Raw genomic sequence first — 135155 nt, 5'->3', positions numbered from 1 at the left:
TTTTCTCGTCACAGCCGTTAAACTCTTAACTGTTTTATAGTCACCATTGGCCTCAAAGTGAAATCCCTGTGTAGTTTACCTCCTCTCCGGCAACTGAGTTAAGGACACCTGTATCTTTGTAGTGACTGAGTGTATTGATACACCATCCAAAGTGTAATAAATAACTTCACCATACTCAAAGGGATATTTAATGTCTGCATTTTTTAAATAATTGTATTTATTTAGAATCTGTGTTTGAAATGTACTGCTTGACTGAGGGTCTTCACAGATAATTGCGTGTGTGCGGTACAGATATGAGTTAGTCATTCAAAAATCCGGTTAAACACTATTATTACACACAGAGTGAGTCCATGCAACAAAGGTGTTGAATACTTATTGACTGAAGGCATTTCAGCTTTTCATTTTTAATTCATTTGTACAAATGTTGAAAAACACAATTCCACTTTGACATTATGGGATATCGTGGGTAGGCCAATGACCAAAAAATCAAAATTTTTAACCCATTTTAAATTCCGGCTGTAACATAACATTGTGGAAAAGGTCAAGGGGTGTGAATACTTTCCAAAGGCACTGTATGTTAATAGGGTCCTCCTCAACAATCCTTACATTTATTTTGTAAATCCAGTGAGACTGTCATTCTGATTGTGTTGATTGTCAGTGTTTACTAATCCATACGGCATTGCACTACGTGGTCTATGAAAAACCACGTTCAATGCCAAAGGGTACAGGGAAATTAATTTAATTGGACATTACTTACAGATTTTAATAGGTTTTTTGAGACTTTCTATTAATTTTGTTAATTAACTTCAAGATGGCGGCTTCGCTTCTAGTCCTTAGGAAACTGTGCAGTATTTTGTTTTTTTATGTATTAATTTTTACATTGTTAGCCCAGAAAACCTTAAGTGTTATTACATACAGCTGGGAAGAACTATTGGATATCAGAGATGTCAACTTACCAGCACACCCAGCACTACAACAAGGAATACGACTTTCCCAAAGCGGATCCTTTGTCTGCACCTCCCAGGGCATTCAAACTGATTCCAGAGGCAGACCCAAAACAACGGCGCCGGAGGAGAGGGTGCCAGGGCGGTCTTGTAGCGAGGCTTCGGATGCGCGCACACCACCCACCGCTTCCGAGTATATTACTCGCTAATGACCAGTCCCTAGTTAACAAAGTTGATGAACTTAGGGCAAGAGTTGCTTTCCAAAGAGATATCCGGGATTGTAACATACTCTGTTTCACGGAAACATGGCTAGCTTGGGACATGTTGTCAGAGTCAGTACAGCCAGTACTGCAGTGCATCGCGCCAACAGGAATAAACATCTCTCCGGTAAGAAGAAGGGCGGGGGTGTATGTTTCATGATTAACGACTCATGGTGTAATTGTAACAACATACAGGAACTCAAGTCCTTTTGTTCACCTGACCTAGAATTCCTCACAATCAAATGCCAAACGTATTATCTCCCAAGAGAACTCTCCTCCGTTATTGTCACAGCCATGTATATCCATGTATAGTGGATACAAAGACGGCTATCAAGGATCTACACTGGGCTTTATGCAAACTGGAAACCATATATCCCGAGGCTGCATTTATTGTAGCTGGGGATTTTAACAAAGCTAATTTGAGAACAAGGCTACCTAAATTCTATCAGCATATCGATTGCAGTACACGAGCGAGTAACACACTCGACCATTGCTACTCTAACTTTTGTGATGCATACAAGGCCCTCCCCCGACCTCCTTTTGGTAAATCTGACCATGACTCCATCTTGTTGCTCCCCTCCTATAGGCAGAAACTAAAACAGGAAGCGCCAGTGGTTAGGTCTATCCAGCACTGGTCTGACCAATCGGATTCCATGCTTCAAGATTGCTTCGATCACGTGGACTGGGATATGTTCCGGGTAGCCTCAGATGACAACATTGAGGTATACGCTGACTCGGTGAGCGAGTTTATAAGGAAGCGTATAGGAGATGTTGTACCCACTGTGACTATTAAAACCTTCCCGAACCAGAAACCGTGGATTGATGGCAGCATTCGTGCAAAACTGAATTCCTATCCCAGTCTGCTGTCCCGACATGCTTCAAGATGGCCACCATTGTTCCTGTCCCAAGAAAGCCAAGGTAACTGAACTAAATTACTATCACCCCGTAAAACTCACTTATGTCATCATGAAGTCCTTTGAGAAACTAATCAAGGATCATATCACCTCCACTCTACCTGTCACAGATGATGCAATCACCATCACACTGCCCTATCCTGCTCATTGACTACAGCTCAGCATCCAACACCATAGTACCCTCCAAACTCATCATTAAGCTTGAGTCCCTGGATCTTGACCCCACCCTGTGCAACTGGGCGGGCTGCCCCCAGGTGTTGAAGGTAGGAAACAATCTCCATTCCACTGATCCTCAACACCTGGGCCCCACAAGGTTGCATTCTCAGCCCCCTCCTGTACTCCCTGTTCACCCATGACTGCGTGGCAATGCACGCCTCCAACTCAATCATCAAGTTTGCAGACGACACTACAGTGGTAGGCTTGATTACCAACAACGACGAGACGGCCTACAGGGAGGAGGTGAGGGCCCTCGGAGTGTGGTGTCAGGAAAATAACCTCACACTCAACGTCAACAAAACAAAGGAGATGATCGTGGACTTCAGGAAACAGCAGAGGGAGCACCCCCCTATCCACATCGACGGGACAGTAGTGGAGAGGGTAGAAAATGTTAAGTTCCTCGGCGTACACATCACGGACAAACTGAATTGGTCCACCCACACAGACAGCGTGGTGAAGAAGGCGCAGCAGCGCCTCTTCAACCTCAGGAGGCTGAAGAAATTTGGCTTGTCACCAAAAGCACTCACAAACTTTTACAGATGCACAATCGAGAGCATCCTGTCGGGCTGCATCATCGCCTGGTACGGCAACTGCTCCGCCCACAACCGTAAGGCTCTCACAACCGTAAGGGTAGTGAGGTCTGCACAACGCATCACCGGGGGCAAACTACCTGCCCTCCAGGACACCTACACCACCCGATGTCACAGGAAGGCATCAAAGATCATCAAGATCTCAGCGATCACTGCCTCATTGCCTGCATCCGTAATGGGTCAGCGGTCAAACGACCTCCACTCATCACTGTCAAACGCTCCCTGAAACACTTCAGCGAGCAGGCCTTTCTAATCGACCTGGCCGAGGTATCCTGGAAGGATATTGATCTCATCCCGTCAGTAGAGGATGCCTGGACATTTTTTTTAAATGCCTTCCTCACCATCTTGAATAAGCATGCCCCATTCAAGAAATTTAGAACCAGGAACAGATATAGCCCTTGGTTCTCTCCTGACCTGACTGCCCTTAACCAACAGAAAAACCTCCTATGGCGTTCTGCATTAGCATCGAACAGCCCCCGTGATATGCAACTTTTCAGGGAAGCTAGAAACCAGTATACACAGGCAGTTAGAAAAGCCAAGGCTAGCTTTTTCAAGCAGAAATTTGCTTCCTGCAACACAAATTCAAAAAAGTTCTGGGACACTGTAAAGTCCATGGAGAATAAGAACACCTCCTCCCAGCTTCCAACTGCTCTGAAGATAGGAAACACTGTCACCACCGACAAATCCACTATAATTGAGAATTTCAATAAGCATTTTTCTACGGCTGGCCATGCTTTCCACCTGGCTACCCCTACCCCGGACAACAGCACTGCCCTCCCCTCTGCTACTCGCCCAAGCCTTCCCCATTTCTCTTTCTCCCAAATACAGTCAGCTGATGTTCTAAAAGAGCTGCAAAATCTGGACCCTTACAAATCAGCCGGGCTAGATAATCTGGACCCTTTCTTTCTAAAACTATCTGCTGAAATTGTTGCCACCCCTATTACTAGCCTTTTCAACCTCTCTTTCGTGTCGTCTGAGATTCCCAAAGATTGGAAAGCAGCTGCGGTTATCCCCCTCTTCAAAGGGGGGGACACTCTTGACCCTAACAGCTACAGACCTATATCTATCCTACCCTGCCTTTCTAAGGTCTTCGAAAGCCAAGTCAACAAACAGATTACCGACCATTTCGAATCCCACCATACCTTCTCCGCTATGCAATCTGGTTTCAGAGCTGGTCATGGGTGCACCTCAGCCACGCTCAAGGTCATAAACGATATCTTTAACCGCCATCGATAGGAAACAATACTGTGCAGCCGTATTCATTGACCTGGCCAAGGCTTTTGACTCTGTCAATCACCACATCCTCATCGGCAGACTCGACAGCCTTGGTTTCTCTAATGATTGCCTCGCCTGGTTCACCAACTATTTATCTGATCGAGTTCAGTGTGTCAAATCGGAGGGTCTGTTGTCCGGGCCTCTGGCAGTCTCCATGGGGGTGCCACAGGGTTCAATTCTTGGACCGACTCTCTTCTCTGTATACATCAATGATGTCGCTCTTGCTGCTGGTGATTCTCTGATCCACCTCTACGCAGACGACACTATTCTGTATACTTCTGGCCCTTCTTTTGACACTGTGTTAACAACCCTCCAGGCGAGCTTCAATGCCATACAACTCTCCTTCCGTGGCCTCCAATTGCTCTTAAATACAAGTAAAACTAAATGCATGCTCTTCAACCGATCGCTGCCTGCACCTGCCCGCCTGTCCAACATCACTACTCTGGACGGCTCTGACTTAGAATATGTGGACAACTACAAATACCTAGGTGTCTGGTTAGACTGTAAACTCTCCTTCCAGACTCACATCAAACATCTCCAATCCAAAGTTAAATCTAGAATTGGCTTCCTATTCCGCAACAAAGCATCCTTCACTCATGCTGCCAAACATACCCTTGTAAAACTGACCATCCTACCAATCCTCGACTTCGGTGATGTCATTTACAAAATAGCCTCCAAATCCCTACTCAATAAATTGGATGCAGTCTATCACAGTGCCATCCGTTTTGTCACCAAAGCCCCATATACTACCCACCACTGCGACCTGTACACTCTCGTTGGCTGGCCCTCGCTTCATACTCGTCGCCAAACCCACTGGTTCCAGGTCATCTACAAGACCCTGCTAGGTAAAGTCCCCCCTTATCTCAGCTCGCTGGTCACCATAGCAACACCTACCTGTAGCACGCGCTCCAGCAGGTTTATCTCTCTGGTCACCCCCAAAACCAATTCTTCCTTTGGCCGCCTCTCCTTCCAGTTCTCTGCTGCCAATGACTGGAACGAACTACAAAAATCTCTGAAACTGGAAACACTTATCTCCCTCACTAGCTTTAAGCACCAGCTGTCAGAGCAGCTCATAGATTACTGCACCTGTACATAGCCCATCTATAATTTAGCCCAAACAACTACCTCTTTACCTACTGTATTTATTTATTTATTTTGCTCCTTTGCACCCCATTATTTCTGTCTCTACTTTGCGCTTTCTTCCACTGCAAACCAACCATTCCAGTGTTTTTAGTTTTTATTTTACTTGCTGTGTTGTATTTACTTCGCCACCATGGCCTTTTTATATTTTTATTTATTTATACATATATTTGTTTGCCTTCACCTCCCTTATCTCACCTCACTTGCTCACATTGTATATAGACTTATTTTTTTTCCACTGTATCATTGACTATATGTTTGTTTTACTCCATGTGTAACTATGTGTTGTTGTATGTGTCGAACTGCTTTGCTTTATCTTGGCCAGGTCGCAATTGTAAATGAGAACGTGTTCTCAATTTGCCTACCTGGTTAAATAAAGGTTAAATAAAAAATAAATAAAAAAAGGACAACAACCACTCGAGCCACTGCCTGTTCACCCCGCTATCATCCAGAAGGCGAGGTCAGTACAGGTGCATCAAAGCAGGGACCGAGAGACTGAAAAACAGCTTCTATCTCAAGGCCATCAGACTGTTAAACAGCCACCACTTACATTGAGTGGCTGCTGCCATACATGTAAATAAATTAGCACTAGCCACTTTAAACAATGCCACTTAATATAATGTTTACATACCCTACATTACGCATCTCATATGTATATATGAGTATATACTCGATACCATCTACTGCATCTTGCCTATGCCGTTCTGTACCATCACTCATTCCTATATCTTTATGTACATATTCTTCATCCCTTTACACTTGTGTGTATAAGGTAGCTGTTGTGATTTGTTAGATATTAGGTGTTGTGGAATTGTTAGATATTACCTGTTAGATACTGCTGCACTGTCGGATCTAGAAGCATAAGCATTTCGCTACACTCGCAATAACATCTGTTAACCATGTGTATGTGATCAATACAATTTGATTTGATTTTAATTTAACTGCAGGTCCTCTTTGCGTTTTGTGGAAGACAGACTGTAATTGGGAGAAAAAAACTTTTGATACTGACGTAAGCATCAGCGATTATCATTCTTTACATAACAATATGGCAAATAGATTGTTTTATTTGATTGATATCGAGATTATAGCGATACTGGCATCCTCCGTACGCTGCCAGTAGTTCATAAGGGCACTCATAATTACCTATCCAGGTGTACGATATAGAACTTTCAGTCCTTTGGTCGTGTGTGTGTGTGTGTGTGCGTGTGTGTGTTAGGATCTGATACCTACAGTATATTCAAGCACTTAGGGCGGGTTTCCAATTCGATGAATAATGATGGCCATTTAAAGGAAAAGCATGTTGATAAATGATCCACAAATAAGACCTTTGTTCTGCCCACCTCTCCCCTTGTGACGTAAAGAATCTTCTGTTGATAGATCTAGGTGAAGTGGTGGTGGCCTTTGCCAATGTTCTCCCTTGGAAACCGACCACTAAACATATTCCAAAAAAACAACAAGTTGGTTTTACACAGCTATCAATGACGCAAACTCTTTGGTAACACTTTATAATAACGTTCAGTAATACACTTTTATAAGGCATTTGCAAACAGTTTGCTGATCATGTATTAATCATTACTCATTCATAAGATGTTTATTATAGGCCCTTATAAACCATTGACTAATCATTAGTAAAGTATTTTTGCAGGGTCTAACCTGAAATGAGGGCTACTGTATACTTTACCATGTACAGAGATGTAGGATCTTCATTTGCAGCAATAGGAAATGTGAACTGTTATGTGGTATATAACTAATGGACATTTTTTTGTTAGGGCAAATCAAGTCTGGCATTTTAAATGGAAATTACAAACTTTAGAAGCCTTTTGGCTGAGATGCATCCTGTTTCCATTGATCATCTTTGAGATGTTTCTTCAACTTGGAGTCCACCTGTGGTAAATTCAAATGATTGGACATGATTTGGAAAGGTACACAACTGTCTATGAAAGGTCCCACAGTTGACAGTGTATGTCAGAGTAAAAACCAAGCCATTAGGTCAAAGGAATTGTCCGTAGACCTCTTAAACAAGATTGTGTTGAGGCACAGATCTGGGGAAGGGTACCAAAACATTTCTGCACCATTGAAAGTCCCCAAGAACACAGTGCCCTCCATAATTCTTAAATACCAGAAGTTTGGAACCACCAATAATTTTCCTAGAGCTGGCCGCCACTTCCCACAGCCGGGTTGTGACAAAAACTCACACTCATACTTTAAAAAAAACATAATTAAATAAGTAAATAGGAAAACAAACCCAGTAAAATTCAACATTTGTATAACCACCTGTTGAACTTGCCAACAAGCCAGAACACTGAAGAATGACTGGCAAACGCTTGGTAATTAATAACCGTCCTGCAGTGTCCGCTCGGCTATACAACCTGCAAACCCATGCCATCCGCCACCAAGCACCAGGGTGGACCAACCAGTCAAATAGTAAAGAATAATACACATGGTCCTTTGGGAGTATAAACTTGTATGTATTAAACATGCTCACAGTATCTTAGTAGGGTATCCTATTAAGGCATGGAAAGAGAGCTCAGTGGCTAGCCTTAGGTAGCTAATTATTATCGCGCCACCTAGCACCGTGGCTGTACAGCCGCAGCTAGTTGGTAAAAGCTAATTGTGCCATGTACTGTGAATAAAATATTACTATAACTATATTGTCCTTGTTAGAACATGTCACCCTATACATACCATCATTGTTCATAACGTTAAGTTACTGGATGAATAATTGTAATTTTTTTGGCAGCAGGGTGGAGGCACGTTTCTAATCAAGATATGAATTCACTAGTTTGTCCTTGGTGCGTTAGCACAGCTAACGTAAACTCACCCCATTCCGAACAAATGTGCGTAACCGCGACATTCAAAACGAGGCTACAAAGAAAACTAATGGGACTGTAAAGCGACTGTGTTGACTTCAAAATCGGGGGTGTGAACTAGGTTTCTATTCAATCGTTGATCGACATGGTAATGGCTCTATAGTATTGGAGAAAAGTTGAAAAAACTGACCCTCCGTTACATCTTGACCTGTCATGTCGTAACGTACAGCACGCATAAAGCAACTATTTCTGTTTTACTACTTTTGTCTCTCTCCACCAGGTGTAGCACTTCTCTCATCGTTTAATCTTGACGCTAGGGGTCAGATAATTTTTTTAAAAATTTTAAATAACGTTCCCAAGGTAAACGGACTATTTCTCAGGTCCAGATCGTAGAATATGCATATAATTTACTGATTAGGATAGAAGACACTCCAAAGTATCCAAAACTGTCAAAATATTGTATGTGAGTATAACAAAACTGATTCTGCAGGCGAAAACCTGAGGAAATCTAACCCGGAAGTGATTTTTATTTATTTTTTATCTGTGCTTCCTTGCCCGTCTTTCTTCCATTTAAAGGGGTATCAACCAGATTCCTTTCCAATGGCTTCCTCAGGCTGTGACCAGGCTTTAGACATAGTTTCAGGCTTTTATTTTGAAAAATGAGCGAGATTTTTCAAAAGTAGTCAGATGTCCTTTGATTAGTTCCTGTGAGCGAGAGGGGTAGCTCTCCATTTCTTTCTCCGTTCTCTTTTATTGAATAGGTTACGGTCCGGTTGAAATATTATCGATTATGTTTGTTAAAAACAACCTGAGGATTGATTATAAAAAACATTTGACATGTTTCTACGAACATTACGGATACTTTTTGAAATTTTCGTCGAACGGAACGAGGCTTTGGTTTTCTGAACATAACGCGCAACCCTTTTTGTTATAAAAGTAATATTTATCGAACAAAAAGAACATTTGTTGTGTAACTGGGAGTCTCGTGAGTGCAAACATCCGAAGATTATCAAAGGTAAGCAATTCATTTGATTGCTTTTCTGACTTTCGTGACCATGCTAATTTGGGGCTAGCTGTTGTAGCATTGATTGATACACTCACAAAAGCTTGGATTGCTTTCGCTGCAAAGCATATTGTCACATTCTGACCTTAGTTTTTTTGTATTTTCTTTGTTTTAGCTGGTCAGGGCGTGAGTTGGGTGGGTTATCTATGTTTTGGGTTTCTATGTTGGGTTTTTCGTTTGGCCTGATATGGTTCTCAATCAGACGCAGGTGTTAGTCATTGTCTCTGATTGGGAACCATATTTAGGTAGCCTGTTTTCTGTTGTGTTTTGTGGGTGGTTGTCTTCCGTGTCTGTGTTCCACATGGAACTGTTTCGGTTTTCGTTCGTTCAATTTATTGTTTTGTATTTCAGTGTTCAGTTTGTTCTATTAAAGTTTCATCATGAACACTTACCACGCTGCGCTTTGGTCCTTCTCTCTTTCTCCAGATGAAGATCGTTACACATATTTTCAAAATCTGACACGATAGGTCGATTAACAACAAGCTAAACTGTGTTTTGGTATATTTCACTTGTGATTGCATGATTATAAATATTTTTTGTAATATTTTGCGCCCTGCAATTCAGCGGTTGTTTAGGAAAATGATCCCGTTAAAGTGATCCGTAGCGCAGAGAAGTTAAAAACAAGAAATGGACAGTGACGGGGGTAAGGGGGGATACCTAGTCATTTTTTGAGTCATCATTGCATGCGATCATCATTCTCAAAGCCGCTGTTTACTTCTAAGATCACTTTAGCACCGCCCTAAAAACCCGATTCAAACTCGACACAAACCTTCAAATAGGTATGTAATGACGCATTATATAAACTCTTTATAGTGTTTTATTTACATTTTAGAGGCGATAGGGTGATAAGTTGGACAGATCGAGTGAAAAAAGCAATTTTCCCACACGACATCTGTCCTTCTCACTATCACGCATTAGTTTCGCTTCCCCACCCGCCATTTAAAAAAAAGACCCGACGGGGCTCATTGCCTGCTTGAATTATGCAGAAACGGGCAGTGTTTAGGTCATGTAATTGATTTTGTTGGAAAGGGGAGAAATTGTGCTTTACAATGGTATTGACATTACAGTTGATCTGGAAGTATTACGTTTTTGGGGCGCTAAAATAAGTGCAATTGTACGGACCAAGGCGATGTACGAGTTTACGTGAGTTTACGTTAGTGCAGGGTCAGAGTATGAGCCTACAATGGCTTGTTAGTATAATTTCGCCTGTCCTCCTGTGGATGTACGTGCGCGGCAATGTATTGTTTGGCCTTGGTTGGGTCTAAGAATGTCTTCTGCTCGCAGGAGGGAGTAGTGATCTTCAGTACAGCTGGTAAAGATTGCCCAACTTAGTATCCAGACAGCGGTGTAGGAGCCCCCTCACCTCGTTGAAGGCTGACATCTTCTTCATGACTGTTGCCGTGTAGTCCGGGTAAATGCGAATATTCTGGCCTTCGTGGGTGATGGGAGCCTCTTGCGCTGCCTTACGGAAGAAAACATCCAACGTAGTGGAATTGAACTACTATGGGTCTGAGCGGCTCCCCATTCTTCGGTGCAGACTGTATGCTTCTGTGTGCATGGTCAAGGGTGGGGGCGTAATCGAGGCCTATAATTTCCTGTAGCAGTTTAGCTATGGACAGGGTAGGCTGCATTCCACCTACTGTCTCGAGTCCTTCTCTCACACCAAAAATGCAACCGTTCCCCCGGCGTTGTCTGTTCTTGAGGTCCTCAACCTTGGAAGTGAGTTTGACGACGTCTGATAATAGCCGGGTGACTTGCTCTTCCAGTGTCACCACTTTGCAGCATCTTCCAGGCTATTCAGACGGGTGTCATGTCTCGCCAAGTCTTCGTTAACGGAGTCAATCTTTATGTTGACCTCGGTGGCAATAATAGCTATTGGTGCGGATAGGTCTGTGGATAATAACTCCACTTTAGCCAGCACAGTCTGTTAAGATGTAATGATAGCCGCCATTACCATGGCTAGGTCGGGGATATCAGAGTCCGTGTCAGGTGAGCCCGAGGCCTCAGCAGAGGCCTGGTCCTTTGCGGCCCGCGGCCGTTGTTGTCTAGACATTTTACGATTTACAGGACAGCAATTTCAGAAAAAAAAAGCCAGATTAGTAAATTGGGTTCGATTCCAAATTAAATGTAACAAAATGAACACTGTGGGGGAAGTGTTGGTCAAGTATGAATAGTAAATTGTTCGCCCTGGATCGGAGCACCAAGAAAAGACGTCTTCACCAGTGCCCCCTCACTCTCGATGATTCTCCTGTAGAACACTGTGAGTGCCCTCTGGGACAGTCCAAATTTCTTCAGCCTCCTGAGGTTAAAGAGTCGCTGTCGTGCCTTCTTCACCACAACGTCTGTGTGGTTTGACCATTTCAACTCCTCTGAGATGTGTACGCCGAAGAACTTGACGTTTTTACCGTCTCCGCGGCGAATCCATTGATGAAGTTGGGGGCATCCCCCGCCTGGTTCTCCTGGCACCATACCGTCAGAATGCCTGCTTCCTCTCTGTAGGCCATCTCGACGTGGTTGGTAATCAGGCCTACTACTGTTGTGTCAGAAGCGAACTTGATGATGGAGTTGGAACTGTGGAGGCCACGCAGTTGTGGGTATAGAGGGAGTACGGGAAGGGACTGAGGATGCACCCTTGTTGGGGATCAGTGTGGAGAAGGTAATGTTGCCTACCTTCACAACATTGTGAAGGCCGCCCGGCCTGTCAGGAAGTCCAGGACCCAGTTGCATAGGGAGGAGTTTAGTCCCAGGGCTGTGAGCTTTGTGGTGTTCTTAGAGAACATTAAGGTATTGAAGGCCGAGCTGTAGTCGATGAACAGCATCCTCACATATGCATTCCGCTTGTCCATCTGGATGAGGTCAGTTTGCAGTGCAATGACGATTGCATCGTCCGTGGATCTGTCGAGGCGGTAGACGAATTGTAGAGGGTCGATTGTGTCCTGGAGGGACAAGGTGATGTAGTTATTGACTAGCCTGATAACAGAAGTGAGTGCTACAGGACGGTAGTCATTTAGTTCACTTACTTTCCCTTTCTTGGGCACAGGGATGGTAGTGGACACTTTGAAGCAGGTGGCTATAATGGAGAGCTAGAGCTAATCTGAAAACACAACAGCTAGCTGGTCTGCAACTAGGGATGCCGTCTGGGCCATTTGAATGACTTACACTTAGTCCTCTTGGTCCTCAGGGGCTCTCCTCGGCAGCTCAGAGTCATTTTGCTCAAAGCGTAAGAAAAAGTTATTTAGCTCGTCCGGTAGGGCGTTGGTGTCGGTGTCTTCGACATAACAGTTTTTTGGGGGGGGTAATCCGTGATCGCTAGAAGCCCCTGCCACATACGCCTTGTATTTTCCTCTGAATTGCTCCTCCATTAATCCTCCAATTGTTTAACCATTGATATGTTCTAGGCCATTTTGGGACCTTAAAGGAAAAGTCCACCCAAAAACCCAAAATCTTTTGATATTTGTTTCATTAATCCAATGTTGATATAGTCAGAAAATGTTTTGCATGTCAGCAATCAAGTTTTCAAGAGAATCATACGGGCCAGATTTTGTATTTTGAAAGTCAAGTACTGTACAGTCGTGGCCAAAAGTTTTGAGAATGACACAAATATTAATTCTCACAAAGTCTGCTGCCTCAGTTTGTATGATGGCAATTTGCATATACTCCAGAATGTTATGAAGAGTGATCAGATTAATTGAAATGAATTGCAAAGTCGCTCTTTGCCATGCAAATGAACTGAATCCCCCAAAAACATTTCCACTGCATTTCAGCCCTGCCACAAAAGGGCCAGCTGACATCATGTCAGTGATTCTCTCGTTAACACAGGTGTGAGTGTTGACGAGGACAAGGCTGGAGATCACTCTGTCATGCTGATTGAGTTCGAATAACAGATTGGAAGCTTCAAAAGGAGGGTGGTGCTTGGGATCATTGTTCTTCCTCTGTCAACCATGGTTACCTGCAAGGAAACACGTGCCGTCATCATTGCTTTGCACAAAAAGGGCTTCACAGGCCAGGATATTGCTGCCAGTAAGATTGCACCTAAATCAACCATTTATCGGATCATCAAGAATTTCAAGAAGAGTGATTCAATTGTTGTGAAGAAGGCTTCAGGGCGCCCAAGAAAGTCCAGTAAGCGCCAGGACCGTCTCCTAAAGTTGATTCAGCTGCGGGATCGGGGCACCACCAGTACAGAGCTTGCTCAGGAATGGCAGCAGACAGGTGTGAGTGCATCTGCACGCACAGTGAGGCGAAGACTTTTGGAGGATGGCCTGGTGTCAAGAAGAGCCGCAAAGAAGCCACTTCTCTCCAGGAAAAACATCAGGGACAGACTGATATTCTGCAAAAGGTACAGGGATTGGACTGCTGAGGTCTGGGGTAAAGTCATTTTCTCTGATGAATCCCCTTTCCGATTGTTTGGGGCATCCAGAAAAAAGCTTGTTCGGAGAAGACAAGGTGAGCGCTACCATCAGTCCTGTGTCATGCCAACAGTAAAGCATCCTGAGACCATTCATGTGTGGGGTTGTTTCTCAGCCAAGGGTTGGGCTCACTCACAATTTTGCCTAAGAACACAGCCATGAATACTGAATGGTACCAACACATCCTCCGAGAGCAACTTCTCCCAACCATCCAGGAACAGTTTGGTGACGAACAATACCTTTTCCAGCATGATGGAGCACCTTGCCATAAGGCAAAAGTGATAACTAAGTGGCTCGGGGAACAAAACATTGATATTTTGGGTCCATGGCCAGGAAACTCCCCAGACCTTAATCCCATTGAGAACTTGTGGTCAATCCTCAAGAGGCGGGTGGACAAACAAAAACCCACAAATTCTGACAAACTCCAAGCATTGATTATGCAAGAATGGGCTGCCATCAGTCATCAGTCAGGATGTGGCCCAGAAGTTAATTGACAGCATGCCAGGGCGGATTGCAAAGGTCTTGAAAAAGAAGGGTCAACACTGCAAATATTGACTCTTTGCATCAACTTCATGTAATTGTCATTAAAAGCCTTTGACACTTATGAAATGCTTGTAATTATACTTCAGTATTCCATAGTAACATCTGACAAAAATATCTAAAGACACCGAAGCAGCAAACTTTGTGAAAATTAATATTTGTGTCATTCTCAAAACTTTTCGCCACGACTGTATAGAAAATTATTTTTACCATCTACTATTCTTTTTATTCAGAATTTCAAAAATAACAGTTTTTGCTATTGGATTAAATGGTAGTTGAAACTCCTTAAGAGTCTATTGACGAACCTGGAAGTCAATATATGTAACATAATAAAAATATCCTCATCAAAATCTTTCAATAGATATATATTTTTTGCATGGGTTGCATCTCAATCCACCACTTCCTATGTCAGCATCTGCAGTGGAAGGTGGCTGAGCTACAATTTAATTGAATCTTTATTTAACTAGGCAAGTCAGTTAAGAACAAATTCTTATTTTCAATGACGGCCTAGGAACAGTGTTTTTTTTTATCTTGTCAGCTTGGGGATTTGATCTTGCAACCTTTTAGGTTACTAGTCTAACGCTCTAACCACTAGGCTACCTGCCACCCCGTTCACAATGGTGTTTGTCAGACCTTCTCACAAAAACGTCAGTAGTGTCCAAATGGTTTGGCCTACAAACAAATGGAAGTATGGAGGTAGTTTTATGCCAACAAAAATATGGGGTTAAATATGTGTAAAAAAAAATATATATATTTCCTGAGCTTTTTTATCTCCTAGATATAGGACAGACACTTCAAAACCTTATTCCTTATGTTACATTTTTTGACTGTCTTTTTTCTCCATTTATTAATGTTATTCAATGCGTATCAAAAACAGGTCATATGTTAGCTTACTATTTAGAAAACATAACTCGGGTCACTAGACATGATGGAGGTAATGTGTAAAGTAAGGTCAAAAGGTAAAAAACTCGAAATAAAATGATGATCACAGACACGTTCTTGCATACAGTATCTCTAAACATTGACAGGTAAAGGAAAATGTTTTGAAAGTCAGACATTCTGAAGTTTTGAAAGCCAGACTACACCCTACATTGTCTACGTGGCCTTTTGGATTCTATGATCTCTAATTCCATTTTTGACTCTCCGTTCTCAATGGAGTAACAATTGATCATCATGCAAATGGTACTGAAAGTACTGCCCACTCTATCATCAGGCTATCGTCATTAAGAACAACTGTGTGTGTGTCACACCCCGATCTGTTTCATCTGTCTTTCTGCCTGTCTCCACCCGCATCCAGGTGTAGTCCATCTTCCCCATTATCCACAGTGTATTTATACCTTTGTTCTCTGTTAATCTGTTGCCAGCTTGTTTTGTTTGTTAAGCCGACCAGCGTTTTCCCCCTTGCTCCTGTCTGTTTCTAGTTCCTTTATTCTAGGTTTCCCGGTTTTGACCATTCTGCCTGCCCTGACCCTGAGCCTGCCTGCCGTTCTGTACATTGTCACATCACACTGGGTTATTGACCTCTGCCTGCCGTTCTGTACAGTTTGGACTCTGATCTGATTACCAACCCCTGGAACCCGGAAGCGCTGTTCGACATGTTCCTGCATGGAGTTTCGGAGGAAGTAAAGGACGAGCTTACAGCCCGGGAACTACGGACAGATGTCGACTCGCTCATTGCCTTGACAATTTGGATCGATGGGCGACTATGGGAACGAAGGAAGGAGAGGGGATTCAATTTCACTCGCCAGCCCAAGGATTCCAACTCGCCTTTGAGACACCCCATCCCCGTTGCCGAGAGAATCCGAGGCTACCCGGGTTCTCCCGAGAGTCTCCGAAGTCTACCAATTCACCCCTTCCCGAGCGAATGCAACTAGGCAGAGCTAAAGTAGGCTGTCTCCAGCCGAACGGCTATACAGGCTTCACAGTAAGAGTTGCCTGTATTGCAGAACTACGGATCATTTCGTCTCCACCTGTCCACTAAAAGACCAGGCTCACCGGTAGGAGCGAGTACTCTGGTGGGCCATACGGAGAACTTCTCTTCTCCCCTTACTCGCACCCCTTTTCATGCCCTTTTGCTGAGGGGGAACCAATCGAAATCTCTCCAGATACTCATCGATTCTGGGGGCAATGAGAGCTTTATGGATGCTACCCTAGCGTCCAAGCTGGGCATCCCCACTCAGCCTCTCTCAATTCCCATGGACGTTAGAGCGCTGGAAAGGCGCTCTATAGGCCGGGTAACCCACAATACCACCCCCATCAACCTACGTGTGTCAGGGAACCACAGCTAGACGGTCCAATTCCTGCTCATTGAGTCTCTTCAGGTTCCTGTGGTATTGGGATTCTCTTGGCCCGTTCTGCCACGCTCATTGCCTGAAGTCAGCGCAGCCTGCCCAGGACATCTTCCTCGGGGCTCGTAAGTTGCCCCCGACCTCTCCACCATTCCCGCGGAGTACCAAGACCTCCGGGAGGTGTTCAGTAAGGCCCGGGCCACTTCGCATCCGCCGCACCAGGCACCTTCTCCCAGGCACCACTCCGCCCCGGCGACGACTGTACTCTCTGTTGGGTCGGGAGACCAAGGCTATGGGGGCCTACATTGAGGACTCCCTAACTGCTGGGTGCATCTGTCCTTCTGCCTACCCCGCCGGTGCAGGGTTCTTCTTTGTGGAGAAGAAGGACAAAACATCATGGTGAACTGCTACCCCGGGGAGATAACCGGATGTTTGCTCCTGACGAGGTCCACTCCTCGGTCCTGGAGTGGACCCACTCCTCCAGGCTTGCCTGCCACCCGGGCTCCCGTCGGACCCTGGCCTTTGTGCGAAAGTGCTTTTGCTGGCCTACCATGGTTCCTGATGGGTTCCCTGGGTTATCAGCCCCCGCTCTTCCCTGAGCAAGAGGAAGAGGTCGGCATACCTTCGGCCCAGATGTTTATCCGCCGCTGTCGTCATACCTGGAAGAGAGCCCGGACGGCCCTTCTCAAGACCACCTCCAGGTCTCGACAACAAGCGGACCACCACCGAACCCCGACTCCCAGGTATCGTCTCGGGCAGAAGGTATGGCTCTCCACCCGGGATCTGCCCCTCCAAGTGGAGTCCTGCAAACTTTCCCCCCAGTTTATTGGCCCTTTCCCCATCTCCAAGGTCATTAGCCCCTCTGCTGTTCATCTTCTATTGCCCCGTACCCTCCGTATACATCCCACTTTTCATGTGTCTAGAATCAAACCCATGTCTCACAGCCCTTTGTCTCCTGTCTCCTGAAGGTTTGACCTCGGGGCAGGGGATTCCAGTACCTGATTGACTGGGAAGTTATGGCCCGGAGGAGAGGTGCTGGGTCCCCGCTAGGGACATCCTGGACCCAGGCCTCATCGCTGATTTCCAACACAGGAACCCCATTCAACTAGGTATGCGCCCAGGTAGGACGCAGGTTGCGCCTGGGGGGACTCTCATACCCTGATCTGTTTCACCTGTCTTTGTGCTTGTCTCCACCACCCTCCAGGTATCGCCCATCTTCCCCATTATCCACAGTGTATTTATACCTGTGTTCTCTGTTTGTTTGTTGTCAGTAAGTTTTGTTTGTCAAGCGTACCAGCGTGTTCCCCCTTGCTCCTGTCTGTTTCTAGTTCCTCTTTTCTAGTTTTCTCGGTTTTGACCATTCTGCCTGCCCTGACCCTGAGCCTGCCTGCCGTTCTGTACCATTTAGACTCTGATTGGATTACCGACCTCTGCCTGCCCTTGACCTGTTGTTTTGCCTGCCCCCTGTTCTAGTAATAAACTTTTGTTACTTCGACACCATCTGCATCTGGGTCTTCCCTAAAACGTGATAGTGTGAAACAGTTTGCAGTAGCTGATAAGTGTCTTATCATTTTGACCAGTGCCGTGATAATGAACTATTTAAGAACAATAGAACATTGCTACAGTGTCCATTGAAATAATAAAATGTAACATTGTCCACTATTGAAATGCTGTATGCTAGTAGTAACATAGGGCAATGAATGGCTGACATCGTCAGCATCAGATGGGTTCAACTCTTTATGCTATCATAAGTATATATTGTATACACTGAACAAAAATATAAATGCAACATATAAGTGTTGGTTACATGTTTTATGAGCTGAAATAAAAGATCCCAGAAATGTTTCATATGCACAAAAAGCTTATTTCTCTCAAATTTTGTGCACAAATTTGTTTACTTCCCTCTTAGCGAGCATCTCTCCTTTATCAAAATAATTAATCCTCCTGACTGGTATGGCTCATCAAGAAGCTGATTAAACAGTGTGATCATTACACAGGTGCACCTTATGCTGGGAACAATAAAAGGCCACTCTAAAATGTGCAGTTTTGTCACACAACACAATGCCATAGATGTCTTGAGGAAGCGTGCAATTAGCATGCTGACTGCAGGAATGTCCACCATGCTGACTGCAGGAATGTTCATTTTTCTACCATAAACTGCCTCCAACGTCGTTTTAGAGAATTTGGTAGTGTGTCCAACCGGCCTCACAACCACAGACATCGTGTGGGCGAGCACTTTGCAAATGTCAACTTTGTGAACAGAGTGCCCCATGGTGGAAGTGAGGTTATGGTATGGGCAAGCATAAGCTACGGACAATGAACACAATTACATTTTATTGATGGCAATTTGAATGCACAAAGATACCGTGACGGGATCCTGAGGCCCATTGTCGTGCCATTCATCCACCGCTATCACCTCATGTTTCAGCATGATAATGCACGGCCCCATGTCGCAAGGATCTATACACCATTTCTGGAAGCTGAAAATATCTCAGTTCTTCCATGGCCTGCATACTCACCAAACATGTCACCCATTGAGCATGTTTGGAATGCTCTGGACCGACGGGTACGACAGCATGTTCCAGTTCCCGACAATATCCAGCAACTTCTCACAGCCATTGAAGAGGAGTGGGACAACATTCCACAGGCCACAGTCAACAGCCTGATCACACCAGATACTGACTGGTTTTCTGATCCATGCCCCTACCCTTTTTTAAAGTTATCTGTAATCAACAGATGCATATCTGTATTACCATTCATGTGAAATCCATAGATTAGGGCCTAATGAATTGATTTCAATTGACTGATTTCCTTTTATGAACTGTAACTCAGTAAAATCTTTGAAATTGTGGCATGTTGCGTTTATATTTTTGTTCAGTATATATTAACAGAAAAAATGTTAAATGAACAATGTACAGGAATACAATAGTACCCAAAGTCAGTCAATGAAAAATAAATCAAGTGTATTAAAATAGTATTAAGTTGGGTTGTTAGTTGGCTCTCTTTGTTATCTGTCTAACTATCGTATAAAAACTACACATCCAGGTATTTTATATTATTTTAACTGATATAATCACATTTGACAATTGATGTTATACAAGCGATGTTACACAAGCCTCGAAAGTTATAATGATGTTTAGGCTTATGGGGAGGAGTAAAGAATTGTTGAAGGCTGTGAGCTCCAAAACAACAGAAACCCGTGATTGTGGGTGGCCTGTGTGATCCATAGAATGGTTTCATTCCATTTCTAGTTCCATATGTTCCAAACAACACAGTCAGGAATAAGGAACGCACATTAGATATTGAAGAATTCTCAATGATTGGGCCAAAATAGGCATATCAAGTTTTGTATGTGCGTTCGTAGTTGGTAACTTTGTTGTTTGCAGCGTGTATGGAACAAAAAATGGAATGGAAATATATTAGATGGATTACACGGTTCTGGTTGAGGGTTTTTATAAGGTTTCCTCAAAACCATCTGATTACAATCACACTGGGAGCATGTACAACAGGAAGAGCTCAGCTTAACACACCTGATTATTTGTGTAAAGCTTAGAGAGATTACGGCCTGAAAGACTGTTTTATTCTGTAGACTGTTTACTTTCCCAGTCGTGTATTGACTCTGTACTTTACAACTGATAATGCACAAACACAATGTGGATTTGGTGTTCATGGTTGTAAAGCAGGATTTTAACAGGTTTATTATATTTATGTACAGTATATATATATATATATATATATATATATATCCTTCTTATTCCGGATATATACAGTACATACACCTATAATACCAACTGGGTTTGAACCTCGTTTTGAATGTCTGCACTCCAACAGACTGTTAGCCTGCTGAGCTAAAGCATTAAGTACATATTTGGTTTTCATATATTTTATTGGAGTAAAAATAAATACATACCAAGACAAAACAAAACATGCCACAATGTTTAATAAAGCATTTATCTTAATTTAATATTTAATAATGATTAAAAATAAATACTAAGCACAGGTTAACAGATCTCAGCCAGGTTTACTCATCATGCAAAGATAGTTCATGTTTCAAAGTACTTCATCAAACCACCTCCACGACACCTGCATCTTACAGTGAGATGGATGGAGAGAGATATATCATTTTCTTGGAGCATCGTGTCATTCACACATTACTCATATACTACACATGCTAAACAACCTGTCTGCTTACATAATGTTAATGGTATTCACATTGGGTTCAAATAAATATGAAATCGCCATTTAAAAGGCGTATCCTTCCTTTACGGGTGTGGTGTGTAGATTACATGGACAGAGGTAAGCGGTTGAAAGCATTTTCATGAATGAATCTACTTTGTACCAGCCCACATCCTATTTCTGTAAATCAATAAAGCCTAAACCAAATTTAATGTAATTCAAAGGATATTTGGGATTGCATGCATTTTGAATTACTTCAGATTAGATGACTTGAAGCATGTAGTTATTTCTACATTAAACTACTTTTAAGGTAGAAAAATACCAACTTTGATGTTGGAGTGAACTGTCACTTTAATGAGGACACTTCAATGAAGTTTTATATTAAATTGTATATAACATGATGTGATACAAACTCAATACACAGAAATCAAGGACACTAATGATGTGTAGTGCTCAACTCCCAAAACTAACTTAAGATCTGTGCATGTAACTTGAGTTTTTGCAAATCTTCCATTGACATCATTGGGATCTCAAGTCAAGTTAGGCTTCATTTCCATTTTGCAAGATATCACATTATTAGTGTAAACTCCCTATTCAAATATCTGACCAATTAAGGAATGCACTCTGATTTTCACATATATTTTTTTAACAATACTCTTTAACATTATACAACTGAACAGTTACACAAGATGCAAAGCAAAACATCTGAGATATTTGTACCAATATTTTTTGGCATACAAGGTTGCCCAATATTTATGCGCAAACAAATAGGTAATAAATAAAAAATTATGAAACCATTCATTCCGATCATTTTCATTCTTAAAATATAACATACTAAATTCCTGACAAACTATACATATCTACAGAGGCTATGATTTGGTTTTGCTTGTAGCTCATCTTTATCTGCTCTTGTTCTGTTGACCAGAGTTTGCCTGAAAAAAGAAATAATGATTATCATTAATATCTATCATATCAGATAGATTATTATTTTCTTGATCAAGCAAGAAAATAATAATATGTTTCAAGGGGGTTTGGCTTGACCAGACCTATTAATAAACATTCTCACCCATAGTATGGAACCAAGGCCCTACTGTTGATTTTCACAATAATTGAATTGCTTGTTCATGCCAATATTACATATTCTCATTGAACCCAATTTACTGGTAATTTACACTGAAAATTACAGGTTATTCAAACCACACACACAAGGTGGACAATCCAGTTTTTTTCGTCAAAAATAATGACTCATTTCGATTGACCCTCATATGGGAACAGATTGGCCAATGAATGACTCACAATGGGAGGTGGGGAGAGGCAGCATTGTATAGGCTTCTTCCCATACAAGATATATCCATTACATTTAAGGCTATTATCAATATGATTGGCATACACTGGGCAGGGCCACTAGAATGCAGGGGTGAGTCAATCTGCCGCCTTTACTACCAAAGTAAGTACAGGGGTATCAATCACCAACAAAACAATGGTGCTGGGTGCCATTCACAGGAAGTATCCCTTATAAGCCTTTGTACGAGTGACATATAGTGGCATAAAAGATTGTAGGGCGTTGCTGTGAATGGACAAGCTGTGTACTGATCCAACTTAATCTGATATCAAATAGGAAAGACCAACTGTTTTAATTGGACTCCTCTTTGGCCATAGCAGGCCAATTGGATGTCAACAAAACAAAACTACAGATTGCAAATTAGATTGAATATGTTCTATAATTCCATCAATGTGCACGTGACACGCAACACAATGAAAACATATGTATTTAATTTTTGTGCTGCATATTATTTGCATAAATTCCTGTAATGTGATTACCTGACGATTTCCTGTAACTCTCTCCGCTGTGTAGTGTATTTGAAATAGTTTAATGTATGTGTGTGCTCTGCTTGTGTGTAATCTGCTGCAATGTAAAAGCCATTGAAGAACAGTATTATGAGGTTGACTTGATATGTATTAATAACAACAGCAAAGAGCAGAGATGAATGCATTTGTTTGCATTATGCTTCTCCCCTATTATTTGGATTATATGGCTGTGTACTGTGTGGCTTGGTTAAATTTGTTTAAGCTGAAAGGGCTCGCTCTACCCATTTGTCCCTGTGGTAAGCACTTGAGCCCGAAGTTTTCTGGCCCCTCCTTTCTCAGTCCTTTCAATACTGCTCTTTGTGTTTTGCAAATGTCTTGGAACATTATTCTTGATGCTATGATGACAACTGGTGAAAATAATAGATTTGGACAATGGGATATGGATACTGTCAACAGGTGGAACCTGCAGACATCATTCAATCAAGGTATCCATATGTACCTGAACTTGAATACGCAACACGTGGCTGTCACAACTATCCTGAGCAATATGTTATTTGTATGTCACAGGTCAATGATATTTTAAGCCGTATTTTAGTGACATAACATTCACAACCAATCCAGAACGGTCTTAGATTGTGGGTCTGTTAACACCACCAATCAGGAGCTGTGTTGGATTTAGGTACCTGTTGGTATGTCACCTCCACATCTTCATGCTCAGGGGTTCACTATGTACATGCATGTTTTATTCTTCTTTCGGGGCTCATCCTGCTGAGAGATATAACTCAGTATCAGACAGATGCATTCATTTCAGAACTTCCTTTTAAAACACCCCTTCCTCTAATGTCTACTGTCAGATTATCCCATCCTCACTAAATGTTTGCAAAAATGATGTAGGCGAAGTTCATGAAATCCATTCAGCATTGTTAGTCCAATACACTTAACACTCACAGTAATTCAAATATTTGGCTTAAAGTCTTTCACTCTGGCTTTTCAATTTGCAGCTGTTGCCTTGATGTGGTTTTGGATTGTAGATGATCAAAAGTATTATTGTTCCTATTCTTTTGTAGTTGATTATAATAAGTATCATCAAATGTACAGAGGGGGCCAGGCCAATTTGATTCATTTGTATTGTACAGTGGCTTGCGAAAGTATTCACCCCCCTTGGTATTTTTCCTATTTTGTTGCCTTACAACCTGGAATTAACCTGGGGTTCATATCATTTGATTCACACAACATGCCTACCACTTTGAAGATGCAAAATATTTTTTCTTGTGAAACAAACAAGAAATAAGACAAAAAAACGGAAAACTTGTGCGTGCATAACTATTCACCCCCCCCAGAGTCAATACTTTGTAGAGCCACCTTTTGCAGCAATTACAGTTACAAGTCTCTTGGGGTATGTCTCTATAAGCTTGGCACATCTAGCCATTGGGATTTTTGCCCATTCTTCAAGGCAAAACTGCTCCAGCTCCTTCAAGTTGGATGGGTTCCATTGGTGTACAACAATCTTTAAGTCATACCACAGATTATTAATTGGATTGAGGTCTGGGCTTTGACTATGCCATTCCAAGACATTTAAATGTTTCTCATTAAACCACTCAAGTGTTGCTTTAGCAGTATGCTTAGACTCATTGCCCTGCTGGAAGGTGAAGGTGAACCTCCGTCCTAGTCTCAAATCTCATGAAGACTGAAACAGGTTTCCCTCAAGAATTTCCCTGTATTTAGTGCCATCCATCATTCCTTCAATTCTGACCAGTTTCCCAGTCCCTGCAGAAGAAAAACCTCCCCACAGATGCTGCCACCATCATGCTTCACTGTGGGGATGGTGTTCTCGGGGTGATGAGAGGTGTTGGGTTTGCGCCAGACTTAGTGTTTTCCTTGATGGCCAAAAAGCTATATTTTAATCTCATCTGACCAGAGTACCTTCTTCCATATGTTTAGGGAGTCTCCCACATGCCTTTTAGCGAACACCAAACGTGTTTGCTTTTTTTTTCTAAGGCAATGTCTTTTTTTCTGGCCACTCTTCTGTAAAGCCCAGCTCTGTGAAGTGTACGACTTAAAGTGGTCCTATGAACCGATACTCCAATCTCCGCTGTAAAGCTTTGCAGCTCCTTCGGGGTTATCTTTGGTCTCTTTGTTGCCTCTCTGATTAATGCCTTCCTTGCCTGGTCTGTGAATTTTGGTGGGCAGCCATCTCTTGGCAGGTTTGTTGTGGTGCCATATTCTTTCAATTTTTTACTAATGGATTTAATGGTGCTCCGTGGGATGTTCAAAGTTTATGATATTTTTTTATAACCCTACCCTGATCTGTACTTCTCCACAACTTTGTCCCTGACCTGTTTGGAGAGCTTCTTGGTCTTCATGGTGCCGCTTGCTTCGTGGTGCCCATTGGTTAGTGGTGTTGCAGACTCTGGGGCCTTTCAGAACAGGTGTATATATACTGAGATCATGTGACAGATCATGTGACACTTAGATTGCATACAGGTGGACTTTATTTAACTAATTATGTGACTTAGGGGCTTCGTAGCAAAGGGGGTGAATACATATGCACACACCACTTTTCCATATAATTTAAAAAAAATTGTTTAAAACAAGTAATTTTTTAAATTTCACTTCAACAATTTGGACTATTTTGTGTATGTCCATTACATGAAATCCAAATGAAAATCCATTTAAATTACAGGTTGTAATGCAACAAAATAGGAAAAACGCCAAGGGGGATGAAAGGCACTGTATTGCACTAATTGTGGTATTAGTAATGTTAGCTGCTGTAATATTCAACATTTCCAGCGCCAATGGCAGATAAAGGCTATGTTGAGGTAGACCACTATAAGTGCATGATCAGATGATCAGATTTCATGTTTAGAGGTATTCTTACAATGGTCTCAAAGGTCTTTCCATTGGGTTGCTCCTGTATGGGGGCTTGGGGGCCATGGGAGACATATCCGGGGAAAGAGCCGATGTTGGGGGTGCTCTTTTGTTCATCTTTTGACCTTTTACAGCACCAACGCACCACCTGTTGAGAGAGCAACATATAAGAAAGCTATCAGACATTGCGGAAAACTGTTTGCGTTAAAGTATCACAAAATATTTTTTTACGAATGGACACAAAATACCATGCAGGTTACTCACCATCATGATGAAGATGATAATGAGGAGTAGCAGGATGACAGCGGCTAACACCAACAGAGCAATGGCCCATCCCGGTACCCAGTCTCTGAAACCACCACCATTACCCCCGGAAGCAACGTTGGCAGTTGTGCTAGATTTAGTTGTGGTGCTTGACTGAGGCCTGGTGGAAGGCTTCAGGGGACGTTTAGTAGAACCGCCAGATTGGGAGGTGGTTGATCTCTTACTGGTTTTTGCTGGGTCCACCCTCCCAGGTGAAGTACTGGCACGGTGACTTGTGGTTGGTGGAAAAGTTGTATTGGTCCTGTTGTTTCCTCCTGAGCCATCGGTTATCACTGAAGATGACGTAGATGTAACACTGGGTGTACTGCGTGCACTATCGTTTCTCATTCCACTGCCGATAGTGGTAGAGACGGTTGCAACCCCAATTGGACCTTCTTTGGTTTTGTCAAAAGAGGGATCTTTCGTAGTTGTAGCCAATGGAGTGGTTGTTGGCTTATTAGTAGTAGTGGTTGTTGGCTTATTAGTAGTAGTGGTTGTTGGCTTATTAGTAGTAGTGGTTGTTGGCTGGTTAGTAGTAGTGGTTGTTGGCTTATTAGTAGTAGTGGTTGTTGGCTTATTAGTAGTAGTGGTTGTTGGCTTATTAGTAGTAGTGGTTGTTGGCTGGTTAGTAGTAGTGGTTGTTGGCTTATTAGTAGTAGTGGTTGTTGGCTTATTAGTAGTAGTGGTTGTTGGCTGGTTAGTAGTAGTGGTTGTTGGCTTATTAGTAGTAGTGGTTGTTGGCTTATTAGTAGTAGTGGTTGTTGTCTTATTAGTAGTAGTGGTTGTTGGCTGGTTAGTAGTAGTGGTTGTTGGCTTATTAGTAGTAGTGGTTGTTGGCTTATTAGTAGTAGTGGTTGTTGGCTTATTAGTAGTAGTGGTTGTTGGCTGGTTAGTAGTAGTGGTTGTTGGCTTATTAGTAGTAGTGGTTGTTGGCTTATTAGTAGTGGTTGTTGGCTGGTTAGTAGTAGTGGTTGTTGGCTTATTAGTAGTAGTGGTTGTTGGCTTATTAGTAGTAGTGGTTGTTGGCTGGTTAGTAGTAGTGGTTGTAGTCATGGGAGTCGTATTTGTTATGGTTGTAGTAGGTGTGGTGGGGATGGTTATGTTTGGAACCACGGCTGGTACTGGTGTTGCTTGAACTGAACAGAGAAAAGAGGAACTCACTCAGGTAAAACATTCAATCAGAGTAATGAATCAATGAATATTACATTATGTAAAAATACAATTGGTATATTTGTATGTCTTACATTCGGTATAATTTGAAATTATCTGGAGAACGGCAGAAAGATTGGCTTTGATATATTCCAGGAAGAGATACTTGACCACCCATTGATTGATAGCCTCTGTGTAGAAAACTATGGTAGCGTTCGCTATCACTGATCCACGACTGTGAAAGATAAGATTCAGAAAATTAAGAAAGTTAAAGATAATACAGTATAATAACAAATCCAACACCCAACCTTGATCAGGTGGATTGCGGGCATTAAACACGGCTTGCAAACCAGAAGATCAGAAGTTTGGCCCTGCGTGAGGCACAGCCATTTTCAATGTTTTTGTTTTGTTTCAAAGTTTGATATGTCTCTACCCTAACCCACCAAAACTTAACATTAAGGATATTGCGTCATTGAAGCTATAGTTTTTACGAGATTATGTCGTTTAGACGAGACAAGTCATTCCAAGTCATAATTTGACGTTTCTATCTAAGTCAAGGACAGATATAAATACAGTGTTTATACTTTAGTGACACATCCTCTTAAAAGCAGATCTAGGATCCAGGTGACTTAGTCAAGCTTACTGTACCTGAAAGTCATTGTTGCAATGCCCTCATAAACGGATCCTGTTGAGCACGTACGACACCCGTAGATTTCAGCAAGCTGCAAAATACTACATTAGTCCACCATTTCCATCATTGTCATGAGACCATCCCTTTCAGAGATCATTCCTGCTGTGATAATTGTTGTAAGTAAGTAAGCCTTGTCCGAGCCAGAAGAGCCCATAGGTCCTTGCTGTGGTATAGTGGTATTGTTTAATTCAAGGCATGGTTCTCAAGCTTACCAATTGGTTGACCTCGTCATACATTTTCTTGTAGTCCTCAGAATTTGGACTCAATAGGGAGTCATTGAAGACCCGATTGGTGATCTCCATGCAGATCTGGTAGGCCCTTTTTGCTGTGGGGGTGGTGCTCATACCCGCTGGGGTGGCTGAACGGGGCACTCGAAAGAAGCTGGCAGACAGGGCACCTGTGAGAAGCAAAAAGATATACCTTACTCAAGTGGATAAATTAAGGCTATGAGTGTAAGGTGGACAAACTTTCATCTTGGGAGTCAGAGGATATTTGAGGGAGCCTAAAGTGCTTACAGATAGATGTAGAGTCTTAATTTGAGCCAGTTTGCTACAGCAAGAAAATAATCCTGCAGCAATAGGAAATGTGAATTATTCTCAGTAATTGTATTATAATTAAATGGACACTTTTTGTTGGGGTTGATACATTTTATGTGAGGGCAAATCAAGCAAATCAATTACACACTTTAGAAGCCTTTTAAAATGTTGAAGACACGACAAGTTTGCATTTCCTGCTGTGTATGTAACTGTTATGAATTTTGTATTGTCAATTTGTTGTCTACTGTATTTAAATGCCACTTTAAACGTGTACATGGTACTGCAATAAAATTGACGTATGGGGACAATAAAGTCAGGAAAGTAAAGTGCAGGAAAATTCTCAGCAGCAAAAGAGATTTTAAGATCCTACATCTGTGCACATACATAGAGTTAGATGTTGGCTGTATAGTTTGAGATAGCCTGACGACTGTTAAATAAAAAATTATTTTTACTTACTTTACCAGTTGTCCGTGCGGTTGGTCCTTTTGTAGTTAGGAATGTGAGACAACATATCCACAGGAAAGTATAATTACATCAACTTGTCAAAGAGCTGGTAGTGCTTTCAGATTTCTATCACCTGACGCATGCGGAGAACCATGTAAACACGTTCTTTGCAAGTATGCATACATCTCGTGCATGTATTTTCATCTTGTGCGCATGCTTCAGGTGATATAAATCTGAACGCATTACCTGCGCTTTCAAAAGTTGGATGGAATTATTATTTTCTGGGGATACTGTATATTGTATCACATTCCTACCTGTAAAAGGACACGTACAACCCGTAAAGTAAAATATAATTTTATTTAACATTCAGGCCTGTAGAGGTCATAAAAGGAAACTTTCCTACCCAAACACTCATTTATGCCCGACATAGAATTCAATGTGTACCGGATTACTCTATCCTCATTATTCTTTAGGTTAGATTACTCTATTCGCATCAGACATCAATTGAAGAACAATTCCCCTCTCAAAAGTGTTTGCACTTAGATTGACTTTGCTAATTAGTTGTTGTGGGATGCTCAACTCGTGGAGATCTGAGTGTAGAGAACACTCGAGCGATTCCATCACTGTCATTAATATGCAAGGCATTTAGGGTTGGAACTATGACTACAGTATACAAGGACCTTTGTCCTTTTAGCTCAAATGAGCCAAACAAAAGTAGATTGAATTGAATTATGGATATATTTCAAAATAATTGTATTTTCAAGTCACAGAAAGTAGGGCATCTTTTCCCGCTTAAAATCAGTCATATATACCTGAATCAACACCAAGACAATCACCAGTCAATTTTTTTGTAGGGGTTGATACATTTTATGTTAGGGCAAGTCAAGTGTGACATTTTTACAACTTCAAGCTACAGAAACATTTCTCCTTCCTTTTTCCATAAAGTAACAATAATGTTGTATTTACTTAACTGAATGAGTTTTCTTACCTGAGATGGCAAATACTAAAATGCATTGTGTAGTCCTCAAAAGGTTAGTCGAAGGTCGTACCATCTTGATGATTAAAATCAGGCTATTTAAACAAATTCAACCAAATATATTATACAAATGATTTAACTTCTCAAGTATGGACTTTTCAATGATGAGTGGAATTTGTCATCTGCAGGGTGAGGTACCAGTCTTTTATCTGGGTAAACCTAACTCAGTTGCCACGTGGGTCTGAGGCTGGGCCGTGATAAAACTGAGTGAGAGGTGAATCATACCTCAACTCTGTTTGCTTCTGTGATTCTTGAGCTATAGCATCAAGGCACATTTGTTTGACCTGAACACACAATACACTGAATTGGAACTGAAAAAAATGATATCTATATTTGTCCTGACACTTGTGTAAATCATTGGCTGGGCTGCAATTTATTTAACAATTATTTTATCTGGGAGTCATACTGAGACCAAGGTGTCATTTACAGATGAGCCCTGAATTACATAAATTACTGAGAATACACACTTTAAAACATAAATTCAAAATGCAAGCAGGAACAAAAACATGGTCCTAAAAAACAAACACATTCATCAGTAAAAAGGTCCTCAATCAGCTTTCTGAATTACCCTAGAGGCACCAGAACATCACATTTAACAACATTTTGAAGATAGTTCCACAAATAAGGTGCAAAAAAACGAAAAGCTGATTTACCTAACTCAGTAGAGACCAAAGGAATATCCAAAGTTAGCCATCCCTGAGACAGGTTGTGGTAACTCGTATGTCTAAAGTTGAATAAGGATGTTAGGTAGAGTGAGATCTTTTGTAACAGGGCTTTATGCATGAAAACATAGCGTGTATCAACCTACGTGACATCAAAGAGCTCCAACCAACTTTCTGGTAGAGAATGCAGTGATGGGTACAAAAATTGTCGCCCGTAATTAAGCGCTTTAATGAAGTGGCAGCTGCGTTCATATAGAGGATGTTGTCATAGTCTAGGACCGATTAACTCAAATAATTAGGGGTTCAACAAGGGTTCTTCTAAGATCCTCAAAGTTCTTCAAGAATCTTAGGGTTCTTGGTACTGAAAATTGCCACCAAAAGGTTCTTCCAAGAACCCCATAGGAGGTGGGGTTCATCAACAAACCTTCTTAGTCTTGCAGGAACCGAACTGCCCAACTGAAACATTTGAATTTGGAAGGATAGCTGGTGTAGGCACTTAACTGAAACATTTTAAGATCTCCTCAATTTAAGGTAAGGTTTGTCCCGTGTGTGATCTAAATTGATGTTGTTTTATAATACCATCTATACATATTTGTGCAAATCTTTCTAAAACAGAAAATGGACACAATTCAATGGATATCAATCAAGAAAGAGGTAAGAATATGTAGGATATAAGAATATGTTGAAGGCTAGCCGTATTGGATGCAGGACTACTCACTTTTGCGTCTGTGTCTGCAGGTATGCAGACGAGGAGGCACACAAAGGTATGTCAATTGGTATTAGTATGTAATGCAGATAACATTTACCATCCTCCTTCCTTACATTTTCAATGAAAATCCCATAGGCCTCTACATTATGGACAAGGTATGTGTATGAAAACCATTATATAAAAAAACAAAATCATTCACATTTACCACAAAAAAGCAAGTTATGAATACTGTTGTGTGCATGTTTTGTCAATCATCTTGATAATTACTATTTTTTGGGATTCACAGACTTCACCCTCCCTACACCTCTGATGAATATAACAGGAAACCTGTTAGATCACCATGCACTGCAAAATCATTCTGGCTGTGGATACGGAGAACATCAACACATTAACATCAACACACTCTGCTGGGAGTTTACCTCATATTTGGATTTTGGAATTCTGCTTTGCCTCTAAAATCATAATAAACACTGACAACTAAAATATTGTGTTATTGTTATTATGCATGTTATTATTATTATTAATAATAATAATAATAGGGTTCTTCCTCGAGGATCCATTAAAATCGGTTCTTTGAAGATCTTCAAAGAACTTATAGGGTTTCCCACACAGTTTCAATGTGAAGAACCCCTAAATGATACTCCAAGAACCTTTTATTTTCAGAGTGTAGGAACGTCGACTGAATAATCTGCTTTCAACTATTTAGTGGCAGGACCTATTTCTATAAAAGAGCCTATTATTATTCTCAGCTTCTTAACAAACTCCTCAATATCGTTATTAAAATACGGCTGATCATCTATCCAGATGCCCAGATATTTGTAAGCAGGGACACGATCAATAGGGACACAATTTTTAAACCAGTTACATGCAGCCTGGTCTAGGCCAATTGAGGAAAGCCTCTGAATTAGCAGTGAGTGATCAACAGTATCGAAAGCCTTTGACAGGTCAATGAAGAAGACAGCACAATGTTGCCTTTTATCCATACAGTTAACCACCTCATTTATAACTAGGGATGCAGCAGAGATAGCGCATTGACCTGGTCTAAAACCTGACTAATGGACATTTAGAATACATTTCAAAGATAAGAAAGATCTTAAGTGAGAATTAATCAAGGATTCTAATATTTTAGGCAAGAGAGTTAGGCTGATAATTATTGAGGTCACAAGGATCACCACCTTTTGGAAGGGGGAGTACATGGGCTGCCTTCCAAACCTTGGGGATAGTATATTAAAAATATGGATTAATGATTCAGTAATCAGGGGGGCAGAAAGCTGCAGCAAAAATGGATCAAGCATATCAGCTCCAATGGATTTGTTATACATACATCTTATTAAGCAAGACATGTAGCACATCACAGATAGTAAATTGTAGAAATGAAAACAAAGATTCACTAGAAGTTGACAGGTTAACCGTCGAGTCAGCTAGAGGCTGGCAGAGAGGGAAGAGCAGTCGATTGACTGACCAAGGTCAACTACACCACCGTTTCTCTCTAATAAAAAGCCTACCGAGATAAAATGACGATTAAAATAATCACTTATCCCATTCTTCTCAGTTATGATGCCAGAGTCAGACAGAACTTGCTTATTATTGGAATAGCTAAATAGTTGTGTTAGCGTATGGATAACATTATTAATAACATTTTAGACAGAGAGAGGAAGGCATGCATTTGAGACTCGAGAAGGCTAACCAAATAGGTGTTTTTCCAACACTGTACTCTGATGTTGTGTTTTCTCAGTTAGACTAAAACAGAAAAGTGATTTTCAAAATCATTCTAAATCAGCATTTTCAGTATCTCAATCAAAATGCTTTAATATCTTTGGTTATGATGCAGCTCTTTTATATTGAACTTAAACTTCTTGATAACTCAATTTCAAATGTTGTCATTGATTAGGATCTGTTTATACACAAACAAATATTCTCCTTGACGTTAGTTTTTTGCCTAACCTATTCTTATAATTGTGCTTCAAAAGGGAAGGGAGTTGTGTGGCAAAGGAGGACACAAAGAAAGTTTTTGACGTATGTAGCTTGTCACCAGCATGTAAAATTGCTTTTTAATCCATCTATAATAGGTTGTATTTGCTGTCGCAAAGCCTTGGAGCCTTTGCTTACTGTTATTAGGCAAACCCTGTGGGATGCAATTCATCAACCTGAAAATAAACTATGAATAAAACCAGGGTTGGGGAGTAACTGATTACAAAAAAACTGTAACTGTAATCAGTTACCAGCGAAAATATTGTAATCAGATTACATTGGAATACTTTTCATTTCAGAAAGGATGTTTCCAAAAATTTTTTGATTATGACACTTTTCTGTTTTCTCAATGACATTCAATTCACCATTGAAAAAAAGGCTCAAGTTTAAGTTTGTTACACCTGAGCGAGTCTGGCCACAAGTCAGAGACCACTATGATGAAACGCCAAATGCGTTTGATGAATTATTTTTGTCTAGACTATGATTGAGCTGAGTGATTGACTATCCAACACAACACTAATAATCAACAACACAAGTGAGGTACAGTGCCTGTAATCTTGAATTTTCTTCCATGGCCACAAAATGTTTCAAGGCTGGGATTGTATTAACCAATGTATGACCAAATGAACATCATATTACTCACAGGCTAGTGAGACATTGGGTGCAGACTTTCTGTTGATTTTCAACTATAAAAAACTATGTTTCCATTCTGGCTGCCTGCAATCTATTGGCTATCTGTATGCAGTTAGTGCCGCCCAGTGGTAGAATGTGATTAATATCTTACCTAACTTGTCTGCTATATACATTTACATTACATTTACATTTAAGTCATTTAGCAGACGCTCTTATCCAGAGCGACTTACAAATTGGTGCATTCACCTTATGATATCCAGTGGAACAACCACTTTACAATAGTGCATCTAACTCTTTTAAGGGGGGGGGGGGGTTAGAAGGATTACTTTATCCTATCCTAGGTATTCCTTAAAGAGGTGGGGTTTCAGGTGTCTCCGGAAGGTGGTGATTGACTCCGCTGACCTGGCGTCGTGAGGGAGTTTGTTCCACCATTGGGGTGCCAGAGCAGCGAACAGTTTTGACTGGGCTGAGCGGGAACTGTACTTCCTCAGAGGTAGGGAGGCGAGCAGGCCAGAGGTGGATGAACGCAGTGCCCTTGTTTGGGTGTAGGGCCTGATCAGAGCCTGAAGGTACGGAGGTGCCGTTCCCCTCACAGCTCCGTAGGCAAGCACCATGGTCTTGTAGCGGATGCGAGCTTCAACTGGAAGCCAGTGGAGAGAGCGGAGGAGCGGGGTGACGTGAGAGAACTTGGGAAAGTTGAACACCAGACGGGCTGCGGCATTCTGGATGAGTTGTAGGGGTTTAATGGCACAGGCAGGGAGCCCAGCCAACAGCGAGTTGCAGTAATCCAGACGGGAGATGACAAGTGCCTGGATTAGGACCTGCGCCGCTTCCTGCGTGAGGCAGGGTCGTACTCTGCGAATGTTGTAGAGCATGAACCTACAGGAACGGGTCACCGCCTTGATGTTAGTTGAGAACGACAGGGTGTTGTCCAGGATCACGCCAAGGTTCTTAGCACTCTGGGAGGAGGACACAATGGAGTTGTCAACCGTGATGGCGAGATCATGGAACGGGCAGTCCTTCCCCAGGAGGAAGAGCAGCTCCGTCTTGCCGAGGTTCAGCTTGAGGTGGTGATCCGTCATCCACACTGATATGTCTGCCAGACATGCAGAGATGCGATTCACCACCTGGTTATCAGAGGGGGGAAAAATATACAGTACCTATACCGTGGTCCTTGAAGAGCCTCTACAGGGTTCTCAGTGTCCATGTTTATTTTTTTATCCCACTTACCACAGACGTTGAATTTTGATGCAATTTTTGATGCAAGAACCGCGAAAAGGTTGAGTTTAGGTAACAATAAATTAAATACATTTTAAAAAGACTTTGAAACCGAACACTCCACATCATGCCTAGGTTTTGTATGGGTGTCAGGATGAAATCTCCATTTCAACATTTTACCTTTACCCTATGCTGCTTAGAAAGGATGATATTACTAAGCTTATTGTATCATGACTCAAGATATGACCCAGATGCAGACACGGGAGGCGGATAGTACAGTTCTCAGATGATTTATTAGAAACACGGGGCAGGCAAAGGGCAGGTCGAGGGCAGGCAGAGGTTCGTGATCAGGTCAGAGTCAGGCAGGTACAGGCAAGACGGCAAGCAGGTCAGGGCAGGCAGAATGGGCAGAACCGTAAAAAAATAGGAAACAGAATTAGAGAAACAGGAAGGTGGGAAAGAACGCTGGTAAGACCTGACAAGATAAGACGAACTGGCAACAGGCAAACAGAGAACACAGGTATAAATACACAGGGGACAATGGGAAGATGGGCGACACCTGGAGGGGGGGTAGAGACAAGCACAAAGACAGGTGAAACCGATCAGGGTGCGACATATTGAGCACACAAGTACCTCACTATACCCGACCTCTGTAAGGGATATTGGCAAGTGCCATTGTCAGAGGCAACCAACCCGGAGTCATCAGCCTTCCACACAGCCTTCCACACAGCCTTCCACATGTTTGATAATATCAAACATCATATGAACTGTAACTGACTTCTTCTCAAATGCCTCTCAGACCACAATGGAAAAAACTGAGAATAGCATATAAACATAGAATAGCATATTTTTTTTTATTTTCTCCCCTTTTCTCCCCAATTTTCGTAGTATCCAATCGCTAGTAATTACTATCTTGTCTCATCGCTACAACTCCCGTACGGGCTCGGGAGAGACGAAGGTCGAAAGCCACGTGTCCTCCGAAGCACAACCCAACCAAGCCGCACTGCTTCTTAACACAGCGCGGCTCCAACCCGGAAGCCAGCCGCACCAATGTGTCGGAGGAAACACCGTGCACCTGGCCACCTTGGTTAGCGCGCACTGCGCCCGGCCCGCCACAGGAGTCGCTGGAGCGCGATGAGACAAGGATATCCCTACCGGCCAAACCCTCCCTAACCCGGACGACGCTAGGCCAATTGTGCGTCGCCCCACGGACCTCCCGGTCGCGGCCGCAGCTAGCACTGCGATGCAGTGCCCTAGACCACTGCGCCACCCGGGAGGCCCATAGAATAGCATATTAACAAGCATATAGTTCAACACAATCAAACCATGATTAATACACAATTCAATAAAATATAGCTTATAAAATAACTTTAAAATCTTTCATGTACAAGCTGTTATTGTGTGTGTTGACATGGCTGCATGTGTGTTCATAGCCGCATGCATGTGTGTGTGTGTGTGTGTATGTGTGTGTGTACCTGGCTGCGTGCATGTGTGTGTGTGCGTGTGTGTGTGCATAACTGCGTGGGTGTGTATGCATGCATAAAAACATGAATGTTCCTAGCTTTCTCATGCTCCTCCTCTGAAGGGGTGTCCCTCCATCCCCCTCAAGTACCTGCAACAAATCACCACATGGAGTTTGTTAGGACATATCAAACTATTTTTAAAGCATGGCAAGCATTGTCAGCTTTAAAAAAATAATAAGAGCACCATGAATTAAAAAGATTGTTGCTACGGTCATTTTTTTGGAATACCAAAAAAGTACCCCATTCCAGAGAAGTCTTTTAGTAGTGCCAGCACATCTGAATTCTAGTAAAGGTCTCACTTTTGACATATCTATATAAACACAGCAGTATCAGTAGAATGTCCAGTAAAACACAGGCCCACAAGACCAACAATCCCCCCCAACTGGGACAGATGAAGACGATCCAAAAGCTGGGACTGATGAGACTTTAAGGACCGCAAAACAGACCAATACTCAAAGAAAAATGTATATGAAATAGAGAATAAATATAATTTATTGAAGCGGACACATTACTGTAGATAAAATATAGAATAAATATCTTGACAACTGACTGGCAAAGGTTGCACCTCCAAACCTATGCTTTTTAATACTAACATAACAAATCTTAGACTATCAAAGACATTATGAAAAGATAACAAGTGGTCAAATAGGTTCTCTCACCTCCAACTGTCACCCAGCTCTCTAGTTATTCTCCTTCATTAGACATACACTTATAGGAGCTTTCATCTGCCTGATTATGCCACTATGGGGATAGTTAAATTCTCCGGTGGTCTCATTCTTGATGCGTAATCCGTCTTTGTAGTACTCAGTCCTGATATCTAAATCCACAGCACATAGTAATAGATTCTCCCTCAGTCTCCAGGATCACAGCAAAAATATATTTACACTGTAAATCGGCATGCATTAATCAACATCACTATAGACGTCATAGACAGACATCACACACAATTTAACAATTTCGTTTGAGCTTGTATCTCATAATGCATTGAATTCTACAATTACAATTTTCATGGAGTACAACAGTCATACCATGCAATGTGATGTTGACAGCAGTACTGTACTCTCCTGTTCCAGATTCACGCCAGTATACTCCACTGTCCCCTTCAGGTGTGTAGCTGATGGTACATGTGGACCCTGTTACTGACCCCTTGTTATAGTCAGACAGACATTGACAGGTATCCTCTGTATGTAACTTTTCAGTCTCTATCCAGTAGCGTTCCCCTTCTCCTCAGAGCTCAATATGAGAGATTTCCATGCAAAATGCTGGGTTTTCTTGGGACTTATGGTAAAATAAACTAAAGGAGGATGCATATCTAGTACAAAGACATACTTGGTCAGAGTTTCAACTGAGATACAGTAGTGTGAGATAGACAAGCAGGCAGGCAGACAGACAGAACCATAGAGGCTTACCTCCTGACCAGAAAAACTGAATTTTGCTATTTGCCTCTCCCAGCTACACACACACATATCCTCCTTTGTAAGTAGAACCAGCAGGGATAAGAGTGCAGAATCTCCCTGCATTCCCATTACTTATGTCATATAGGGGCTCAAGAGGTTACTCTTCTCTGTATCGAACAATCTTGTTCCAGAAGAACCTCCAGCCTGTAGATAACTCTTTAACCCCACAGCTCAGTCACTGAGTCTCCAGGGTTTGAACCTGTCAGTCATTTTGGCAGGACTGATTCTGTACTAGGGCTCTGTACTGGAGTAGCCGGACATCCTGTCCTCATACCACTTATACTCCCAGTCTCTTATATCTAATAATGACTATCTCTCCACTGAATATCTGGGGCCAGTCAGACTACAAGGTCACAACAGCATTGGGTCTGTCTGTACAAACACAACACACACAATAATCTCCGTTTTACAATTCTGAATATATTAATTGATACTCATGACAAAAAGCTTGAGGTTACATTAAGAACTGTAAATGGATCATGTGTAGACAATACAATTAAGTAAAATGCATCATCCATTCATGTTTAGGTAAAAAATATAGTTTATTTCAGAATCACCATTAATATTTATCTGGATTGGATCACTGTACAGGGTGTAGTAGGCAGGGTCTTCGCTCCCAGCTCTGCACCAGTACTGCACTCCATCTGAGACACTGACTCGGCTGTGTAGGAGTATCCAGCGATAGTAACTGGGTCAGAGCCTTGGCTGTGTCTGTACCAGTAGATTGTCCACCCAGAAGACTCGACTGTACAGGTCAGTGTCACTGTGTCGCCTGTGAATACAGCCCTTTGGCCGGACTTCAGTGTGGCTGTTGGACGATTATCTTTTGGAATTAAGAAAAGGGTGTTATGCAACAGGAAAACATCTATCGAATCTGCTGCCTGATATGTCCTCTTGATGAGTAACTGATCAAAATTCAGTGAGGCAGAATAGCCTACTGACACATAACATGTCTATGGTTGACTCAACATTGACTCAATGTCCAACTGTATGACAAAAAGTCGCACACAAGAGAGTAACTCACCATTTATAGTCAGAGTAAACACGTCACTTGGTTATGAAGATGTGGGTCTAGAGAATCTGTTCCCTTCACACCAGTACTGACCCTGGTCAGATACAGAAGCTATACTAATGGTGTGAGAGGCTGCAGTCGAATCATCAGACTGGTTTTGATGTTGAGTCTTTGCCCGACAAAGTGATGCTAGGATATATCATTTATTCAGCTTTTGTGCCGATAATTGTGCCAAATTATGTTGTTGTTGTCAAGTTGTCAAGCTTCTGGGCATGTGGCGGCAGTGTGTAGGAGGGAGGTTCCTAGGTGTGAGAAGTGTGCAGAAGGGCATGAGACAAATTAATGTGTAGCATTGGGGAAAGTAATGGTATGTGTTAATTGTAGGGGTGCCCATGGGGCTGGGGATCAGAAATGTCCCGTGTGAGAGAGGCATGTTGAGGTTTCCAGGGTTAGAGTAGTGCAGAAGTTGTCATATGCTGAGGCAGTGAAGAAAGTAGAGGTAGATGGGTAAAGTGGGCAGGATCCTTAGAGGAGTGGTGTGAGTAGTAGATCTTTACCAGTACATATGGATTGGCCAACAAGTGATATATGTTTCAGTGAGATTGGATTTTTAGCATTTATAGCAATGGTTATCAACTGTACTGCAGGGATGGAACGTAAGTTGCAGAAAATTGAGGTTGTGGTGGCAGCTGCAGAGAAGTAATTGGGTGTGTGTCGCAGCCTTTCAGGTTGTTGGCCTGAGGTAGGACTAAATAGATTTAAATAGTAGGGTGGTGTAATTTGTTATAAAGATAAATAAAAATATGAGTGTGGTGTTAGATGGTAGATACCCTACCATCTAACACCACACTCATATTTTTATTTATTTATTTATTCAAGCTAAGTGTAAGGGGGTTGTACTCCAGTCTAGTAGGTGGCGGTAATACAACATTTATTTGATGCCAACCGCCATTAAACCTCATCGAAGAAGAATATTTTTTTCATTGGTAAACAGCCTCAGTGAACTACCGGTATCTTCATGTATTCACCATCTTTGTCCTCCCTTCTTGTGTCTTCATCAAAGAGCTCATTGTTAAATATGTGCCTTCATTCAACGTTGCTAAGGAAGTCCTGAGATTGTTGTCAGTGGTTACAGTGGCGCGAACGCCATGATCACACCGACAGTGTTTAGGGTTTTGGTACCCCAGAAGGACATTCATTTCCAATAGAACGCTGCGTGTGCCTTGCAGCATTGCGTTGCGTTCTGTGTGGATTTATCGAACGTATGCATCAAATTGTATGTAGAGAAGGCTTGACCGAAATGGTAGTAGAATGTGAATGTTTAACTTTTATTGCACACATCCAGATGATGCTGCGTACCATTTTGCACAATGACACTGTCGATGTTATCGAGGCGTTCGCATTTTAGCTTCCGAGTGAAGGGTTAACAAATTAAGATGGCTGCCCCCTTGGAGTTGTACTGCTGGAAAGGCGATTGGGGTTTACCCTCAGTTGATACAGACTGTCTAACCGTTTTGGTAAGAAATACAATAGGTTATTACAATACGTAAATTATTATTCACCGTTACTGTCGTCGCATAAATAATGTCCCTTCAACACAAGGCCACAGAGGGTGAGGACTGAGGTGACCTAGCTAGCTAGCTAACGGTTAGCTCCGCTTTGATGAATGACTGGAATGCACACTCATGTTAGCTAGCTAACTAACTACATCATGTGTTATTGACAACTTGACATGCATTGAACCAACAATCCTAGGCTGGTCAATGATCGTCACGTTCCCATTATGTTAGCTCAGTTATAACATTTAGCTCAAATCCAGTAAAACATGTTCTTATTATTTAGCCAGGTAACGTTAACTAGTTGGATATGGAACTTGGTCAGGGAGCTCTGTCATTATAATTCTGGTTTATCAGCCAATTTCAGGTTTCCGGTTGCTTGCTTTTGACAAGTCAAGTGTGACATGACTTAAACGGCCTACTGTAACGTTACTACTCTGTTGGAATATTGTGTTGAGAATTTCTAGTGCTGAATTTGATGACAGTTTGAACTAGCTACATGTCTTGGTATTAGTTAAAGCCAAGGATCGAGTAACGTAAACTCGTACATCGCCTTGGTCCGTACAATTGCCCTTATTTTAGCGCCCCAAAAACGTAATACTTCCAGATCAACTGTACTGTCAATACCATTGTAAAGCACAATTTCTCCCCTTTCCAACATAATAATTTACATGACCTAAACGCTGCCCGTTTCTGCATAATTCAAGCAGGCAATGAGCCCCGTCGGGTCTTTTTAAAAATGGCGGGTCGGGAAGCGAAACTAATGCGTGATAGTAAGCAGAGATGTTGTGTGGAAAGTTTGCTTTTTTTCACTCGATCTGTCCAACTTATCACCTTATCGCCTCTAAAATGTAAATAAAACACTATAAAGAGTTTATATAATGTGTCATTACATACCTATTTGAAGGTTTGTGTCGAATATGAATCGGGTTTTTAGGGCGGTGCTAAATTGATCTTAGAAGTAAACAGCGGCTTAGAGAATGATGATAGCATGCAAAAAATGACTAGGTATCCCCCCTTACCCCCGTCACTGTACATTTCTTGTTTTTAAACTATGAGAGAAGTGCTTCACCTGGTGGAGAGAGATTGTAAGACAGAAATAGTTGCTTTATGCGTGCTGTACGTTACATGACACGCCACGATGTAACGGAGGGTCGTTTTTTTTCAACTTTTCTCCAATAATATATAGAGCCATTACCATGTCATCAACGCTTGAATATAAACCTAGTTCACACCCCCGATTTTGAAGTCAACACAGTCGCTACAGTCCCATTAGTTTTCTTTGTAGCCTCGTTTGAATGTTGCGGTTGCGCACATTTGTACGGAATGGGGTGAGTTTACGTTAATGGCCTAAATTGTCAAAGGTTATGTCAAACGCTTTCCATTCTATTTTGCTAAACTGTCTTTGCTCAGACACCAATTTCATAATTTGCGACCCCTGAAAAAAAATTGTTAGGCCTAAATTCAATTTGTAATTTATAGTGCCATTTTTTTATTCTTAAAGTGACTGATAAGTGGCCACTGCAATGTCCAGTCCACAATACGCATTCGTTTGTGAAGTGAAACATTTACACTATTTACAATGGCAATAGTTTTTTGTTTAGATTTAATTTACTACTTCTAACTAAACATACAATTCTCTGAGGTCATACACCCAAATATTTGTGGACAGATTAAACACAAGGCTAGGCTATTTCATGACTTTAATTACCAGATGGTGTTTGAGATCTTTGACTGTAAGAAAAGGTGTCAATAATTTAACCGATTTAAGGGGTTAGCCTAGTGTTTGCTTTGTATTCGGCATAGGGTAATTAATATGGAGGCTCATTCCTCCAGTGAACATCGGAGGGCTGGTAACATAGAGATCCTATTACATTATTATAATTCCTAATTCTATGGCAGACTTCATTTAACTAACACACAATTAATGTCATTGTGAATGGTGGTGACTGGAAAGGGACCGGCTCTCACTTTTGTTGGTGTTATAGGGACTTGCTTTGAACCCTGGCTAGCCTGTTATTACTTGTCTTTGTTTTAATTTACCCAGCATGGATTATCTCACTGTCCAGTGCAGCTGTCTAAACAGCATGCAGCCATCATCACCACCACCCAACTAGCAGGGATCTAAGAAACTAGAGAAAAGCCAAGAAAGGGGAAGAAAACATAAATAAGCACACAATCTTCCCCCTGTATAATTTACAAATAATTGTGTTTCCTGTGGAAAGATGCCCTGTTACCCCTTCCCCACACTCGCTGCTGACAGGTCTATAAAATTGAGCATTGACTAAAATACAGTAGAATAGAATACAGTATATACATATGAGATGAGTAAAGCCATATGTAAATGTTATTTAAACATTTATTAAAGTGACTTGTGTTCCGTTATTAAAGTGGCCAGTGATTCCAAGTCTATGTATATAGGGCAGCAGCCTCTAAGGTGCAGGGTTGCGTAACCGGGTGGAAGCCAGCTAGTGATGGCTATTTAACCGTCTGATGGCCTTGAGATAGAAGCTGTTTTTTAGGCTCTCGGTCCAAGCTTTGATGCACCTGTACTGACCTCTGTGTGGAAGAACTTGACTGGCCTGCATAGAACCCTGACCTCAACCCCAACAAATACCTTTGGGATGAATTGGATCACCGTCTGCGAGCCAGGCCTAATCGCCCAACATCAGTGCCCGACCTCACTAGTGCTCTTGTGGCTGAATGGAAGCAAGTCCCCACAGCAATGTTCTACCATCTAGTGGAAAGCCTTCCCAGAAGTGTGTATGCTGTTATAGTAGCAAATGTGGGAACCAATTCCATATTAATGCCCATGGTTTTGGGATAAGATTTTTGAGTCCACATACTTTTGGTCATGCAGTGTAAGTTCCAGCAAAATATGTGTAGACATGATTGGGAGCCACAAGGAAATGTCCTGCTGCCTGACAAAGGTTTCTGTCAATTACTGTGGCTCCCTCCTTTGTCTGTATTTTTAGGGGATCTGAAACCCAAATGCTTGTCGAGCTTTCTCAATTTACATGATTTGCACTGAACAATACTACCAGGCTCTTACTTTAAAGCTCCAATGCCGTCTATACAGCATAAACCATAGACTACATCATCTCTCTCCCCATCTCAGGCAGGTGTTGGCATAATCGACAGTAGTTAAAACCATGTTAATGAACAATGTTCATTTCACAGCTTCTGTTTAATGACTTAGGCATACTAGGATAGGGATCTAGACCTTAGTGTTTCTTTCGTCTCCCTCGAGCCAGACACACTTCAGCTGGCAAACCCAAATAGCTTTTTTTCTGAAGGAAATGGAATTTAAAAGCGTCTGGCAAATCCCACAGTGGGAAGGAAACACTCCCATTATTTTTCCCGTGGCAGGGAAAAATTTAATGATTTTCATTCTCATCTGCAACAAAGTGGGGTCTCCATTACTAAACCCACAACCGAGGGGGATGAGGGTGGGGTTATGGTTTCTAACATATGGTACAATGTCCTGAGCCCTCTCTTATTATAACTACAGTCACACACAGAGGCCATATGGGAGGGGTAAAGGTGATTTTCTTGTATACACATCCGAGTATTAAGGTTGTCTTCATTCTGAGAGCTTAAAGTGGTCTAATAGCCATTTCACAAGCCGAAATGAACTGTTCTGTGCTGACCTGGTTACGCATAGGTTAGTTGCTTGAACCATGCTAGAAATTACTATGTAGGGTCAAAGACATATCCAAACCAGACCAGCACAGTTCGGGTCAGCACGATAGTGCCTAAAGGGTAGGCTATGATAATTGAGCTACTCAAAGAGAGATGAGAGCTCTATAGGCCCAAACTGTCTACATTCAGACATAAGGGAATCTACTGTTTAGTTACTGTACTGACATGCTGAGAAAGTGACGTTTGGACTTCATCACACTCAGATTGAGGGAGGGAGGAATGTTCTGCTTAGCTGCTCTAAAGCTGCATAGCAGCCACTGTGGGGTTGGAGGCCACTTGGCAGTGTTATATGATCTGCCATGACAAGGCAGACAGGGCTTTATTTTGTCAGGCCACAGAATGAGTAATCTCATTCAGGTTTCACTTAAGATATTTTCCTAAGTCATGGGCTATTTTCTAAAGCTGTGTCAGTGTTGTCCTGCTCCAGTGAACAAACACATACTGGGCACAAAACACATCAAGGTATTAAAACCTCTTGAAGCTAGGGGGCAGAATTTTTATGTTTGGAAAAATAACGTTCCCAATGTAAGCTGCCTATTTCTCAGGTCCAGATGCTAGAATATGCATATAATTGACAGAGTAGGATAGAAAACACTATAAAGTTTCCAAAACTGTCAAAATATTGTCTGTGAGTATAACAGAACTGATTTTGCAGGCGAAAACCTGAGGAAATCCAAGCCGGAAGTGACTCTTATTTTGAAAAATCACTGTTCCATTGCCTGCCTTTCGTCCATTTAAAGGGATATCAACCAGATTCCTTTTCCTATGGCTTCCTCAGGGTGTGAACAGTCTTTAGACATAGTTTCAAGCTTTTATTCTGAAAAATGAGCGAGATTTATCAAATCGCGTCAGTGGATAGCTGAATGTCCTTCCATTAGTTCATGCGTGCGAAAGTTGTAGCTCAACATTTTCTTTATCTCTGTTATTGAATAGTTTACCGTCCGGTTGAAATATTATCGATTATTTATGTTAAAAACAACCTGAGGATTGATTATTAAAAACGTTTGACATGTTTCTAAGAACTTTACGGATACTATTTGGAATTTTCGTCAACCCTTGATGACCTGCCTAAGGCTGTGGAATACTGAACATAACGCGCCAAACAAATGGAGTTTTTTTTATATAGAAAAAATAATCTTTATCGAACAAAAGGAACATTTATTGTGTAACTGGGAGTCTCGTGAGTGCAAACATCCGAAGATCATCAAAGATAAGCAATTAATTTTATTGCTTTTCTGACTTTCGTGACCAATCTACATAGCTGCTAGGTGTTTGTAATGTTTTGTCTAGTGATCGATAAACTCACACAAACGCTTGGATTGCTTTCGCTGTAAAGCATATTTTCAAAATCTGACACGACAGGTGGATTATCAACAAGCTAAGCTGTGTTTTGCTATATTGCACTTGTGATTTCATGAATATAAATATTTTTAGTGTTTTTTTATTTATTTGGCGCTCTGCAATTCAGCGGTTGTTGATGAAAATGATCCCGCTAAAGGGATCCGTGCGTCAAGAAGTTAAGAACCATTGTTTGACAGCATGCATTCACAGTATCAACATCCAGGCCAGTTTACCTAATTTGACTTTCTAGCTACCTGTTTTTTACTTAACAATAAAGGTGTCTTGGTCAGGTGTAGGGTTGCAACAGTCTGGTAACTTACCTACAATTCCCAGGTTTTCTAGAAATCCTGGTTAAAGGATTCTGGATTTTGTACTTATTCCCTCCTGATTCCAGGATATTCCCAACCAGGATTTATGGAAAACTAAATTCTTTAGCAGTCTAGCTTATTTGTAAACTCAGCAAAAAAAGAAACGTCCTTTCACTGTCAACTGCGTTTTATTTTCAGAAAACTTAACATGTGTAAATATTTGTATGAACATAACAAGTTTCAACAACTGAGACATAAACTGAACAAGTTCCACAGACATGTGACTAACATAAATGTAATAATGTGTCACTGAAAAAGGGGGGGTCAAAATCAAAAGTAACAGTCAGTATCTGGTGTGACCACCAGCTGCATTAAGTACTGCAGTGCATCTCCTCTTCATGGACTGCACCAGATTTGCCAGTTATTGCTGTGAGATGTTACCCCACTCTTCCACCAAGGCACCTGCAAGTTCCCAGACATTTCTGGGGGGAATGGCCCTAGCCCTCCCCCTCCGATCCAACAGGTCCCAGACGTGCTCAATGGGATTGAGATCCGGGCTCTTCGCTGGCCATGGCAGAACACTGACATTCCTGTCTTGCAGGAAATCACGCACAGAACGAGCAGTATGGCTGGTGGCATTATCATACTGGAGGGTCATGTCAGGATGAGCCTGCAGGAAGGGTACCACATGAGGGAGGAGGACGCACAGCGCTGAGATTTCCTGCAATGACAACAAGCTCAGTCCGATGATGCTGTGACACACCGCCCCAGACCATGACGGACCCTCCACCTCCATATTGATCCCGCTCCAGAGTACAGGCCTCGGTGTAACGCTCATTCCTTCGACGATAAACGCAAATCCGACCATCAGCCCTGGTGAGACAAAACCGCGACTCGTCAGTGAAGAGCACCGTTTGCCAGTCCTGTCTGGTCCAGTGATGGTGGGTTTGTGCCCATAGACAACGTTGTTGCTGGTGATATCTGGTGAGGACCTGCCTTACAACAGGCCTACAAGCCCTCAGTCCAGCCTCTCTCAGCCTATTGCGGACAGTCTGAGCACTGATGGAGGGATTTTGTTCCTGGTGTAACTCGGGCAGTTGTTGTTACCATCCTGTACCTGTCTCGCAGGTGTGATGTTCGGATGTACCGATCCTGTGCAGGTGTTGTTACACGTGGTCTGCCACTGCGAGGACAATCAGCTGTCCTTCCTGTCTCCCTGAGGCGCTGTCTTAGGCGTCTCACAGTACGGACATTGCAATGAATTGCCCTGGCCACATCTGCAGTCCTCATGCCTCCTTGCAGCATGCCTAAGGCACGTTCACGCAGATGAGCAGGGACCCTGGACATCTTTCTTTTGATGTTTTTCAGAGTCAGTAGAAAGGCCTCTTTAGTGCCCTAAGTTTTGTTTATGGTTCATTGAACAAGCATTGGAAACAGTGTTTAAACCCTTTACAATGAGGATCTGTGAAGTTATTTGGATTTTTACGAATTATCTTTTTTGCTGAGTTTAGTTCAGGCCCTCGTTTTAAACATTTCCAGGATGGATTTCAAAATGAATGTGATATTTGGGCCAAGTTTAGGCTATAGCAAACTTTGCTTGTATTTCCTTGTAAATGTCAGTCAGTGTTTGTTTAGTGTACTGTAGGTTTTTATTTCCCTCTATGTGAAATAGGCTATGCATTCCTCTCCATCCCTACGGACACCCAAAAACGAAGATGATTTATAGAGCGCTCCGAGCGCCACAGAGTACCTCAATCCTCAGTGAAATTTGCCAACAGTGCTTCGGGTGAGGGTATCTGCGTTTTATGTCTTTTAACTGCGGTTTCCTAGGGGTTTCAGAAAATGGGGGGTTTGAACCTCAGGAAGTCAACTTAGGGGCTCTTCACCCCTCCTCTCCTTTCTTTTTCTTTCCCCTCTTACTCCTCCTACCACCACAACCACCCAGCTAGATTTTAAGTTGCCCCTGAACAGGCAGTTAACCCACTGTTCCTAGGCCGTCATTGAAAATAAGAATTTGTTCTTAACTGACTTGCCTAGTTAAATAAAGGTAAAAAAAAGAAGAAAAAAAAAAGGTTGACCTCTGTAAGGGTGACTACTTTTAGCCTACTTTATGCCAAAGCGATGATTGAACACTTTGTTTTCAATTAAACCAAGCTAGTTTGAGTCTAGGGAATATTGAATGTATCCCCCCTCAACTTTCAAGAGGCCTAGCTTACATGTAGACCTAATTTAGGGAGTGCAGGTTGGTTGTTTCATTTTGTTGGCCTGACGTCCTGGGGGTTTAACTTAAAGTTCTTACAGTGAAATGCTTACTTACAAGCCCTAACCAACAATGCAGTTTAAAATTAAAAAAATACCTAAAGAAAAATAAGAATAATTAACATAACAAACAAATAATTTAAGGAGCAGCAGTAAAATAACAGTAGTGAGGCTATATACAGGGGGTACTGGTACAGAGTCAATGTGTGGGGGCACCTGTTATTCGAAGTAATTGAGGTAATATGTACATGTAGGTAGAGTTAAAGTGACTATGCATAGATAATAACAGAGAATAGCAGCGGTGTAAAAGAGGGGGGCAATGCAAATAATCTGGGTAGCCATTTGATAAAATGTTCAGGAGTCTCTAGGCTTGGGGGTAGAAGCTGTTTAGAAGCCTCTTGGACCTAGACTTGGCGCTCTGGTACCGCTCGCCAGTCTATGACTAGGGTGGCTGGAGTCTTTGACAATTTTTAGGGCCTTCCTCTGACACTGCCTGATATAGAGGTCCTGGATGGCAGGAAGCTTGGCCCCAGTGATGTACTGGGCCGTTCGCACTACCCTCAGTAGTGCCTTGTGGTCGGAGGCCGAGCAGTTGCCATACCAGGCAGTGATGCAACCAGTCAGGATGCTCTCGATGGTGCAGCTATAGAACCTTTTTGAGGATCTGAGGATCCATGCCAAATCTTTTCAGTCTCCTGAAGGGGAATAGGTTTTGTCGTGCCCTCAAACCATGTTAGTTTGTTGGTGATGTGGACGCCAAGGAACTTGAAGCTCTCAACCTGCTCCACTACAGCCCCGTCGATGAGAATGGGGGCGTGCTCTATCCTCCTTTTCCTGTAGTCCACAATCATCTCCTTTGTCTTGATCACGTTGAGGGAGAGGTGGTTGTCTTGGCGCCACACGGTCAGGTCTCTGACCTCCTCCCTATATGCTGTCTCGTTGTTGTTGGTGATCAGGCCTACCACTGTTGTGTCATCAGCAAACTTAATGATGGTGTTGAAGTCGTGCCTGTTCTTGCAGTCATGAGTGAACATGGAGTACAAGAGGGGACTGAGCACGCACCCCTGAGGGGCCCCCGTGTTGAGGATCAACGTGGCGGATGTATTGTTACCTACCCTTACCACCTGGGGGCGGCCCGTCAGGAAGTCCAGGATCCAGTTGCAGAGGGAGGTGTTTAGTCCCAGGGTCCTTAGCTTATTGATGAGCTTTGAGGGCACTATGGTGTTGAACGCTGAGCTGTAGTCAATTAATAGCATTCTCACATAGGTGTTCTTTTTGTCCAGGTGGGAAAGGGCAATGTGGAGTGCAATAGAGATTGCATCATCTGTGGATCTTTTAGGGCGGTATGCAAATTGGAGTGGGTCTAGTGTTTCTGGGATGATGATGTTGATGTTGATATGAGCCGTGACCAGCCTTTCAATGCACTTCATGGCTACAGACGTGAGTGCTACAGGTCGGTAGTCATTTAGGCAGGTTACCTTAGTGTTCTTGGGCACAGGGACTATAGTGGTCTGCTTGAAACATGTTGGTATTACAGACTCAGACAGGGGAGGTTGAAAATGTCAGGATATTCTTGCCTTTTGAGTTTTCCTAACGAGATCTCTCGGTCTTTGAAGGAGCCGTTGTGTTATTTAAACATTCACTGACTTTTCAAGAAGGTAATGAGCTTTGTAATCTGGTGTTTTGGCCGGAAAAGAGTCATGCACCTCTCTTCAGTTCCAAAGACATGTCATTTCTTCAGTGCGATCTGGAAGAAGTGGTGGTCTTTTTGCTTGATTAGTTTCTCTGTGGTGAAAGAGGCATCTCGCTGTCCTGAAGTATAAGGCACCAAAGTAATCCATAAGACTCCATTACTGTGGTTCTGTATGGCTTAGTTGGTAGAGCATGGCGCTTGCACAGCCAGGGTTCTGGGTTTGATTCCCGGGGCCACCAATATGTAAAATGTATGCACGCGTTACTGTAACTTGCTTTGGATAAAGGCATCTACTAAATGGCATTTATTATATTGAGTCATAAGCTTTATTGGAAACTGTTTGCTCATCTGTTTCTCTGTCTTTCTCTCAGGCCTATGCCAAATTTGCTGGTGCTCCACTTAAAGTCCACAAGATCACCAACCCCTGGAGAAGCCCCACAGGTAATTCCAACCCAGAGCACTGCTATGTTCTGTTCTCACTAGTGATGGGGGGATAAAAATCGATACATCTTGCAATATTATTTTGGATGATATTATATTGATATTTTGACTTCAAGTATCAATTTGAAATGTTGTATTTTTTTGCTAGGTAGCTTGGCTAGCGCTAGTCGGCAGTCTTTGCGCTAAAACTCCAGTATTTTTCATCTTTTACATAGTGAGGCAACACGTTTTCAGCACTTTTATTTCCATGACTGATCAAAAGTCATTTTCTTATGCTGTCTCGTGTCTCTGCAGCAGACACACACTGAATGTCCAAAACATTAGGAACACTTGCTCTTTCCATGACATAGACTGGACCAGGTGAAAGCTATGATCCCTTATTGATGTCACTTGTTAAGTCCCCTTCAATCAGTCTAGATGAAGGGGAGGAGACAGGTTAAGGAAGGATTTTTAAGCCTTGAGACAATTGAGACAGGGATTGTGTATGTGTGCCATTCAGAGGGTGAATGGGCAAGACAAAGATTGAAATGCCCATCAACAGGGTATGGTAGTAGGTGCCAGCTACACCGGTTTTAATGTGTCAATAACTGCAATGCTGCTGTTTTTCACACTCAACAGTATCATGTGAGTATCAAGAATGGTCCACCACCCAAAGGACACCCAGCCAACTTGACACAACTGTGGGAAGCATTGGAGTCAACATGGGCCAACATCCCTGTGGAATGCTTTCGATACCGTTTAGAGTTCATGCCCTGACAAATTGAGACTGTTCTGAGGGCAAAAGGGTGTGCAAGTCAATATTATGAAGGTGTTCCTAATGTTTTATACACAGTGTATAGTGAGCAATATGTTTGGAACATCAAATCGCAATCGAATCACAATACAAATAGAATCGGGAGAATTGCAATTCTTATCTTATCGGCATCTAAGCAGTTTGATATCGTAATGAGGTCCCTGGAAATTCCCAGCCCTAGTACTCGCCATGCCTTTTTGGGAAGGACCTCCTCACTGAACTCAGTACAGGGTCACACATCACCTGACTCCCATAGCGTTACTTTACCGTCTGCGTTCACTCACCCTTAGGAACGAAGAAAGCGATGGTTTGATATATGAGAACAGGAAGCTCTTACTTTCCCCCTCTTCTCACTGGAGTAGAACAGGGGTCACAGGTCGTGTGGTAACAGTCAAAAAGGTCAGCGAGCACCTGACGTTCTCATATCTCTCAGTACCACCTCCTTTGTATGCCAGCCCAGTTTTGCTGCACCCTCCTGGCTTCTTCACACCACAGGGGGTTCAGACGACTCTGAGGTCTTTATGGTTACTGTCTGGATCGTTGTTTTTTGCATTCCCGCTACGCATTTCAGAAGATCGCTATATCATATTAATGTGTTTCCTGAGATGTTAAACACTTTTCCACGCGTTGTGAGTGAGGTCTGATAATCTGAGCAGCGCGATTGCAATAAAGACGACCTTGATAGCACCCTTTCGGCTGACTGCTTTGGTCCTTTGTTTCAGGTACCTTGCCGGCACTCAAGACCACAGAGGAAAGTACTCGTAGTCTTTCCAAACCCAGTAATATCATCATTCACCTTAGAAAACAGGTGAGTCCTATTCCCACCATGTCTCTTCCTCTTCCCACAGGGGAGATGAATGGTAAACAGGTGAAAGACAACCTCCCCCTCCACCCCCATCCTTTTGGAGAGGGAACATGCGGGTAACGATGCTCTGCCAAATTATGAGCTGTTCTGTAGGAAACAGATGTGTGTTAATGTAACACTAAATGGTTGAGACATTCTTAGTAACAAACAGGTGAGTGACATCCGGAGCCATTTGTAGATATCGTCATAGTCAGGAACTGATTTCCAATTTGTACTGCTTTTGGCTTCAAGGTATATTCCGTTGCATATAAATTCTGGGCATACAGAATCAAGGCACAAATTAGTTTCACAAGGGTTTTCTTGAGCTCCACTAACAACATGGTAATCTCTACAAGACATCCACATCTGGGTGGCAGGGTAGCCTAGTGGTTAGAGCGTTGGGCTAGTAACCGAAAGGTTGCAAGTTTGAATCCCCGAGCTGACAAGGTAAAAATCTGTCGTTCTGCCCCTGAACAAGGCAGTTAACCCACTGTTCCTAGGCCGTCATTGAAAATAAGAATTTGTTCTTAACTGACTTGCCTAGTTAAATATAGGTAAAAAAATATATATCTATAGTTGGGTTGGGCACTAGTTATTTAGTTGGTGCGTTCAAGTTAAATCGTCAGTACTCAGTGGCGGTTCACACTCTCGGATTTAAAGTTTATGTTAAACAATTTTTTATGTGATATAACCATTTAACCAACCATATTAAGAAGTATGGTTAAGAAACTTAAAAAGGCACACTTTTGCATAAGTGCCAGGGGTCTTTCACTTCTGCCAAACTGATACAACTGGTATGCAAAAGGAAGACCGTAGGCAAAACTTGAGGTCCTTAAATATATTGCTGTCCAGGGACAGTGAGTCTTGGGGGTGGAGGTTAACTGGTTATGAGTTGTTGCATTGACCTTTATTGGTAGAAAGTCTTGGCATAGTGATTTACTAGGCTTAATTTAGTGTTTTAGACTGGGTTATGAGCCTCTGGTGTAGAAATCTTGGCCATAAACTCTGCATAGATGGAAGGGGCTCTCATAAAGTCACCAGAGGGGTATACTGCAAATCAGGATGAATAAATTAGCCAGCTAACTTGCCTTAATATTCTGAAATAACCTTTTACAATTTAGAAAGATAAGCTTGAAATGGACATGGTCTAATTGACTACAACAACCAAAAACACATCTAAGTTTAGCTTTCAGAAATCAATCAATAGTTGTTTCTGGTTGTTTATCAAATGAGTTGGCTAACTCATTGATCCTACTTTGTAGTATACCTCACAGGTTGAGCAACAGATGATTTGTTTAGCAGTGTTGTGGTAAAGTGTCTCCCATATTGCTTCGACCTTACAGATTGAGGGGTTAGGGCCAATGACAACAGTCTTATTGGGGTCCGACACATAACAAAAAATACATTACAGACAAAAAACTTTATTTACATACATTTAAAAACATTAACATCAAATTTTATTGGTCACATACACATGGTTAGCAGATATAGCCCTTGGTTCACTCCAGACTTGACTGCTCTCGACCAGCACAGAAACATCCTGTGGCGTACTGCATTAGCATCGAATAGCCCCCGCGATATGCAACTTTTCAGGGAAGTTAGGAACCAATACAAAGTCAGTTAGGAAAGCAAAGGCTAGCTTTTTCAAACAGAAATGTGCATCCTGTAGCACAAATTCCCAAAAGTTTTGTGACACTGTAAAGTCCATGGAGAATAAGAGCACCTCTTCCCAGCTGCACACTCCTCTGAGGCTAGGAAACACTGTCACCACTGATAAATCCACGATAATTGAGAATTTCAATAAACATTTTTCTATGGCTGGCGATACTTTCCACCAGGCTACCCCAACCCCGGCCAACAGCTCTGCACCCCACGCAGCAATTTGCCCAAGCCCCCCCGCTTCTCCTTCACCCAAATCCAGATAGCTGATGTTCTGAAAGAGCTGCAAAATCTGGACCCCTACAAATCAGCTGGGCTAGACAATCTGGACCCTCTCTTTCTAAAATTATTCGCCGCAATTCTTGCAACCCCTATTACTAGCCTGTTCAACCTCTCTTTCCTATTGTCTGAGATCCCCAAAGATTGGAAAGCTGCTGCGGTCATCCCCCTCTTCAAAGGGGGAGACACTCTAGACCCAAACTGTTACAGCCTTGGTTTCTCAAATGACTGCCTCGCCCGGTTCACCAACTACTTCTCTGATAGAGTTCAGTGTGTCAAATCGGAGGGCCTGTTGTCCGGACCTCTGGCAGTCTCTATGGGGGTGCCACAGGGTTCAATTCTCGGGCCGGCTCTTTTCTCTGTATACATCAATGATGTCGCTCTTGCTGCTGGTGATTCTCTGATCCATTTCTACGCAGACGACACCATTCTGTATACTTCTGGCCCTTCTTTGGACACTGTTAACAAACGAGCTTCAATGCCATACAACACTCTTCCATGGCCTCCAACTGCTCTTAAATGCTAGTAAAATTTAATGCATGCTCTTCAACCGATCGCTGCCCGCACCCGCCCGCCTAGCATCACTACTCTGGACGGTTCTGACTTAGAATATGTGGACAACTACAAATACCTAGGTGTCTGGTTAGACTGGACATTCTCGTTCCAGACTCACATTAAGCATCACCAATCCAAAATTAAATCTGGAATTGGCTTCCTAAGCCTCCTTCACTCATGCTGCTAAACATACCCTTGTAAAACTGACTATCCTACCGATCCTTGGCTTCGGCAATGACATTTACAAAATAGCCTCCAACACTCTACTCAGAAAATTGGATGTAGTCTATCACAGTGCCATCCATTTTGTCGCCAAAGCTCCATATACTACCCACCACTGCGACCTGTTTGCTCTCATTGGCTGGCCCTCGCTTCATATTCGTCGCCAAACCCACTGGCTCCAGGTCATCTATAAGTATTTGCTAGGTAAAGCCCCGCCTTATGTCAGCTCACTGGTCACCATAGCAACATCCACCCGTAGCACACGCTCCAGCAGGTATCTTTCACTGGTCATCCCCAAAGCCAACACCTACTTTGGCCGCCTTTCCTTCCAGTTCTCTGCTGCCAATGACTGGAACAAATTGCAAAAATCACTGAAGATGGAGTCTTATATCTCCTTTACTAACTTTAAGCATCAGCTGTCAGAGCAGCTTACCGATCACTGCATCTGTACACAGCCCATCTGTAAATAGCCCACCCAACTACCTCATCCCCATATTGTTATTTATTTTTGCTCTTTTGCACCCCAGTATCCCTACTTGCACATCATCTTCTGCACATCTATCACTCCAGTGTTAATGCTAAATTTTAATTATTTCACCACTATGGCCTATTTATTGCCTTACCTCCCTAATCTTACTACATTTGCACACACTGTATATAGATTTTTCTATTGTGTTATTTACTGTATGTTTGTTTGTAACTCTGTTGTTGTTTTTGTCGAACTGTTTGCTTTATCTTGGCCAGGTCGCAGTTGTAAATGAGAACTTGTTCTCAACTTGTTCTCAACTGGCCTAAATAAAGGTGAAAAAAGAAATCTAAATTGTTTTATGTTAATGCAAGTGTAGCAAAATGCTTGTGCTTCTAGTTCCGACAGTGCAGTAATATCTAACAAGTAATCTAACAATTTCCCAACAACTACAGTTGAAGTCAGAAGTTTACATACACCTTAGCCAAATACATTTAAACTCAGTTTTTCACAATTCCTGACATTTAATCCTAGTAAAAATTCCCTGTCTTAGGTCAGTTAGGATCACCACTTTATTTTAAGAATGTGAAATGCCAGAATAATAGTAGAGAGAATGATTTATTTCAGCTTTTATTTCTTTCATCACATTCCCAGTGGGTCAGAAGTTTACATGCACTCAGTTAGTATTTGGTAGCATTGCCTTTAAATTGTTTAACTTGGGTCAAACGTTTCGGGTAGCCTTCCACAAGCTTCCCCCAATAAGTTGGGTGAATGTTGGCCCATTCCTCCTGACAGAGCTGATGTAACTGAGTCAGGTTTGTAGGCCTCCTTGCTCACACACACACTTTTTCAGTTTTGCCCACACATTTTCTATAGGATTGAGGTCAGGGCTTTGTGGTCAGGCCACTCCAATACCTTGATTTGTTGTCCTTAAGCCATTTTGCCACAACTTTGGAAGTGCTTGTGGTCATTGTCCATTTGGAAGACCCATTTGCGACCAAGCTTTAACTTCCTGACTGATGTCTTGAGATGTTGCTTCAATATAGCCACATAATTTTCCTCCCTAATGATGCCATCTATTTTGTGAAGTGCACCAGTCCCTCCTGCAGCAAAGCACACCCACAACATGATGCTGCCACCCCCGTGCTTCGCGGTTGGGATGGTGTTCTTCGGCTTGCAAGCCTCCCCCTTTTTCCTCCAAACATAATGATGGTCATTATGGACAAACAGTTCTATTTTTCTTTAATCAGATCAGAGGATATTTCTCCAAAAAGTATGTATGATCTTTGTCCCCATGTGTAGTCGCAAACCGCAGTCTAGCTTTTTTTATGGCAGTTTTGGAGCAGTGGCTTCTTCCTTGCTGCACAGCCTTTCAGGTTATGTCAATATAGGACTCGTTTTACTGTGGATATAGATACTTTTGTACCTGTTTCCTCCAGCATCTTCACAAGGTAATTTACTGTTGTCTGGGATTTTTTTGCACCAAAGTACATTCATCTCTAGGAGACAGAACACGTCTTCTTCCTGAGCGGTATGAAGGCTGCGTGGTCCCATCGTGTTTATACTTGCGTACTATTGCTTGTACAGATGGACGTGGTACCTTCAGGCGTTTGGTTCATCCTTGGGAGCAATTTCCAGACTTGTGGAGGTCTGCAATTCTTTTTCTGAGGTCTTGGCAGATTTCTTGTTGTTGATTTTCCCATGATGTCAAGCAAAGAGGCACTGAGTTTGAAGGTAGGCCTTGAAATACATCCACAGGTACACCTCCAATTGACTCAAATGATGTCAATTAGCCTATCAGAAGCTTCTAACGCCATGACATTTTTCAAGCTGTTTAAAGGCACAGTCAACTTAGTGTATGTAAACTTCTGACCCACTGGAATTGTGATACAGTGAATTATAAATGAAATAATCTGTCTGTACACAGTTGTTGTAAAAATGACTTTTGTCATGCACAAAGTAGATGTCCTAACCGACTTGCCAAAACTATAGTTTGTTAACAAGAAATTTGTGGAGTGGTTGAAAAACTAGTTATACACACAAATCTAAAGGGGTGAATGAGAATATGTACATATAAGTATATGGATGAGCGATGGCCGAGCGGCATAGGCAAGGTGCAATTGGTGGTATAAAATACAGTATATACATGTGAAATGAGTAATATAAGATATGTAAACATTATTAAAGTGGCATTGTTTAAAGTGACTAATGTTGTGTAGTGTGCATGTGTGTTTGCATCAGTTACACATATGTCAGTTCATACACACAACAAGTAGGTCACATGCTATTTTGTATTATTGAATTTTTTTTGCGTTTAACTTATTTTGTACATAATATTGCTGCTACCGTCTCTTATGACCCAAAATAACTTCTTTACATCAGAACAGCGATTACTCACCACGAACTGGAAGAAGCTTTTTCCTTTAACGAGTCCGACACGAAGGATATACTGCTTTCTCGGTAACAGGCCCAAATCCCTGTCATTTGCGTGAAGAAAAGATGGAGAAAAAGGGGATCAGAGGTCGGACTGCCTTCTGAGATTTCGTAGGCGAGCGAGTAAACTCCCACTGCCATCCATTCTATTTGCCAACGCGCAATCATTGGAAAATGAAATCGATGACCTACGATGAAGATTATCCTACCAACGGGACATTAACTGTAATATCTTATGTTTCACCGAGTCGTGGCAGGACAGAGAAGCTACGTCTGGTAAGACGAGGGCTGTGTGTCTATTTGTCAATAACAGTTGGTTCGCAAAGTCTTGAGGTATTGCTTGCCTGAGGTATAAGCTATAACCTTATAAGGTATAAGGTATAACCTTATAAGCTGTAGACCATACTATCTACTATCTATTATTCGTGTCTATTTACCAACACAAACCGATGCTGGCACTAAGACCACACTCAACCAACTCTATTTAAGGCCATAAGCAAACAAGAAAATGCTCATCCAGAAGTGGCGCTCCTAGTGGCCAGGGACATAAATCCGTTTTACCTCATTTCTACCAGCATGTCACATGTGCAACCAGAGGGAAAAAGCTCTACATTTACATTTAAGTCATTTAGCAGACGCTCTTATCCAGAGCGACTTACAAATTGGTGCATTCACCTTATGATATCCAGTGGAACAACCACTTTACAATAGTGCATCTAACTCTTTTAAGGGGGGGGGGTTTAGAAGGATTACTTTATCCTATCCTAGGTATTCCTTAAAGAGGTGGGGTTTCAGGTGTCTCCGGAAGGTGGTGATTGACTCCGCTGACCTGGCGTCGTGAGGGAGTTTGTTCCACCATTGGGGTGCCAGAGCAGTGAACAGTTTTGACTGGGCTGAGCGGGAACTGTACTTCCTCAGAGGTAGGGAGGCGAGCAGGCCAGAGGTGGATGAACGCAGTGCCCTTGTTTGGGTGTAGGGCCTGATCAGAGCCTGAAGGTACGGAGGTGCCGTTCCCCTCACAGCTCCGTAGGCAAGCACCATGGTCTTGTAGCGGATGCGAGCTTCAACTGGAAGCCAGTGGAGAGAGCGGAGGAGCGGGGTGACGTGAGAGAACTTGGGAAAGTTGAACACCAGACGGGCTGCGGCGTTCTGGATGAGTTGTAGGGGTTTAATGGCACAGGCAGGGAGCCCAGCCAACAGCGAGTTGCAGTAATCCAGACGGGAGATGACAAGTGCCTGGATTAGGACCTGCGCCGCTTCCTGCATGAGGCAGGGTCGTACTCTGCGAATGTTGTAGAGCATGAACCTACAGGAACGGGTCACCGCCTTGATGTTAGTTGAGAACGACAGGGTGTTGTCCAGGATCACGCCAAGGTTCTTAGCACTCTGGGAGGAGGACACAATGGAGTTGTCAACCGTGATGGCGAGATCATGGAACGGGCAGTCCTTCCCCGGGAGGAAGAGCAGCTCCGTCTTGCCGAGGTTCAGCTTGAGGTGGTGATCCGTCATCCACACTGATATGTCTGCCAGACATGCAGAGATGCGATTCACCACCTGGTTATCAGAGGGGGGAAAGGAGAAGATTAATTGTGTGTCGTCTGCATAGCAATGATAGGAGAGACCATGTGAGGATATGACAGAGCCAAGTGACTTGGTGTATAGCGAGAATAGGAGAGGGCCTAGAACAGAGCCCTGGGGGACACCAGTGGTGAGAGCACGTGGTGCGGAGACAGATTCTCGCCACGCCACCTGGTAGGAGCGACCTGTCAGGTAGGACGCAATCCAAGCGTGGGCCGCGCCGGAGATGCCCAGCTCGGAGAGGGTGGAGAGGAGGATCTGATGGTTCACAGTATCAAAGGCAGCCGATAGGTCTAGAAGGATGAGAGCAGAGGAGAGAGAGTTAGCTTTAGCAGTGCGGAGCGCCTCCGTGACACAGAGAAGAGCAGTCTCAGTTGAATGACTAGTCTTGAAACCTGACTGATTTGGATCAAGAAGGTCATTCTGAGAGAGATAGCAGGAGAGCTGGCCAAGGACGGCACGTTCAAGAGTTTTGGAGAGAAAAGAAAGAAGGGATACTGGTCTGTAGTTGTTGACATCGGAGGGATCGAGTGTAGGTTTTTTCAGAAGGGGTGCAACTCTCGCTCTCTTGAAGACGGAAGGGACGTAGCCAGCGGTCAAGGATGAGTTGATGAGCGAGGTGAGGTAAGGGAGAAGGTCTCCGGAAATGGTCTGGAGAAGAGAGGAGGGGATAGGGTCAAGCGGGCAGGTTGTTGGGCGGCCGGCCGTCACAAGACGCGAGATTTCATCTGGAGAGAGAGGGGAGAAAGAGGTCAAAGCACAGGGTAGGGCAGTGTGAGCAGAACCAGCGGTGTCGTTTGACTTAGCAAACGAGGATCGGATGTCGTCGACCTTCTTTTCAAAATGGTTGACGAAGTCATCAGCAGAGAGGGAGGAGGGGGGAGGAGGATTCAGGAGGGAGGAGAAGGTGGCAAAGAGCTTCCTAGGGTTAGAGGCAGATGCTTGGAATTTAGAGTGGTAGAAATTGGCTTTAGCAGCAGAGACAGAAGAGGAGAATGTAGAGAGGAGGGAGTGAAAGGATGCCAGGTCCGCAGGGAGGCGAGTTTTCCTCCATTTCCGCTCGGCTGCCCGGAGCCCTGTTCTGTGAGCTCGCAATGAGTCGTCGAGCCACGGAGCAGGAGGGGAGGACCGAGCCGGCCTGGAGGATAGGGGACATAGAGAGTCAAAGGATGCAGAAAGGGAGGAGAGGAGGGTTGAGGAGGCAGAATCAGGAGATAGGTTGGAGAAGGTTTGAGCAGAGGGAAGAGATGATAGGATGGAAGAGGAGAGAGTAGCGGGGGAGAGAGAGCGAAGGTTGAGACGGCGCGATACCATCCGAGTAGGGGCAGTGTGGGAAGTGTTGGATGAGAGCGAGAGGGAAAAGGATACAAGGTAGTGGTCGGAGACTTGGAGGGGAGTTGCAATGAGATTAGTGGAAGAACAGCATCTAGTAAAGATGAGGTCAAGCGTATTGCCTGCCTTGTGAGTAGGGGGGGAAGGTGAGAGGGTGAGGTCAAAAGAGGAGAGGAGTGGAAAGAAGGAGGCAGAGAGGAATGAGTCAAAGGTAGACGTGGGGAGGTTAAAGTCACCCAGAACTGTGAGAGGTGAGCCATCCTCAGGAAAGGAACTTATCAGGGCGTCAAGCTCATTGATGAACTCTCCAAGGGAACCTGGAGGGCGATAAAAAGACCTAGACCACCTTTACTCCACACACAGAGATGCATACAAACCTCTCCCCCACCCTCCATTTGGCAACTCTGACCACAATTATATCCTCCTGATTCCTGCTTACAAGCAAAAACTAAAGCAGGAAGTAGCAGTGACTCACTCAATACAGAAGTGGTCAGGTGATGCGAATGCTACGCTACAAAACTGTTTTTCTAGCACAGACTGGAATATGTTCCGGGATTCATCCAATGGCATTGAGGAGTATACCACCTAAGTCATCGGCTTTATCAATAAGTGCATCAACGACGTCGTCCCCACAGTGACCGTACGTACATATCCCAACCAGAAGCCATGGATTACAGGTAACATCCACATTGATCTAAAGGCTAGAGCTGCCGCTTTCAAGGAGGTGGACACTAATCCGGACACTTATAAGAAATTCTGCTATGCCCTCAGATGAACCATCAAACAAGCAAAGCGTCAATACAGTATTAAGATTGAATCCTACTACACCAGCTCTGACGCTCGTCGGATGTGGCAGGGGTGAAAACTATTACAGACCACAAAGGGAAACCCAGACGTGAGCTGCCCAGTGACGCGAGCCTACCAAACGAGCAAGCAACACTGACGCATGCACAAGAGCACCAGCTGTTCTGGACGACTGTGTGACAACGCTCTCGGTAGCCGATGTGAGCAAGACCTTTTAAACGGGTCAACATTCACAAAGCCGCGGAGCCAGACAGATTACCAGGACGTGTACTCAAAGCACGCCCAGACCAACTGGCAAGTGTCTTCACTTACATTTTAAACATCTCCCTGACCGAGTCTGTAATACCTACATGTTTCGAGCAGACCACCATAGTCCCTGTGCCCAAGGAAGCAAAGGTAACCCGCCTAAATGATTTCCGCCCCGTAGCACTCACGTCGGTCGCCATGTAGTGCTTTGAAAGGCTGGTCATGGCTCACATCAACAGCATCCTCCCGGATTCCCTAGACCCACTCCAAATCGCATACCGCCCCAACAGATCCACAGATGACACAATCTCAATCGCATTCCACACTGCCTTTTCCCACCTGGACAAAAGGAACAACTATGTGAGAATGCTGTTCATTGACTACAGCTCAGCTTTCAACACCATAGTGCCCACAAAGCTCATCACTAAGCTAAGGACCCTGGGACTAAACACCTCCCTCTGCAACTGGATCCTGGACTTCCTGACGGGCCGCCCTCAGGTGGTAAGGGTAGGCAACAACACATATGCCACGCTGATCCTCAACAATGGGGCCCCTCAGGGGTGTGTAGTCCCCTCCTGTACTCCCTGTTCACCCACGATTGTGTGGCCAAACACGACTCCAACACCATCAGTAAGTTTGCTGACGACACAACAGTGGTAGGCCTGATCACCAACAACGATGAGACAACAACCTCTCCCTCAATGTGAGCAAGACAAAGGAGATGATCGTGGACTACAGTAAAAGGCGGTCCGAACAGGCCCCCATTAACATCGACGGGGCTGTAGTGGAGCAGGTTGAGAGCTTCAAGTTCCTTGGTGTCCACATCACCAACAAACTATCATGGTCCAAACACACCAAGACAGTCGTGAAGAGGGCACAACAACACCTTTTCCCCTTCAGGAGACTGAAAATATTTGGCATGGGTCCCCAGATCCTCAAAAAGTTCTACATCTGCACCATCGAGAGCATCCTGACCAGTTGCATCACCGCCTGGTATGGCAACTGCTCGGCATCTGACCGTAAGGCGCTACAGAGGGTAGTGCGTACGGCCCAGTACATCTCTGGGGCCAAGCTTCCTGCCACCCAGGACCTATATACTACTAGGAGGTGTCAGAGGAAAGCCCCAAAAAACGTCAGAGACTTCAGTCACCCAAGTCATAGACTGTTTTCTCTGCTACCGCACGGCAAGCGGTACCGGAGCGCCATGTCTAGAACCAAAAGGCTCCTTAATTAACAGCTTCGACCCCCATGCCATAAGACTGCTGAACAGTTAATCAAATGGCCACCAGACTATTTACATTGTGCCAAGAGGTGTTGCTTTATTTGTTTTTTGAAACCAGGTTTGCTGTTCACTTGCACTGTATGAGAAGGTAGGGAGTTCCATGCTATCATGACTCTGTATAATACTGTATGTTTCCTTGAATTTTGCCAGTGCTGTGTGTAAATTGACTATGTAAACAACATCTCTTATAAAAACAAGTGATGCAGTTAGTATTTCCTCAACTCTTAGCTAAGAAAGACTAGCATGCATATTATTGATATTTGCTCTTTGATTACAATGAAGAGCAAAACTTGCCATTCTGTTCTAGGCCAGCTGCAGCCTTCTTTGCAGCACTTCTGACTGGAAAATAATCAAGATAAGATACAACTAGAGCCGACAGGACTTGCTTTGTGGAGTGTGGTGTCAAAAAGCAGAGCATCTCTTTATCATGGACAGACCTCTCCCAATCTTTACAACCATTGAATCAATATGTTTTTACCATGACAGTTTACAATCTATGGTTACTTTAGTCTCCTCAACTTGCTCAACAGCCACACCATTCATTACCAGATTCAGCTGAGGTATATAACTGTTTTGTACTACTTGTGGTCAATTTGCAGTCTACAAAATATTTGTAATTAAGTTCCGGCCTCCTGACCATCCGCTCAATAAAAAATTGGCCGGCGGTTTAATCTAGTTGAAGATCCCTTTTCTACAGTATTAGAAGAAATTTGATCAATACATGTGGATGATATAGTTCCTGTAGTGTTTGTAAACACCCTGGTAGGTTGATTAATAACCTGAACCAGATTACAGGCACTGGTTACAGTGAGAAGCTTCCGCTTGATGAAAACCAATCAATATGCAGGTCCCCAAGAAAGTAGACCTGTTTACATCACATACAATATCAAGCATTTCACACACATTATATAGATACTGATTGTTAGCACTTGGTGACCTACAGTATAGCAACTCCCTGAAATAATAGTTTTTTTTTTTTTGTCTTTTTATTTAACATTTATTTAACCAGGTAGGCAAATTGAGAACACGTTCTCATTTACAATTGCGACCTGGCCAAGATAAAGCAAAGCAGTTCGACACATACAACAACACATAGTTACACATGGAGTAAAACAAACATATAGTCAATGATACAGTGAAAAAAAATAAGTCTATATACAATGTGAGCAAGTGAGGTGAGATAAGGGAGGTGAAGGCAAACAAATATATGTATAAATAAATAAAAAATATAAAAAGGCCATGGTGGCGAAGTAAATACAACACAGCAAGTAAAATAAAAACTAAAAACACTGGAATGGTTGGTTTGCAGTGGAAGAAAGCGCAAAGTAGAGACAGAAATAATGGGGTGCAAAGGAGCAAAATAAATAAATAAATACAGTAGGTAAAGAGGTAGTTGTTTGGGCTAAATTATAGATGGGCTATGTACAGGTGCAGTAATCTATGAGCTGCTCTGACAGCTGGTGCTTAAAGCTAGTGAGGGAGATAAGTGTTTCCAGTTTCAGAGATTTTTGTAGTTCGTTCCAGTCATTGGCAGCAGAGAACTGGAAGGAGAGGCGGCCAAAGGAAGAATTGGTTTTGATGAGGCAGGTGAACATACAACCACAACACTTCAATTACACTTGACATTAGATTTTCTCTAAGCATTACAGGGATATGGCTCTCAATTTTTTACTGGTAATATATATATGTATGTATGTATGCATGTACACACACACCTACTCATTCAAGGGTTTTCTATATTTTTACTATTTTCTACGTTGTAGAATGATTGTAAAGACATCAAAACTATGAAATAACATATGGAATCGAGTAGTAACCAAAAAAGTGTTAAACAAATCAAAATGTATTTTATATTTGAGATTCTTCAAAGTAGCCACCCTTTGCCTTGACAGCTTTGCACACTGTTGGCATTCTCTCAACCAGCTTCACCTGGAATGTTTTTCCAACAGTCTTGGAGTTCCCACATATACTGAGCACTTGTTGGCTGCTTTTCCTTCATTCTGCGATCCAACTCATCCCAAACCATCTCAATTGGGTTGAGGTCGGGGGATTGTGGAGGCTAGATCATCTGATTGAGCACTCCATCACTCTCCTTCTTGGTCAAATAGCCCTTACACAGCCTGGAGGTGTGTTGGGTCATTGTCCTGTTGAAAAACAAATGAATTATAGTCCCCCTATGCGCAAACCAGATGGGATGGCGTATCGCTGTAGAATGCTGTGGTAGCCATGCTGGTTAAGTGTGCCTTGAACTCTAAATAAATCACAGACCGTGTCACCAGAAAAGCACCATCACACCACCACCTACGTGCTTCACAGTGGGAACCTCACATGCAGAGATCATCCGTTCACCTACTCTGCGTCTCACAAAGACACAATGGTTGGAACCGAAAATCTCAAATTTGGACTCATTAGACCAAAGGACAGATTTCCACCAGTCTAATGTCCATTGCTCGTGTTTCTTGGCCCAAGCAAGTCTCTTCTTCTTATTGGTGTCCTTTTAGTAGTGGTTTCTTTGCAGCAATTCAACCATGAGGGCCTGATTCACGCAGTCTCCTCTGAACAGTTGATGTTGAGATGTGTCTGCACCTCACAGAGTTCCAGTAACAATCTAAGGTGCAGTTAATTGCCGATTTCTGAGGATGGTAACTCTAAGGAACTTATCCTCTGCAGCAAAGGTAACTCTGGGTCTTCCTTTCCTGTGGCGGTCCTCATGAGCCAGTTTCATCATAGTGCTTGATGTTTTTTTCCGACTGCACTTGAAGAAACGGTCAAAGTTCTTGAATTGTTCCGGATTGACTGACCCTCCTGTCTAAAAGTAATGACGAACTGTCATTTCTCTTTGCTTATTTGAGCTGTTCTTGCTATAATATGGACTTGGTATTTTACCAAATATGGCTATCTTCTGTATACCACCCCTACCTTGTCACAACACAACTGATTGGCTCAAACGCATTAAGAAGGAAAGAAATTCCACAAATCGAAATGCATTCCAGGTGACTACCTCATGAAGCTAGTTGAGAGAATGCCAAGAGTGTGCAAAGCTGTCATCAAGGCAAAGGGTGGCTACTTTGAAGAATCTCAAATATAAAATATATTTTGATTTGTTTTAACACTTTTTGTTTTTGGTTACTACATGATTCCTTATGTGTTGTATATCTTCAGTATTATTCTACAATGTAGAAAATAGTAAAAATAAAGAAAAACCATTGAATGAGTGTCCAAACTTTTGACTTGTGTGTGTAAATATATATATATATATATATGCCAAAAATATAAATGCAACAATTAAGATTTTACTCAGTTACAGTTCATATAAGGAAATCAGTCAATTGAAATATATTAATTAGGCCCAAATCTACAGATTTCACATGACTGGGCAGGGGTGCAGCCATGGTTGGGCCTGAGAGGGCATAGGCCCACCCACTGCGGAGCCAGGCCCAGCCAATCAGAATTAGTTTTTCCCCCACAAAAGGGATTTATTACAGACAGAAATACTCCTCAGTTTCATCAGCTGTCCGGGTGGCTGATCTCAGACAATCGGTCAGGTGAAGAAGACGGATGTGGAGGTCCTCGGCTGGCGTGGTTACATGTGGTCTGCGGTTTTTAGTCCGGTTGGACGTAATGCCAAAATCTCAAAAATTATGTTGGAGGTGGCTTATGGTAGAGAATTGAACATTCAAATCTCTGGCAACCGCTCTGGTGGATTTTCCTGCAGTCAGCATTCCAATTGAACATTCCCTCAACTTGAGACATCTGTGGCATTGTGTTGTGTGACTTGTGTGACAAAGCTGCACATTTTAGAGTGGCCTTTTATTGTCTCTAGCACAAGGTGCACCTGTGTAATGATCATGCTTTTTAATCAGCTTCTTGATATGCCACACCTGTCAGGTGGATGGATTATCTTGGCAAAGGAGAAATGCTCACTAACAGGGATGTAAACAAATGTGCACAAAATTAGATAAATAAGCATTTTGTGCGTATGGAACATTTCAGGGTTCTTTCTTTTCAGCTCAAGAAACATGAGACCAACACTTTACATGTTGCGTTTATGTTTTAGTTCAGTATAGATTCCTCTCTGTGCTTTGTAAAGGCCTTTTCACTGGAACTTTTGCTATGACTGCCTTTTTTCCTGGTGAATTCTATTGACTATTTTGTAACGGCATCCATACTCTCATCTAGGACCTGATATCCCATATCTAAACTAAGTGACTGACTGTCCTTGTCTTTCAGAAATACAACGCTGACTATGACCTCTCAGCCAAGGAAGGGGCGGACACTCTGGCCTTTGTGTCACTACTGGAAGAGAAACTGCTGCCCGCATTGGTGAGATAACGTCTGCATGTGGAGAGGGCGAGGGAAGGCCGGAGGAAAGAGATGACAGTTTGTTTTTCTCTCTTCACATACGTAGAACATAGAAAGGGAAAGTGAGATGAGAAGAGGTGTAAAGGGTGGATATGGTTTAGCAGATCAGGGTAAAACAGGGGCATGGGGTCAACACACACACACACTCACAAATAACCATATCCACATCTTAACATTCCCATTATTGACTTTCTATGGTGGTTGATGATGATCCAAACAATATCAAAGGTCTCGGCTCTTTCAGTCTGTGCCAGGGGGAGGAGTTGGAGTTACCCCTGTGGATTCAGGAATGCTTGCAAGTCATTGAAAAGGGGAAATAAATTCTGTCTGACACCATACCCAAACCGGGCGCGTGTGTTCGTCCACCCGCCATCGTGCGCAAATTGATTTTGCCCCCCCCCACACCAAACGCGATCAGCTTGCAGTTGCTAGCTAATTTGTCCTATTTACCTAGCTTGCTGTTGCTAGCTAATTTGACCTGGGATATAAACGTTGAGTTGTTATTTTACCTGAAATGCATAAGGTCCTCTACTCCGACAATTAATCCACACATAAAACAGTCAACCAAATCGTTTCTAGTCATCGCTCCTCCTTCCAGGCTTTTTCTTCTTTGGACTTTATATGGCGATTGGCATCTAACTTTCATAGTATTACCACCACGACGACGACCGACCTCAATTCATCTTTCAATCACCCATGTGGGTATAACCAATGAGGAGATGGCACGTGGGTATCTGCGTCTATAATCCAGTGAGGAGATGGGAGAGGCAGAACTTGCACCACGCTCAGCGTCACAAATAGAACTGATTTCTATTTTAGCGCCTGGCAACGCAGACGCTTGTTGGCGTGCGCGAGCAGTGTGGGTGCAATGATTTGAATAACATGTATGTGTACATTTATTTTGCGACGCGAGCGGTGTGGTCAGCATGCACCTAATCAATATCACCTTTTTTAAATGCTTTCGCCTGGCATGACCTTCAAGTTGACCTTCATGACCTTCATGCCAGGTTTTGTCTTGGTAATGCAATTGCTCTCTTAATATTACAAGAAAAGTAAGTTATTGTGAAATATGCTTTAGAACTATGAAATAATAGATTTCTACTCAGCTTAATGTTGAAGGGAAAGTAGGCATTCATCGTCAAAGCTTTTGAAGATTAATTGAGCATTGATTAGCAGCGATAGTACCCAGCTCTATGGTAATGTACCAATTTTCATTCTAGCATACCACTTAGTGTGCAGCAATGTATTGGGCATGTATTCTTAGTAGTAGGCTAATATGGACATTGGAACATGGCTCAGGGACAGTGATTGAGCAAGACAGGCTTGCCTGTGTTTACTGTTTGGGCCCTGTGGAGAATCCTCATAAGTTTACTGTGCCCAACCTGGGCTGCATTTCCTGTATACATTTACATTTACATTTAAGTCATTTAGCAGACGCTCTTATCCAGAGCGACGTATAAAAGTGTCTGGCTTCCTGTGTAAAAAAAGGTGATCATGAAACAGTCGACAGACGTTGTCTCTGAGGGGAAGGAGATGCGTCTGGAAACAAGCGGAAGAGTCTCAAGTACGTTTGACCATACCTGGGGTGACCCCTTGCATCTGCACTGAGCCCCTGGGAATAGAGCAGCAGTGTGGCCTTACTATTAGGAAAATGGCACCCCAAGATGGTCAGGTTAAATGCCGTTGTGCCCCTGGTTAAATCGCATGAATTATGTCATCAAATTCAAAATTGGAATCCTAGCCATTGATACTATTTTCAACAATAGGATCAACTGTTTCCCATATTGGAAAGTCAGGGTGGTCCTGTTCTATTAATTCTGTCTGGTATTGGGAGTTGACCGTTAGATAACCTATGGTGTTGACAGGGTAGGAACTACTGTGGAACACGCACCTTTCTCCACCTTGAAAAGATCACAGGTGTGTTTTGAAAAAAGGTGCATTTGATCTTCATTGTTGTGTGTTGGATCTATAACGTGCCTTTGATCATTTGTTGTAGTTGCTCTAGCAGTACATAATGGTCGCAATCTATGGTACCTGCCTCTTCTGTTCTCCTCCATCCATTTACAATGCCTTCAGAAAGTTTTCATACCCCCTTGACTTATTCCACATTTTGTTGTTACAGCCTGAATTCAAAATTGATTAAATACTTTTTTTTCTACACACAGTACCCCATAATGACAATGAAAACATGTTTTTAGAAACGTTTGCAAATTTATTGAAATTGAAATGCACTACATGACCAAAGGTATGTGGACACCTGCTTATCGAACACCTTCTTCTGGGAAGGCTTTCCACTAGACGTTGGAACATTGCTGCGGGGACTTGCATCCATTCAGCCACAAGCATTAGTGAGGTTGGGCAATTAGGCCTGGCACGCAGTTGGCATTCCAATTAATCCGTAAGATGTTTGACAAACCATTTCTGTATGGACATGGCTTTGTGCACAAGGCCTTCCCTAAAATGTTGCCACAAATCACAGAATCGTCTAGAATGTCATTGTATGCTGTAGCTTTAAGATTTCCCTTCACTGGCACAAACCATGAAAAACAACCTCAGACCATTATTCCTCCTCCACCAAACTTTACAGTTGGCACTATGCATTCGGGCAGGTGGTGTTCTCCTGGCATCCGTTAAACCCATATTCGACCGTCAGACTGCCAGATGGTGAAGCGTTATTCATCACTCCAGAGAACGCGTTTCCACTGCTCCAGAGTCCAATGGCGAAGAGCTTTACACCACTCCAGCCGACGCTTGGCGTTGCACATGGTGATCTTATGCTTGTGTGCGGCTGCTCGGCCATGGAAACCCATTTCATAAAGCTTCCAACCAACAGTTATTGTACTGATGATGCTTCCAGAGGCAGTTTAGAACTCGGTAGTGAGTGTTTCAACCAAGGACAGACAAGTTTTACTCGCTCATTCTGTGAGCTTGTGTGGCCTACCATTTCGTGGCTGAGCTGTTGTTGCTCCTAGATGTTTCCAATTCACAATAACAGCACTTATAGTTGACCGGGGAGCTCTAGCAGGGAAGAAATTTGACAAACTGACTTGTTGGAAAGGTGGCTTCCTATGACAGTGCCATGTTGAAAGTCACTGAGATCTTTAGTAAGGCCATTCTACTGCCTATGTTTGTCTATGGAGATTGCATGGCGGTGTGCTCAATTTGATAGACCTGTCAGCAACAGGTGTGGCTGAAATAACCAATCCATTACTTTAAAGGGGTGTCCACATACTTTTGTATATATAGTGTATCTCCTTTTACATAAATATTCACACTCCTGAGTCAATACATGTTACACCTTTGGCAGTGATACACCTTTGATTAAAGCTGTAAGTCTTTCTGGGTAAGTCTCTAAGAGCTTTGCACACCTGAATTGTACAACATTTGCCCATTTTTATTATATTCTAAATTATTTAAGTTCTATCAAATTGGTTGTTGATCATTGTTAGACAACCATTTTCAAGTCTTGCAATAGATTCAAGCAGATTTAAGTCAGAACTGTAACTTGACCACTTGGGAACATTCACTGTCTTCTTGGTAAGCAACTCCAGTGTAGTTTTGGCCTTGTGTTTTAGGTTATTGTACTGCTGAAAGGTGAATTCATCTCTGAGTGTCTGGTGGAAAGCAGACTTAACCAGGTTTTACTCAAGGATTTTGCCTGTGCTTAGCTCCATTACATTTCTTTTTTTATCCTGAAAAACTCCCCGGTCCTTAACGATTACAAGCATAACCATAACATGAGCCAGCCACCACTATGCTTGAAAATATGGAAAGTGGTAATCAGCAATGTGTTTTTTTGCACTATTACTTTAGTGCCTTGTTGAAAACAAGATGCATGTTTTGAGAGATTTGTTTTCTATACAGGCTTCCTCCTTTTCACTCAATCAATTAGGTTAGTATTGTGGAGTAACTACAATGTTGTTGTTCCATCCTATCACAGCCATTAAACTGTGGTAGGAAGAACGCCTATATCTTCGTAGAGACTGGGTGTATTGATACACCATCCAAACTATCATAAATTACTTCACCATGCTCAAAGGGCTGTTCAATGTTTGCTTTTTTTATTTGTACCCATCTACCAATAGGTGCCCTTCTTTGAGAGGCATTGGAAAACCTTCCTGGTCTTTGTGGTTGAATCTGTGTTTGAAATTCACTGCTCAACTGAGTGATGATAATTGTATGTGTGGGTTACAGAGATGAGGTAGTCATTCACAAATCATGTTAAACACTATTATTGCACATAGTGAGTCCATGCAACTTATTATGTGACTTGTTAATCACATTTTTACTCCTGAACTTATTTAGGCTTGCCATAAGAAAGGGGTTGAATACTTATTGACTCAATATGTTTCAGCTTTTCATTGTTAGATAATTTGTTTAATTTAAAAAATAATAATATTTTAATTGATTTTACTTTGACATTATGGGTTATTGTGTGTAGGCCAGTAACAAAACAATTATATTTAAATTCAGGCTAAAAAAGTCCAGGGGTATGAATACTTTCTGAAGGCACTGTATGTGTCTGTCCCTGCCTTTCTCTGTCTCTCTCCATCTCCCTCCTCAGATCTACACACAATGGGTGGACTCAAAAAACTATGTGGACGTGACACGGCGCTGGTACGCCGAGAACATCCCCTTCCCACTCAACTTCCTGCTGCCCAACCGCATTCACAACCAGCAACTGGAAAGGCTGAGGCTGGTGAGGGGAGACCCCACACTGGAGCCTGGGGAGCAGCTGGAGAAGGAGGTGAGGAGGAACGGTTGAGGGTGAGAAAGACATATTATGAAAGAAGATAAGAGAGTGTGAATTGACACAATGGGATTCTGCAAATGGGCAGGTAGCAGGTGAAGGGATGAGATAGAAGGTGAAGAAGAGGGTGATGCAGAAGAGAGGAACAAAGAGTTTATTCAGACGGTGAGAATGAAGAGATGGAGGGGAGTGATGAAAGAGGGTCTTGAGAAGGAGGTGAAAAACGAGTATCACCGCAGGGCATAAATTAGGGGTTATACGGTCAAGTCTATGGAAGGACTATTATCATTAAAAATGGCAGCTAGCTATTACTAGAGAGAGGACCTTGAATTGGCTCTTTGGTACACTGACATGGAGAGGGTAGTTCATAGCAATCCCAAGAAGCCAAAACAGTCTGTGTTTTCACAACACATGGTAATTGGGACAGGCGGTTTATCTCCATGGTAAAGGGGGTATTGTTTTTTTATGCTATACTTTATTTACTCTAACTCTGGATGGGCAACTCCGGTCCTTGGCAGAGTTGCCCATCCCTGGTTTAACTGTGCACACAACAATGTTCTGGGTTCGTTGAAGGATGGTTCATAAATAAGCCCCATGTGCACTTGCTCACTGACTACCTTTTTCATGAATGCAGATACAGCTGTTCAGGCTGTGAATGCCTCTGTGTGCCCATGCTGATGCTTGTCTGGGGGCTTTGCATCTTCTCCACAGCTCTACCATGATGCGCTAGAGTGCATGACCCTGCTCTCTCAACGGCTGGGCTCACACAAGTTCTTCTTCGGGGATTCGTAAGTGGCTGCTGTGTGCAAACTGCAAACAAATTGCGTGTATAACACGTTTGCCACACTGTCTTTCATATGAGTGTGTGTATACTGCCATTTGTGGATTGTCTCCACAGCCCATCCTCTTTGGATGCCTATGTGTTTGGTCACCTAGCCCCCCTGCTGAAGGTGAAGCTGCCCAATGGGAAACTCCAGCAACACCTCAACTCCCTGGACAACCTGCGGCACTACTGCACCAACATCCTCATCCTCTATTTCCCCTCAGAGGGCGGAGGTAAGTTCCCCGGAGTATTATTTCTCAACTCCGGTCCTTGAGCAGTACCCCCAACCGTACACACATTTGTTGTAGCACAGGACAAACACACCTGATTCAAATAGTCAAGTGGATGATTGGTTGACTGGTTTATTCAGGTGTGCTTGTCCGTGGCTACAACAAAAAAGTTGTACTGTTTGGGATACTCGAGAACCAGGGTTTAAAAATGCTGATCTTGAGTGCCTAGTCTAGCAGTCTGATACTCAATTCCAAAACACTGAAAGCTCTAACTGTATTGAGAATCTATTGCTAAAATGTTAGATCCACTGTGTGCAGAGACATGCTTTCTGCTCTTTGACTCTCATCCTGTTTTTTTCTTCTCTGTTTTAGAGCCACCCATTCGCAAGGTGTCAGTCCATTCGGACAGTAGTGACTTTGACAGCGAGCCCCATAAACGACGCAAGCAAATCCTGTCGGTCCTGTTCGCCATGGGCTCGATGCTGGGCTACGCCATTTTGATGGGGATCGTCAGCATCCAGCACATCCGACCGCAGGCAGCGCTAGTGGGACACGGCCACATCGAAGAGGGAGGCGAGGAAGAGGAAGAGGAATGAGCAGTACTGTCTCGGTGTAGGACCAGGTAGAAGGAGATGTTGTGAGGGGAAAATGGACGCTCTCTGACTTATTCTGTGCATATTGACGGAGAATAGAGGGACAGGAATTACGTTCCTCAAAAATCTCAATAATCCTCTGTCAGTTCAAACCACTTCTAGGCATCCACAAACATGCCTAGTTATGCAGTCTCTGTTTTTGGTGCTTGATTTTTGTTTTCTCGACATCCCAGGAAGGCATACCTTTTCTTGTCTCAGAATCTTCAAGAACGCTTTAATTTAATTCAAGAATGGTATGCCTTTCCTTTTTTCAGGTTTCTTTCTTTCAGGTAGAGGTTATGAGGGTTGAGACACTTTCTGAAATGTTTTGTCAGGTTTCACTTACACAAACAGAATTTTGACTTGATTTCAGGTCATTAAAAGTAAAAATGCTGAACCATCTGTCACAAGGTGTTTGTTGTATGTTTGCCAGTTTCTCCAAGCTTCAAATATGTTACCATACCCCTAAAATCACAATGGAAAACATAGACAGAATTATACAGTACAGCAGATATATTAACTGGAAGTTGTTATTTAAATTGCTTGATCTTTCCAAGAAGGGGAAGGAGACACACTTTAGGTTTACACAGAGAAGGTTTCTGTCACAATGGGAAAAAACACATTTATACACTGAACAAAAATATAAACACAACATGATACAATTTCAAAGATTTTACTGAGTTACAGTTCATATAAAGAAATCAGTAAATTGAAATAATTTGATTAGCGCCTAATCTATGATTTCAAATGCCTGGGAAGGGGCACAGCCATGGGTGGGCCTGGGAGGGCATAGCCCAGCCAATCAGAATTTTGTTTTTCCCCACAAAAGGGCTTCATTAGACAGCTGATGAAACTGGGGGTTTGGAAAACCGAAGAATTTCTGCACAAACTGTCAGAAACCATCTCAGGGAAGCTCATCTGCGTGCTCGTCGTTCTCACCAGGGTCTTGACCTGACTGCAGTTCAGTGTCGAAACCGACTTCAGCAGGCAAATGCTCACCTTTGATAGCCTATGGAGAAGTAGGCTCTTCACAAATGAATCCCGGTTTCAACTGTACTGGGCAGATAGTATGACGTTGTGTGGGCGAGCGGTTTGCTGATGTCAACGTCGTGTACCAGGTACCCCATGGTGGCAGTGGGGTTAGGATATGGGCAGGCTAAGCTATGGACAACGAACACAATTGCATTTTCTCAATGGCAATTTGAATGCACAGAAATACAGTGATGAGATCCTTAGGCCCATTTTTTTTAGGTATCTGTGACCAACAGATATATATATATGTATTATATCTGTATTCCCAGTCATGTGAAATCTATAGATTTAGGTCCTAGTGAATTCATTTAAATTGACTGATTTCCTCATATGAACTGTAACTGTAAAATCTTTGAAATTGTTGCATGCTGTGTTTTATATTTTTGTTAGAAATGCTTTGTGGAGACAATATATACCTATCTGAATGTTATGTTATGTTACACCCTCCTGAACACGCCCTGGTTCTTACGCTGAGGTTGAACTGAAGCATATAAACAGTGAAATGCATAAATACATACTCAATAATATGCTGAAAAATGGCTCCAACTGACAATGTTTGTGTGTTCTATGAGCTACACTTCAGGCAACTACTACAAGGAGGGAGATATTATTTTCACCATATGTTTTGTCTCCGCATTAATCTTTTGACCTGTGTGTTGTCATTGTGTACAATGTAGGCCAAAACATTGCCAATGAGACATAACATATGGATGAAATCACACTAATTGTTCTTTAGTTTAAACAGTCTCAATAATCAATCTACAACCACATTTCAGAAAAGAAAGAAAACTATAACTTGAAGGCAAAAGCCCAGTGCCATGACATAATCTCAGCAGTGGTACTTGAACCAAAAAACAAGTTTTCATAAATACATAAGATAATTCTCAAAGCTTCTGGCAGGTCATTCCAAATGTTGTCAAATTTGTCTGTTTGGACCTGGTCTAGTAGGATTGTCAATTAGATCCTGTGGGATGCTTTTTAATAAAATGGTGCTATTATTAAATGAATATCCCTTATTTACCAGCTCAATTAAGCAAATCGTATGTATGCACACAAATTAAACGGAATCATTGCACCAAAATGAAACATTAATTGTGTGATTGCAATTCATGTACAGTAAGAAGTGATATTTGTTTTTCATTTATTTTGAATAATTTTCAGTTTATCAGTATGCAAGCTGGAGACAGGGAGCGCACAGAGGCAATTGCCATGTTCACTGTCTGTAGTATCTCGCAGACCAGCTCATGTTTCTCATTTGGGAGATGCGGAAAGTGTTCGGCGCAGCACACCCCCAAGCTGCGCGGATCACGAGCGAGACCCGCTGACCTGCGTGGAGAGCGCGACTGTGCGAGCCTTAACTCCTTGACAACTCCACCCGCGCTGGTCAGCGTGCCTGTCGAGGAGTGTTCTTCACACACTCCCACTCACGTTTCGTTACTTCGGTGTAGTCACAGTTGAAAAGTTATACATTATATTATTTAGGTAACGTTTATTAACCTTGTGCCTTGAGGATGGATATGGTGAGGTTTGTGCTAAGTTTGCTGCTTGCGAGCGCGGCGGTTCTCTTGGGCTTGACCAGGGCTTCAGAAATGCAAGGTAATGAAAACTATAACGCATGATTTCACAAAATAGTATTCTGATGTTAGTAAAACTTGTAAACTTGCATTGTAAGTGAAGCCACTGCATCGTTCACTGGCTGTATGCCACAACTTATATGTAAAATAGTAAAAAGGTTAATGATTATTATGGTAATTCCTATCAAATTCACTTTCGCGGTGTTGAGGCATTCTGATTAGGCTATGTTCAATTTAACCACTATAGACTCGAGTGTATTAAAAATAGACCAAATAGACACTTATGTGGCAAACGCGAAATGTGCGCTCTTGTGGAATGCTTGCCATCGCCCACCACCTCTTCAACATTTGAGGTCATGCAAATTGAAGGACTTTTTTTGTTTTTGCGTGTTGTGCCGAAAATCTCCCCCCTGCCAGAATCCCCCCTTCTAACTTCCTTATATTTGTGGCTGCGTATTACATAATCTCTATCATTACATTGCAATGCCATCAGAAAAATAAATTACATATTAAGCATACATTTACTTTATAAAGAGCTCCTAAACTTGAAACGGTAAACATCTCTAGCCTACTCTTTTCCTTCTTAATTCTGCATACAATGGCTGCAGTCTCTATACAATAGAGATGACCAGATGTCCTGCTAAATGCAGTTTAAGATAGTAATAAGATTCAACCAGTGAAACAATGAACACTCACTGATGGGTCCGCCTCCCAGATGAAGGTGTTTGCTGAACCATATGGTGCAATGGGGCCAAACAGATGATGGGCATCAATAGGTTTTCACAGGAACATGCCTACAACGATGGTGCAGCGGTCGAATGGCTGTCAGCTCAAGGCATGTCAACTACAACTTAGGGAGAGCGAGAAAGAGAGATTCTAATTACACCTGTCCATTACACAGATTACTAATGGTTACTGGCCCATACAACAGTCCCTTTAAAGAGAAGGATCACCTCACAAATTCTTTGCTGCTCTGACTTTTCATTCACTAGGGCTGCTTTAAGTGGGACTGAACATTCAGAATGGTGCAGATAGGAATTATATAGACTGGACTCACTCGTCACCTATACAATTGTGAATCTGTTCTATATGGTGCATTTCTATCTGCTGTGGTCAGTGTTCTGGTCTACTGAACAAGCCCATCCCAAGTTTACAAGTGATTTAATAGAGTGTTCTGAAAGTTGGGGATAGAGGAAAGAAGAGGGTGTCCAGAAGGAGACCTTTCGGATTCGATCAAACAGTGGAGGCTGATAAAATTTTTAAAAAAGAACTTTGTTAAGGGCGATATCAAATGCAGAGAGCTTTGTTTTTGCAAGCCAGGACAGACTCACGGGACTTCCAATGATGTTGAGCTCTACCCCCTTCAATTCTTGCAGCTTTGACTTTCAGCCATGTGTCAGAGGGAATATCTGAAGTGAGAGAGAATGGGAGAAGACTGAAGAGAGAATGAGTGTGAGATGGTAAGGACTTGGAGGAAGATCATCAAAGAAAATAAAAAGGAGACCAAGTAGAACTAACCAACAAGCAACGCAGCAGTTGAGATGGGGAGGAGACCAAGGTAGAACTAACCAACAAGCAACGCAGCAGTTGAGATGGGGAGGAGACCAAGGTAGAACTAACCAACAAGCAACGCAGCAGTTGAGATGGGGAGGAGACCAAGGTAGAACTAACCAACAAGCAACGCAGCAGTTGAGATGGGGAGGAGACCAAGGTAGAACTAACCAATAAGCAACGCAGCAGTTGAGATGGGGTGGAGACCAAGGTAGAGAGTGAGAAAAATTGATTGAAAGCAAAGGTGACCAACAAGAGGAGTTAGCATTGTGTGACAATGGAATAAGATGCCATGGAATGCCTGGGGTGCTGATGTGACCAACTGGGTTCGAACCAATGATTTATATATACACTCTATGACTGACAGGGGGCGCTGTTTTCAAGCCTCCAACATGGCACTCCACCACCACTGTAAAAAATATTTTGGAAGCCATACAAATGCATTTATTAATGTCTACATTTATTTTTGCTATATTTATTATATTACATACATTTTAATGCATACTTTTAAATTATATGTGAGCTAAACATAAAATAAATCCTTAAAGTACAATTTTTTGCATTTTTTTATGTTACTGCCCCCACTACCACAAAAAAATACTGAAATACATGTAATTTTGTTCTTGAAACATTTAAATGAAATACTGTAGAATTCCATTCATTCCTATCGAGGACTGCTTCTTCTGAAGCAATAACTGCCAATATTGCCAACCGGTTGCTTCAAATCCTCTCATTGGCCAATACATAGCATCAGCAATCCTGGGTTTATATACATTATTGGTTTGAACCCGGGTCTCCTGCACACCACAATACTGTATTAACCCGCTAAGCTAAAGCCTAGGCATTAGGTTCATTACTAACGGGTGATTTGGTAAACCATGAAGAGATGAGTACTGTAACTGCCTGACACATGAAGGTTTTAGCTGAGTTGGCTAATCTTCTGGCGTGCAAGAGAACTGGGTTCGGATGCAGTTGGTCACACATTAGGTCCAGGTTTATATTCAACATAATTCAGACTGAACAAATCCTGGGCTTGTATTATAAGGGAGGAAGGTATACAGAGACGGGCGTCTGCAAGGGGAGAATTGGTGGTTAGAGGCACCCCTGATGTCTGGCTTTAGTCAGATTGCTGAATGGGCAGCCACTAGGGAGACACGAGAACGATTAGAGAGAGGCTGGTATGTCTAATCTGAAACGTCTGTCATCTCTTTCGTCTCTCTCTTTCTCTCACTCACTCACCTGGACGAGAGGTCAAGCAAAATGCTCATAGGATAAATTAACTCTTAACTAGGCCTTGAACATACTTGTTACAACAGTTGAGAATGTTACACATGACATTTTTTGTCTGCGTTCTGTTGCTGCACACATTTGCAACTTATGATGGTTACAAGCATTTTAAGACTTTTCCTGTCATCTGCACTCCATGTTTTTCTCCCTACAGTATTTCCAACCTCTCAAAGTGTTTCCAATATCTTCATAGACAAATATAAGAAACCGTTTTTTTTAAGCGAAGGAACATACTGTATATTGCAGCCCCACGTCAGTCGCCATTGCCAACCATGGCCAATAACTTACCATTATAACACCACCGAAATTCACCATAAATGTAGAGACGTCTCATAAAGAAAAGATTCCAGCAGCACCAAGTTTAATGACAGACATAAATTCTGCCACCAACAGTGACAGCAAAGGCTGGTCTTTTCAGTGATAGTGTTTATTTTGTGGCAGAACAGAAAGAAGACGAGGCGTTGAGTTTGTGTCTGGCTTATAAATTCTCAATAAACCCTCCAAAGTGGCAGTAAACGCAAAAAGGATGAATCCCCATTTGTCTATTCATTCATCTTTTCTCTTTCACTCTTACTCCATCCGATATCTCCTTTTTTGTGTCATCTGTTTGACATTCTTTCTTTTGTGTATGCCTATTTTCTCTATTGCAATATCCCTCTTTCTCTACCCTCTCCATCACTATCCATCCCTCCTCCCTTTCACACCCTACACACGTGCACACTTTAAGGAGGCATTTCCAAAGTATTCAAACCGGACCCATGTAATTCACCACCACCCCTCCATCTTTCAGTGATTGACATGCTGGAGCTGCACGATGCCAGGCAGAGTGCGTCCGCGGTGGGAAAGATGTCGGGGGCTCTGGGCTTCGTGTCGGACCTTTACCTGGTGTCAACTCTTCGTCTGCCACCCAAACTGGGAGGAGTGCTGTTGGGAGTCTACAACAAAGGCGACAACAGGAAGTACCTGGAGGTGGCCCTCATGGGCAAGGTCAACAAAGGTAGGGTGTACTGTCAGTAGAGGGGATAGGGAGGGAAGTGTGGTAGATAGATATTTTGGTGTAGCCTAAATTGATTCTCTTCATGGCCTATAACTAAGACACAATCACCCAATCCCAATAGTGGGATTCCCCAATCGACCCCTAGCCCCTACACCCATACGTCTAAGATAGTTGCAAAACAATGAATGTTGTGTATGTTGTTTTTTCATATGGAGCTCTCGTTCTACAAACTGTTCTACAGTATGTAGGCTAGCTTCAATGATGCTCAGGGTTGCCTGATCTCTATGTTCTGGGTACATACAGTACATTTTAAGAGAAGGGATTAAGAGATGCTACAACGAGGAGCGGAACCGGAACGAGGATCTCCACCTCTCTTTGCTAAATTACAGGCAAGTTAATATCGGTTACCTAGAAGTAAAATTCTCCCCTGAAAGTGTGGAATGTCCTGTTTTACTTTCTGGGGGAATGCCATTAACAATTGTGATTACCTTACGAAGCGAAGTCTTCTCCCTCGCAAATGGAAACTCTTGGCTAAACCCCTCCCTTCCGCTAATTTCACTTGTGTTTATCTTGGGCAAAAAACGTTTTTTATTTTATTTGTATAAATTTTTATCATAGAGACAATTCTGGCTGTGGAATCTAGTGGAAAGCGTTTATCATCCGTACACAGGCTTGAAAATCACCCCACCAGTTTAAGCACCGACTTCATCCAAACCTGATTCGTTCAAATAATCAACGTCTAAAACTCCAAACCAGGAACTACTAGATTATCGCCGTTTCATCTTTTCACGAGAATCTGTCCAAGAGAGATTGCGGGCTATGGACTGAATGTCCCCTTCCCTTCTGTAATTTGAAAGATGCTAACACCTATGAAATTGAGATTTGTCCAAATAACCAGTGATGAAAAATCCAAACACAGGAACTACTGCTGCTCGTTATCCAACGCATCCCATTCCTTCCCGACAGATTCTATGGTACCAGTTATGTTTACGTAGATCTGTCCACAAGAGATGACCTGATCTTAGAATCCTCTCTGTTTCTCAGTTCTGGTGCGCTACGTACGCGAGGATGGTAAACTCCACACAGTGAACCTCCAGAACCCCGGCCTCTCCGATGGACGCACCCAGTCACTCATCCTCCGTGTGGGTGGGCTCCAACGAAACCACCTCCACATGGAACTCTATGTCAACTGCCGATTGGCTGACTCAGCACAGGTCCTGCCATCCATGGTCCAGCTCCCAGCCGAGGCAGAGTCTGTGGAGATACGCAACGGGCAGAAGGCCTATGCCAGGCTACAGGTGATGAAACACAACTTTAATAAGTTCCGAACAGACCTAGACTGAAGTTAAAGGTAGACTTAGCAATAAGATATCATCATACACAGTGGGGCATCCTGCTTACAGAAATCAACAACAACATTTAAATCTGCCCTATGGCTTCCACAATTGAGTCTTCCCAATGTGGGCACGTGTGCCTCAAGGGAGTGCAAAAATTGGGAAGAGCTAATAGTTTTTGTGAAGCAGAAGGTGTCAGGGCTGCAAAATTATGATGTCATATTGCTTAGTCTACCTCTATTTATTCAGAGCACATTTTAGAGCATGTTCTCAGACTCAAAGTCTCTAATCATACTTCCTAACTCAATAATTTGTACTACACTACTTGTATGTAGTTGGCAGGAGTCTGACAGATAAGCTTTTATAAGACCAAAGCAAATACAGGGTGTATTCCAGGTCCCCATACAAATCACCTAATTAGGTAATTAGGCCATACAGTACATGAAACACAAACCCAGCCTGACTACAATGAATTCCTCATTTTAATAGTGTTGCTCATGTATGGTTGTTTTACATGCCTAATCTTCTATCCACAACTGACATCTATGCCACTTAAGCAAATTACCTAGATTTTGCATGGCTAATAAGATGTCGTAGATATTAGTTATCAAATAAAATTTTATTTTATTAGTCACATGCGATGAAAACAACAGGTACAGTGAAACCTTACAGTGAAATTCTTACTTACGAGCCCCTAACCAACAATGCAGTTTAAAAAAAATACGGATAAGAATAAGAGATAAAAGTAACAAGTAATTAAAGAGCAGCAGTAAAATAACATTAGCGATATTATATACAGGGGGGTACCGATACAGAGTCAATGTGCGGGGGCACGGGTTAGCTGAGGTAGTATGTACATGTAGGTAGAGTTATTAAAGTGACTATGCATAGATGACAACAGAGAGTAGCAGTGGTGTAAAAAGGGGGGGGGGGGGGGGGGCACTGCAAATAGTCTGGGTAGCCATTGACAAGATGTTCAGGAGTCTTATGGCTTGGGGGTAGAAGCTGTTAGAATCCTCTTGGACCTAGACTTGGCACTCCGGTACTGCTTGCCGTGCGGTAGCAGAGAGAACAGTCTATGACTAGGGTGGCTGGAGTCTTCGAAAAATTTTAGGGCCTTCCTCTGACACCGCCTGGTATAGAGGTCCTGGATGGCAGGAAGCTTGACCCCAGTGATGTACTGGGCCGTTCACACTACCCTCTGTAGTGCCTTGTGGTCAGAGGCCGAGCAGTTGCCATACCAGGCAGTGATGCAACCAATCAGGATGGTGCAGCTGTAGAACCTTTTGATGATCTGAGGACCCATGCCAAATCTTTTCAGTCTCCTGATGGGGAATAGGTTTTGTCGTGCCCTTTCACGACTGTCTTGGTGTGCTTGGACCATGTTAGTTTATTGGCGATGTGAACACCAAGGAACTTGAAGCTCTCAACCTGCTCCACTGCAGCCCCGTCGATGAGAATGGGGGCGTGCTCGGTCCTTCTTTTCCTGTAGTCCACAATCATCTCCTTTGTTTTGATCACGTTGAGAGAGAGGTTGTTGTCCTGGCACCACACGGCCAGGTCTCTGACCTCCTTCCTATAGGCTGTCTCGTCATTGTCCGTGATCAGGCCTACTACTGTTGTGTCATCGGCAAATTTAATGATGGTGTTGGAGTCGTGAGTGAACAGCGAGTACAGGAGGGGACTGAGCACGGATCTCTGAGGGGCCCCTGTGATGAGGATCAGTGTGGCGGATGTGTTGTTACCTACCCTTACCACCTGGGGGCGGCCCGTCAGGAAGTCCAGGATCCAGTTGCAGAGGGAGGTGTTTAGTCCCAGGGTCCTTAGCTTATTGATGAGCTTTGAGGGCACTATAGTGTTTAACGCTGAGCAGTAGTCAATGAATAGCATTCTCACATAGGTGTTCCTTTTGTCCAGGTGAGAAAGTGCAGTGTGGAGTGCAATAGTGATTGCATCATCTGTGGATCCGTTGGGGCGGTATGCAAATTGGAGTGGGTCTAGGGTTTCTGGGATGATGGTGTTGTAGTGAGCCATGACCAGTTTTTCAAAGCACTTCATGGCTACAGACGTGAGTGCTACGGGTCTATAGTGGTCTGCTTAAAGCATGTTGGTATTACAGACTCGGACAAGGAGAGGTTGAAAATGTCAGCGAAGATACTTGCCAGTTGGTCAGTGCATGCTCGTAGTACCCGTCCTGGTAATCCGTCTGGCCCTGCGGCCTTGTGAATGTTGACCTCTTTAAAGGTCTTACTCACATCGGCTGCGGAGAGCATGATCACACAGTCTTCCGGAACAGCTGGTGCTCTCATGCATGTTTCAGAGTTATTTGCCTCGAAGCGAGCATAGAAGTAGTTTAGCTCGTCTGGTAGGCTCGTTTCACTGGGCAGCTCTCGGCTGTGCTTCCCTTTGTAGTCTGTAATGGTTTGCAAGCCATGCCACATCTGACGAACGTCAGAGCCGGTGTAGTATGACTCGATCTTAGTCCTGTATTGATGCTTTGCCTGTTTGATGGTTCATCGGAGGGAATAGCGGGATTTCTTGTAAGGTTCAGGGTTAGAGTCCAGCTCCTTGAAAGTGGCAGCTCTAGGCTTTAGCTCAGTGCTGCCTGTAATCCATGGCTTCTGGTTGGGGTATGTACGTAAGTTGAGTGAACTGTCAAATGTCTACTATTTTATAAGTAACTTTTCATCAAAAAAATTGAATAACATGGACTAGAGCTGCACATCCTATCTATCAGCTACATTTCTATGGCTCATACTGACGCTTATATGGAGAACTCTGTAGTTATCTGTAACCCTGTGGTGCTGTTTGCATGTGTGACTATCTGACTGATAGATGCCACACCCTGTCAGGATGGATGAAAGAGAGAGCAGGAAGGAGGAGGGGGAAATTGTAGAAGGAAATATCTAAAATGAGAGGGCACACTGCAGCTATTGTTCCTAGTTTGTATCTCTTATCTTGAATGGACCGCTCAGGTGACATGCATGCAGATGTACACGGGTACTGACTAGGGTCATGTTCACTAGGCATAAAATAGAAGGAAACGGTCAGAAGGGGAGTGAAACTGGGAGGTACTATCAGAATTTGTCCAATAAGAAACACGTGTTTCGCTTTCCGTTGCACAACATTTAGATAATTTTTTGCTACGGTGTGCCCCAATGAACACAACCCAGAGCATGTGCCTCAATATGTCTAAGTAAGACTGGGGGTCAATGTTCTCCCTAATTGTTTTCGCACTGAGCAAATTTCAGGTCTACTGAGCGCGAACTTGTATGTTGTGAATATTCTGTGCAACTTCCTGCGTGCGTTTACTGTGAACACTGAGATTGTACCCACTTTAAGTTACAGTTTTAACAGTGATCATAATGTAGGCCTACCAGAGTGGCCTACCATTAAAAACAGTATTATTTACATGGAAATAGCCGTTCTAGCATTCAGCCTACAGTAGCAGCCAATGTTTGGTATTCAATGTAGAATTACATTCCATGAGACTTTTTTTAAAACCATGCAGGGATTAACATTAACCTGTTTATCCACTTGTCCTTCAGACAGGGAAGTGACAGAAAATGTTGTTGTGTTGTGTTTGATGCAAGAAACCACTTTACAAAATAAAATGCATTATTATTCCCATACCATTATTATTGTTACAAAGAATCAGACACAAATGTATGGTATCCTCTGCCTATTGGCTACTTATTAGCTTATTCAAGCCTGTCTCAAAATATAACACTGCCCCTTTAAGACATAAAAAAGCTCTTTACCTGACTCGTTTTTCAAAGATGCTGACCAGAAATGAACCATAACTCAATAACTAGCAAAGAAGATGAATAAATCTGCACACGTGGCTACATGCAGCTCTCGCTTTGATCTCACAACAAGTTAATCTTCTCGCAACCGCTCATGCTTGTCACGTTGCATTGAAAGTGGCAAATATTACATTGACTTTATGAAACATTTTGAGTAGAGGGAAATGTTGATTGTGTTAACTAACGGGGAAACATTATTTTGTACTTCTCTGCACGGGCTGGTATTTCTTTAGCGCAGTAGTCCTGGGGGAGCTGCAATCCCAGAGGAGTTGTAGGGAACATTGCATGTTGTCAGTTGCATAACATAGTCCTAGGTCTAGACATTCATTTAAAAGTGACAGTTTACTCCAAATACAAATTAGCATGATTTTCCACCCCTTTGTGTGTGTGAGAGAGTTCATTAATTTAACTGTACTGTGCTTGTGTGTGCGTGTTTCAGGGCTCAGTGGACTCTTTGCAACTGGCTTTGGGTGGCTCCATAGCCAAAGCAGGAATCCTTACCGACTGTCCGTTTCAGGGGGATACACATTTTCAGAATTCAGGTAAAATCTTTGTATACAACCATAAACACATACAAACGATCCTCATACTAATTTATTACCCTGAGTATACAAAACATTAAGAAAAGCTGATCTTTCTATGACATAGACTGACCAGGTGAATATTATGATCCCTTATTGATGTCACCTGTTTAAATCTACTTAAATCAGTGTAGATGAAGGGGAGGAGACAACTAGGGCTGTTATGGGGACCGTATGACCGCCACAATAGCAGTCACGAGTCATGAAGGCAGTCAAATTCCACTTGTAATTAGGCTTCTCCAAGCTCTGATGCTGCTGATGGTCATTAGAAGCCTACCAAACTTGCTAACTGCCTGGTACTCAGCACTCAATTGTCCCTCTAATCACTCTGACATAAATGCAAATATACAGTACCAGTCAAAAGTTTGGACACACCTACTCAATCAAGGGTTTTCTTTATTTTACTATTTTCTACATTGTAGAATAATAGTGAAGAAATCGAAACTATGAAATAACACATATGGAATCATGTAGTAACCAAAAAAGTGTTAAACAAATCAAAATATACTTTTGATTTTCGATTCTTCAAAGTAGCCACCCTTTGCCTTGATGACAGCTTTGCGCACTCTTGGCATTCTCTCAAACAGCTTCACCTGGAGTTTCCACATATGCTGAGCACTTGTTGGCTGCTTTGTCTCACCATTTTGTCACCGTTTTGTCTCGCCATGGGTGATGGTCGGATTCGCGTTTATCATCGAAGGAATGAGCGGTACACCGAGGCCTGTACTCTGGAGCGGGATCGATTTGGAGGTGGAGGGTCCGTCATGGTCTGGGGCGGTGTGTCACAGCATCATCGGACTGAGCTTGTTGTCATTGCAGGAAATCTGAACGCTGTGCGTTACAGGGAAGACATCCTCCTCCCCATGTGGTACCCTTCCTGTAGGCTCATCCTAACATGACCCTCCAGCATGACAATGCCACCAGCCATACTGCTCATTCTGTGCGTGATTTCCAGCAAGACAAGAATGTCAGTGTTCTGCCATGGCCAGCGAAGAGCCCGGATCTCAATCCCATTGAGCACGTTTGAGACCTGTTGGATGAGGGCTAGGGCCATTCCCCCCAGAAATGTCCGGGAACTTGCAGGTGCCTTGGTGGAAGAGTGGGGTAACATCTCACAGCAAGAACTGGCAAATCTGGTGCAGTCCATGAGGAGGAGATGCACTGCAGTACTTAATGCAGCTGGTGGCCACATCAGATATTGTTACTTTTGATTTTGACCCCCCCCCCCTTTTTTCAGGGACACATTATTCCATTTCTGTTAGTCACATGTCTGTGGAACTTGTTCAGTTTATGTCTGTTGTTGAATCTTGTTATGTTCATACAAATGTTTACACAAGTTAAGTTTGCTGAAAATAAACGCAGTTGACAGTGAGAGGATGTTTATTTTTTTGCTGAGTTTATTATCACTTATCACTTGTGAATGATGACCAGCATAATCAATCAATCAATCAAGTTTATTTTATATAGCCCTTCGTACATCAGCTAATATCTCGAAGTGCTGTACAGAAACCCAGCCTAAAACCCCAAACAGCAAGCAATGCAGGTGAAGAAGCACGGTGGCTAGGAAAAACTCCCTAGAAAGGCCAAAACCTAGGAAGAAACCTAGAGAGGAACCAGGCTATGAGGGGTGGCCAGTCCTCTTCTGGCTGTGCCGGGTGGAGATTATAACAGAACATGGCCAAGATGTTCAAAATGTTCATAAATGACAAGCATGGTCAAATAATAATCAGGAATAAATGTCAGTTGGCTTTTCATAGCAGAAAATTAAGAGTTGAAAACAGCAGGTCTGGGACAGGTAGGGGTTCCATAACCGCAGGCAGAACAGTTAAGACAAGAAAGACAAGACAAGAAAGAAGACATACCTTTTTTTGTGACTTTTTCAAATCATAGTCGCACAACTCATGTAGCCTAGCCCATAGGCCTATATGTTTTGGTAAGGTTTGTATCACAACTAAAGTGGCCAAATAACTTCTTAAAATGAAGCACATTAATCCGCTTTGCAACAGGCGTAGAGCCTACCTGGCATACATACGCAGTGCGTGAGTTTGAAGTTTAAAAATGCACCTCTATAATAAAAGCATTACATGCATAATCCTTTGTGTGGTCAGTTTTGATAATGGTGTTTTCCCGTTAATGGAACATTCGCGCTTATCGCCTACTGCCGTGTGCGCATGGCTGCTCTTATAATGTGAAGAAATAGCCTAATAGTTTATCAACATTTTAAGCTAAACATTATTATCTGTTGCGTAAGCCTCATTGCTTAAAAAAGGGTTTTGGATGCTAGTGGTTGTATTAATTTGTGATCTATCGCATCCCACAACTGTCCCAGACTATGTTTGGAACATTTATTTCTCGCACAGAATAGGTCAACATTTGTACCATGGGGGATAGTAGACTGACATAGGCTAGTGCTTTTGCTGTTTGTTAGGCCTACTCACCTAGTTGGCTGACAAATTAAATGTGGACCGTTCAATATCTTCAGTATGCGCCTCAGAATTGGATAAAGACACGCGCAGTTGCATCCCCGATGTATCGGTCTTCACTTGTAGCCTGTGAGAAAGACCCGATCACGTGATGGAGAGCCTGTCACGTTGGTAACAATGATTCGGGAGACAGGCGCAGGAATGCGTAATAGGTATTTTTATTACGCCCCCAAGTTACGGCGTGCCGTGTGAGGGCACGGGGATGAAGACCAAACAAACACGTATACAACACATAGGGTTGTACAGATGAACGTGGTACCTTCAGGCGTTTGGAAATTTCTCCCAAGGATGAACCAGACTTGTGGAGGTCTACAATTGTTTTTCTGAGATCTTGGCTGATTTCTTTTGATTTTCCCATAATGTCAAGCAAAGAGGCACTGAGTTTGAAGGTAGTCCTTGAAATACATCCACAGGTATACATCCACCTCCAATTGACTCAAATGATGTCAATTAGCCTATCAGAAGCTTCTAAAGCCATGACATTATTTTCTGGAATTTTCCAAGCTGTTTAAAGGCACAGTCAACTTAGTGTATGTAAACTTCTGGCCCACGGGAATTGTGATACAGTGAATTATAAATGAAATAATCTGTCTGTAAACAATTATTGGAAAAATTACTTGTGTCATGCACAAAGTAGATGTCCTAACCGACTTGCCAAAACTATAGTTTGTTAACAAGAAATTTGTGGAGTGGTTGAAAATCGAGTTTTAATGGCTCCAACCTAAGTGTATGTAAACTTCCGACTTCAACTGTACAATCCGTGGGAATAGGGGACAGGTGTGCATAATGAAAGTTCAGAGGGATCCGTGACAGAGCCATGTGAGTGAGAGGTGCTTTGGAGCAAGCAGCACACAGGGAGAAGGAATTATAATTATTATATTCAGCCCAAGAGCACAACAGCCACTGGCCACAAAAGGCATAGATATTTTTGGGGGGAATTACGGCCACACAAAGGGGATGTCGCTGGGAAATTCAAGGCATTATCAAGTGTTTGTCAAATTGTGAATGATAGACTGATGAAAAACAAATAGAGCTCATGCCTTTCATTCAACTTTTTTTCAAATAATCATTAGAGTCGTGTCATGCAGCCTTAGAATGTATTAAAAATCAAAACATAGACAAGCCTTTGTATCATATCTAAAGTTACATAAATAACTCTAAATTAAGCATGTAGGAGTACCTGTTTCTTTGTTAACCGCTCAACACAGAATAGCTGCATGTGCACACTCCCTCAAATCGTTTAGAGAAAAGACCCTTTCTAATTTATACTAGAAAATACTAGAAAATAATGCCACGGAATTCTAAGCAAATCTTGTCTGCTAAATGAACTAGTGTAGCCCACAGCCATATGGCATGGCCAGATCAGTACCTAACATAAGGACAACTCAGAGTATGCTATTCTGTTCTTCTGCAATAGACTACATTTTCTTCATATCATGTTTCTTTGGACCTGTCTAAATTAAATAATGGATTTATTGTGAAGGTGTGGGCTATATTGCATGGATTTATTATACTTTTTAAAATGTAGATGTTCCAAAGGTCTGCATCAGTGGCTTGTAGGCTGTGTGGAAGCCAGAAGATGCTAAATGTATTTGTTAATTAACGGTCAATTATCGTGAGACCGGCAGTTATTTGCTTGACAATCACCAGCTGACAAAATTTGTGATTGCCACAGCCCTAGGTGCAACTCAGTATTAGGAGGTTGTTCCTAATGTTTGGTAAACTCAGTGTATAATGTTATATTCACTTTAGTCATAGAAACTCAGACCTAGGAGTAACATCACTAGATCTGGGATTAATGACATTTTCTTGGTAACAAAAAAACTACATTTTGTGTAGGGGGGTTTACGCTAGGGCAACTTGCGGATAAGACAGTGATGTAGTAAAGCCAGATGTCCCAACTCTACATTTTCCTCTGTGCCAAACTGACATTTATTATGTACAGACATGTAAGCCAGAATATTGGTACATTGTGGGAGGAAACCTGTCTGTCTATAGAGACTGTTCACTTTGATATCTGCTGATATATATTTCCATCCACTTGTTCCTCCTACCCAAACGTCACATTAGATATTTGGTCAGCAGAAGCTAATCTCAGTAGTGTATTCTTATCACTTTAACCCCCTCTAGTGGTGAGCCCACGTAATTAGCATATAATTGTCATGTTGGTTGTCCTTTTTCCATCTCTGTTTACATGTACTAGTTCATGTCTGTGAAAGGCATTGTTAGGAATAGTATATTAAAATGAGTAGTGTGTTGTGATTGAAATGATTAAAGTGGACTTTCTTGTCTCCATAGTTAGCGCAGATGTCAATGCCATTCTGGGTGAGTATCAATCAGAAACACTGGTTTATCAACCTCCCCCTACCCAAATGCTACCTAACAATTATAATTACCGGTATAATGCTATCATTTACTTCAATGGTTTCCCTGTGCTTATGTTCTAATGCTTGGACATCACTGTGTCAGGTGACCACACCAAGGCTTTGATTGGCCAGCTGATCATCTTCAACCAGATTCTTGGCGAACTCCGAGAGGATATCAGGGAACAGGTAAGAGATGGAGAGAGAATGAGAGGGGGAAGAGGCCCAGGGGGAAGTTTGAGGGGGAATGAAAGAGAGAGAGGGGAGAAGGCGGGGGGGGGGGGGGGGGGTGACTGGATAAGAGGCACAGGGACTGAGGGTGAGCGTGGACTAAAATAGAGAGATGAAAGAGAGAGGAAACAAGCAGAAATGTGCAGGTTCAACAATTGTGTGCTCACATAAACAAGAACGTAACTGTTTGAGAGATGGCAGTGTTCTATAGCACGGGTTTTCAAGCTTTCCTTGCCCAGGGACCTCCTCCCTGAAAACCAAACAGGGACCCCCATTATATGTCATGTCTTTTCATCAGGCAAGGAGAAGTTATCATATTTTAAAATGAATAGATTTGCTAGATAGTTTCTCATTATTTTGACCTCCACAGCGACATTGTTGCCTATAAGCTAGAAAGATCACTCCAAACACATTTTCGCTAAGAGCAGCTGTTTAGCTGGCTAAACAAAGGTTTGCAAAAATTCATGTCTTAAGTCGAGAAAGCTTAAGTGCAGCCAGCAGCACTGGTAACCAATTCGAGGGTGCCTTTTCAAAGCCTATGTCATATACTCCAGTGAGTGTAACTGGCTCCAATGAGTGTAATTTACTCAATATTAGGAGTTGAGAAATAAGTTGACATCATTAGAAAGAAGATATTTTCCCATTTTCTACTGTGGGTATATAATTCAAAATTAGTTCATTGTATTCTTACTAGCGATATTCATTAAATAAACATTACATTTTCCACTTAAAAAATGTGCGGACCCCCTGTACCTTCCCCAGTTGAATACCCCTGTTCTATAGAGCAACTACAGTATACTACTGTTCTATAGAGCAACTACAGTATACCACTGTTCTATAGAGCAACTACAGTATACCACTGTTCTATAGAACAACTACAGTATACCACTGTTCTATAGAACAACTACAGTATACTACTGTTCTATAGAACAACTACAGTATACCACTGTTCTATAGAGCAACTACAGTATACCACTGTTCTATAGAGCAACTACAGTATACCACTGTTCTATAGAGCAACTACAGTATACCACTGTTCTATAGAACAACTACAGTATACTACTGTTCTATAGAACAACTACAGTATACCACTGTTCTATAGAGCAACTACAGTATACTACTGTTCTATAGAGCAACTACAGTATACCACTGTTCTATAGAGCAACTACAGTATACTACTGTTCTATAGAACAACTACATTATACTACTGTTCTATAGAACAACTACATTATACTACTGTTCTATAGAGCAACTACGGTATACTACTGTTCTATAGAGCAACTACAGTATACTACTGTTCTATAGAGCAACTACAGTATACCACTGTTCTATAGAGCAACTACATTATACTACTGTTCTATAGAGCAACTACATTATACTACTGTTCTATAGAGCAACTACAGTATACTACTGTTCTATAGATCAACTACAGTATACCACTGTTCTATAGAACAACTACATTATACCACTGTTCTATAGAACAACTACATTATACCACTGTTCTATAGAGCAACTACATTATACTACTGTTCTATAGAGCAACTACATTATACTACTGTTCTATAGAGCAACTACATTATACTACTGTTCTATAGAGCAACTACATTATACTACTGTTCTATAGAGCAACTACATTATACTACTGTTCTATAGAGCAACTACATTATACTACTGTTCTATAGAGCAACTACATTATACTACTGTTCTATAGAGCAACTACATTATACTACTGTTCTATAGAGCAACTACAGTATACTACTGTTCTATAGAGCAACTACAGTATACTACTGTTCTATAGAGCAACTACAGTATACTACTGTTCTATTGAACAACTACAGTATACTACTGTTCTATAGAGCAACTACATTATACTACTGTTCTATAGAGCAACTACAGTATACTACTGTTCTATAGAGCAACTACAATATACTACTGTTCTACAGAGCAACTACATTATACTACTGTTCTATAGAACAACTACAGTATACTACTGTTCTATAGAACAACTACAGTATACTACTGTTCTATAGAGCAACTACATTATACTACTGTTCTATAGAGCAACTACAGTATACTACTGTTCTATAGAGCAACTACAGTATACTACTGTTCTATAGAGCAACTACAGTATACCGCTGTTCTATAGAGCAACTACAGTATACCGCTGTTCTATAGAGCAACTACGGTATACTACTGTTCTATAGAGCAACTACAGTATACTACTGTTCTATAGAGCAACTACAGTATACTACATTTAGAGTTGAATACATTAAACAGTTCTGGTGACTGCTGTATGTTTGTGGTCTTCACAGGTAAAGGAGATGTCTCTGATTAGGAACACTATCCTGGAGTGCCAAGTGTGTGGTGAGTGTATGAAGAGCAGTACCATACCATCAGGCTGGGCCTCCGTGTATAAAACAGAGGGGATTCAAATAAAGAAAAGATAAACAAAAAGAGATGAGAAGCACAGGAAGTCAGAGAGATTGAAATATATGAAGTACTTTAGCTGTGTTTAATTGATCTTGCTTGGCGCAATGGAACCAATGGAAAAATTGCCCCTTTCAATTTAGCAATATAAGAGTTCCCCGCCACTGTTTCGGTAAAAAGCTGAGGAAAGGGGCTGGAGAAATGTAACCACTCTCAAATTCATAGACAGAGCTATTGATGCAAGGACTGACCATCCATGATACCAAAAATGATAGTTTTGATGCTATACAGTGTGTGTTTATATTTAATTTGTTTACAAACATTGGAGTAAAACAAGCTTATATTTTGAGTTCTGATGGGATGTGACAGTTGAACTGAGCTCATTAAGCATTTATAAGTTATATTCTTCAAGAATCAATGGCTACATATAATTAATTTCTAAGTTCAAAAATGTATGTAGCAACTGCAGATTGCCCGTTTAAGTGCAAACCCTGCCCATATGGCACTCTGTCCAGGCTCGAAGGCATGCTGAAAGATTTCAAATCTTATTTTGAACCCAGCTCTGGTATGCTCTATATCTTTGTTAACCAGGCTTCCATGAGACCCACTCTCGCTGCGAGCCCAACCCCTGCTATCAGGGCTTGGCCTGTACAGAGACCTGGGAGTACCCAGGGTACCGTTGTGGTGCCTGCCCAGACGGCATGACGGGGAATGGCACCCACTGCCAGGACATTGACGAGGTATTCTAAGGGTCTTATTTATATTTCTTTAGCACCACAAGATGATAGCATGATATGCTCCCATCATTTCTTAAACATTCTTGGTTGAGTTTCCCAAAAGCTTTGCCGCTAAGGTGGAACAATATTTCCCCAGACGACCCAGCTGCAGAGTAACAATTAGAAAGTTGATGTTTGGCGACCAATCTTCATCAAATGAAGCACTTTGAGGTGTGACAAAAACACAAATACACTGATATATGTATTGTTACTTTCTGTCTCTCTCTATGTCTAAGTGTGCTCTAGCCCGGCCCTGTTTCTCGCCCGAGGGGTGCGTAAACACGGCAAAGGGCTTCACCTGTGAACCATGTCCCGTCGGCTTCTCAGGACCCCTCCTTAGCGGGCTTGGGGTGGAGTTTGCCAAGAGCCACAAGCAGGTCTGACCAACATGAGACCCCTTGACACACACACACACTTTGTTTTCGTGAAATGTCAGGACTTCTTGGAGTGTAAAATTTTTTGACCATTAAAAATCCTATTTTCCCTAACCCTACACACATACATAAACGTTGTGCACACACACATGCACAGCAGGCACAGACCACCACCACTATTGACACCTCTTCTCACCCACTGTATACATAGATGTGCATTGTGTCAAAGTGATTGCCTCTATGGTCATGATAATAGGTGGTCTGATGTGTTTTGTCCTTAAATTGATGTGTTTGCCTGTCTATATAGAAGTGCACAGATGTGGATGAGTGTGCTGACCTCTCCAAGTCCTGCGTGCCCAACTCTGTCTGCATCAACACAGAGGTCAGTAGTGGAAAGGGAGTCAGAGGTTGCTTGGTGAAATATTTTATCACAAGAAATACATGATTCCCTTTCTCTGTGTCTTTCTCTCTGTCTCCCTCTCTCTCCCCTTCTGTCTTACCCCAACTCCCTTCTCCATCTCGCCCTCCCACCAAAGGGCTCGTTCAGGTGTGGTCCGTGTAAGGAGAGCTTCGTAGGCAACCAGACGGTGGGCTGTTTCCTGCGGAGGTCCTGCGCCACGCTGGGCTTCAACCCCTGTGACGTCAACGCCCACTGTGTCATAAAGGGTGCTGTCAGGGTCTCCTGCGAGGTAAGACATGCATAGCACATCTCAATAGGCTAAATATACTTTTAAAGGGAAGTTGTTAAAGGGATAGTTCACCCAAATTACAAAATGACACATTGGTTTCCAGCAAAGTTTCCCTGGCATTGTTTCCACATGCTAATGTTTTAGCATTTGTGGCACAAATCTCATTCAAGTCATGGGACCGATATTAGCATTTTTAGCCCATCATGTTCAGATAAACTATAAGGGACATTGTTATCTGAACATGATGGGCGAAAAATGCTAATATCGGTCCCATGACTTGAATAAGATTTGTGCCAGAAACGCTAAAATATTGCATGTGGAAACTAAACTAAACCAACGCATGGATTTCTGTCTTACCTTGTCCCTATACTGCTTACGGGGTAAGGAAACCAATATGTCTTCCCTTCAATTTTCTTCCCTTCAATGTCTTTTTAGCAACAAGAAAAAGACAACAACCAAAATATGTCATTTTCCCCAAAATGTGTTGCCATGGAAAATACTTCTTTATCTGGTTGTAACAGAGACCAGTTGGTTGTAATCTGGTTATACAGTATGTCATCATTAAGAAATCACATTCCAATGTTTTACCACTTGGTATATTCTCTCTGAATATCTCTCCCCTTACAGTGTAATGTGGGCTGGGCAGGTAATGGGCATACATGTGGTCCAGACACAGACATCGATGGCTACCCCGACCAGCCTCTCCCCTGCATAGACAATGACTATCACTGCCGAGCCGTAAGCATGTTACACACACACACACACAAAACACTAACAGCATGTCTTACTTACCACAATCATCATGTGTTGTGTTCCCTATGCAGGACAACTGTGTGAACACGCCCAACTCTGGCCAGGAGGACGCAGACGGAGACGGTATAGGTGACCAGTGTGATGAAGATGCGGATGGAGACGACATCAGGAACGTGGAGGTCAGTCTAGCCTTGTATCAAAGACAGTACATTATGAAGATAGGCTAAAACTGTGTCTCCAACAGAAATCCCCGATCACACTTGTAGGCGATGTCATGGTGACGTTGCCTAGCTAAACTCACGCGTAGACACATGTCATCAGGTCTAACGGTCGTCTCGTGCCAAACTGTGCATGTGCAGGCCGTCAAATCAAATGTTCTCCTTCAACATAAAGTAGTTTTTGACGAAAATGTGTCAATTAGCCAATTTCACGAGGTTGAAGTAATAACATGTTCAACTACTTAAGACATTGGCTCGAATCAAGGTTGTGCCTTTACATTTTCAGAAAATTAACAAGGAAGAATTTTTCACCTCTCTCTTTGACTCTTTTAACCATCGTCTGGTCTGTTGTGTTCCCGGAAGTCTTGCGATGGTTGCGCCACTGGGTTTAGAAATTCTGTGCTTGTATTTTGTCCGTGTGTGATCATGTTCAGTAGGCAAAATGGAATCTCCCTGTTTCCACTTCACACCATTTAGTTTTTCCTCTTCGTTTTTCTAGGACAACTGCCGTCTGGTCCCCAACAAGGATCAACAGAACTCGGACACAGACTCATATGGGGACACGTGTGACAACTGCCCCAACGTTCCCAATGGAAGCCAGAAGGACACAGATGGAAACGGGGCTGGGGACACCTGTGACAATGACATTGATGGGGATGGTAGGCTAATTACTGTCCCACAAGGACCAAAGTACTGCCGGGGTTTTCTCCCACCTGGTAGTTAATTGATTGATTTATATTACTGATTGTGTTCCTTGTCTGATTTAGTTCATGAATAGAGGGATAGAATGGAAGTGTTTGTTTTGCAAGTGTTCCCGGAAGTGTTTCCGCCCTCCAGGGCCCGTATTCACAAAGAATCTCAGAGTAGGAGTGCTGATATAGGATCACTTTTGCCTGTCAATCATAATGAAGAAGAGTATATGAACAGGGAGGACTTAATCCTAGATCATCAGCACTCTACTCTGAGACCCTTTGTGAATTCCCGGCCCAAAACCATAATTGAATCGCTCATCTTCCTCCTCCTTGTCCTCTCGCCAGGTATCCCAAACGTGCTGGACAACTGTCCCAAGGTGCCCAACCCTATGCAGACTGACCGTGACGGGGATCGAGTGGGGGACGCCTGTGACAGCTGCCCGGAAGTCAACGACCCCATGCAGGTCAGAGGTCAAGAATAACATTCTAGAGAGTTGAAATAAAAATATAGTTTATTGAGGAAATCTTTGAAACATCTTTTCTCCGTTCAGTCTGATATAGACAACGACCTGGTGGGAGATGTGTGTGACACCAACCAGGACATGTGAGTGCTCTTACTAGTTTTCTGGTTTAGGGGACTTCAGAACAACATAAAGAAGCTATTTTGGGGTTGATATCTGGTTATATAACCAGATGACAACCAGGCTGAACCGGGTAAAGCTGTCTTTTTCTTGTCACGTACAAGATATGTAAAAAACATAATTTTACAATAAGTATACAACCTGTCCATGATCTCAGGTTGTATATTTGAGCCTTCTCCTAATGTCCCAATCTTGTCCAGGGATGGGGATGGCCACCAGGATTCAAGGGACAACTGTCCAGACGTCCCTAACAGCTCCCAGCTGGACTCAGACAATGACGGCATCGGCAACGAATGCGACGATGACGACGACAACGATGGCATTCCAGATGCGAGACCTCCCGGGCCGGATAACTGTCGTCTCATCCCTAACCCCAGCCAGACAGACACTGATGGTATGGAAGGAGTTCCAGGGAAAGAAATGCTTTGAAGCACAGAGTTTTAACCCTTTGACACGTATGAACACATGGGTGTGATCATTCTACAGTGGTCCCTGTAGTGTACGCTCAAACCGGTGTGATTAGAACACTTATTTAGAAGGTACAGTTACGATTGACGCAACAGTCAGTGTTTGAGCTGGCCACATTAGTCGTAGTGTTAACTGAGGAAAGAGTGACCTAACACAAGCAGTCATATTTATCAAATCAAATCAAATTTTATTAGTCACATACACATGGTTAGCAGATGTTAATGCGAGTGTAGCGAAATGCTTGTGCTTCTAGTTCCGACAATGCAGTAATAACCAACAAGTAATCTAACCTAACAATTCCACAACTACTACCTTATACACACACACAAGTGTAAAGGGATAAAGAATATGTACATAAAGATATATGAATGAGTGGTGGTACAGAACGGCATGGCAAGATGCAGTAGATGGTATAGAGTACGGTATATACATATGAGATGAGTACTGTAGGGTATGTAAACATAAAGTGGCATAGTTTAAAGTGGCTAGTGGTACATGTATTACATAAAGATGGCAAGATGCAGTAGATGATATAGAGTACAGTATATACATATGAGATGGGTAATGTAGGGTATGTAAACATTATATTAAGTGGCATTGTTTAAAGTGGCTAGTGGTACATTTTTACATAATTTCCATCAATTCCCATTTTTAAAGTGGCTGGAGTTGAGTCAGTATGTTGGCAGCGGCCGCTAAATGTTAGTGGTGGCTGTTTAACAGTCTGATGGCCTTGAGATAGAAGCTGTTTTTCAGTCTCTCGGTCCCTGCTTTGATGCACCTGTACTGACCTCGCCTTCTGGATGATAGCGGGGTGAACAGGCAGTGGCTTGGGTGGTTGTTGTCCTTGATGATCTTTATGGCGTTCCTGTGACATCGGGTGGTGTAGGTGTCCTGGAGGGCAGGTAGTTTGCCCCGGTGATGCGTTCTGCAGACCTCACTACCCTCTGGAGAGCCTTACGGTTGTGGGCAGAGCAGTTGCCGTACCAGGCGGTGATACAGCCCGACAGGATGCTCTCGATTGTGCATCTGTAGAAGTTTGTGAGTGCTTTTGGTGACAAGCCGAATTTCTTCAGCCTCCTGAGGTTGAAGAGGCGCTGCTGCGCCTTCTTCACAACGCTGTCTGTGTGGGTGGACCAATTCAGTTTGTCCGTGATGTGTACACCGAGGAACTTAAAACTTTCCACCTTCTCCACTACTGACCCGTCGATGTGGATAGGGGGGTGCTCCCTCTGCTGTTTCCTGAAGTCCACAATCATCTCCTTTGTTTTGTTGACGTTGAGTGTGAGGTTATTTTCCTGACACCACACTCCGAGGGCCCTCACCTCCTCCCTGTAGGCCGTCTCGTCGTTGTTGGTAATCAAGCCTACCACTGTAGTGTCATCCGCAAACTTGATGATTGAGTTGGAGGCGTGCATGGCCACGCAGTCGTGGGTGAACAGGGAGTACAGGAGAGGGCTCAGAACGCACCCTTGTGGGGCCCCAGTGTTGAGGATCAGCGGGGTGGAGATGTTGTTACCTACCCTCACCACCTGGGGGCGGCCCGTCAGGAAGTCCAGGACCCAGTTGCACAGGGCGGGGTCGAGACCCAGGGTCTCGAGCTTGATGACGAGTTTGGAGGGTACTATGGTGTTAAATGCTGAGCTGTAATCGATGAACAGCATTCTCACATGGGTATTCCTCTTGTCCAGATGGGTTAGGGCAGTGTGCAGTGTGGTTGCGATTGCGTCGTCTGTGGACCTATTGGGTCGGTAAGCAAATTGGAGTGGGTCTAGGGTGTCCGGTAGGGTGGAGGTGATATGGTCCTTGACTAGTCTCTCAAAGCACTTCATGATGACGGAAGTGAGTGCTACGGGGCGGTAGTCGTTTACTCATTTAGCTAACTCTCCGATGACAGAAACCATAATATGAATTAGCTAATAGAATTTACTATTTACAATTCATCACATCACTGGTGACCCTACCAGTGATCTAAATAATTGAGTAAAACCCTTTCTAAAAATCTAATAAAAGTAATCAGACGATGGGTAGATTGTGGGCGCTGCCCTGTTTGTTTGTTTGTTCGCGTCAACCAAAGGTAAGAGGTTACAAGATGAGTTGGGTCTGTTTGCACTATGCATGTTGAAGGGGGTGTGTTGTCTAACATCATTCACTTCCATCATTCAATTCCGAAAGTTTACTCGAAAGACGAGTGAACCATCCCTTCACCTCGTTTTGTTATAACATCGTTGGTCTAACAGACGTTTACGTGAATGCATTGTATGAGGTCAACAAACATGGCGCCACACATACAGTTGAAGTCGGAAGTTTACATACACTAAGGTTGGAGTCATTAAAACAAATTTTTCAACCACTCCACAAATTTCTTGTTAACAAACTATAGTTTTGGCAAGTCGGTTAGGACATCTACTTTGTGCATGACACAAGTAATTTTTACAACAATTGTTTATAGACAGATTATTTCACTGTATCACAATTCCAGTGGGTCAGACGTTTACATACACTAAGCTGACTGTGCCTTTAAACAGCTTGGAAAAATCCAGAAAATGATGATGATTTTATGGCTTTAGAAGCTTCTGATGGGCTAATTGACATCATTTGAGTCAATTGGAGGTGTACCTGTGGATGTATTTCAAGGCCTACCTTCAAACTCAGTTCCTCTTTGCTTGACATCATGGGAAAATCAAAAGAAATCAGCCAAGACCTCAGAAAGACAATTGTAGACCTCCACAAGTCTGGTTCATCCTTGGGAGCAATTTCCAAATGCCTGAATGTAACACGTTCATCTGTACAAACAATAGTACGCAAGTATAAACACCATGGGACCATGCAGCCGTCATACCGCTCAGGAAGGAGACGCGTTCTGTCTCCTAGAGATCTACGTACTTTGGTGTGAAAAGTTCAAATCAATCCCAGAACAACAGCAAAGGACCTTGTGAAGATGCTGGAGGAAACAGGTACAAAAGTATCTATAACCACAGCAAAATGAGTCCTATATCGACATAACTTGAAAGGCCGCTCAGCAAGGAAGAAGCTACTGCTCCAAAACTGCCATAAAAAAAAGCCATACTACGGTTTGCAACTGCACATGGGGACAAAGATCATACTTTTTGGAGAAATGTCCTCTGGTCTGATGAAACAAAAATAGAACTGTTTGGCCATAACAGGAAAAAGGGGGAGGCTTGCAAGCCGAAGAACACCATCTCAACCGTGAAGCACGGGGGTGGCAGTATCATGTTGTGGGTGTGCTTTGCTGCAGGAGGGACTGGTGCACTTCACAAAATAGATGGCATCATGTAGAAGGAAAATGATGTAGATATATTGAGGCAACATCTCAAGACATCAGTCAGGAAGTTAAAGCTTGGTCGCAAATGGGTCTTCCAAATGGACAATGACCCCAAGCATACTTCCAAAGTTGTGGCAAAATGGCTTAAGGACAACAAAGTCAAGGTATTGGAGTGGCCACCACAAAGCCCTGACCTCAATTCCATAGAAAATGTGTGGGCAGAACTGAAAAAGCGTGTGCGAGCAAGGAGGCCTACAAACCTGACTCAGTTACACCAGCTCTGTCAGGAGGAATGGGCCAAAATTCACCCAACTTATTGTGGGGAGCTTGTGGAAGGCTACCCGAAATGTTTGACCCAAGTTAAACAATTTAAAGGCAATGCTACCAAATACTAATTGAGTGTATGCAAACTTCTGACCCACTGGGAATGTGATGAAAGAAATAAAAGCTGAAATAAATCATTCTCTCTACTATTATTCTGACATTTCACATTCTTAAAATAAAGTGGTGATCCTAACTAACGAAAACAGGGAATTTTTACTAGGATTAAATGTCAGGAATTGTGAAAAACTGAGTTTAAATGTATTTGGCTTCCGACTTCAACTGTAGCTGGCAAATAGCTTAGCATTAGCTCATCATAATAAGTACATCCTTCAAAAAAGTATTTTACACACATCATACGTGTCCATTATAATCTATGCAAGAATCGGAATGCATGATTTGTCACCAGTACTTGAAAACGTGAATAAAACAGTTAATACATTATGCTCCATACATACATACGGTGTGCTACATTAGAAACGACAACACGATATACAGAAACTATAATGATAGCGTAATAAGGCATTTACTTTGATAGGAATGCACACATGTCCAAAGTTATTATTAGTGGTGAAGGAAGCTGGAAAATGTGCCAGGGAGGAAAAAGTTTGTGCTTGGGCTTTCATTGAAGAGAGAAGTATGTCCTGCTCAGTAAAGCCTCAAACGTAAATTGTCCGCAACAGTGAAATGGACTACTTATATGTGAATTCATGTGGAGGTGTAACACACCTCAATTCAAACTCTATTCAAAATCATTTGAAATTGACTAGTTGAAACATAGCCTATAGATAATTAGCAGGCAGCGTGACTTGGTTTGAATCACATTTTGGAACAGTGAGTAAATTCATTCTGACATCACGTGCATAAAGAAACTCACACTGGGGCGACTGTTCGAGATAGTTGAAACTCACACGTGAGAAGGTTACCAGAATTAAAAGGCCCAATCTGTAACTTTCCAGACACACACAGAGGGGTGGCACTTTTTACTGGAAATTAAAGTTAGAGTAGAATTTCGTATTCTGATTTAAATGGTTTGCCATTTTATTGGACTGCTGGCAAACTACCACAGGCCACCTTTGTTTTTCTTAACCTATACTGTATGTCATACTACAGTAACCTATTTCTGCTATACTCCCATCCCCATCTGTGTTCTCAGAGTGGTGTATGTTTGTGTATTTTTGTGTCCCCCTTATCCAATCAGGAAATGGCGTTGGTGACATGTGCGAGAATGACTTTGACAACGACTCCGTGATAGACTTGATTGACGTGTGTCCAGAGAGCGCTGAAGTCACAATGACCGACTTCAGAAACTATCAGACGGTCATCCTGAACCCGGAGGGCGATGCCCAAATCGAACCCAAGTGGATTGTGCTCAATCGGGTGACCATTTGGAATATTCCCATATAGAAAACAAACATTATATTGTATGTACTTCAATTCATTTAGCATTGTTCTGGAATTTATTTTTAGGGTATGGAAATTGTTCAAACCATGAACAGTGACCCTGGTTTGGCCATAGGTAAGTCTGTAAACCTCCTTCTGCCACTCTGTGGTGTATCTTTCTGTCTGTCTTTCTCTGCCCCCCCCCCCCCCCCCCCTCTTTATCCCACATTCTCTCCTTTTTAAGTGAAGATGTCTCAAAAAAATGAAAAGTCAAGTATCTCGCTCTCTCTCCCTCCACTCAATCGCCACCAGGCTACACAGCCTTTAACGGGGTAGACTTTGAAGGGACGTTCCACATCAACACAGCCACAGACGATGACTACGTGGGCTTCATCTTTGGTTACCAGGACTCGTCCAGCTTCTACGTGGTCATGTGGAAACAGACGGAGCAGACCTACTGGCAGTCGCTGCCTTTTAGGGCCATGGCTCAGCCAGGCCTGCAACTAAAGGTGGGGCACACAGGAAACTGCACCAGTTGGCTTTAAAGGGACATTACACCAACACAAACATCAGACGTTTGTCAGATGTTTTTAGACCTTCAAAGTAGTCTTGTGTAAATAATCCCACGCCATCCAGTTGTGTAGTTCCAGCTACATGCCTCAACTCCAAATGTAATAGATATTAGATTACCACAGCCACACACTTGACTTTACTCACTTTTCTCTACAGGCAGTGAAGTCAAGTACGGGTCCAGGCGAGTACCTCCGGAACGCCCTGTGGCACACGGGCGACACCCCGGGCGAGGTCACCCTGCTGTGGAAGGACCCCCGGAATGTGGGGTGGAGGGACAAGACATCCTACCGCTGGCACCTCAGCCACCGCCCGCAGGTGGGCTACATCAAGTGAGCAAAACGTCATTACAGCCACAAATGCTCTACTCCTAGTTGTATTCTCCTGACAATTTATTATTTTTTATTTAACCTTTATTTTAACAGGGAAGACATTTTGAGATCTAGAGACCTATAAATATACACATTTTACACACCCCAAAAAGTATATATATATACTGAACAAAAATATAAATGAAACAATTTCAAAGAAGTCAGTCAATTGATATAAATTCATTTGGCCCTAATCTATGGATTTCACATGACTGGGCAGGAGTGCAGCCAGGCCTACCCACTGGGGAGCCAGGCCCAGTCCATCAGAATGAGTTTTCCCCACAAAAGGGCTTTATTAAAGACAGAAATACTCCGCATCACCCCCCCCCACCTCTCCCTCAGACGATCCCACAGGTGAAGAAGCCGGATGTGGAGGTCCTGGGCTGGCGTGGTTACACGAGGTCTGTGGTTGTGAGGCTGGTTGAACGTACTGCCAAATTCTCTAAAATGACTTTGGAGGCAGCTTATGGTATAGAAATTAACTATCAATTCTGTGTCAACAGCTCTGGTGGACATTCCTGCAGTCAGCATGACAATTGCATGCTCCATCAAAACTTGAGACATCGGTGGCATTGTGTTGTATGACAAAACTGCATATTTTAAAAGTGGCCTTTTATTGTCTCCAGCACAAGGTGCACCTGGGTAATGATCATGCTGTTTAATCAGCTTCTTGATATGCCACACATGTCAGATGGATTATTTTGGCAAAGGAGAAATACTCAATAACAGGGATGTAAAAAAATGTGTGCACAACATTTGAGAAAAATACGTTTTTTGTGCGAATGGAACATTTCTGGGATATTTTATTGCAGCTCATGAAACACGGGACCAACATTTTACATGTTGCGTTTATTTTTTTGTTCAGTATATACAGTGGGGAGAACAAGTATTTGATACACTGACAATTTTGCAGGTTTTCCTACTTACAAAGCATGTAGAGGTCTGTAATTTTTATCATAGGTACACTTCAACTGTGAGAGAAGGAATCTAAAACAAAAATCCAGAAAATCACATTGTATGATTTTTAATTAATTCATTTGCATTTTATTGCATGACATAAGTATTTGATACATCAGAAAAGCAGAACTGAATATTTGGTACAGAAACCTTAGTTTGCAATTACAGAGATCATACGTTTCCTGTAGTTCTTGACCAGGTTTGCACACACTGCAGCAGGGATTTTGGCCCACTCCTCCATACAGACCTTCTCCAGATCCTTCAGGTTTCGGGGCTGTCGCTGGGCAATACGGACTTTCGGCTCCCTCCAAAGATTTTCTATTGGGTTCAGGTCTGGAGACTGGCTAGGCCACTCCAGGACCTTGAGATGCTTCTTACGGAGCCACTCCTTAGTTGCCCTGGCTGTGTGTTTCGGGTCGTTGTCATGCTGGAAGACCCAGCCACGACCCATCTTCAATGCTCTTACTGAGGGAAGGAGGTTGTTGGTCAAGATCTCGCGATACATGGCCCCATCCATCCTCCCTTCAATACGGTGCAGTCGTCCTGTCCCCTTTGCAGAAAAGCATCCCCAAAGAATGATGTTTCCACCTCCATGCTTCACGGTTGGGATGGTGTTCTTGGGGTTGTACTCATCCTTCTATTCCTCCAAACACGGCGAGTGGAGTTTAGAGCAAAAAGCTCTATTTTTGTCTCATCAGACCACATGACCTTCTCCCATTCCTCCTCTGGATCATCCAGATGGTCATTGGCAAACTTCAGACGGGCCTGGACATGCGCTGGCTTGAGCAGGGGGACCTTGCGTGCGCTGCAGGATTTTAATCCATGACGGCGTAGTGTGTTACTAATGGTTTTCTTTGAGACTGTGGTCCCAGCTCTCTTCAGGTCATTGACCAGGTCCTGCCGTGTAGTTCTGGGCTGATCCCTCACATTCCTCATGATCATTGATGCCCCACGAGGTGAGATCTTGCATGGAGCCCCAGACCGAGGGTGATTGACCGTCATCTTGAACTTCTTCCATTTTCTAATAATTGTGCCAACAGTTGTTGCCTTCTCACCAAGCTGCTTGGCTATTGTCCTGTAGCCCATCCCAGCCTTGTACAGGTCTACAATTTATCCCTGATGTCCTTACACAGCTCTCTGGTCTTGGCCATTGTGGAGAGGTTGGAGTCTGTTTGATTGAGTGTGTAGACAGGTGTCTTTTATACAGGTAACGAGTTCAAACAGGTGCAGTTAATACAGGTAATGAGTGGAGAACAGGAGGGCTTCTTAAAGAAAAACTAACAGGTCTGTGAGAGCCGGAATTCTTACTGGTTGGTAGGTGATCAAATACTTATGTCATGCAATAAAATGCAAATTAATTACTTAAAAATCATACAATGTGATTTTCTGGATTTTTGTTTTAGATTCCGTCTCTCACAGTTGAAGTGTACCTATGATAAAAATGACAGACCTCTACATGCTTTGTAAGTAGGAAAACCTGCAAAATCGGCAGTGTATCAAATACTTGTTCTCCCCACTGTATATATATATATATATCCTAGGCCTCCACCAAGCTACTGTGTGTGTGTGTGTGTGTATTGTTAGTAAAACTCACGGAAGATTAGTAAAGCTTAAACCAAGTTTATTCACCCATTGGGTCATACAACTGCATAAGACAAAACAAATATTTACACAACCACTGGTATCCCGGAGTCGCCTCTTCACTGTTGACGTTGAGACTGGTGTTTTGCGGGTACTATTTAATGAAGCTGCCAGTCGAGGACTTGTGATGCATCTGAATCTGAAACTAGACACTCTAATGTACTTGTCCTCTTGCTCAGTTGTGCACCGGGGCCTCCCACTCTTCCTATTCTGGTTAGAGACAGTTTTCGCAGTTCTGTGAAGGGAGTAATACACAGTGTTGTACGAGATCTTCAGGTTCTTGGCAATTTCTCGCATGGAATGGCCTTCATTCCTGGCCTTCATTCCTCATAACAATAATAGACTGACGAGTTTCAGAAGAAAGTTATTTGTTTCTTGCCATTTTGAGCCTGTAATCGAACCCACAAATGCTGATGCTCCAGATACTCAACTAGTCTAAAGAAGGCCAGTTTTATTGCTTCTTTAATCAGCACAAAAGTTTGCAGCTGTGCGAACATAATTGCAAAAGGGTTTTCTAATGATTAATTAGCCTTTTAAAATGATCAACTTGGATTAGCTAACACAACGTGCCATTGGAACACAGGAGTGATGGTTGCTGATAATGGGCCTCTGTACGCCTATGTAGATAATCCATTCAAAATCAGCCGTTTCCAGCTACAATAGTCATTTACAACATTGACAATGTCTACACTGTATTTAAGATCAATTTGATGTTATTTTAGTGGACAACAAATGTGCTTTTCTTTCAAAAACAAGGACATTTCTAAGTGACCCCAAACTTTTGAATGGTAGTGTACATGTGAGTACAGTGACTTTTTCCACATTTTGTTGCGTTACAGCAATTCTGTTCTAAAATTGGATTAAATATGCATTTTTTTCTCAGCAATCTACACACAACACCTCATAATGACAAAGAGAAAACAGGTTTTTAGACATTTTTGCAAATTTATACAAATAAAAACGGAAATACCATAAATATATAAGTATTCAGACCCTTTGATATGAAACCCGAAATTAAGCTCAGGTGCATCCTGTTTCCATTGATCATCCTTGAGATGTTTCTACAACTTGATTGGAGTCCACCTCTGGTAAATTAAATTGATTGGACATGATTGTAGAGCTCCAAGACAGGATTTTGTTGAGGCACAGATCTAGGGAAGGTATAAAAAGAATTCTGCAGCATTGAAGGTCCCCAAGAACACAGTGCCCTCCATCATTCTTAAATTGAAGAAGTTTGGAACCACCAAGACTCTTCCTAGAGCTGGCCGCCCGGCCAAACTGAGCAATCGGGGGAGAAGGGCCTTGGTCAGAGAGGTGACCAAGAACCCAATGGTCACTCTGACAGAGCTTCAGAGTTCCTCTGTGGAGATGGGAGAACCTCACAGAAGGACAACCATCTCTGCAGCACTCCATCAATCAGGACTTTATGGTAGAGTAGCCAGATGGAAGCCACTCCTCAGTAAAAGGCACATGACAGCCCGCTTGGAGTTTGCCAATAGCACCTAAAGACTCTCAGACCATGAGAAACAAGATTCTCTGGTCTGATGAAACCAAGATTGAACTTTTTGGCCTGAATGCCAAGCGTCACATCTGGAGGAAACCTGGCACCATTCCTACGGTGAAGCATGGTGGTGGCAGCATCATGCTGTGGGGATGTTTTTCAGCGGCAGGGACTGGGAGACTAGTCAGGATCGAGGCAAAGATGAACGGAGCAAAGTACAGAGAGATCCTTGATGAAAGCCTGCCCCAGAGTGCTCAGAACCTCAAACTGGGGCGAAGGTTCACCTTCCAATAAGACAACGACCCTAGGCCCACAGGCTTCGGGAAAAGTCTCAGAAGTTAATTGACAGCATGCTAGGGCGGATTGCAAAGGTCTTGAAAAAGAAGGGTCAACACTGCAAATATTGACTCTTTGCATCAACTTCATGTAATTGTCAATAAAAGCCTTTGACACTTATGAAATGCTTGTAATTATACTTCAGTATTCCATAGTAACATCTGACAAAAAATATCTAAAGACACTGAAGCAGCAAACTTTGTGGAAATTAATATTTGTGTCATTCTCAAAACTTTTGGCCACAATTGTACATACATATACATACAGTAGCTCGGTGGAGGCCCTAGGAACATCAAGTTAACCAATCATGTGAAAAAGTTAGGCAACTCAGATGTCTATAATTCAACAGCAAAGTTAGAGAAGATGGAAGTTTATTAAGTAGGGCCTTCCTCACTGTTTCATTGAGCCGTTTACTCTATATAGCTCTTTATGGCTATACCGTATCTGTATATAATTCAGATGATTACAGAGAGATCTGTACGGCTCTTCATTGTGTATATCTATGCCACAGAGTGAAACTGTATGAAGGCATGACATTGGTGGCAGACTCAGGCGTGCTGGTGGACACCTCAATGAGGGGCGGGAGGCTGGGCGTCTTCTGCTTCTCCCAGGAGCAAATCATCTGGTCCAACCTGGGCTATCGCTGCAACGGTATGTCAACCTTCTCAGAACAGAATTTTCTTGATTTGGAATTTAACCCCTTGAATTAATTACATTTAAATTGTTATGGCTTCCTGGTTATGTTATAACCTTCCTTTCTTTTTCCCATCAGATACTGTACCAGAGGACTATGAGTTCTACCGCAAGCAGATCCATATCAGGGTGTGACTGTGAGCCTAGCACACCATCTGTGCAGATACACTACATTACCTGTGCCTTTGCTGTGTCCTGTGTGTCTGTGTGTGTGCATATACATGCATACTTGTGTGTTTTTAAGGTACATTTACTTTACAGTGGTGCTCTTTCTGTCTTTAACCCCACAGCAACCTTACACCTGACTACAGGTTGGCCAAGTCAAGTTAAAGATTGATTGACAAAATAATAGCTTTTAATATTATTATATAAAATGAAGAATGAAAGCTATACTGAACAAAAATGTTAACGCAAAATGCAACCGTTTCAAAGATTTTACTTAGTTACAGCTCATAGAAGGAAATCAGTAAATTTTAATTAATTAATTAGGCCCTAATTTATGTATTTCACATTACTGGGCAATGAGCGCAGCCATGGGTGGGCCTGGCCCAGCCAATCAGAATGAGTTTTTCCCAACATAAAGGCTTTATTACAGGACAGAAATACTCCTCATCTCCTCAGACGATCCTGCAGGTGAAGAAGCCGGATGTGGAGGTCCTGGGATGGCATGGTTACACGTGGTCTGCTGTTGTGAGGCCGGTTGGACGTACTGCCAAATTCCCTAAAATTATGTTGGAGACGTTTTATGGTAGATAAATTAACATTCAATTATCTGGGTAAAGCTCTGTTCAACATTCCTGCAGTCAGCATTCCAATTGCACACTCCCTCAAAACTTAAGACATCTGTGGCATTGTATTGTATGACAAAACGGAACATTTTAGAGTGGCCTTTTATTGTCCCCAGAACAAGGTGCACCTGTGTAATGATCATGCTGTTTAATCAGCTTCTTAATATGCCACACCTGTCAAGTGGATGAATTATCTTGACAAAGGATAAATGCTCACTAAAAGGGATATAAATAAATGTGTGCACAATTTGAGAGAAATAAGCTTTTTGTGTATATGGAACATTTCTGGGATCTTTCTCATGAAACATGGGACCAACACTACATTTATATTTTTGTTCAGTATAGTTTTAAGAAATCAGGATTGTGAAATCCCAAGGTACAGGACTACACTGAGTGTACAAAACATTAGGAACACCTTCCTAATATTGAATCAGAAGAGCCTCAAGTCGTCGGGGCATGGACTCTACAAGGCATCGAAAGCATCCACAGGGATGTGGCCCATGTTGACTCCAATGCTTCCCACAGTTGTGTCAAGTTGGCTGGATGACCTTTGGGTGGTGGACCATTCTTGTTACACACGGAAACTGTTGAACGTGGAAAAACCCAGCAGCATTGAAGATCTTGAATTGTTTGTCATGCCCACTCACCCTTTGAAGCACCCTAATGTTCCTAATGTTTTGTACACTCAGTGTATGTGTATAATGGAAATTTAAATGCATTGTTTTTTTTACTAGTGAATATATGTTGGAAAAATGTAAAATCTTAGACTTAAACTGAGCATCATGAAGGTTTCAGACTCACACTTGTCCCATTACACACAACTGAATCCACTGTTAAATTGTACAATATTTGTCATGATGAAGGGTTTAACACAAGGCTGAGTTTACAATGAATTCTATACTTGTTCTTTCTATGAGGATCATCGAAAACAAAGGTGTGTGTGTGTGTGTGTGTGTTATTTTTGCCCAATAAGGAAATAATGCTATGCATAGCTATTACAGATATGGAAGTAATTCAAGAGAAGTACTGTATATCTCACTGACTTTTGTGAAGAATGAGATGAGACAGGCCTATGTGGAAGCCTGCGAGAAACACATTTCACAGTAATAAACATCCAAATCTGCATCCACCATCTTTTTTACTGAGTCTGTATGTAACCCATAATATTAGATCTCACCAACCCAACATATACATAAGATTAATTGGCTACATTTACACAGGCAGCCTAATTCTGATCCTTTTTTTCACTAATTGTTATTTTGAGTGAATAAGCAAGCTGAGTTCGGTCCTCGGAAACAAGACACGCTGCTTCTTAACACACTGCTCGCTTAACCCAGAAGTCAGCCTTACCAATGTGTCGGAGAAAACAGGTCATGGCTAGAAGGGATCCAGCTTTGGTCAAATTAACATCAGATTTGACTTTTTGTAGCAGGTTAGGAGAACTTATACAACAGGTTAGGATAATTAAAGTAGCAGGTTAGGAGAATTAGGTTAAGGTTAGCTAAAATGCCAATATTTTACGTTAATTTGACAAAAGTTGGAATCCTTCAGCACATTGGTAAGGCTGACTTCCGGTGTTAAGCGAGCAGTGTGCTAAGAAGCAGCACGGCTTGGCAGGTCACGTTTCAGAGGATGCGTGTCTCAACCTTCGCCTCGTTGCAGGGATGATACAATGTTGTAACTACCAATTCGATATCACAAAAATGGGGGCAAAAAACTAAGATGCATTGTGATCTGAATGTGATCAGATCCTCCTGCCCATCTTCAAAGGTAGTCAGGCACGCATTGTGTCTGGATATCTTACAACTGTAGACGGCTCTGGACAGTGAATCCATTTAAATGATTATTCTGCCCTCTAAAATAATTTATAGCTGGCAACATTGACCTATGGCATCAGCAGGCTATGCGTCTTACAGGGGGGCCGGGAAATCTGGTCACAATGCATACACAGGGGATGAATAAAATACATTTTAACACCATGTGTAGACAAGTCTGAAAATGTGGGCACAAATAGAATGAGGACAAGATCAGGACACAGGATGCATGTTATAACCAGGGGTGTATTCATTACGCAGACTCTGTTGCAAAACACTTCGTCTGTTCCAACTGAAACCATTTACTCCAAACGGAAAACATTTTGTAACGAAAACAAGAATTTCCGTTTCTTTTCAACCTAGCAACAGGTAGGGCTCTAAACAGGCTCTGTCCCACCTGCCCTGAATGACGACTGGCCTCTGGAATCAATAGAGCTAGCTTTGCAGCATATTTTTTTAGTTGCCAAATAGCACAAATGTCATGTAGCTAAGTATCTCAATAGTCATTTCTTAAACCCTTAGAGAACCACACTAAGCTTATGCTAGACGACGCATACTACTTCAACCCAACCCAGTGGGGCGGCAGGTAGCCTAGTGGTTAGAGCCTAGTGGTTAGAGCGTTGGGCCAGTAACCAGAAAGGTTGCTAGATCGAATCCCCGAGCTGACAAGGTAAACATCTGTTGTTCTGCCCCTGAACAACGCAATTAACCCACTGTTCCTAGGCCGTCATTGTAAATAAGAATCTTAACTGACTTGCCTAGTTAAATAAAGGTAACATTTAAAAAAAAGGCAGCGTTGTAAAATAGCAATAACACTTGTTATAATTCACAGTTTAATTACCTCCAAAAACAATGCAACTATCATTGATGTTGATGCTATCCATCTGGTCAGTCAGGCTGGCTGCAATCGCTCACAAAAAAATCTATTTTAATGCAACTTCATATTCACATTTGGGAAAATGCAAGGTATGGATGGAAATGTTTTGTTTTGGTGGAAATGTTTTGTTTTGGTCTCTAGCGTTCTTCGTTCTACCGCGTGCCTTTACTTATCCCAGGGAACAACCGTGGGCGTGGATAAAAACGACGCGGCAGGCGTTTACATAGAAAAGAACTATAGCAGCACACTTTGACCTCTAGATGGTGCATTGTGATCACAGTTTTAGTGGTGACAGGGGAAACATGAACTTTCTCTGCACTTCTGATTCACGCTCCAGACATTAAAATTCAAACACCAGTAAAATGTGGGTGAAGCAGATTATTTGATGAAATTTGACCAATTTAGACCGTTGACTACCCAGATAGTCTTACCAATGTCTTGCCAGTTAGCAAACACTCTCCATACAACATTTTCCCTATGTATCAGGTGTACAACATCGGCGAGACTTATGTGTGCTGGGTATAATATATGTCATGACATCCAATCAAACAATCTAATGTCTCAGAAAAAAGGGTAACACTTGAAGTCTTGATAACTTTGCAGCATTTAAATAAAGTCACAGAAAAAAGTAAGGTATGTAGGTAAAGTCCAGGTATACGTTTTATAACTTAAGAATCCATAACTACTTGGAACTCTGTAATGTGGGTCATATTCATTCATAGGTCAAACTTACAGTATGAGTATTACCTAGGAAGCCCGCGTTTAAACATTGACATTGCTTGAGTCAGTTGTTTTCCTGCTTCCAAGAAAGCACCTGGCATACTCATAAACATCCGCCGTAAAAGCAAAAGCAACAGCAGTCGACCTCTCTTCAAACTTTATTCATACATTATGTAATTGGCACAAAGCCAGCTGTCATTTTGTAATGGATATTACAAGCAATTTCAGGAATGAGCTATGTGTGTGACCCTTTATTCTGAGATTGTTTACCAAATTTGTCTTCAACCCAAAATTAGTTTGACTCATGTTTGGTGTTTTACGGAATATTTTATTCATGCTACGGTTTCTCACTGGGCGCTTTTCTCATTGCAAAACAGCAATACCACCCACGCGAAGCTACAGAATAACAGTTCTGATTAGAATTCCATTACACTTCCGTTTCTATGTCCTGGTGCATGTCTCATCAGGTATGAATTGATGAAGGGCTCGGGAATATTGGTAACACTTTTCTAAAAGCTGAATGGTATAATGCTTTATGAAGCCAGACACAGGGACACTGCATGTACACAGCTGGCAACATGCTCTGCATGTCCTGGGAAAAGCAAGGCCTTTCACCCATATTCCCCACTCAAAATCAAATCAAATTGTATTTGTCACATGAGCCGAATACAACAGGTATTCACCTTACAGTGAAATGCTTACTTACAAGCCCTTAACCAACGATGCAGTTTTAAGAAAAATAAGTGCTAAGTAAAAAATAGATAAGGAAAAAATTGATAAGGAAAAAATGAAGGAAATAAAATAGTTAAAGATCAACAGTAAAATAACAGAGTCAATGTATGGGGGCACAGGTTAGTTGATATAATTGAGGTAATATGTACATGTACGTAGAGTTAAAGTGACTATGCACAGATAATAAACAGAGAGTAGCAGCAGAAATAGTCTGGGAAGCCGTTTGATTAGCTGTTCAGGAGTCTTATGGCGAGTGGGTAGAAGCTGTTAAGAAGCCTTTTGGACCTAGACGTGGCGCTCCTGTACCGCTTGCCGTGCGGTAGCAGAGAGAACAGTCTATGACTAGGGTGGCTGGAGTCTTTGACAATTTTAGGGCCTTCCTCTGACACCGCCTGGTATAGAGGCCCTGGATTGCAGGAAGCTTGGCCCCAGTGATGTACTGGGCCGTACGCACTCTGTAGTGCCTTACGGTCGGAGGCAGAGCAGTTGCCATACCAGTCAGGATGCTCTCGATGGTGCAGCTGTAGAACTTTTTGAGGATCTGGGGACCCATACCAAATCTTTTCAGTCTCCTGAGGGGGAATAGGCTTTGTCGTGCCCTCTTCATGACTGTCTTGGTGTGTTTGGACCATGATATATTTTTTAACATTTTTATTAAATTTTTTAGGGTGGATCAGCTTAATATTGCGGAAAGATTGTTGCTTCCATCAATGTAATTGTCTGCATAATTTCCAATCCCCCATATCTCTTTTTGGTAAAAATATATATCCATATACATACACGTACATACCCATACGTATACATATGCATACATAAACATTCATACATATACACAAATATACATACATACACATACCTATATAGATATACTTGCTTTTTTTTAGAATATACCTTTATTATTCCCCGCAAACCCTACCACCCTTCCCCCAATTGGAGTAAACTAATAAACAATAGCACTTAGGCTTCTACCTTATACATATTATACACATTTTACGGACACAATCTATTTTTACAGACACAATCTATTTTACAATGGTTATATTTTGTTTGTTTTTAGTCCTTCCTCTATTTCTGATGTCCATCCAGTTTGATTTCTATTTGCAACTGTGCTATTTCATAACATTTCTGAACCAATATACATTTTATGTTTTACATTGGTTATCTTGTTATTAGTCCCACCCTTCAGCTCCATTCAACCCCTCCCATCTATCTCTTAACACCATCCATTTTGGATTTCTACTTGCCATATATTTTTAAACTGTGCTGTGATGCTTCACAAAAGTACTGAACCTTTCTATTCTCATAGCTTCTACAGATTGTAAATTAAAGATAATTTACCTAAACCTAAACCTATAGGGGAGGGTCTGGGTGGGCATCTATCCGCGGCGGCGGCTCAGGCGTGGGACGCAGACCCCGCTCCACCGCTGGCTCACCCCACTTTGGTGGCACCTCTGGTGCGGGGACCCTCGCCGCCGACCCCGGACTGGGGACCCTCGTAGGGGGCCTCGGACTGGAGGCCGTCGCTGGGGGCTCCGGGCTGGAGGCCGTCGCTGGAGGCTCCGGGTTGGAGGCCGTCGCTGGAGGCTCCGGGCCTCGACGTCTCTGGAGGCGCCGGGCTGGAGGCCGTCTCTGGAGGCGCCGGGCTGGAGGCCGTCTCTGGAGGCTCCGGTCTGGGCGCAGGCACAGGACTCACCAGGCTGGGGAGACACACAGGAGACCTGGCTCTGGGAGCAGGCACAGGACTCACCATGCTGGGGAGACATACAGGAGGCCTCTTCCTTGGCCGAGGCACCGGATACACTGGGCCGTGGAGGCGCACTGGCGATCTCGAGTGCAGAGCTGGCACCACCCGTTCTGGCTGGATGCCCACTTCCACCCGGCAAATGCAGGACGCTGGCACCGAGCACACCGGCCTGTGAATGCTCGGCCGAGACACAGTGCGCATCACCCCATAGCACGGGGCCTGACCAGTCACATGCTCGCCACGGTAAGCACGGGGAGTTGGCTCAGGTCTCCAACCTGACTCTGCCACACTCCCCGTGTGGCTTGGGCTTCCTTGCCAGCCGTGTTCGTCTCGCCGACTACATCCTCCGGTCTCCCTCTTCGCACTGCTCCATAGAATCCCAGGCGGGCTCTGGCACTCTCCCTGGGTCGACCGACCACCTCTCTACCTCCTCCCAGGTTGTCACATACCCCTGGCCACGCTGCTCATCCTTACCACGCTGCTTGGTCCTTTGGTGGTGGGAAGTTCTGTCACGGCCGTTGAAGGATGAGGACCAAGGTGCAGCGTGGTAAGCGTACATTTTCTCTTTATTTGGAAAAGACGCCGAACAAAACAACAAACACTACAAAAACAAACCGTGAAGCTCAAAGGCAAAGTGCCCTAAACAAAGTCAACTTCCCACAAAGAACGGTGGGAAAAAAAGCTACCTAAGTATTGGTTCCCAATCAGAGACAACGATAGACAGCTGTCCCTGATTGAGAACCAAAACATAGAAATAGAAAATCATAGAAACACAAAACATAGAATGCCCACCCCAACTCACGCCCTGACCAAACCAAAATAGAGACATAAAAAGGATCTCTAAGGTCAGGGCGTGACACTGCAGCGTTAGTTCTAGGCAAATGTTGCAATTCCTCAGCCATTCCTGGACCTGTGACCAAAAACGAGCTACATATGGACAGTACCAAAATAAATGATCTAATGACTCTGCCTCCTCACAGCAAAATCTGCAAAGCTCGGAAGATTGTATCCCCCATATATATAACATTCTGTTGGTTGCAAGAAGTTTGTATAGTAATTTAAATAGAAAAATTGGAAGTTTGGAATCCGGCGTTATTTTGCGTGGTACATCGAAAATCTCTTCCCAACTATTTTACAATTTATATGGCACAGCTGTCAATTTTCTGGTCCTTAAATAAAATTGGTATATGTTTTTATTTGTCACACTTTTCTTTAATCATTTATGTTCTTTAATGCAGGGTCGAAAGACAAGTTCCTTACTTTTTCCCCTTCTACTTGCCTCTTCCATTTTTGTGGTAATGCTGCAATTAGTTGGTTGTAATTTTGGGTAGAGCAGACATTTCCATGTGTCTGTGTTAGCTGCATGTGTGACATAACTCCACCAGTTCTATTTATGATATCATTCACTAAAATTATACCTTTTTTAAACATTTCATTGAAAAATATATAAAAAAAAAAAAATCAATTGTTATATTTGAGTTTAACCACAATATTTGTTGTATTATTTGTTCTGTCTTTTCAGGTGGATTAAACTGAAATTGCAACCAACTTTCTAAGGCTTGTTAAAAAATAACCATATTTTGGAGATTATTTCCTTTTCAAACATCTGAAAGTGAGCAGTTGTAATCTGAATAAAGGGAAAAGGCCATTCTTGAACATGGGGTGAGACATTCCTACCAATTTACTAGAGAACCAGTTTGGATTTAAGTATAACTTTTGTATGACTGATGCCTATGGTGAGAGGTCTAATGCTTTAATTAATCATTTCTGCCCTCCGAATTCATATTCGTTATTTAAATAGGCCCTTTTAATTTTGTCTGGCTTGCCATTCCAAATAAAATTGAATATTTTTTGTTCATATAATTTAAAAAGTAGGTCACTAGGTGTAGGCAAAACAATATGCAAATAGGTAAACTGTGATATGACTAAAGATTTAATCAGGGTGATTTTTCCACAAATAGACAGGTATTTTCCTTTCCATGGTAGCAAGATCTTATCTATTTTTGCTAACTTTCTATAAAAATGTATTGGAGTGAGATCATTTCTTTCTTTTGGGATTTGTATACTGAGTATGTCCACATCCCCGTCAGACCATTTTATTGGTAAACTACATGGTAATGTACAATTAGCATTTTTTAACGTAATATAGTACATTTATCATAATTTGCTTTTAATCCAGAGAGGTTAGCAAAAGTATCTAGATCCTCTATGAGGCCATGGAGGGATTCTAATTGTGGTTTTAAAAGAAAACATGAATCATCAGCGTACAATGACACCTTTGTTTTTAACCACGGATTTCTAATCCCTTAATATTATTGTTGGATCTCATTTTAACAGCTAACCTTTCGATGGCAATAATAAATACATATGCCGATAGTGGACAACCTTGTTTTACTCCTCTGGATATTTAAAAACTTTCTGAGATGTAGCCATTATATACACTGCTCAAAAAAATAAAGGGAACACTTAAACAACACAATGTAACTCCAAGTCAATCACACTTCTGTGAAATCAAACTGTCCACTTAGGAAGCAACACTGATTGACAATAAATTTCACATGCTGTTGTGTAAATGGAATAGACAACAGGTGGAAATTATAGGCACCCCCAATAAAGGAGTGGTTCTGCAGGTGGTGACCACAGACCACTTCTCAGTTCCTATGCTTCCTGGCTGATGTTTTGGTCACTTTTGAATGCTGGCGGTGCTTTCACTCTAGTGGTAGCATGAGACGGAGTCTACAACCCACACAAGTGCCTCAGGTAGTGCAGCTCATCCAGGATGGCACATCAATGCGAGCTGTGGCAAGAAGGTTTGCTGTGTCTGTCAGCGTAGTGTCCAGAGCATGGAGGCGCTACCAGGAGACAGGCCAGTACATCAGGAGACGTGGAGGAGGCCGTAGGAGGGCAACAACCCAGCAGCAGGACCACTACCTCCGCCTTTGTGCAAGAAGGAGCAGGAGGAGCACTGCCAGAGCCCTGCAAAATGACCTCCAGCAGGCCACAAATGTGCATGTGTCTGCTCAAACGGTCAGAAACAGACTCCATGAGGGTGGTATGAGGGCCCGACGTCCACAGGTGGGGGTTGTGCTTACAGCCCAACACCGTGCAGGACGTTTGGCATTTGCCAGAGAACACCAAGATTGGCAAATTCGCCACTGGCGCCCTGTGCTCTTCACAGATGAAAGCAGGGTCACACTGAGCACATGTGACAGACGTGACAGTCTGGAGACGCCGTGGAGAACGTTCTGCTGCCTGCAACATCCTCCAGCATGACCGGTTTGGCGGTGGGTCAGTCATGGTGTGGGTGGCATTTCTTTGGGGGGCCGCACAGCCCTCCATGGGCTCGCCAGAGGTAGCCTGACTGCCATTAGTTACCGAGATGAGATCCTCAGACCCCTTGTGAGACCATATGCTGGTGCGGTTGGCCCTGGGTTCCTCCTAATGCAAGACAATGCTAGACCTCATGTGGCTGGAGTGTGTCAGCAGTTCCTGCAAGAGGAAGGCATTGATGCTATGGACTGGCCCGCCCGTTCCCCAGACCTGAATCCAATTGAGCACATCTGGGACATCATGTCTCGCTCCATCCACCAACGCCACGTTGCACCACAGACTGTCCAGGAGTTGGCGGATGCGTTAGTCCAGGTCTGGGAGGAGATCCCTCAGGAGACCATCCGCCACCTCATCAGGAGCATGCCCAGGCGTTGTAGGGAGGTCATACAGGCACGTGGAGGCCACACACACTACTGAGCCTCATTTTGACTTGTTTTAAGGACATTACATCGAAGTTGGATCAGCCTGTAGTGTGGTTTTCCACTTTAATTTTGAGTGTGACTCCAAATCCAGACCTCCATGGGTTGATAAATTTGATTTCCATTGATCATTTTTGTGTGATTTTGTTGTCAGCACATTCAACTATGTAAAGAAAAAAGTATTTAATAAGAATAGTTCATTCATTCAGATCTAGGATGTGTTATTTTAGTGTTCCCTTTATTTTTTTGAGCAGTGTACTATTTTACACCTAGGGTTACTATACATAACTTTAACACATTTTATAAGAGATTCACCAAAATGGAAATATTCTAGGCATTTATATATAAACTCCAGTCAAACTTTATCAAAAGCCTTTTCAAAATCAGCTATGAAAACCAGGCCTGGTGTCCCCGATATTTCATAGTATTCTATTGTTTCCAGTACTTGTCTTATATTATCTCCAATGTATCGTCCATGTAAAAAACCTGTCTGATTAGGATGAATAATATCTGACAATACTTTTTTAATTCTATGCGCCAAGCATTTATCTAGGATTTTTGCATCACAACACTGAAGTGTAAGTGGCCTCCAATTTTTTAAATGGACTGGATCTTTATATATACCACTTGGGCCCTGTTTCAGTAAGAATGATATCAGACCTTCTTGTTGCGTGTCTGATAATCTACCATTTATTTAGGAGTGGTTAAAACATGCTAATAATGGTCCTCTGAGTATATTAAAAAAAGTTTGGTATACTTCCACTGGTATGCCATCCAGCCCTGGAGTTTTCCCAGCCTTAAAGGCTTTAATTGCATCAAGAAATTACTCCTCTGTAATTTGGCCTTCACATGAGTCTTTCTGTACAGATGTTAATTTTACATTATTATTAGGAAAGAAATCTATACTATTAGCTTCGGTTAGTGGAGATGGAGGAGACTGAAACTAAAATATAATTCGGTGAATAATGCGTGACTCCATCATTTGTAACAAGTTTCAATAAAAAAAAATTGTAGCATTTCTATATTAAATATTGAAAAAGAATTTGTTGCATTTTTCCCCATATTCCATCCAGTTCGCTTTATTTTTATAATATATTACACTGGATCTTTCTTGAATAAGTTCCTCCATTTCTTTTTGTTTTTCATCTAACTTATTCTGTGCCTCTATGGCACAGTTTTTATTGCTATCTAACTGTACTGTTAGTCCTTCAATTTCCTTTGTTAATATGGACTCTTTTGATCTAAATTGCTTTTGTTTTATAGATGAGTACTGAATTGCATGGCCTCTAAAGGCACATTTAAAAGTGTCCCATACAATAAGGGGATCTGCAGTACCTATGTTTTGTCTGAAAAAGTCAGTTATACATTTTTCTGTCCTAGTTATAAACAATTTATCATCTAGTAGGCTTTGATTAAATGTCCAATATCCTCGCCCACGTGGAAATTCTGTAAGAATAATATATATGCCAATTATGTGATGATCCGACCGCATTCTGTCCCTTATCAACACTTTTTAAACTTTTGGTGCCAGAGAGAATGACATAAGAAAGTAATCAAGACGACTAGCTTAATTAAGCTTCCGCCATGTATATCTCACTAGGTCAGGGTATTTAAGCCTCCATATATCCACTAATTCCAATATATCCATGACATGCATGATTTCCTTAAGTGCCTGAGGGTGATAGTTTGTAGTGTGATTTCCTTTACGGTCCATAGAGGTATTTAAGACCATATTAAAATCTCCCACCATAATAATAGTCTAGTGTTGCTTGCTACATAAGCCAAGATATGGCTTATATATATTTTCAAAGAAGCTTGGATCATCATTATTTGGATCGTATAGGTTAATAAGCCATATCTGTTTATTGTCCAATAACATATTTAAAATTATCCATCTACCTTGATGATCTGTTTGGACAATTTGCACATTTGGATCAAAATGACTGTTAATTAATACCAATTTCTTTGAATTTCTTTGCCCATGGGAGAAATATATTTTGCCTCCCCCAGTCCTTTTTCCACAAAACTTCATCTAAAATTGTTGAATGAGTTTCCTGTAAACAATATAAATTATATCCCTTCTCTTTTAGCCAGGTAAATACTGATCGTCTTTTCTTATTATCTGGTAAGCCATTACAATTATAACTGGCTAAACTTATTTCACCACTTACCATAAAGAGACACAACTTTCAATTCTATTTATCTAAATATATGTTAGTAAACGTAACATTCACAAGTAACATAATGATTGAGTGTCTATATAGCTGTACCATGATATTTGCATTGTTACTAAGTAAACCAATTGGTCCCCACTATTCCACCCTCTAAAAGCCCTCCTCATCCCGAGTTGGGTTGTCATCCCAACGCCCGGCAGACCACCCCCACCCCCCGGATCCCATAGCCCTGAAGAGACTGGGATCCATCCTTCGAAAAGTGCACACAGGGCCACTCACAGAACAGAAGTAGATCAACTGCCAAATGCATTTCTATCGCCCTCACCTCGATTTGTATTATGTATAGCCATCAATTTAAAAAAAATTTTTTTTTTAAATCCTGTTTATCTTATTTTCCATAATTAGCTATTAATATTTGTAGTAATGTAGGCAATTTATGCAAAGGATTTTACCTCTCACCAGTCTCGCCATCACCAAAATTACATTATTGCAAGCAATTATTATATTAGCAAACAATAATTGTGAATCATCCTATATTGTCCCTAACATCTTTTACTCCCTTGCAACAGTTGTGGAATACACCCACACACTCATCATACACACTCAACCCCTTTCCCCCACACAACCATAGGCTCACATTTTCAACAGTTGCACCATCCCAGAGCCCAACTCAAGAAAGGTCTTGATTTACAAATGCATATACAGTTGCAGATGTCTGAGAAAGCCTGCAAAACTGTGCAAAAAAAATGGGCAGAAATGGGGATTTTATTAACCATTGTCACGTCCTAGATGATGGAGGTCAGATGTACCCCTTTCCCCTGAAACACCCACAACACAGTCCCCCGTATTGACCATATTCCAAAGCATCTCCATGCAGTCAGACTTTTGATTTTGTGCCACCAGGGCCACAATAATATACCCCCTCTCATGATAGTTTGTTAGTGATGTGGACACCAAGGAACTTGAAACTCTCAACCTGCTCCACTACAGTCCCGTCCTTGAGAATGGGGGCGTGCTTGTTCCGCCTTCACCTGTAGTCCACAATCATCTCCTTTGTCTTGATCACGTTGAGGGAGAGGTTGTTATATATAACTTGTTATAAGCATGTATGCGCCTTTATGATGTCTTATTATAAGGGTTATATAATATGTCTCTCTATGTATCATATTTTGAACTGACTCAAAATGGCTGGTATTTAGTTAGGATCATTACTTATAGGATAATGATAAGACATAGGATCTACATGCTAAAAAGATGACAGTTGTTGAGAAAGCGTTCCTGTGACCCATGGTTGCAGGGCCTTCAGTCCTTGTCATGGTTGAAAAGAACCCAAAGCAATTAAGCATGTGTGTGTGCATGCATGCGTGCGTGCTCCTGCATGCATGCATGTAGGCCTATGCTGAGGCCCCTGGGCCCAGGCCTGTGGGGGGCACAAGAGGAAGCAATTTTTTTAAATAAAAAATAAATATATACTGTATATACTATATATACTACGTCTTCCCATGTCCATTCCTGTGTCTGTCTCTCCTGCTGTCGCTGCCCTTTTCCACTCCGCTTGGTCCTTTGGTGGTGGGTGTTTCTGTAACGGCTGTCCTCGCTGACAGACGGAGAGGACCAAAACGCAGAGTGGTTAGTGTTCATTATTTAATGAAAGTCAACAAACACTTCAAAATACAAAACAACCAACAAACGTGACAAAACCGAAACAGTCCTGTGTGGCACAAACACTGACACAGGAACAAACACCCACAAAACACACGTGAAACCCCGGCTGCCTTAGTATGATTCTCAATCAGGGACAACGATTGACAGCTGCCTCTGATTGAGAATCATACCAGGCCGAACACAAAAATCCCAACATAGAAAATCACACATAGACAAACCCACCCAACTCACGCCCTGACCAACTAAATAAATACAAGACAAAAGAAAACAGGTCAGGAACGTGACATTCTGAATGATGTCTGACTGTTCGAGTGTGCCCCTGGCTATCCGTAAACAATTGTGCAGTCTGGTTTCCTTAATAAAAGGAATTTGAAATCATTTATACTTTTACTTTTGATACTTAAGTACATTTTTGCAATTATATTTACTTTTGATACTTAAATATATTTAAAACCAAATACTTTTACTATGGTAGAATTTCACTGGGTGACTTTCACTTTTACTTGAGTCATTTCCTATTAAGGTATCTTTACAAGTATGACCTTGGGTACTTTTCCCACCACTGCAAATATGCCTTGTGGTTATAGAAATATAACCCATAGAAGGGTTTTGGAACCTCTTACTCTGGCAATTCGAATGTTATACTCATGGGTGCCCTTGCAATGTATGCCAGTCCTGACTTGAATGGGAACTGCCATCTATGGATTATGTAAATAGAGGGTTTTGTTTTGCTGGCGGTCTATAAGAACTCCCCCTTGTTCTGGCACCCGCCATCAATTTGCGTACCGGTTTTTGTCAAGAACTGCAACGGCGCCGGGTTTTCCACGCTAAAGTTTCCTGTGTGTATCATGAATGATCCACCACCCAAAGGACATCTAGCCAATTTTACACATCTGTGGGAAGCATTTGAATCAACATGGGCCGAAATCTCGGTGGAGCGCTTCGACACCTTGTAGAGTCCATGCCCTGACGAATTCAAGACCAATTGGTCTCAGTTTGTCAGTCAGAGTAGCCACTCATTTATGTAATTTGTCTGTTATAAAAAAATATTCAGCTATTGTCTTCTGTCATGTAAATGATTTCTTAACCTGTCTAGCCCCAGCGTTCCGCTAGCGGAACTCCTCCCACATTCCACTGAAAAGGCAGAGCGCGAAATTCAAAAAATATTTTTGAGAAATATTTAACTTTCACACATTAACAAGTCCAATACAGCAAATGAAAGATACACATCTTGTGAATCCAGTCAAGATTTTTACAATGTTTTACAGCGAAAACACCACATATATTTATGTTAGCTCACCACCAAATACAAAAAAGCACAGACATTTTTCACAGCACAGGTAGCATGCACGAAACCAACCAAACTAACCAAGAACCAACCAAACTAACCAAGAAACAACTTCATCAGATGACAGTCCTATAACATGTTACACAATAAATCTATGTTTTGTTCGAAAAATGTGCATATTTGAGGTATAAATCAGTTTTACATTGCAGCTACCATCACAGCTACCATCAAAAATAGCACCGAAGCAGCCAGAGTAATTATAGAGACCAACGTGAAATAACTAAATACTCATCATAAAACATTTCTGAAAAATACATGGTGTACAGCAAATTAAAAACAAACATCTTGTGAATCCAGCCAATATTTCCGATTTTTTAAGTGTTTTACAGCAAAAACACAATATAGCATTATATTAGCTTACTACAATAGCCTACCACACAACCGCATTCATTCATCAAGGCACGTTAGCGATAGCAATAGGCACGTTAGCGATAGCGAATAAACCAGCAAAAGATATTAATTTTCACTAACCTTCATAAACCTTCATCAGATGACAGTCCTATAACATCATATTACACAATACATATATAGTTTGTTCCAAAATGTGCATATTTAGAGCTGAAATCCGTGGTTACACATTCTGAAAACTTAGCATCTTTTTCCCAGAATGTTCGAATATTTTTCTGACACTCACCTATTCTGACCAAATAACTATTCATAATCTTTACTAAAAAATACATGTTGTATAGGAAATGATAGATACACTAGTTCTTAATGCAATCGCCGTGTTAGAATTCTAAAAAGAACTTCATTACGATATGCAGCTTACGTTATTGCGAGAGAGCCCCCAAAATCTGGGCGCTAACTAAAAGTAAACATGTTCGACAGATATATGAAATACCATCATAAATGGGTCCTACTTTTTGATGATCTTCCATCAGAATGTTGTACAAGGGGTTCTTTGTCCAGAACAATCGTTGTTTGGTTTTAGAATGGCATTTTTCCCTCTCGAATGAGCAAGCAAAACTAGCTAAGTGGCGCTAAGCTCTCCTTCGTCACCAAACGCAAAGAAAGCAACACGCCTAAACTCCCGAAAAAATGTCAATAATCTAATAAAACTATATTGAAAAAACATACTTCACGATGATATTATTACATTTATCAAATAAAATCAAAGCCGGAGATATAACACATCTATAACGAATGCTTTTCAGATGCCAATACTGGTGACCTTTATGCGCTTCCTGAACAAAGGAATTCTGCGGTCATGTCATTCCAAGCTGTCTCTTTTCACCATAGAAAGAGCTAGAGACCCCATTTCACCTCTCACAGCCTATTGACATCTAGTGGAAGGCGTATGAAGTGCATGTATACTAATAGAATTCAAGCAAACGATTAGGGAGGCCCTGGAACAGAGCCTGGATTTCAGATTTTTCACTTTCTGACAGGAAGTTTGCTGCAAAATGAGTTCTGTTTTACTCACAGATATAATTCAAACGGTTTTAGAAACTTGAGAGTGTTTTCTATCCAATAGTAATAATAATATGCATATTGTACGAGCAAGAATAGAGTACGAGGCCGTTTAAATTGGGCACGATTTTCCCCCAAAGTGAAAATAGAGCCCTCTATCCTCAACAGGTTTTAATTCGGCCAGCCTATGCTGGGAACTTTAGAGTCCGTATGTTAGTTATCAATATGTCGTTTTGGATGTTGATTTGATAATAGCAGTGGATGTACACTGAACATCACCCCTCATAAATGCAGTGCTGGCTACTTTTTCTAAGTGGGTTTCATGGAATAACAAACCGGAGGAAAATGTATGTAGTTCTTTTTGATCCTTTTGGGGATGATTGTAAGTTTTATGTTGTGTGCAGTGTGTGAACCTAATCAAGGTGTGCTTCCTTCAAAGCCCACTGAAGGCTTTGCCAAGCCTATGTAAAAATATGACCAAAAGGTTTTACAAAAATATTCCAAAGCAAGCTTGTCCTCAAACAACTCTGTCAAATTGTTTTCCCAACACGACTGACAATAGTTATTGCCATAACACTAATTTATCCACTACCAGGATGGAAAATGTAAATCGATGGGGCTGTAAAATACTAAATCATATTATAGATTTGAGGGCAAATTAATTCTCTCCTTCCTGTCCCGGGCTTGTGAAGTTAATTTCTTTCTCCAGACAAGCGTCTAGTCTAGCCACTCCTCCGCATCCGTTACAGCTGCTGAGCACTCGCGCTATCCTCTCAGCCACGAGGTGTCCACGCGCAGCTCCCGGGTGGTGATTGGTTAAAGACGACACAAACATCTTTTTCAACCAATGACAGTGATGTGCATGCGCTGAGCCATGATGTGCATTCTGCTTCCACATGCTCAGTTTAGGTGATCGACAACCCTGGTGAATCACTGGCTGGTGTCCTCATATAAAAGCTGCGCCTTCTTGGTTTATTGCGCACACTGTTAACATGATAGTAGGTAACCCATGAGTTTAGTCGTACGCTATAAAGCAAGCATTTTGCTCTGCTTCACAATCGTAGACCTCTGAACCTCACTCACTCAATCATATTGATAGTCTAATTGAACAACAAAACTTCGAATTGGAATAGCTTTGAACTTCTTGCAGTTCAAATCTTCGACTTGGATATCGATTAAATAGCGAACATGGTTGTTATGTCAAAGAGAGTGAAGACCTTCGAGGTTATTTTCAGCGATCCTAGCAAGACGTTTTACTGCAGTGGAGACAAAGTAGCCGGGAAGATCTTGGTGGAAGTAGCTGAGGTGACGAGAGTCTCGGCTATGAAAGTGCTCGGAGTTGGATGCGCAAAGGTGGAATATGCCAAAGGAAAGCAGAAATGCCGAGAGGAGAATGAGTACTTGAGATACGAAGAGGTTGTTCAACTTGATGACCAGCCAGCTGGTAAGATCCTCCTAGAATTTCCCCAAGCAATCAATATGATAACTTGTTTTTAAGTGTAGCCATGGGGATGCCCGTTTAGCTGGTGCTGCTGTCGATGATGATGAACTTGCTAGTTAAGGTTAGTGACTCAAATCAATTTCGTGATAATGACATGCATTTCAAATGTCACTGTAAGGGTCGAATTACAGATTAAGTTCATGTGAAATAACGTTATTAGGTTACTTTACCAAGAAGTTATATTTGCTGTTATTTAGACTGAAAGTGTCCCCTACTTATGAGGAGTCATTGATTTAGAGTTGAATTTCATGGAATGAACAATGCAAAAGATTATGGCAGCATTAACTGAGGAGTGTATGGTCAGTTGATACAGGGAATCCCCTTATGAGGTGTCAAGCATTTAGTATCTATGTTTCACCATACTTGGCAGAGTGGCATGGTGTCCTTGGCAAACCCCCAACACAAGGCTTGGCAGGAAGTTAACATAGCTGATAAAGTCCAGGTCTAGTATAATACAGGCCAGCTGTAAAGTAAAAATAAAATAAACCAACCTTTTGCCTGATTAGTGGAATTGGCAAGATAAATCACCTTTATTAAATAGCTATTTTTTTCATTTTCAGATCAAGATGGATCAGTTCTCCTTAGACCTGGCAACAAGTATGAGTACATGTTTGGATTTGAGCTCCCCCAGCAAGGGTAAGTCTCTGCATTGGCCTGTTCTTTTATTGAGTCAATACAATAAATCTTCCTCTCTGGGTCTGTGGCTCTGTCTTATCTTTACCTTTTTGTTTTTCCAAAGGCAGATTGTGTCTTCCTACAAGGGCAAGTTTGGGTATGTCCAATACTATGTCAAGGCCTTTATGGAGAGGCCTGCTCAGCCTGCCCTGGAGTGCAAGAAACACTTTGAGGTGGAGGAGCCCCTGGATGTGAACACACCAGATCTGTTGGTGAGTTCATCTCTCACTTACCGCAGCCTGAACTGCAAAAGTAGAAATAGCTGAGTTGCATGCTAACTTGCCACTTGAAGTCTGAAAGGAAACTCATCTTTAATAGTATTTCTGATACACAACATATGACATTTTGAAAGCATTAAGAGTGAGCAGTCTGTATCGCAGACTTTTCCCTTGAGCTATAATTTTAAATGTGGGATTAGTCGGGTCCTGACGTAAAGCTTCAGGTCGGGCACCTCTGTCATATCCTGCGCATCTGCCTTCCTTGTAAAGCCTTAAAGCATGGACAGATTTGACCACATGCAATTCAGGTTATAGACCCTAGAAGTCTTTAAATTATTAAGTTAACTCATTTATGTGGACATGAAGGAATAGAGATATTGAATTGGAGCTCTAAAAAACATGGTTAAACATCTGTTCAAGTGAGCCCCTGTGAAACCACTATTTTTCTTGCCCTCTCTTCAGTCTCCTACAGGTGGCATGAAGGAGAAGAAGGTCACCTGCATGTTCATTCCTGATGGCCAGGTGTCCCTGAACGCCAAGATTGACCGCAAGGGGTTCTGTGAGGGTGAAGACATCTGCATCTGCGCCAAGTTTGAGAACACCTGCTCACGGATTGTAGTCCCCAAGGCGGCCATCATCTCCAAGCACACCTACCAGGCCAATGGCAGGACCAAAGTCTTCCGGCAGAAGCTCTCCTCAGTGCGCGGCAACCACATCATCTCCGGCATGTGCGATGCCTGGCAGGGCAAGACCATCCGGGTGCCCAAGATCAAGCCCTCCATGCTGGGCTGCAACATCATCCGTGTAGAGTATGCCCTCATGGTGAGCATCTTGATCCCCTCCAACTAGCATAATAGCATAGTGCTAATGGTTTTGGTTGTAAGCAGCCGTTTCTAGTAGCAAAGAACTTTCATTGGGGAAATTAAGTGTATTGATCAACCTTCAAACTAACTCATCATAGACATGCTTGTAATACTATGGTCATTACTGTAAATCCGCCAGATCCCTTCAGTTGGATAAGGGGATTAGCCAAGTGACCGCACTAGTTTAGACATGCAACCTTTTGAAATGGCCACTCGGCAAGTCTGGTTTCTAATGTTATCCCTTCCTCCAGATCTACATGCACATCCCAGGCAGCGAAAAGCTGATCCTGGAGCTGCCGCTGGTCATAGGCACAGCCGGCCTGGGAAGCCGCACCAACAGCATGAGCAGCACAGATGGCTCAGTCAGCAACGCCTCAGCCAGCTGGGTGTCCCTGCGCATGCCTTCTGCTCCCCCCAGCTACTGTGATGTCACGCGTGACTGCCGCCTGGACCAGCCCCTCACGCCCCTGCTGAATGACTACGATGGTGACGACAGCCCCATCTTCATGCACGCCTCTGCATTCCAGTTCCCGAACCTACCTGCCTACTCTGAGGTGAGTGTCTCGAAAATAAATGCAGAGTGATTAAGTGATATCTCCATGATGGTACTAGTTGAAGGGTGATTGAATTGATGAGCAGGTGATCTAACAAAGCGTCTCGTCTGTTTCAGGTTGATGAGGAGTTCAGTGGAAACGCTCACATGCTGCAGGTCTGCTGAACTACCTTGTCGCTTCCAGAACTCTGGTCCACTGCACAAGGGCCACTTTCGGCACTTAGCTCACTTGAGTACAAGAGCCAAACTACTTATGGAAGAAGTGTTGGACGGACTTTGAGAAGTGATGTTGCGGATATCGGAGCTGGCCCTGCATCGAGAAAGGAGGAGGATGTGAAGTGCAAGAGGCTGAAGTGTTCTTGTGCCCGTGCTGTCGGCAATCTTTGCTGCGCCATCTAAGCTGATCTTGTTCTGTTTCCTCCTGAACTGTTGCTGTTCTGGTTTCAGAACGTGACACTGCAGACCTTGTGGTTTGCGATGTCTTGTCCATTAGTTTCCCACCGGGGCCAAGCACATGTTGACAAGGCCCCAACTGATTATGAATAAGCTCTTTGCTTGTTGGGTGTCCGTCCTTCATAGTGTATAGTCAATTCATATAATTCCTGTATTTCATGAAAATTGGGATTTCATCTGAGGAACCATATTTTTGTTTATTTCTAAAATGAAAGTAAGCAATTTTGTTTGACAGACAGATGTTAAGAGAATATTTGTTGCTTTTGATAATTATGGCATGTTGAGAGATATATTCTCCCAAGGGACAATCGTGCCGAGTCCATATATTTTTCTGTACCAGTGTTTTTGAAAATGTTAATTCTATGTGGTATTGCACTTTTTTATGGATGCATATTGCTCTGTAACTGCCTACAGGAGATCTCCTGGTTTTAAAAAACCAAGGTTTCTGTTATGTTTGAGTGTCCAAAACAAACCTCAATATATTATGGCAAGGGCTCAAATTATTTGTTCTTCCAATGAGGGCTGAATCACTAAGCCAAACTGGGGTGTATTTAGGCTTAACTCCTCGCACATGATATCAGATGTTGACTAATGAACGTATGTGAATATTATTGTCAATATATTTGGTTTCTCCTAGACAGTGTTTTACTGTGGGATGCCTAAGCAGGCCCTCAACTGAATGACCAAGACTGATCTGTGAGAACACATGCAATGCATCTTTTATATTTTGTCCAGATCATATTTTTTTTTTTGTATGAGACCCTATGGGTTAGTATCTATTAATAAAAAGTTGGAATTAATTTGTCTTGTGATACAAATCTAATGTGCATGACGACAACCTACAATCATTACGCCAAGTGTTAACGGTACAGGCCACAATTGCTTATAGAGATGATCCCTTTGCTGAAAGGGAATTTTAATTAAAAGCCTAGGGTGGGATTCAAACTGTATTGCAGAATATCCTCGTTATAGCTCAATTGAAATGTAAAGGCAATGTTCCTGCATTCACAATAAACTCATGTTGGCGCAATGGGAAAATGTTTTATGCAGATCTGCCCCTAGTATTTACACAATGGTTCTGAAACCTTTGGTTTCACCAAATTCCATTTTATAACCAGTCACACTGACTTTTTTTACTTTTTATTGAACTTGTGCAACTACAGCTTCACGACTTTTGGAGGTAGCACCTTTCAGAACTAAAATCGGACACAATTTTTCAAGAGCAAATATACTTGAACCGGGATTCAATCCGATTGCACTTTGCAATGCATGTTTTAAAGGCAACGTTACCCCATTCACAGTAAATGCTGCGTATGGCGCCTCAATCGGAAATGGCCTTTAAATGACACATTGTGCAAATCCACAATTGATTTAGATCCCTACCTTGCCTGTAAAAACTTCCCCTGCCCTACCCAACTGAACAAGGATAAACACAATTCTTTGGAAACATTCCCTTCATGAAATAGGTCAAGACAAACAGAAATACTCACTGTTTACCTAGCTAGAAAAGATACTTGAAAGGCATTTCAAATGAGTGGAGCTAATGCAGGCTTAGTTTAGTCGTGCTATGCATGGTGTATACACTATTGGGTTTGTGACCTCTTTCTCATCGTCTTTGGGAAGCTTGTACTTTTATCCTTTCAAGTTACCTCCATGTCTAGTGATCCCAATTATGTTTTGTAAATAGAGGGAGATCGAAAGAACACCTGTCCCCAGGTTTTTACCACTTCACCTTATAAAACTAATCTCAGCAAAAAAAAATGTCCTCTCACTGTCAACTGCGTTTATTTTCAGCAAACTTAACGTATGAACATAAGATTCAACAACTGAGACATAAACTGAACATGTTCCACAGACATGTGACTAACAGAAATGGAATAATGTGTCCATGAACAAAGGGGGGTCAAAATCAAAAGTAAGTCAGTATCTGGTGTGGCCACCAGCTGCATTAAGTACTGCAGTGCATCTCCTCCTCATGGACTGCACCAGATTTGCCAGTTCTTGCTGTGAGATGTTATCCCACTCTTCCACCAAGGCACCTGCAAGTTCCCGGATATTTCCGGGGGGAATGGCCCTCGCCTCACCCTCCGATCCAACAGGTCCCAGACGTGCTCAATGGGATGGAGATCCGGGCTCTTCGCTGGCCATGGCAGAACACTGACATTCCTGTCTTGCAGGGAATCACGCACAGAACGAGCAGTATGGCTGGTGGCATTGTCATGCTGGAGGGTCATGTCAGGATGAGCCTGCAGGAAGGGTACCACATGAGGGAGGAGGATGTCTTCCCTGTAACGCACAGCGTTCAGATTGCCTGCAATGACAACAAGCTCAGTCCGATGATACTGTGACACCGCCCCAGACCATGACGGACCCTCCACCTCCAAATCGATCCCGCTGCAGAGTACGGGCCTCGGTGTAACGCTCATTCCTTTGACGATAAACGCGAATCCGACCATCACCCCTGGTGAGACAAAACCGCGACTCATCAGAGGAGAGCACTTTTTGCCAGTCCTGTCTGGTCCAGCTACGGTGGGTTTGTGCCCAAAGGCGATGTTGTTGCCGGTGATGTCTGGTGAGGACCTGCCTTACAACAGGCCTACAAGCCCTCAGTCCAGCCTCTCTCAGCCTATTGCGGACAGTCTGAGCACTGATGGATCTCGGGCAGTTGTTGTTGCCATCATGTACCTGTCCCGCAGGTGTGATGTTCGGATGTACCGATCCTGTGCAGGTGTTGTTACATGTGGTCTGCCACTGCGAGGACGATCAGCTGTCCGTCCTGTCTCACTGTATCGCTGTCTTAGGCATCTCACAGTACGGACATTGCAATTTATTGCCCTGGCCACATCTGCAGTCCGCATGCCTCCTTGCAGCATGCCTAAGTCATGTTCACGCAGATGAGCAGGGACCCTGGGCATCTTTCTTTTGGTGTTTTTCAGAGTCAGTAGAAAGGTCTCTTTAGTGTCTTAAGTTTTCATAACTGTGACCTTATTTGCCTACCGTCTGTAAGCTGTTAGTGTCTTAACGACCGTTCCACAGGTGCATGTTCATTAATTGTTTATGGTTCATTGAACAAGCATGGGAAACAGTGTTTAAACCCTTTACAATGAAGATCTGTGAAGTTATTTGGATTTTTACGAATTATCTTTGAAAGACAGGGTCCTGAAAAATTGACATTTCTTTTTTTGCTGAGTTTGTCCCAAATTAGATGGTTTTCTCCTTTTTGTCTGTCTAGCGTGGGAATCCAAAGTCATGTCAATTTGCTTATATTACCTGAATGCGATGGTTATCCTACAAGCCTGTGGCCAGACTATTTTGGTAATTTGGCCTTTTAACGCTTGATTGAGGGAGACAGGCAGATATGGAGTTTGGAGAGGACTCCTTAATTGTTTGTGCACTTGTCTGGTCAGTGATGGATTCAGTCAAGACTGAGGGCCCAAGAAGCATGAACAGGGGTCATTTTTCCTAAGCATATTCTCTGCTCTTTTGGTGTTGACGTGCCTGAGTGCTACTCCTGTGGGTAGAGCGATAAGAGCCGTCGCTTATCTTCTGTCCAGCAGCTCCACCCCCTCTCTTCTCTGACTTAACCTCTGAAGCCTATGCTTCAAACTCACTTTCTGTCTGAACATATAGGGTTGATCCTAAGTTGAGATCCGCAAGGCCTGACTCTTCAGACGTCATAGGGTACCCGGTCACATGACCTGGGGAGACCTTATTAACAAATTTGTTTGCTGGGCCCATCCCTTGTATCCATTCACATTTGTGGACACATGGCCTCACACAGCTCTGTGAGGTCACACCAACTAGCTACGTTAGTAGTAGAAGTTCCCATCCTCATGCCGTGCCCTGCTTTTCCATTGCCATTTTGCCAACATCTGCACTAATGTACATGGGCAAACTGTTTGGTTTGGCCATATGTCATGGGTGCGTAGTTGCATGTACAGGTGTATATAACTTCCCTATGGTCAAAGGATGAGGGTGGCATAGGACAGATAAAAAACTGTAATGTCTACCTTCTTCTGGAAACATTCCCAAAGTTAATGGTTGACCAAAGGAGTAGCAGATGGCGAACTGAAATGGTTGAAACCCGCCCACGCATATCGGTTAATGGCTGTTTCCCTTGAGATTGTTCCACTCCATTGAGACACCATTACTTGCCCATTCTGAACTTAATGAGTGAGTATGGCTAATGTGGTGGCTGTGGAAGAAATATCAACAGCAGATAACAGAGCTACCCACATTAAAAAATACTATGTTATAAATGTTATAAATAATATAGTATTCACTTTACTGTACTGTAGTATGCACTGTAGTGTTTTTGCGGACTAATATTGTAGTATTTACAGTTAAAGCTGCAATATGTAACTTTTTGGGCGACCTGACCACATTCACATAGAAATATGAGATATGACATATTATAATATGTCATTATAATTGCAAGCAAGTTTAAGAAGTGGTAGATCTGTTCTATGTGTTTTTGCGGACTGTAGTGTTTTTGCGGACATTACTGTAGTACTTACTACAGAGTTTTTGGGGGATAATACTGTAGTATTTACTATAATATTCTACAGTATAGTACAACATTATATAGTAAGTACTACACATGATCGAGGGACACTACAGTGTGTAGTATAGTGTTCTACAGTATACTACAGTTTACTATAGAATTCTATTTAAACTGTAGTATTTTTTAATGTGGGTATGATGTGCAGAGGGCATGGCTCCCTAAAGATGAGATGTGGTGAGGGGCTGCGTAGATAACTCTGTCAGCTGACCAGAGTGGACACAGATAACAAACATTAAAAGACGTAACATCAGCATTTCATTTAAATTATCTGGCAACAGCTCTGGTGGACATTCTTGCAGTCAGCATGCCAATTGCAAGCTCCCTCAAAACTTGAGACATCTGTGGAATTGTGTTGTGTGACAAAACTGCACGTTTTAGTGTCCTTTTATTGTCCCCCAGCACAAGGTGCACCTGTGTAATGGTAATGGTATTTAATCAGCTTCTTGATATGCCACACCTCTCACGTGAATGGGTTATCTTGGCAAAGGAGAAATGCTCACTAACAGGGATGTAAACTAATTTGTGCACAAAATGTGAGCGAAATACGCTTTTTGTCCATATGTAACATTTCTGGGATCTTTTATTTCAGCTCATGAAACATGGGACAAACAGTTTACATGTTGCATTTACAGTATATATTTTTTTCAGTGTAGATTACTCGATTATATTCTCAAAATGAAAACGGTTGTGTATAACACCAACAGCTGTATGCTCAAACAGGTTATAGCACACAGCTGT

At 42.4% G+C, this 135155-nt stretch overlaps 3 protein-coding genes across 3 annotated transcripts; all 3 read left to right on the top strand.

Annotated features, from left to right (window-relative positions):
- Positions 1-40005: 40005 nt before the first annotated feature.
- mtx1b (metaxin 1b) lies at positions 40006-73638 on the top strand. Its single transcript, XM_071373755.1, has 8 exons — positions 40006-40163; positions 49877-49946; positions 51462-51547; positions 66670-66762; positions 71366-71548; positions 72263-72339; positions 72450-72607; positions 72977-73638. Exons 1-8 carry the CDS (start codon positions 40083-40085, stop codon positions 73198-73200), a joined length of 972 nt encoding a protein of 323 aa, XP_071229856.1. The 5' UTR covers positions 40006-40082; the 3' UTR covers positions 73201-73638.
- Positions 73639-75581: 1943 nt separating this feature from the next.
- LOC139558565 (thrombospondin-3b-like) lies at positions 75582-110487 on the top strand. The gene is made up of 23 exons (XM_071373754.1): positions 75582-75864; positions 79471-79677; positions 80722-80975; positions 85257-85359; positions 90180-90206; positions 90351-90433; positions 92788-92839; positions 93494-93642; positions 93915-94055; positions 94360-94434; positions 94589-94741; positions 95369-95479; positions 95566-95673; positions 96212-96371; positions 96750-96868; positions 96956-97008; positions 97246-97439; positions 102319-102497; positions 102588-102636; positions 102813-103009; positions 103230-103402; positions 108388-108527; positions 108649-110487. The coding sequence occupies exons 1-23, from the start codon at positions 75780-75782 to the stop codon at positions 108702-108704; spliced, it is 2868 nt and encodes a 955-aa protein (XP_071229855.1). The 5' UTR covers positions 75582-75779; the 3' UTR covers positions 108705-110487.
- Positions 110488-126501: 16014 nt separating this feature from the next.
- On the top strand, positions 126502-130653 carry LOC139558564 (thioredoxin-interacting protein-like). The gene is made up of 6 exons (XM_071373753.1): positions 126502-127034; positions 127652-127727; positions 127831-127978; positions 128447-128806; positions 129099-129401; positions 129518-130653. The coding sequence occupies exons 1-6, from the start codon at positions 126779-126781 to the stop codon at positions 129563-129565; spliced, it is 1191 nt and encodes a 396-aa protein (XP_071229854.1). The 5' UTR covers positions 126502-126778; the 3' UTR covers positions 129566-130653.
- The last annotated feature ends 4502 nt before the right edge of the window (positions 130654-135155 follow it).

Source organism: Salvelinus alpinus, chromosome 29 (assembly GCF_045679555.1).
Source record: "Salvelinus alpinus chromosome 29, SLU_Salpinus.1, whole genome shotgun sequence".
Classification (NCBI taxonomy): Eukaryota; Metazoa; Chordata; class Actinopteri; order Salmoniformes; family Salmonidae; genus Salvelinus; species Salvelinus alpinus.
This window is presented reverse-complemented; position numbering and strand designations above follow the sequence as displayed.

Coding starts and splice junctions, on each gene's coding strand:
- mtx1b (XM_071373755.1), top strand. CDS start 40,083: ATGGCTGCCCCCTTGGAGTTGTACTGCTGGAAAGGCGATTGGGGTTTA. Junction 51,548..66,669: donor TCATTCACCTTAGAAAACAG/GTGAGTCCTATT, acceptor CTTGTCTTTCAG/AAATACAACGCTGACTATGA. Junction 71,549..72,262: donor GGGAGCAGCTGGAGAAGGAG/GTGAGGAGGAAC, acceptor TCTTCTCCACAG/CTCTACCATGATGCGCTAGA.
- LOC139558565 (XM_071373754.1), top strand. CDS start 75,780: ATGGATATGGTGAGGTTTGTGCTAAGTTTGCTGCTTGCGAGCGCGGCG. Junction 79,678..80,721: donor CATGGGCAAGGTCAACAAAG/GTAGGGTGTACT, acceptor TCTGTTTCTCAG/TTCTGGTGCGCTACGTACGC. Junction 94,435..94,588: donor CTGTCTGCATCAACACAGAG/GTCAGTAGTGGA, acceptor CTCCCACCAAAG/GGCTCGTTCAGGTGTGGTCC.
- LOC139558564 (XM_071373753.1), top strand. CDS start 126,779: ATGGTTGTTATGTCAAAGAGAGTGAAGACCTTCGAGGTTATTTTCAGC. Junction 127,035..127,651: donor ACTTGATGACCAGCCAGCTG/GTAAGATCCTCC, acceptor TTTCATTTTCAG/ATCAAGATGGATCAGTTCTC. Junction 129,402..129,517: donor ACCTACCTGCCTACTCTGAG/GTGAGTGTCTCG, acceptor CGTCTGTTTCAG/GTTGATGAGGAGTTCAGTGG.